At 46.8% G+C, this 121896-nt stretch overlaps 3 protein-coding genes, 3 non-coding genes and 1 pseudogene across 6 annotated transcripts in view; 3 read left to right on the top strand and 4 right to left on the bottom strand.

Annotated features, from left to right (window-relative positions):
- Positions 1 to 530: 530 nt before the first annotated feature.
- On the bottom strand, positions 531 to 18819 carry FBXO47 (F-box protein 47). The gene is made up of 10 exons (XM_090041207.1): positions 18639 to 18819; positions 18063 to 18233; positions 15184 to 15260; positions 13714 to 13791; positions 12400 to 12508; positions 10774 to 10950; positions 7719 to 7865; positions 6359 to 6501; positions 5873 to 6032; positions 531 to 665 (listed from the first exon to the last, which is right to left on the bottom strand). The coding sequence occupies exons 1-10, from the start codon at positions 18817 to 18819 to the stop codon at positions 553 to 555; spliced, it is 1356 nt and encodes a 451-aa protein (XP_089897333.1). The 3' UTR covers positions 531 to 552.
- A 17151-nt stretch (positions 18820 to 35970) lies between these two features.
- On the bottom strand, positions 35971 to 90679 carry PLXDC1 (plexin domain containing 1). The gene is made up of 14 exons (XM_090044556.1): positions 90289 to 90679; positions 79679 to 79839; positions 63836 to 63979; positions 62957 to 63026; positions 62327 to 62449; positions 61105 to 61223; positions 60067 to 60166; positions 57309 to 57404; positions 52930 to 53011; positions 48037 to 48097; positions 46944 to 47079; positions 44802 to 44837; positions 42905 to 43065; positions 35971 to 40577 (listed from the first exon to the last, which is right to left on the bottom strand). Exons 1-14 carry the CDS (start codon positions 90362 to 90364, stop codon positions 40458 to 40460), a joined length of 1485 nt encoding a protein of 494 aa, XP_089900682.1. The 5' UTR covers positions 90365 to 90679; the 3' UTR covers positions 35971 to 40457.
- LOC149866983 (U2 spliceosomal RNA) lies at positions 78139 to 78347 on the top strand (annotated as a pseudogene).
- A 6966-nt stretch (positions 90680 to 97645) lies between the features above and the next one.
- TRNAC-GCA (transfer RNA cysteine (anticodon GCA)) lies at positions 97646 to 97717 on the bottom strand. Its single transcript has one exon. It is a non-coding gene; the product is annotated as a tRNA-Cys (tRNA).
- A 4011-nt stretch (positions 97718 to 101728) lies between these two features.
- Positions 101729 to 101800, bottom strand: TRNAC-GCA (transfer RNA cysteine (anticodon GCA)). The gene has a single exon. It is a non-coding gene; the product is annotated as a tRNA-Cys (tRNA).
- A 7086-nt stretch (positions 101801 to 108886) lies between these two features.
- TRNAI-UAU (transfer RNA isoleucine (anticodon UAU)) lies at positions 108887 to 108980 on the top strand. The gene is made up of 2 exons: positions 108887 to 108924; positions 108945 to 108980. It is a non-coding gene; the product is annotated as a tRNA-Ile (tRNA).
- A 12852-nt stretch (positions 108981 to 121832) lies between these two features.
- Positions 121833 to 121896, top strand: part of ARL5C (ARF like GTPase 5C) — a 12904-nt gene continuing 12840 nt past the window's right edge. The window contains exon 1 of the mRNA XM_090044555.1: positions 121833 to 121896. This exon is cut by the window's right edge and continues 33 nt beyond it. Coding sequence (XP_089900681.1) covers positions 121884 to 121896 — 13 coding nt within the window. The 5' untranslated portion in view covers positions 121833 to 121883.

Raw genomic sequence — 121896 nt, 5'->3', positions numbered from 1 at the left:
CAATCCATGCAATCTAACTACTGTAGTGTTCCAAAGCTAAGAAAGTAAAATTAATTACAGATACTCTGGCAGCTTTGAAAAACCTGGCCATCCCTCTCTAATTATATGTCTTAATGGATCCCACAAAGAAAACAAAACTGAAAGTTCAAGATATTTTTCTGTTTTGAGCTAAGATAACATTCTTTAATTGTGGATGTGCATGAAATATGAAAACCATGTCATTTTTATTTTGTATGCAAACACACACACAGTGGGAAAAGAATGCAGTGTATATTCCCATACTCAGCAGTTGAATCATGGAATGCCATATATTGGCTCCTCAGCAATTGTGACACAGAGCCACAGACAAATTTGTACAGGGCCATGCTATAGAGTCTTTGAGGTACCACTACTTTCCAGAAGTTTTTTTTATAATTCTTCTGATATGTATTCTGCTAGCATCTCCAGTCAGCCTCCTGGAGAGCAAACTTAAAAGGTAAATCAGCATTGTTTTGCATGTGTGAGAAAATAAATGGGGGAAGGAAGTAGGCCACCTTTCTCTAAAAGTTTTAGCTAGGCGGAGGTGCTTCTCAAGGTCAGGTACAAGATTTCTTTATGGAAATTAGCTTGTGCATTCACAAGATGAAACAGATTCAAAAAACTGCTGTCTTCTTCATCACGATCTCCTAAGTGCCACAAAATAAATATTTAAAAAATAGTTAATAAAAACAAGACTTGCTTGAAGGCAGAAGATACCAGAATTAATTCATGCAGCATCTTAGCAGAAGCGAAATATTTTCCACTTAGACAAAATATGGCTCTTGGCTAGCTGTAATAGCCTAGAAGATTCTCTTTCCAGAATTCCATAGCCAGTTTGACTAAGGATGGACAAAAACAATCATACTTTAAAGAAAGAAATTGTCCTAACCGCGTATATCTTTCTTGCTTGCAGTTATAACCTGTCTTGGGCTTATATGACAGCTGACAAATATGTGGACCAAGGAACAAATGCAGCTTAAACAATTCAGCCTGCAAGTGCTTTGATATTGGATGGAGAAGCAGCCCAGAAAAGGTCCAGGCCCCAGCATGCAAGGCTCCAGCTTAAGCCAAACAACCTTCTGCTGGAATCAAAAGAGAACTCTGCATATAAGTACAGTTCATAATCTCTGGACAAGCCAATATCCTTTAAGCAAAGTTTGGACACTTTTGGTAAAAAGGGAGCAAAAAAGTGAGGTACACTGATGCCATCAATATGTTTAGAAACATTAAGTAAATGTCAGTATCTGAAGCATTAGAGGTCTCTTAGATTGCCTACAGGTTACCTCTATCCTGAATCTATTTACACAGTTGAGCATCTGTGACTGAACACATTCCCACTGACGGCTTGTATATTTTATTCCTACAAAAAGTGTCTCTTTTAAAACTGTGCCAGTAAGTGTTTTAGCATAATCTTAAAATATACACTCCTTATGATAACAAAACCAAATTAAAACAACCCAAACCACATAACATAAATCGACCAACAGCAGACTGTAAATATAAAAGTCATATCTCATCTTTTGTAAAGCCCTGTAGTGGGGAACTGCCTGCCTGGTCTCAGCCTGGGTTTATATGGGAGCCAGGCCCTGCCCCTTCCAGTCAGCTGACTCCCACCGGTTACCCTGGCAACCCGCAGCTGGATTCCTTACTTATTGCTCCACAGGTAGCAGGCATCTTAGTGCCCTGCTACACACCTCCCCTACTCAAGATGCACTCACCAAGGCTGATCTTCATTCTTGCGGGGTGTTGCATCCATCTGGGCTCCTCTCTTGGCCTTTCTTCAGGCACCCAACAACCCAGATACAGGAGGCAGAGGTGTTCAGGCGCCTCCTACTCGCCTTTTCCCCAAGGGCACACCATGTGGGTTTTGTTGGGAGTTACCCACCACAGGTAGTCCCCCCACATTAGCCAGCCTTGGTAGGGTGCACTTAGGCCTATAGGGCCCTGGGCTCGATGCATCCTTCGGCCGAGATGGCCAACGCTATATCATAGCCGTGGGAGTCTGCCTCTCTGAAGCCCCTCTCCTTTTTTTCTTCCTTCCCTTTATGAGACCTTGACCTTCCTCCTCCCGTCCTCTGATGGGCTGGCCCTGACTGGAAGGGTCTGTACTTAGAGGGGTCATCCTGCCTCCTAGTAACAGGGTTAGAGTTTCCTGCTACACATCCCCTTTTCTTCTCTCTTGTCTGAGGTCCTTCCATTTCTCCAGGCCCCTCTTCTTCCTCATATTGTCTTGAGAAGAAGTAGGCATTTGTATTCAGGGTCCCAGGGTGAAGTTTTATCTCAAAACAATATGGCTGCAGACTAAGGGCCCACCTCATCAGCCTAGCATTGTTTGTCTTCATATTTTGTAGCCAGCATAGGGGCACGTGATCAGCATGAACCGACATCCTAGTAGATAGTACTAGAGTGTTTCAACAGCCCATTTAATCACCAAACACTCCTTCTCTATTGTGGCGTAATTCCTTCCTGGTGAATGTAATTTCCTCCTTATGTAGGCTATGGGCTATTCTTCTCCTCCCTCTCTCTGCACCAACACCACTCGAATAGCTACTTTGGATGCATCAGTCTGCACCTGGAACAGTTTATTAAAGTCTGGTGTATATAGTAGGGGTTGTAAACATAGTGCATCCTTCACTGCTCAAAAAGCCTCTTCCGCAGTCAGTGTCCATCTCACCTTGGTAGGAGCCTCCACCTTTATCATCTCTGTCAAATGCACTACCACCTCCACAAAGTGAGGTACAAACCTCCTATAATAATTGGCTAACCCCAAAAAGGCCCTTACTTGTCGTTTAGTATGAGGAGCTTGATACTTCTGCAAGGCCTCCACCTTGCTTAACAATAGTCTCACCCTTCTGCTTCCTACTAGGAACCCCAGATATTGTGTTTCCTTTTTCCCTATCGTGCATTTCTTCGGATTGGCTGTCAACCCAGCCCTTCTCAAGTCTTGCACTACCACTCTCAGTGCGGTGAGATGTTCCTCCCAGCTTGCAGTGTAGATTATAATATTGTCAATGTAAGCCGCGGCATAACCCCCACAGGGAGCCAAAACTCTGTCCATTAGACGTTGAAATGTAGCTGCGGCTCCATGTAATCCAAACGGCATGTGCCGGAATTGGAAAAGACCCCAAGGGGTGGCAAATGCTGTCTTTTCTTGATCTTCAGGTGCCACTGGGATCTGCCAGTAACCTTTTGTCAGGTCTAAGGTGGAGATAACGTGAGTTTGCCCAATGTTTTCTGTCAGCTCATCTATTCTCGGCATCAGGTAGGCATCAAACCTAGCTACTGCATTTACCTTCTGGAAATCAATACAGAGATGAATTTTCCCATTGGACTTAGGTACTGCTACGATGGGGCTCTGCCAGTCGCTGTGGGATTCGCATATGATGCCCTTCTCCAGCATCATTGCTATCTCTGTCTTTATCTGGCTTTGCAGTCTCTGGGGAATCTGTCACCAGTGCTCATGGATCACCTGGCCCGGAGGAATTCTTATCCGATGTACCACACCCCGAGCTTCCCCAAGCGTTTCCTGGAATACATCTCCATACTCCCTGATTAGCTCAGCGGCCTGTCTTCTCTGTGCTTTTGATAGCCGTAGGGCCAGTTCTAAGTCCCCCAGTCCACTCTCCTTGGTCAACAAGGGTCCCAAATCTAATCCCTTGGGATGGAGGGCTAGGTACATGCATTCCAAGTCCTCCCACTTCTTTAGCATATTAACATGGTATACCTGCTTTTTCTGTTTATCTGTCTGGTATACCTCGTAGTCTCTGGGTCCCACTTGGCGTATAACTTCATAGGGTCCCTGCCACCAAGCAAGCAACTTACTCTCCTGGTCCAGCAATAGAATCAAAACACAATCTCCCATGTCAAATGTCCTTGCCCAGGTGCCTCAGTTGTAATATCTCACTTGACATTGTTGCGCCTCCCTGAGGCTTCCTAAGACTGCGCTCCGAGCTGCTTCAAGACATTCCCACAGGTGTATTACATATTGGATCAAGTTCTGGTCTTTACTCTGCTGTTCTTCCCAGCTCTCTTTAATCAGATACAGGTTCCCCCTTGGTTGGCGACTGTATAATAATTCAAAGGGTGAAAGCCCAGTTGAGGCTTGGGGTGCCTCCCTTACTGCAAACAACCATGGTGGTATCATTTTATCCCACTCCTGAGGACTCTCGACCACACACGTCTTTAACATCTGTTTCAGTGTTTGATTGAAACGTTCTACGAGCCCATCTGTTTGGGGATGATACACTACTGTCCTCAGGTGTTTAATTCCTAAATCTTTACTCACTCCCTCAAACACTCGTGATGTAAAATTTGTTCCCTGATCCATCAGCAGTTCTTTAGGGAGTCCTACATGGGAGAATATCTTCACCAGCTCGTTTGCCACCTTTGGGGAGGACACGGTCTGCATTGGCATAGCCTCTGGGTACCTCGTGGCATAATCCAGTCAAACTAATATATTCTGGTTTCTGGTGGTACTTTGGGGAAGTGGCCCCACAATGTCCAGCGCCACCCGCTCAAAGGGAACCTCCACCAAAGGCATCAGAACTAAAGGAGCCTTTGGGGGTTGTCTTGGATTCACTTTTTGGCACACAGGACATGAAGCGCAATACCTCTCCACTTCCCACAACAGTCTTGTCCTTGCCTAAGCAATAAGTAAGGAATCCAGCTGCTGGTTGCCAGGGTAACTGGTGGGAGTCAGCTGACCAGAAGGGGCAGGGCCTGGCTCCCATATAACCCCAGGCTGAGGCCGGGCAGGCAGTTCCCTGCTGCCAGCCAAGGGAGAAGGAGCTCTGCCAGAGCAAACAGAGGGGAGAAGCCTCACTGCACGAGCAGCTCCTGATAGCTGTTATGGGGTGGAGAATTCCCTGGTAGGGATTGAATGCTGTTTAGTCAGACAGCTTAGATTTTATGTTGCAGCCCAGGGACTTATGTTTTTGCATTCGCTGTTTAGATTGGTGGTTTAGGTGAAGCTATTAGGGGCTGGTGGAGGCCTCATAGGGGACCCCTGGTAGTGTGGGGACCCTGACACCTGTGAGGGTGCAGCATTTTTGGGTGTGCTGACCCCGGCACCTGAGAGGGTGCAGCAATTTGAGGGGCACTGGCCCCAACACCTGTGAGGGCACAGCACTTTGGGGTGTACAGACCCCAGCCCCAGAGAAGGGGTGTAGCATCGGAGGCCAGGTAAGGCCAAGTCCGCCTGAGCCAGGCAGGGGTTCAAGACCCCAAGGAAGAGAGTTAGGGCCAGGCATGGCTATGGTCACCTGAGCCCATCTGAGCAAGAGAAGCCCCAGAGCTAAGGGGGCAATGAGAAGCCCTAGAGAGAGGGCAGCACTGACAGTGAGAAGGTCCGGAGAGAGGGCAGTGAGGAACCCCAGAGTGGGTGGGCAGCATTGACAAATGCCCAGTGAGACGCCCAGTGGAGCAGGGCCACGGAGAGCCCAGGGAAGACAAGGGGGCCAGAATATAGTAAAGCCCAGACTAACCGATGTGAGTACCATCTGCGAGGCTGGGGCTGTGGTATAAGGAGAGGAAAGGAGCCACAGATAGTGCCCCCTGACATCGAGGCAGGAAATGGGCAGCCTCCAGCTTAATTAACCTCCTCTAATTAAGCAATTAACAACAAGGCATGGCAGGAAATTGGCCCATAACGGGTGGGCGGGGTCACTAGTGGACAGACCCTGAAGAGGCACACCTGTCACAGGCCCCCAACCACTCCATATATAGCCCTGGGCGATGAGGAAGGTGTCCAGGCTGGACCTGTGAGGACAGTAGTTCCCCATCTCCTCCTGTGCTGGAATCTTGGCTGGGTCCTGTTTAAGGGGATAGCAGTTTGTCGACAGGCACTGGAACTTACCAGACATTACAGACTGTAGCATATCCATGATCAGGTGAGCAAACGCATTCTCAACACTCTGCAGGAAGTTATTCTTCTCTCCTGGAGTGCTGAAAACCTTGCAGACTTTCTGCATCATTTTTACTGTCCAGTCCATACAGTACAGGTCCTTCTCACAGACCTGGCACATATAAGAAATATGTAGCCTCAGTGACAGTAAGGTTATAAAAAATAATCAGGCTAAAATGATCAGGCTCATTCCTATTCTAGAATTCCCATTGTAACAGGACACGTGAAGGGGATGATATACATCTATTCTACCCAGGCTATTCTGGGGGAAGAATTTTAATTTCACCTTATGCTGAATGAACCAACAGTTACTTTCCAGCAGGAAAGCAGGAACCTTAAGGCAACTGAGAGACAGGCTTCTTGATAAAGTTACACCAATGTCAGTAGAAAAAGAAACCCTGACGTCTGAGAAAGCAGAACTGCAGATGTAGTACTCACCAAAGCTAGAAAGACCATTAGCCTGGCCAGCTCAACAGCCCGCCCATTCACAGCTTTACTGGCCATGAAGGTGAAACAGATGTTGTTCCCACTCAGGATAAGGAGACGAGCATTATTTTCCATAAGCCATTCCCGGGGAACCACTTGTAACAAAATACAAAGAATTTGCATGACCTTTGATTCAAGAGACTTGGTGAATGCTTAAAATTACACTAAAAGAAGGATTTACGGGAAAACAATTCGGAAAACATTTAAAGTTATGAAGCATTGCATTCAGTACCTAACATTTACGAGGGGACAGCCTATTCCAATTCAACTGGAGATACAGAGCTACTATAGAGCCAAAAGGGATTGTATTAAGGCTAATAATAATAAAATCCACAATACAATTGCTCAAAACTTAAAAGTTTATATTGTCCATTTAGTTTAGGAGAGTTCACAGATTCTTTGGTATAGATTCCAGATCTGTTCATAACAGCAACTCTAGTCTGTTTGAAGAAACAAGAGAACTGTTTTAAAAGATCAAATTTAAAAAATGCTCTTATCTACATTTCTAATAAAGCCTTTTTAGCTTATTAAAAATGAAGTTGTTGGAAAATCTTTATCACGTATGCTTCCTACTTATTTTTATGTTTGAATTAGTCTGAATAATGGAAATACACAAAATGGCTAGAAATAAGGGAAGCTAACTTCACTTCTAGGTTTTCAACCCTGAGGATGGAATATCCAGGTAGCAAACGGAACTTGAGTAGAACAGTGTTTCTCAAGCCATGGGTCGGGTCACAAGAATATTTGAAAGGGTTGAGAACAAGCTTTAAAAATGGATTCTCCTTTAAAGGAGAAAAACGTGGGAAACCATGGCTTTTCTCTTGCAGGCTGGCAGAGGTTCAGCCTGCCAGGGGCCCCATGTCCCACACCCCACCCTCCTGCCCCACACACCTACCCCCTGTCCCACACTGTGAGGGACTGAGGGCAGGGGGCAGTGGGCCTGGAGTGAGGGGCACTGAGTCGGGACTGGCCATTGATGTTTACAAGTGGGTCCTGGTACAAAAAAGGTTGAGAACCACTGAAGTTGATGATTGAGAAAATTAAACAATTGAACAAGCATCTCTTTCATATAACAATATTAATTTCTAAAATGATTAATCTATTATTACTTAAAGCATTTCACTCTTGGGATAAACAGCTCATCATTCATATGCATGGCTGGTTCCTTCCATCTGGGACACTAACTTTTCTAGTACAGCTATCATGAAGTGCTCAGAGAGCCCCAGTCTTGCTCTATCTGAAACCCATTTATCTCTACTCTGGCCAGGTATGGTCATACTATCCCAATTCTATGATAAAAACAAAAACATACCTGACAATTCATCCACAAGACTGATAACATCATCTGCAGTCCACTCTTTAGCTTCTGTGTCATACAGGAGTTTAATGGCATCAGCAAGACCCTTTAAACTGGTTTCGTCTGTAGGTCCTTCTATCATTTTCTGCCAGACCACATGTCCTGGGTAACATTAATCACAATCACCACTAAGTGGCAAAGCAGCGCACTAAACAAGGAAGCTTGTATAGCCTGGAAGCAAAGCATGGTTTGGGGGGATAAAAAGGTGATTTGGGCAGTTCATAACTCCCTACTAGTAAACAACATTGGTGGTTGCAGAGAAATCATTAGAGACTAGCACAAATCTTTCAGGAAACACAGTGTTAATGTTTACTTGAAAAAAATGAATTTGTCAGCAGAAAGGCACACATGCTTCTGATTCAATGCTAAGATTACCTTGACACCGCACAGTTGGAGAAAAAGGAAAGGAAAATATAGCCTCTACAATTTCTTCACTTGTATATGTAATTTTAACAATTGTTTTGAAGAAGCTTGGGTTAAACAGGTGAAGGGCTCATTTTTTACTCAATATCATTCTTTGCTACTTCTATAGGGCCTAGGGTTCAGAGATACTTAAGTTCCTATTGATTTCAGTTGGATTTGCATGTATTCAGAGCTTGGCAAAAAATGCAACTTATACATCATAGGAGTGCACAGCACCATTCAAACAAATGAAAACAGGCAAAACTGCTGTTCTAAAGAGCTTACACTAACACAGCTAAAAACCCAGAACAAAACAACAAAATTCCTGGAAATTCTTGGTTTATGTAGCATAACTAACATTAAGTGCTCAATTCTTCTCTCACACTACTGTAAATTAGGAGAATCAAGACCAGTGTAAATCTGTACAATAGTAAATCTAAACAAGAGATACTTGGAAACTTAAATTTATTCACAAATTAACATAAACTGGGTGTGTCTACATGTTCATTAATGTGCCTTAGATACTGCACATTTAGTTTACTATTTCCTTAACAAAGTACTTAACTAAATGCACAGTAACTAAAGTTACTGCACACTAGCACCAATGCAGTTAAATAGTGATGCTTACTGTGCATTAGACTAACACTGTGCAGTAGACTATTAGCATAGTTTGTACTGTGATGCTGTACTGCACAGTGTTATTAGCCCAATACACAGTAAACATCTTGTGTAGATGTGCTCCGAGTCAGGAAAAATCTTGAAACAATAATCAGTTTTCTAGGAATAATAAATCTGCACAGAGGTAGATGCTGCATTCCAAAGTTAAATTCAAGAAACCCAGGTGCTGCTTCTCTGGGGGTGAGATCCTTCTTTCCCCCCGGCAAAGCTCCAAACAGAGGACACCACTGCATTTCTGCACTACTGGGAGTTGGTAGGCAGAAAAGCTACACAGCAAACTTCACATTTCATTGCTGCTGAAAAGTCCCATAGCACCATCCTTTATAGAAAGAGGAAAGAGCTGTCGTGACTGGGCGTGGTGATAGAAGAGGGGTCACCAGTGGGTTCACAACTTGCATTCATGCTTGGAACAAACAAAGGCTAAAGAGGTTGTTGCTGTGCCCTGACTCATGGGCTGCATTAGTGCCTCAAACTCAAATACATAGCTCAATCTCTCGGCTGAAGGTACATCTGCCCCACACTGGTTCTTTGAAAGTCCATTTATTTCCAGCAATTGTCTGGCAGATGGGAGCCAGAAGGTCCCGTTACTTTAAGAGGAAAGCAGTAGCAGAGAGAATACCCCAGGTCAGGGGGAAACACTGCCCCTGATGAGCTGGCTGCAGGGAAATAGGCAGTGAGGGGGCAGAAGCTATTCATCCCTATCGCAGTGCTATATTGTAATAACACAATAGGGCAGACCTCTGCTTTAGGGAACTTCTAAAGTAGGCAGAGCAGCAGTCACAAGCTACTGTGCAGGTTAGCCATCAGGTTCTAACTTAGAAACCCCTGTGGGTAGCTGGGAAGCCACCTAATGGGAAGGGGCAGGGCTTGGGAGGTACATAAACTCGGGGCCTGAGCTGATGCAGGCTGTCTGGCCTTGCAAGTGGCAGAGAGAAGTGTTCCTGAAACAGAAGGCTGCAGAGGAGTGCCTGGCTGAAACCTAAGCTGTCCTGGAGGATTGCAAGTTAGTCATTCATGTCTTGCAGAGGTATATGATCCAGGATGAGGGGACGTTTAGTTGTACAGCCAGTAAGATGGGATTTATGTGCAGGCCCAGTGTGGGGATAGTTTGCGTTACAGCCAGTGGGCTTACATTTTTGTTAGTTTACATTGGTGGACTAGACTGTGACTAACAGGGTAGAAGAAGGTCACAGTGGTGCCCAAGTGGCTGTTTGGAGCCTGGGCTCAAGGTGCTGACAAGTGGCAACTGGGAAGAGTTAAAGTCTAGACCAGAGAAGGCCATAGCCCAAGAAGGGCTAGAACCAGGACCAGGAGTCTGAAGCCCAAAAGAGGCAAAACCAGAGCCCAAGAGGGCGAGATTAGGACTGGGACTCAGAAGCCAGGTCTAATGCAGTGAGCCTAGGTTAAGGGACTAGCGAGAGTAGAGTCAGAAGCTGGGAAGGCCAAAGCCCCAACAAGGGAGTGGAGGCTCTAGGTACTTTCATGCTGCTGTAGGGGCAAATTGCCTCACCTAAATGATAACCCATAACATCTGCAAGGCATGGGCGTGGCTGTAGGGGAGGTCAGAGGCCATGAATAGCTCTTAAAGCAACAGGTGACCTGGGGGCATGGATAGGTCAGGAGGGCCCACCTAGCATTTGAGGGCAGGATGGGTATCAGCAAGATGTGTGGGGAACCCCTGACGACTAATAGACAAAGGCTCGCTTTGGGACCCTGGGCAGCCTCCCTTTCTCAAGATAAAATAATAACAGTAAGGAGTGGCAGGTGAGAGGGTAAAAAAGGAAGGGTACCCAGAGTGTCAGAGCAGGGCAGGAATCGTGAGGCTGCCAGGCAGTGTAATGACTGCCTCCGAGGCTCAGGTATGCTACGTAGATCAAAATATCAATCTCCTTTTTCTTTTGTCTTCTTTATTTTTGAGAAAACTGCTCACCATCTAGAGAAGAGACTGGCCCAAAAATGATGTATAGCAACCGAGCTTGATTAACCATTGGCCATGGTTTTAAGATACGAGTCAGCCAAAATGCAGAATCACTTCGATGAATCCAGTGGTTCAGCAGGACACTGCGACAATATAGCCGTATCCGCAACTCCAGTTTTCGGGCACTTCCTGAGACAAGGGAATTTGTACATTATAAACCCAAGATTTTGGTAATATTCTTGATTTTAAAGAATAAGTAAAACAAAGTTTTAAGGATATCTGAACACAGGGCCAGATTTTTAAAGGTATTTAAGCATCTAAAGAAGCAGGGGGTTTCCTAGTGAGAAGTTTAGGGAGCCTAAATATTTAACTTCCATTGCAATTTCAAGGCATGAGTCTCATTGCATATCAACATGAAACAAACTAACATAAAATTGTTGAAGTCAGTGCTATTATGCTAGCATTAAACTGGAATAAATAAGAGCTTCAAGGCCTGACTGATGTGCACTGTAATTATTCCAGAATGTCTTTAATGGACGTACTACACTGATTCAAAACCAGGTTTTACCTGCCTGATAACTTTGATTTCCCTGCTATTCCTCATGCTTTATTTCAGGCACACTCAGTTACTTTATTATTTCTGCCTGCCATCAGATGATGGCAACAAGAGGACATGGTAGTAGTGGACTGCAAGCTTAGCTTTTATACTCATTTATGCAAAGGGACATACATGAACCTTTCAAATGAAATACTAGGTACTCCACTGGGGCAGCTGAGGATTTCTTGTGGGCCATATGTCATTTTAGTGCTGTGTTTTAAGTTATAGATAAAACAGTGACCCTGACTTTTTACTTTGCCGCATCATTTTTGCATTGGTATCAGGCACTGAGTAATAAAGTGAAGAATGTGATGTTATACTGTGTATGGAAATTATATATACATTTGATAATTAAGATTTCTAATTTTACATAAAGCAAGTTACCAAAATGTGTCTGCTTCTATGTTAGCAAAGTCCATTAGATAAGGAAAAAAACATACATATCCAGAACTTTTTCCTTTTCTGGCCTTTTCCAATTGCTATATAAGTAAAGTCCATAAGATAAGGAAAAAGTAATATATCCATAACTTTTTTTCCTTTTCTTATGGACTTTGCTAACATATAAAAGCAAGAATATATTTTTTACTTGCAGTCACTTTCTTCTGGAGATGTATAGATATATACATATTTATATGCACACACATGCACCTTACAAAACTGAAATTAATGCAAAGATAAGATAAAAACTAATCTCTCTCAAAGCAGTTATCTTCACCACATGGGATGTAGTTCTTATAAGGAAATAAATAAATTCAGCTGTATGTAGGCATGCTACCACCTTCATATCACCCATTTTTTAACCTTTTACTACATCTAGCACATTGTTCATAAGGATCAACAAAGGCTCAGGTACCGTGATGATCATGTGACCAAAAACATCGTTAATTCTGGTTCCTTAGTAATCTCTCCCCTTTGTAATAACCTGAATCTATTTCCTGAACTGTCAGTGAAAAAGGATGATGCAGCTGTCATGCTAGGAAAATAAGGATTGTTGTCACAGTTCTTATTTTCCAGGCCTTTCTTTTGTTTCAAGTATTTACCTGGCTTGCTGCTGACAACTGTCTGCATTTTACGGGGTAGATTGCTCAGCTCACAGAGGAAGTTGAAAACCCGATGGCACTCTAGCTCATCCCAGCCTGCTGTTAGCATCTGAAAACATCAAATGAAGGGGAAAACGCATAGAGAGTTATATAGATTGAAATCTCAATGCAGGTTCTAATAGTCTTACATGTGATATAATTTTTCTGTATCTTTAGAGAGAATGAACTTGCATAACAAAGACTAGTACATCTGAATTACTATATGTTACTTCTATCTTAATTCCCGTTTTCAAAACAGACATGTTGCAGGCTATAAGAGTATCATTAATAATCTCTGCAGCCATATCTAAATTATCTATACAATAGTGAGATCCCAAATGTATCATGTAACAAAACATTTGTCTCAAAGATGCTTGAGTCCAAGGGGAAAATAAATGTATACAGAATCCTTTGTCTTGCTATAAAGACCTCAGCTCTGTTTTTATAACCTTCTGAATACTAATGTAATGGTTAATAAAAATTAATAACACTGCAACTTAGAAACATTGGCCTAGAGAAACATTGCCCTAGATGCTAGCTTTGAAGTCAGTGGTCTTTCTCTAGATTTCCATGGGTGAAACTGAAATTGGAATCTAACTCAGTCTCCTTTGGTTAGTCCTAGAGAAGCAAATCACAAGTAACAAGCCTAGCATTTGACACCAAATACCTTACTCAACTTCAGTGCTAAAAGTTCTGTTCTTAGGCCTTTACTAAGTTGCTTTTAGTCAGAGTAGTTATCATGGAAAATACACTGTTGATTGCTGAACCTGTGGACTTGATATTGATTTATTTGCATATCAAAAAGCTATTGCAAATTCTTCTGTTTTATTAGAGACCTCTAGCTATGCAATATTTCCACCTTAATACAGAGGATCCTGGTTTAGTGGCTTGTGAATTTTAAGTTTGAAGCAATGTTGTAAAATAGCCCCTATGTATTTCTAATAGGTAATAAACTGTTAATTAAAATCCTGGGACAGGCTACTACTAAGACCCAGACTAATAAAATCAACCATCTTAACTACCAGAAAGAAAATTTAGACAATTGTAGAGTGAGTAAATGCATTTGCTTGGAGCTTGAAAGTAATATTAGGGTTTAAAATGTCTTGCAAACCAGCTTCAACCCAACTTTTTTCTATATAACTAAGTTGGATGAAGTTTGTATTTATCTGCAACCTTCTTGAAAGGCTAAATATTTCAAGACTGACATTTATAACAGAACATATTTGGTTTTTATGTTAATAACACCCACTTCCTTTTTTCTGAAAGGTACTATACCTGTAGAAATACCCCATAACACTGTAATCCTAAGCAGTGCAAAGGATTTGGACAACCAGTAAGTTTAAAACAGGAAACCTGCAAAGACAGAACATTGTTAGTTCATTTCACCAATGTAGTTTAATTCAAAATAAAATTATGTGTATTAAAAATTTTCCACCCTGCCAGTGGCTGCCACAACATGAGATGCTAACTACACAGTAGCTCATTACTACTGCACAGTAGCACTGATTAGCACAAAACGTGACGTGACGCTACTCCACAATAGTAATGAGCTACTTACTGCGCAGTCAGTATCTCCAGGAAGCCATGCAGTCATTTAGTAATTGATTATGCAAGTACTAACTGCACAGTCAGCATCTTGTGTAGATGCAGCAGTGTTCAGCAACACTAATGGAAAGGCAGCCGAGCTGGGGAGAACGGCCCTGAGGGAGGAGCGGCCGCGTACGGCGCGGAGGCCCGGGGCGCGCGGGGCGGCAGGGGCCCCGGCAGAGGGAAGGCAGCAGAGGCAGCGGGGCGTGGGGCAGGGGCGCGCACGGGTCACCGGGGCGAGCCCGGAAACATTTATTTCTGGAGTTAAAAAGGGATTTATCTTCTATTTGTTCAGCATCTTGCATCTCTGCTGAACTACTCAATCAAGTTCCCATTTGGTGGTGGTTTTTAACAAATCCGGTGTCCACTTGGAAGTAAACTGAGACCAACCAACTTCCCACAGATGGCCAGACAGACTTCAGAGAGAGATTATGTTTTACTTACATTTTTATACACTATCTTCAGGACCCAAAATTGTTAAGGTTTAATAACAAAACATGTTCAATTGCTAGTAAAATTTATCCCTGTGCAAAGAACTTGCCCAAGACCTGTCCCCTTAAAAGCTTCTTGAGTGTAATTTAAGCAGTATATACACCCTCTATGGGCTGTCTTCACGGGAGTGAACTTCAGTCTACGTTCATTTCACTAAAATGTGGCAAATATTACTTGCATCTGTGAAACCTATTTTATGTTTAGTAATAGTCCTAAAATATCTAATAAACAATGGAACAGATGAACATAAAAGGCATAGTTATATGGAAGATGATACTCGCTGAAAGTAGACTTAAAAAAAGTGTGTAAGGAAATAAAGCATCTAATGTTCTGACTTTTGAGAGGTAATGGGGAACTAACTTGCTTGTGTTCTTTGAATATCTCAATATTCAGTATATAAATATGGATATGTATCATTTTAAGCAGCCAATTTGAAAATGTTGATGTACATGTCTGGAAATGACTTTTAACTGAAAATGGACTGATTCTAGGTTAGTACATTAATGATACTATGTGATATTATGGTGATGAGCATCCTTGAAATGTCACAAATTAATTAAATTAAACTCTATTACCAGAATTTTTTTTTAAACTGTATGTTCAGGTGACAATTCTAAACAAGACTCTCTATATAAACTATAATAGAGCAATGAAGTATGTGCTTACTTCTGAGAGTATCTTGTGTATATATTTAAGCCTGTCTTTTGTGGGCAGCAGTAGTGTGCACCTTTTAAGCAATAAACCTGTGAACAGAAACATACAAACATGCCATTCAGTTGGAGTACATAACTGAAACACCTCAAGCATGCACTGCACATGTCCCCATGCTAGCAACACAGCGCTGTACCTTCAAAAAGTGGTACAATACAATGACCTGTGTATTGTAAAAGTTTGTGCAGGCCATTGTAGTACAGATGTCTTTTATGTAAAAAAAAGTATATCAGAGAGCATACAAGGTCCTTATAATATAGTTTGTTTACTAACTTGTTTTAAAGTCCATGCATGCCACAGCTGAAACCTAGTAAAAATCATTACATTGGTATTACAACTACAGCTATTAAAAATATTCAAATTAGAAGTAAAATAAGTAACATTTTCTGACACTTGGAAATCCTTGTTTCCCTTTATCATACAAGGCTATACTTCCAAAATATTTAAGTCAATCATATGGTCAAATAGGGAAATATTCTGAATTGTTTTAATGTAAAACGTATCTAGGAGCAAGGAGTGTTTTTCTACATAAGATTCAAAATGTACATGTTTAGGATACCAGGATCTGGAGTTTGTCATGATACACAACAGCTGTTTGCTAGGCAACAGGTTGTTTTTTTCTAAATCAATGGACAGCAAGTCAGTTGAACATCTTTCCCTTCAAAAAATTATGGTAGAACAAAATATATATAAATTGTTTATTAATAATCCAAGAAATCTGAAGGATAGCATTCAAATGCTCCCTAAATTTTCAGTCTCCTAGGAAACATGTTATTTTTTAAATGTCAGAAAATGTGTCATATACTTCCTGTAGTTTTAAATAGACTATTTTCCTAATCTGCAAATATGTTGCTAGAATTCTAATATAGTAGATATCATTTACTTTATCATTCTGGGACTTGTTTAAAAAACAGCCAAGTCAACTTTCCATTGACTTCAATAGGACTGGGATCAGATTCCTGAAAAGAAGATCAATCTTTAAAAATGACCTATCTGCAAATATGAATACAGCTGTCAACCTGGGGATTTTAAAAATAAAATAAATATACACTGAGGTTATTTACAAAATCCTGCAAGCAATCTATGTGCAATTTAAGGTGACTCATAGTTGGCTTAGCTTTGACACTGTTTTTTAACTTGGGAATATGTTGTTATTTAAAACATCTTAAGGTTAGATCCTGAGTAACTTTGATTCCAAAAGTAAAAACAAAATCGTGTCAGTTTGATTATTGGATTTTATCAGTTTAGGAGATTTATATCAATATGGTTCAAACTAGGATTTCTTTACATTTGTTTCTCTTCCAGTGGAAGCCATACAGTAGATAAAATGAAGGAAATGGTTGCTGTATTGCTTTTGACTGAAAGGGTACATGACTAAGTAAATCACAAAATCATAGAAATGAGGGTTGGAAGGGACCTCAGGAGGGCCTCTAGTCCAGCCACCTGCGTAAACCTAAACTTCCCTTGCTGCAGCTTGAGACCATTGCTCCTTATTCTGTCATGTGCCACCACTGACAACAGTCCAGCTGCATCCTTTTTGTGACCACCCTTCAGGTAGTTAAAGGTTGCTATTAAATCCCCCCTCAGCCTTCTCTTCTCCAAACTAAACGAGCACTGTTTCCTCAGTCTCCCTTCATCAGTCATATGCCCCAGCCCCCTAACCATTTTTATTACCCTCCACTAGACTCTGTCAAATTTAAATACATGAGGGGTTGGCAATGTTTTTGGGCAGAGTGCCAAAAACACCCACGACCTTGACTTGTCAGATGTTGGTATGCCAGGGATGGATGGTAGAAGAGCCACAAGGGACCCATTCCTTTTTGTAGCATGGCAGTGCAGCCCCAGTCCCTTCCCCAAGGCACGTGTGCCAAGCAAAATGCCTTTGTGTGCCATGCTCTGGCTTGTGTGCCAGGGGCTGTCTACCTCTGGCCTACATCCTGTAACTGCATTTTTTTTGGCAATCAACATATATGCTAAAAATGCACCACAATTTTTATATACAAATGACATTTGAAACATTATTTTAAATATTTATTTTCTACCATGCCAGAATAAGTTGAGCAGGTGAGAGCAAGAATAAATACCATCCTCCTACAGTTAAACATCTTAATTAGCACACAACAAATACAGCAAAACAGCTATAGTGCAAACTTCTGCAAGCAGCCCCTTAGCTCTGGCCTAAAGGTGAAATGAAAATTTACATTTTGTGCCTATTTCAGCCCTCGAATTCCAATATTAGATTGACAAGGAGAATGCTTATCAGTGGCAACCATGATGGTCATTTTTGTCACAAGCATATTTTTCTTCTAGGAAATTAAATGAGACCACCAATTTGCTTCACATAGACTATCCAACAGGCTTCTGATAATACTGTTGCTTGATCACTCAGGAGTTAGGCTGGATTTGAGCATGGATAAATTGGTGAAAATACTCTATCTCATTATTAATCCCCTGAGCAATACACTTACTTTGCTCCAACCCCTATTTCCCCTTTTATAGTTCTTTAGATTAAATTTGGAGGAAACAATGTATACAAAGTATCTCTTTTGCTAGTATTATTGCTACTACAAAGTTATTTGTGTGTGCTGAAATAATTATTTCAGCTTATATTTACTTGAGAGCATGGGAAGTAACAAGATTTAAGTTAATAGACCGTGTTGCTGGCCCTCTACACAAGAATTAATTTTACCCCCAAAGAAGGCTGCATAAATACTTTAGAAAATATTAAATAGTAAAATATGTACACCATTATCAATCACTAAACATTACTGAAGAAGCTCTTTAATCAATTTTTGTTTTCTTCTAATTGTTACCGTTCCCATTATAAAGGTCACCTAGAGATCTGTAGTGCTCAAAAATACAGGATCCTTGTCTCTTGCCAGATAGCTCAAGGTTATGAAAGTCTTGCTGTAAAAGCCTTCTGTTTCCTGATGGGGTTGAGATGTAATTAATAAGGCGGTTGCTGATGGTTTTCGACACCATGCTTAGCATGCTGATATCTTTCACTGAAAAAGCAAAACCCAGTATATCTGTAAACCTTTACTGCAAAAATAATGCAAGTCAGTAATCAAGAACTTTACTATATGTCCCTACTTAAGCAGGCCAAGAGACATCAGTAACACGAAAAAGACAAATATAATCCTTTGACAGATGATTAGGCTCATTAACAATGCATATGCATCTATTAAGTAACCTTTATATATGGTGGTCAGACACGTGCTTCAAAGAACTCCTAAGTACAAACTGAAAGTTTAGACAAGTTCAATAAAAATCTCTTCAATTTGCAGTAAGGCGAAGCATTTTCAATAGGGCCTAAATTAATCAAAATGACTTTTATTTAAAAAAAAAATATTTTTGCATTTGATTATTATTAGCTAATGACAGTAATGTAATTTCTTTCTGATTCTCACCTGAGAGATGTTCCAAGACCATTTGAAAGATCTCTATTGGCAGTGCTTTAAAATCTCCCAGTGTTGACAGGGATTGGGAATCAATGTCCAGGATCTTGCAAAACTGTCTGGACTGACGGTTACTACGTCTATATTTCTGGTTGGGAATCAAGGTATAGCTGGTACTTACAGTGGATGTCATTCTTCAGTTAGTCTCATAAATTGATCCTGTAGAGAAAACACAGAAGGGCATATAGGGAAGGAAATTAAACCCATGAGGGGGATAAAATGAAATAATTCATGAGTGATGCAGTAATGGAGTATGAAAGTCTTACCACTTGGGTAGGATAAATTTTACTTTAAATGTAATGTTATGACATGCAATTTAGCAAATACCATCCTAAAGCCATATTCATGCTTCTTGTTTTATATTCCCTCCCCAACACAGTGAGTAAAACTGCTCTCTTTTCTATACAAGAAGAATGTGTATGTGTGGCAGATGAATGGAAAATTATTGTTACTTTCTAATTCCATGTCTGGATAGGAAAGATACCCAGTGTTAGTATGGCAGTATCAGGATGTTAGATAGTTAAAAGTTAAAATAAAAGGTGTAGAGAAAGAAGTATACTACCTGTTATAAAGTACACTGAGGGGGCTTATGTAACTTGGTTCCATGGTCCTTAGCCCATGATACATAGGCGACATGTTACTTATGAAACCATCTATCCCTGCTTGTATCCAGAGGAAATTAAAAAGGGTGACAGGGAGAGAAAAGTATGATGCTGTTTGGCTGACACAGTCAATACTCTTCTTAGACCCTGTAACCTTAATCAAATAATAGAACACTAAAAACTGATAAGGATACCATTCAAAAAACTATATATGTCTTTTTTGCCTCTCTTTAAATAAAGATTAAAATTTAATGTAAATGAGTATCAAGAACTATTTTTCCCTGCTGTATTTCAATTTACATATAACTTAATTTGCTATAAGGACAGCATGTGCAAATGTGTGGCACAGTGTTACCAAACCCAAGCATTCAAAAACCATGAGTCAGGCCCCAAAATAGCATGAGATTAACTTAAAAAGGACAAAACATTTTTTTTTAAATTAATACTTTTTGTTTGCCATTGTTTTCTTAGACTTTAAAATACATTCAGCTTATGTTTCCAAGTAACCATGATGGCTATCAACTTCTTCTTCTAAGCAAAAGTTGAGATTCTCATGCAGGCACTTGGCTCAAGGTGCCTTTAGGAATATTGCCAAATATAGTGAGACTTGCAATAAAATTAGAAGGGTTGAGAACACTGGTAGCTACACAATTGATTCTGTTCTTCCATTAATGAAGCATCTTAATTACCATCAGTAGGAATGACACTCAGAGAAAATAGGTCTTATTATTTGAAAGATTACAAAATTATGGAAATTGCATAAAACAAATTTTGAAAACTTTCCTGTTGAACATAGAGAACAATGGCTTGTACGCTTCAAGAGTATCACTGAGCCATTTTCGTAATGTAGCAAATCACCACATCTCTAGTGGAAGTACTATACTGGAGCAAGTTAAAAAAAATACTGACAATTACAAACAAGTTTGAATGAACTGTATTTTCTGCTCTGTGCTGGGATAATATTTAAATAAATTTGCCTGTTGTTCATTTAAGGGAATTACACGTTATTGCAAGCATATTCAAATTATGAGATTTCAGGCTGGCAGAAAAAAAACAAAATAAAATCTCATAGCCTAAATTTTCAGGAGGCCTGTGAGCAAATTCAGGTACTTTTATATTACATTGCATCGTTTTATTTTAAGCCACTTAAGATACAAAAGAATCAACACATTTAACAACAACTGAAAAAACAAAAATTAATAGTATTGCTGCAGGAAATACCACCTTCAGAAAACAAATAAATGCACAGTTTTAAGTTGGCAGCAGTTTTATGCATATAGCTACAGGTTCAAGATGTGAAAATCCTTACGTTATAATAAAATAAAAAACCTTTAACTGATGTCTATAATAAAAAGAAAACACAGCTATCTTTACCACTTAATTCAAGGCTGGCTAAATCCTATACATTTTGTTAATTCATACTTTAGAAATAAAGTTGCAATATGAGAATGCCTCATCTTTTTAAAAAAGAAGCATTCAGCACTAGATTTATTGAAGCCAACAAAGGAACACAGAGCGTTTTGGACAATATTACATATAGGAGCAGTCACTTAAACATGGTGGGTGATCAGAATGGAGCCATCTGTGCTTCCATTGAACTCAATGGTAAAACTCCCATTGTTTTAATTGGGAGCAGAATTAGGCCAGTTGTTCAAACATAAATTATGTTTATCTTTTGTTATGGGTCATATTTTAAAGACTATTCAAAGCTTCACTTATTCATGTACTTGATATGTTTTGCATTTTTGAGGGAGTTCAGCTAAGGACGTAATAAAATGGATTTCACTTAGTGACTGTCCAGCCCTCAAAAGCCTCTGTCTGGAACCCTTTTGTTTGAAGAGCTGCTTAATCAAGGATGGAAGATAGGTAAATGTTAGGCATTTAAAAACTAACTTTATAATTCATAATGATTAATACCAATGATTTTTCTGTTTCTTATCCTATCTATACAGTGACTTATTAATAAGCCAGAGGCCATCAATATTCAGCTATCTTTCTATTCTATGTCTCCTATCTCTAAAGACCCAGTAAATTACTCTCCAATGAATGCATGTTTGTCCTGAGCACCAGTATTTTTCTGAGATTTGTATTATTGTTTTGCTATGTATACATTAAATATATATATATATTTAGTTACCTCAGACAGCAATTTCAGGACTCTAGCTTCTTCCCTCCCTAGGCATTGCACAAAGAAATAAATGAATCATAATAAACATAAATTAAATTGGTATTATCTCTCCAGTTCTCTGCTGACACACAGACACCTCTAACTAAAGAGTGACCAAACTTTGTGGTGCCAAAAACTGGAGTGGCAGCATGCTAATAGTTCATGGACTACACCTGATTTGCTTTAAAGATGCCCGATTCTTGCAGCCCCTTTACACTTGACTTTTTGGCTTTCACCCAAAATTTTGTTGGCTTTGATCCAGCCTGTAGTTAAAAAGATGCTGGGATTCCTTCTCATCACAATACAGGTTCTCCTTGCCCTTTGGGCTGCAATACAGGATGCTGTAGATCATGCTTGACCTTTCGGTGGCATTGGGAATCAAATTTAACCCTGGAACCACTTTTCATCAGTCTGGAGTATATGACTCATAGGATTCACTTCACAGCCCTTGGACTGCATTTGGACCTTGGGCTGTACTTAACAAACATCACCCGAATCCATTATAACCCCACAAACCCTCCTGCCCCCACGGGTCACATTTCAATCCTTGCACTCTGAATCCCAGCTCTGGAGGGTCTCTTTAATGAATGCTTATTGGTTTAAAAAAAAAAAAAAGATACTTCCGAATTAAGCTATATCCATTTTATTCTCAACAAGAGATTTTGCTCACAGACCCAACCTTCAAGCAACAGTTTACAAACGCTGTTTCACTCAGGTGAAATTCTCGCCCAAGAAACACGCTGCACTAAGGTATCTGCCAGTGGAAACCTCTGGCCTGTAGGAGGAGAGGATGGCACCTATGAGGGGTGAAAAAGGGGGTGTGCACATAGGGGGAGAAGTGAAAATCAGCCCTTGCTGACTGGATTTAAATAGCCTCTCCCAAAATACTGCAGTTAAATTGGCTAAAATATTAGCCAACAGTTTACATTTTGTAATGAACTTATTTATTTATTTTTAAGGGGTTTTTTTGTAGGTTAAGGGGGAAAGCTTTAATGTCTTGTTTCTGGGGGAAATACAAATATGTGTTTTTATTTTTTGGGGGGGAGGGGGGAATAGACATACCTATACATAGAATTACCACAGAAATCAATATTGTTAATCCAGCAATGCTGGTTTAATGAATGTGGTGTAATTAATTAATTAATGGTATTAATTGTGGCAGAGAGGAAAAGTAGCGCTCTCTCTCTCTCTCTATATATATATATATTTTAGAGAGAGGAAATTACCACAGAAACCGAAATACTTTATTCCAGTTGTAGGCAGTTGAAGGTCGGTTTTGGTTTTTCTCCCCAGCTGCTTTGTTATTATTTTAAGTGCGTATTTTGAACCGCCTCAGGCTTCCCGCCTTTTTTTGGCCGCCTCCGGTTGGGAGGGAGTGTCCCAGGCGGTGCCCGCCCCCACCCCCGACACGCCTCCTCATAAATAATTAACAAGGCTCTACAGCTGCTTCTATGACCTCGGCCCTCAGAACAGGTCCCACCTGCTAATTGTTTAGCTGGGCGCCCGATAAGCCACGCCCCCTTATGAATACACAATGAGGTAACTCCCATATGAGGCAAAGCCACGCCCCTCGTGAATATAGAACGAGGCTAACTCCCATATCAGGCAACTCCGTGCGGTTCCTTCCCCTCCGTTTCAAAAGGAGGCTCCCGCCCGGTGGGGCCTGGATACCCGCATGGCTGGGGCGGGGTCCCTGAGCCTCTGCCATACTGGTTGCGGCTTTGTGCCTGAGGGTGTGTGGAGCTGGGTGGCAACGCCTTGTCAGGGGGTGCACAGTTACCATGGCTGCACTGGGTGCCATGGGAACGGGAGGTGACACCAACCCAGAGTTGCTTGTGCCCCATGTCCGAAACCGGCATTATGCTGAGGGTTGCAACAGCAGTACCAGGTCGCAGGGTGTGCTGTTGCTGTGGGATTGTGGGGTGTCAGTATCACAGGTGTGTTATCCAGGCATGAAGTTGCCATGATACTGCAGGGAAGGCCTGACTGTCACCAACGTGGGATTGTCCGGGTACCACAAAGCAACACCATCTCACAAGCACTAGGTCACTGGCACTTCAAGGCGTCCCTGTGTGATGGCTGTCAAGCCTGCTGTCACAGTCATCTTGCTGTGTGGGCAGGTGCTCAGCCACCTTTCCTGAGTGTGAGGTAGTCCTAGAACAGCACTAGTACTATTTCGCGAAGTCCATAGCCCACCACATCCAATTATGCTAGAGAGCGCCCTGAGGACCTGCAAAGAAGCTATGCAATGGCACAAAGTAATGGCCTGCAAAAAAAAAAATTTTTTTTTTTAAAAAGGTCATTGTGTAAGATTCTTGCACTATGACATGAAAGGTTAATGTTGTGATACAGGCCGCCGAAGTCTTAACACAAATTGAATTCTGCAATTTGAAGATAATAATGTCATGCAAAGATGTGTCATGGCAAATTCATCGTGTGGCAACACAAAATCTCATGGTCTTGGAAGTGATGTTATGGTGTTGCAAGACAATAATACTGAGCACCACCACCCCTCAGTATTGAGAATGGTGGTTGTACCACATGTTGCCACTTAATGCACTATAAAATGAAGTCAAATATTGTTCTGTGACCCTAGGAAAAGGCAAGTGGCCACTTTTAATATAAGTAGTAAATTGTATGTTCTCATTAGAAATTTAACCTTACTTCCAATAAGGTTCTCAAAGTAACTCCCAACTCATTTTCATTGGTCGGGATAACACGGTATAGGCTACATGCCTCTTTATGCTCTTGAAAAAATCTCCATCAGATGGCAGTAGAGAGCTGCAATAGATTGAATAGGCTTTTCCTCACCTTTTTTAAACCACATTTTTTCTGGGACTTTTTAAAGGCCAAAACTTTTGATTTTTTATAAACACTCCTAGAAATGAAAAAATAAAAAATAAAACAAAACTCAAACCCAAACATAGTACCAACCGATAGCTGCCTAATCCAGATTATAATGAAAGAAAGTGCTGTCCCGATTCACCTGTGTGGCTTTAGCAGTTTTGCTCCATATGTACATTGGATAGCGTGAAAAAAAACAGCTTGTTGTGCCTTATATTTCACTGCATACTCTGCCCAGAGGGTTGAGTCAGCTTTGCCAACAAACGTCTTAACTGCACATCTTATATTTGAGGGCTAGAATATGCAGAGTCTTGGGGACATACGGTGTGAACTTCAAATCATCTTCTGAAAATAAATTTAGCTAATTTATTTAAATTGCTGTGTCTTGACAGTGCAGGCATGGCTTCCCCTTGTGAAGTGATGAAGATTAATGCCAGAGAGGAACCAAATTAAGGTAAAGATTGAGAGGATTCAGGGAATTACACAACTTAACCTTTCCTATTTGCTGTGTTCAGAAATCTCATTTGGTCTTCTGCTGTCACTGCATATCCAGTTTCCTCCTGGTTAATAGTCTAACAATTTATACTCTTACATACTCCATGGCTCTATCACCAAAAATTAATCTGCTATTTCTGGTGTCCTAAGCAAATATCACCTGCCTTTTCCCTCCATAAATTTGCTCAAACATTTTAATTGCATGCACCCTTATATTCCGCTCCCTGTCCTCAACTAATATATATTGTTGCTTGCCCTGTTGAGTTTGGCACCAGAGACAGGTGGATTCCAGGCATGGAGGAACTGATCCTTATGTGTGTGGGCATTTACACAAGCCCACCCCCACCTCAAACCAAACCCACAGAAGTCTTAAAATCCAAGCTAATGTGTGCATACTGCTTTGTGAGTATTGGCTATAAGTTGCCAGGGAAAAAGTTAATTTTTTAGATTATTATGATAATTAATGGTGCAGTATGAGGCCTTTTAAATAATTAAAAATACTAAATATGTGCTGATTATCTGAGTTTGCTATTACAACTCAAGCTAATATATGTTATGCAAATTTATCTTGCCCTGTCTATATTGTCTATTTTACCTGTGCAAGGTATCTTGGAATTATAGTAGGTTAAAATACCACTCGTGTGTCTAATGTAGTGCTCCCACCTTGCTACTCCTTGTGAAGCTAGATCACTGGGAAACTGAGGTGAAAAGGCTGTTTGAGATTGGAGGAGAAAGATTTTGAAATACATTTAGGTAGATAAGCATGCAGATAGGTGCCCTGTGGGATTTTTGAGTGTCGTTAAGGAAGGTGGGGTTCTAATAGCCTTCTGGAAAGGCAAGGGAGCTGGAAATGAATTTAAACCACATTTAAGCATACTGTTAAATTCAACTGTAAGGACAGAAGTAGGCAGGGCCTCCATCTTTAGCGCAATTAAAACAGCACAGTTCTTAAAAACTACAAATCTCTATATATTCTTACTATTCATTGAGAACATGCTAGAATATTATACTGTAGCAGAAACTATATTCAGAATAAATCACATGCACCTTCATTCACCCTGTCACCCAATGTATCAAGGATGGCACAAGAGTAAAGAAAGTGAGCCATCTGTGAAACAGGGTGATGAACTGGAGTAGCCACAGGAGTCCTTGCTAAACCCAAGTGATTTTAGGATCAGTGAAGCTGACCTGCACGCAACTTGTCTGAGTGGCATGGATAAGTTTTATAAGCGGTAGGATTTATTTTTTGTTCAGGGAATGAGTAGGCATGGCCACATATTTCAATACCCTTCATCCCATATTTAACTTGCCCCTGCTCCTAAAATGAATATTAATGAGATTATTTTCCATAAAGGGCTAGATCTTAGTATTGCCAACCCCAAGCATTCAAAATCATGTCACAAGATTGTCTTAAAGCACACTCTTTTTAAAATTAAAAAAAGTGCTTCCTTTTAATTTGCCTTTTTAAGGGACTTTCAGTTTTGTTTTCATATTTTCTCCATGACCACGCAGGCTAGAAACTCAACAAACAGAAAGCAATTTAGTAAAAGACAGCTGGAAAGCTGAAATTCTGTCGTTGTCTCTCGATGCTAGGAGCTATGGCTTTAAGGGAACCCCAAATGTCTCATGACAGAATCACAAGAGTCTCTGCAGCACTGTACCTTTCTGTGACAGTTGCTATAGCGTAAGCCCTATGAGAACAGAAATAAATAACAACAGTCAGCCGCAGAAGAGAGAATACATTGTGCATACAATTGATGATGCTCCCCAAACAGGCTTAGAGAGGCAGTAAAGGTTCTTCTGTGCTTATTCTCTGTTTAAATCAAAATTCTCCTTCATTTGCCACTCACTTGTTTCCTCCTGAGGTTTCAGTGGAACTCTGAGTTGCTATTAGGCTGCTCACATGCAGCCTTTATGCACCCTGAATAGAGTACCTTAAAGCTTGTTATGGAAGATGAAAATGTACAATTAGCAGTAGATTGTTGATTCATCATCCAGCTTTTCTACCATTGCATTATGTTATGGAGCAAATTAAGGTGATGTTTTGTTGCATCCTGTCACATTAATGAGATTTCAGGAACAAATCGTCTTGTTCTAGTTGGTTTGAGTTTTTATATAGGCAGTGACGGCAATGCACAGGAGGTCCGAGGTATGGTACAGAGCAAAGACAAAGGAGCTGCTCACAAAACCAAGGTCCTGACCTCACCCACACAGACAGCATGAGCCTAGCTCTGATATGGTGCTAGAGGGATCTGAATCCTGTTATATATTATATTAGCAAATATTCCAAAGTGTGATTTCTCTGTTTTTCTGCCACACTAGAAGAAGTGAAATGTGAAGCAGATATGGGAGCAGAAAAAGAGATAACTGAAAAGTAAATGCCAAAAAGTAAATAGAAGGAAAGGATTAATATTAATCCCTTTTTTGAGAACTCGGTTAGTCTTAAAGTGCAGGACTCATATTGACTTCCTTGACTGATTAACTCTTGCTATTCTGATCCTGAACTCAGTTCTGTTGTACTGCATTAATCCATTTGTTGCCGTCCTCACTGCAGCAACAGGACAAAGTTTAATTGGCCTGAAGTGCCATGAAACTTTAAAGCTTCAGAAGGACCTAAAAAGAATATTCACCAGCACTGGCACTTAATGGGGTGCCTTCATTTCCATCACTCCTTTTGACACCTGAGTACAGGAGGAACCTAATCCAAATTTGAATAAAAATCAAATTAATGATAGGATTTGCCAGCTTCTCCTTGCCTCCTCCATCTCATTTGGGAAAATGATCAAAGTTAAGACATATGAATGAAACTGTGGTCCTTCTACATCTTTCATTCCCAGGATCTCAGAATGTTTTGGACACATTAAATCATTGAACCATATAACACTCCCTAGGAAGTAGGAAAGCTATGCAAGATGAAGCAGAAAGAGGCTAAGTGACTTCCTCAAAGTTGCTCAGTGGATAAGAGACAAAGCTGGGGACAGAATTTAGGAGTCTTGACTGTCAGCCCCTACCTCTGACTATGACATTAGGCATTTAATTGGAGGAAGTATGACACTGAATGAGAGAACTGGGGAAGTGAGTGTGAGAGACAGAGAGGGAGAGAGAGAGGGAGGGAGGGAGGAGCGGGATGGAAGGGGGGAGAAAGAGAGAGAGCCTTGTAGAAAATCCAATTTTTATGCCCTGCAGTGTTGTACCTTCTCATTGGCTACTTAGGGCTTATTCCCCTGAAGGAAAAAAATGCCATCTGAAGATCTGACACTGTTTCCCAGTTTAACCCATCACAAGTACTTCAGTTCTTGGGTATACTCTCCTGTCTCCAGCTGCACAATAGTCTCCCTCTATCTTCCACCTTCACAGAGAAATAGATATTGGCACAAGAAAGAGTTGGATTACCAAGAATTCATTAGCATCTCAAATCAGATTCCTCTGGTTTTCTGAATAGCTGAGCAAGCCTGTCAAAGCATAACTGGCGCTCCTCCGTCTGTAGTGCTTTTTAAGATGCAGTGCTCAGTCCTAAACAGATGGGAACCTGTCAGAACAACATGGAGATAATTACCCATTCAAGCCATGGGAAGCTTCATAACAGATAGGAAACCTACTGCAGCCAATACCACCTTTTCCTATTATCTCATCAGCTTTCCCAAGCTTAGGATGTTGGTTGGCCTGGTCATTATTTGGATGAAATCGCTCCAAGGAAAATCTGGTTTCCATAAGAAAAAATCCTGGTGATTCAGCAATTGCTCTGCCTCAGGTTACTGGGAGCTTCTTATATCAAAGCATTGAGATTTGTCAGTGAAGTACATAACTATGAGCTTTACAGGTCATGTCTGCACTGCATGAGTTATTCACACAGCACTGCCTAGAGCTTACAATAAATTGAGGATGGAAACTTCAAGAAACACTCTCATCTTTGGTTGTTCCAAAGTCCTGGCCAGCAACCTGGAGATGATGTCCCCAGACACCTGACTGGTGGATCTTGTTTATGCACTCAAGGTTGAACTGATCAGAGAGATATAAGATTGGAAAGGAATTCTCCCTCAGGTCAGATTGGCAAGAGCTATTTTTTTGCTTTCCTTTGAAAGTTAGAGCATGTTCACTTACTTGGGTCAGCTGAGCATGGTTTCCCATAGTTAAAACACTCGTGGCACCTAATCTGTCTTGCTCTCTTCCTGTGGCACATTTTTTAAAATTTGTGCTTTGTAGCTGTGATGTGTGAGAAGGGCTAAGGTGGATCTTTGGATCGATGTTTTTGGCCAAATGGTTACCTGCAAATACAGTGGGTTGGGCTCAATGTTCCAAGAGATCCCTTCCGGTCCTATGATCCTATTACTGAAAGTTCACATACAACTAATGCTTCTGTGTGGTGCTCAGAGACATTGTGGCTGCTGTCCTTTGAACAGATGTAAAACCAGGAATCTGACCACACAGTGGTGAATGAGACCAGGGAATATTTTGCAAGAGTAGGAATATTAACTCCTGTGCTTCTAACCAACGTTCTTGTCTTGGGATTTACGTTCTGCTTACCTACATCTCCTCTGCACTTACACTTCTATTGCTCCTATCCTAAATTATTGTCTAATGTTTCTTTGCCCAGTTAAGCAGCTGGCATGTTCCACATCAGAGTTTGGCTCATTTCAGTGTTTAGTAGGGTGATTTCTGCATAATTAACATTTGTAAGGCATTTTGTTATATGCTATAGAAATATAATATCCATAATAATAATGGTTAAATGCCTTAATTTTTCAGTGAAAGGGAAAGTGGGCAAAAAGGTTTGTGGGAAGCCTGGCCATTTTGAGTTTTTTCTTTTTGGGGAAAAAAACCAAATCCTGTTAGGATGTGGCTCTTCCTGCCTTAAAGGTAATGTTTCAGTTTTCTAGATATTTAGAAAAAAGTGAATCCCTGAAGGATTCCTTTATAACAGTTCCTTGATAAGTAGATAATAGTGGGAGGAGGAGATTATCGTGTGTCTTCTTAATAATTAAATATATTCGACCTCCTCTTATGTCTCTCAACTATGTTTGATCAATAGACTACCAGTTCATTACAGATACAAGTTTATCTCCATCCCACACAGAAAAAGATGCAAATTCTCTTGAAAGTTACAACAGTGAAATTCCATAGGAGTCAATGAGCGTGCACTGTTCAGAGTTAAGAGAGAATCTGGCTTCTGTTATTAGAAATGATGAATGGAGGGAGTAAAATAGCAGGGAATGTTACAAATGCTAAAAAATTAACCCAGCTTTTGTTTCAAGCATCCGTCTTTGCTATTTGTTACTACATGCCTCATTTTGGGTAGATATCTATTCCCACTTTAATATTCATGGTACAGGCTACTTCTAGGAGGACTGAGTACAAATTCGTTTTCTTTCATTGCCTTTTCCAGGAACCTCTGGACATTGTTTACTTTTTTCACCAACAGTGGGAGCTGTGATATATTTCCATTCCTTTGTGGACTTTCTGGTGCATCAAGATATCTTCACCGCTGTTAGCCAAGGGGATTAAGGTGGGGTTTGGGGGGAAGGCTGGAATAGACTGGAGACTCTCACTGCAGGTTTTCTATTTATTCTGTAGGATGACAGAGTTACGAATCCCTCCACTGCCAAGCAGAGTCATTGAACTAACCCTCAGCAGCAGGCACCAGGAAGCCGTAGTGTATTAGTATGCAGTCTGTCAGGGAGCATGAAACCTACCATTATTCTGGAAAGAACAGCAAACCTGATCTTTTCTTTTCATTACTTGTTGGAAATAATATAAAAGGTTTTCTTTTTCTTTTTTTATCAAAACAAACCTGAGTTGGATTTTTGTGCAGAGCAAAAGGGCTTAACATGCATTCTGCCAGCATGTCTCAGCTTTTGTTAGGTTTTCAAAAACAACAAAAACACCTACCTATTGTTCTGACTTTTAGCTCCAGTTGAGGAGGGGGCCAGCCATAATTTAGGTCAGTTTCTCAAGAAGAAAAGAAAATCTGCTGCCTACTCTGACCTACTTACACAAGCAGCTGTATTTAATACATTAAAGGAAAAAACCCCACTAAATTTCCAATATGTAAAAATGGGCTCAGAATTTCTTCTTTGTCCCTTTGTAATGACAATGGATGCCAGAAGATGATGGCTATTGCAGTGATTCTTTCTACTTGATAGCTAAAAGGAAAAGTACAGGTGTTTTCTGCTTTCCTAGGCTCAGCTAATCAGTCAGGCCTGTCTGGAGGATGCAATGATAATTATTATAGTACAGGATTTTGCCCTCTAATCTTTCCCTACATGCCATTCACAAGTGCAAAAGAGAAGCTCTTCATGATGGTAGAAACATTCTTGCTTGAGACATTTGAAACCTAATTGGGCAAAAGATCGAAAGTGTACAGTGTTGGGAGCAAGCCTGTAATGATACAGGATGGCCTTCCCATTTCTACCGTTTTTAAGTCTTAGGACAGAATTTAGACTTCTGAGTTTACAGCTCAGTCAAATTCAGATGAAGAGAAACAAGGTGTATATAAAATTTCCTATTAACTCTTAAACAAAGACACTGGTAGCCCTCCTCTCCCTCCCAGATTCTGGCTTTGAGATTTGGCCTACGTGGTATACATATGATCACAGCTAGTTCAACCATCTGATCTGAAGGCAAGGAAGGCACTGACTAGTTCTTGCTAGTGCAATTCATGACAGATAGATGCAACATTCCCTGGGAAAGTGGGAGCACATCCTTGGAAGAAAAAGTGTGGTGGTCTAACAGGTGCATGTGTCTTTTAATATTTTCTCCTTTGCTACACCAAAAAAATCTGCTGCTGGTCTCTATGGACCTGTAGGGGGAAATCTATCCTATGCAAACTAATAAAATTGTCTTACAAAGATAATAAAACCAGCAGTAAGAGGATTCATGGCTTCTGTCAGACCTTCTTTACAATTTGTATGTGCCTCAGTTTGTGTGAATGTTTTTTTCCTCTTTCTCTCTCAATCTGCTCTGGTGAATTAAGTTGTTTTTATATATATTGCAGCCAGACAAATAAAGTGACATCCTTTTCTGATTTCTGGAGTTGAAAAGACTTCTGTACTGTTTTATGGAGGGATGGGGGAGGAGACAGCCTTGAATCCAGGATGCTTTGACCTCAGGCAAATGCTTACAAACCTAAACAATAACATTTGCTCTTTCAAAACCAAACCCTTTCACCGCAGAATCTCAAACTGTTTTCCAAACATTTACATATTACACTTCACAATCCTCCTATGAGAGAGGAAAAAATTATCAGCCCTCCTTTCGTAAATGTGAAAATCGGGCACAGTGAGGTTCAGTTGCCTACGGCCATACCCAGCAAGTAAATGACACAACTGGACAGGGAACTCAGGAGTCCTAATTCTTTTCTCACACTTATCCTGCAAACTTACCCCTTGGTAGTAGTAAAAATTGCAGTTTCAGATATAGGTATCTATTCTATCAACCACAAGGCTTCTTTGTAGCAGTATACTGTCTAGTGGCTTTCTTAGTGCCATTAGTTATAGTTGAGTGTGCTGCTGTTTCTAAGGCTATAGCTGCATTTCCACTGCATGAGCCCTTGTTTATTTGCATAATATATTTATTTATAAGTTGCTGGGCTGCTAGCATGATACTTTGTATGAAAGCTATTTGTTCAGGAGAGCTGATTTTTTGCATCTCTGTTTATTTATATATTTTAAAGCAAACCTTGAGGGGGAAAAAATCAACAGTGTTATAAAAAAAGAAGAAAAAATGGAAAAGAGAGATCAAAATGAGTATCCAGGCCAAGTGTGATTTATTCCAACTCTGCTGCTGGCAGCAAGCCCTGGTCACTTTTCTGTTAAGAAAAATAACTAGAACAAGAACTGATGGGAGGTAAGAATTCTCTTTTTCACCTGCCATGTTTGCCACTATCTTACTGTGCTATTACTGAGCAAGTCATTATTATTATTATTTATATCACAGGAAACCCTGAGTCCTCAGCCAATATCACCCTTAATTTTGCCAGACAACATCTTTGCCCAGAGTTTATAAACTAAATAGATACGGCAGGCAAAGACTGGGAGAAATGAAACATCACTATCCCCATGTTAGAGATGGGGACCTGGGGTACAGAGAAATTCAGTGACTTGCCCAAGATTTCACAGCAAAGTCTAGAATTACACTTGAGTCTTCTGAGTCCCAAACTTAACTACAAACCACCCTTATTCTACTGTGAATGTCCTTGTGCCTCAATTTATGCATCTCTAAAATGGAGCTAATATCTATGTCCTAGGGATGCTAAGAAGCTTAATGAGCTAATTATTCACATCACCTTCTGATTTCTAGATACAAGGTAATACAGAAAGATGATATATTAACATAAAAGCACCTAGATTTTAAATTTTTCTTTTACATTCCATCTCTTCTCCCTCCATCAATTTCTTTAGCAACCTGGAAAAAATGCAAGTGCTGTGTGTATACACTGCAGACTGCAATGTGATGTACAAGATTCTGGAGCATGCTAGTCATGACAGCATGGAGTTCAGCACAGGGTACTTTACCCTGCTGAGAACTAGGTAAATTAGTCCATGCTGCTGCATTTAGTCAGCTTCACAGGGCCAGAGTAACCCTTTAGTGGGCCCCAGGCAAACAAACTCATGGGCCCCAGTCCAGTTGAGACTCCCCTGCCCACCTCAGCACTGCGGAGAGCAAGGCTTGGAACCACCACTAGGAAGCAGCCACTGTGGCAGCGAGGCCAGTGGAAGGGAGGGGAGGGGAAGGGAAGGGAGGCAGATAGGGTCATTCATGCTGCTGCAAAGGGAAGGACGGGGCCCCTCTGCAGCTCAGGGCCCTAGGTATGTGCCTATTTTGCCTATGTTTTAATCTCACCCTGCTGCTTCCAGTACCCAAGCTGGTTTATTTAAATCTAGTTTAGGTATCTCTCCACTACATTGAAGTCCTGATGTACTCAGGGTTACCAGTCAGCTGTAAACTACATCACCTGAAGGTGCATACTGAAAAAAAAAAGTGCTGTGGTTGTACTTATGATTGTACCATTATCATTTTAGGTGCAATGTATATGAAAACCGCCATGTCAACATTCTGAGTGATTTAATTTATTAACACCTATCACTCATTGCAGACCTCATTGTTATAGTATAGCTAAGGTACAGACAGTGTCTCCATGGTACAATTCTTCCCTGACTTCTTTCACAGTGTTTATACTTTTACTATACAGCAAAAACTATACTCTGGCCTATACTATAGGATACTTGGTTGTCTCAGCCCAGTGATCTTTTTTATATTACTCTTAGTACCCAGTGCAGAAACTGAGAAAGTGATCCTGATTATAGACAGAAAGTGAAATGGATTTATGTAATTTCATTGTTCATGTTGAATGGCTTGCAAAATCTAAATAACCTATAAAGAATAACAAGAAGAAAATGGCAGGCTTGATTCAGATCTTAGTTACACTTAGGTAACTCAGCAATAACTCCACTGGAGTTATACTGATAAATAGGATACGAATCAGGCCTAAGTTCTTGGAAATTTTTTCTTTTTTGGTAATACAATGTGCTATTAAATAACACAGAAAAAAAGACTCTTAAAAAAGCTACACATATGACTGTTAGCCTGATATGGGTGCGTCCACACATGCAAGCATGTGGGTTTGCAGCAGCTCAAATAGAAGCGGTGCAAATTTGAGCTGGGGCTTTTTGCCTCAGCACACGTGCTCGGACATGCACTTTATTGTGGAGCAAATTGTGCCACTTGGGGCAAAATAACCCTGCTTGGCTCCTCCCAGATCTGCAGCAGGGGGAGCTAGAGCCTGGGGCCAGCACCTGTGCAGTCCCCAGCAGTATAAAAAGCTGCCCTGTCCTGGCCCCATTCGTACAAAAAGCTGCCCTGGCAGTTCAGGGCTACTTGCTCTCAGGAGCTTCTGGGGCCCGGCCACTTGGTACCTGGGGACACTACCCCTTGTGCCAGCTGTACTGCTGCAGCAGCATCCCAAATCCATTTTTAAAATACCCCAAAATCCAAGTTTTTCCACAATTAACACAAAAGACCACTCTATACACACACACATATATATCTAGAGAGAGAGAGAGACAGCAATCAGTTGGGCGATGCTTTGTTGGTATATTTACAATGTTAAAGCAATGTAGAAGTCTATAAGTGTCTCTATCATCATGATCAAATAAATTTTAAATACCTGTATGTGTTGATGTGCACTTTTGGTTTTCTTTGCACATCATGGGTGTATAATGGGGGCATGTGGTGTTTGCAGGAAGGGTGTGGGAAGGTGTATGAGGGAAGGTGGGTATGTGTGTGTGGAGGGATGTGGGTTGGTGTGTGGGTAGGTGTGGGGCAATTGCTGGGGGGAACTTTAGGTGTGGGGGACCTTGTAGGGAGGCTTCTCAGGAGAAGTGGGTCCCCTGGCCCCCACAGGGTGCAGCCCCCCCTCCAAAGCACATGGAATGCCCCCCCATAGGGCCCTAGCTCCCCCTGGAGGGCCACAGCCCCTATCCCCCACAGGGCCCAAGCCCCCCCACCCAGGGCTCCAGGCACCCTGGAGGGCCACAGCCCCCCCCTGCCCCAGGTCCCAGGCACCCTGGACAGCCCCAGCTTCCCCCCTGCTCAGGCCCCATAACTTACCTTTAGCAGCAGCAGCAGGAGTAGGGTGCTCTGAGCCATGGCAGCAGGACCCAGTGCGGCACATGGGGACCACATGCTGGGTCCAGCCAGGTCCTGCTGGCCCTGGGGCCTCTCTGCCACCTGGCCAAGCTGAATCATGGTGGCAGGACCCGGTGTGGCATGTGGGGACCATGTGCTGGACCCAGCTGGGTCCTGGGTCCTCTCTGCTGCCCGGTCGGGCCAGGCCCTTGGTGGGAGGACCTGCTGCACTTGGGGCCCCTCTGCCACCTGGTCAGGCTGGGCCCCAGGGCCAGCAGGACCAGCCCCAGGGCTGGCAGGACCCGGCAGGCGTGGTGCGCAGTCCCTGCCCACCATGCCAGGTCCTGCTGCCATGGGCCCGGCCCAGTGGAAGTACAGGGAACATTTTTTCATTCCCTCATGTGTCTCCTGTCCTGCCTCAAAGGGGTTTAAGGCAGAGCAAGAGACATGTGTGTGCTCATCTGGACACGCCCATAGTGTCCATTACGTAATGCAGAAGACAAATAAAAGACTACTCCCATCATGCTCAGAATTTTCATAACAACATCTCCCACAATCCTTTGCAATTTTTATTTTGAATAGAAAGCAGTTCAAAACATAAGATCTTTTTGTGTTAACACAATATTCCATGCAGATAATCCATAGTAAATACATTGCATTAGAAGACAGCTAAAGTGCCTTTAGTCCCCCAAAACAGTCCAATTGTGCTGTAAATTCAAGTATGTGGAAAGTAGGTCATTAGTTACTGAGAGAGAGATTATTTTGGAGTTGGGTCTTACTTTCATTGAAAACAAAGGGGGTTTAGACTCCAACTTTAACTGGAAAAGAACCAAACAGCCGGGTCTTGACTAAACCCTGTTGTATATTTTTACAACTGGTGAATACACACAAGTGGTTGATTAACAGATGTAACACCTCATTCTCTATGTCAGGATAAGCAGCTCCCCTACACCAACAACATGATCAATAGTCACTGCAAACTGCAAGGGTGCTGTCTTTAAAAAGACAAATATGGAATATCAGCATTTTCCTATATTTTGCATCCAAATTTTAACCAGCTGAGCAGTGGACTGAGCACAACTAACAGTCCCAGCTCATTTTATACTTATAAAATATACAAGTTGATATACACATGTACATTATACAATTTACTTCTGAGGAAGCCCAACCCGGAGCTAGAGTGAAACTTTAGAATATGGCTGCAGAAGCCGAGTGATACAGAAACCTTCTACCAGGAATGTCACAGTACTGGTATTGGCATGCCTTCCTGTAGTTTGGCACAGGATGAGTGGGCAGCATGAAGCCAGTGGGCTTATACTGAGGGGAGACACACGTGCAAGCTAATCTGTTTTCATTGTGGGTATTTAGCCTTCCATTTGCTCCCAGATCTATTCACCCCATTTGCTTGAAGAGTAAAATAGTGCTCAGAGGTTGGTAGTAAAAATCCTTTTCTCTTTCTTCCATTTACCGTCATCATATCCACTGCTCTTTGGAGTCTGATATAGGCTTGTTCCACTAAGAGGCCATGTGCCATGCAAACTTGGGACCCTGGATCCTGAAAGATTGTATCCTACCGATTTCCCTGACTCAGAAATGGCTTTACAGTTTCCAGAGCCAGACCTGACAGATAGCAGAGTTGATCCTTTCTCCTAATATATGAAGGGGTGTGTATAAAGATGTGTGTTGTGCTTCTCAAAACCAGTTGCATGGTATCTGATTACCCTCTACACAGTATATCATAGATGAACAGCACAAAACACTTCACATCAACATGATTAAATACAAGCCACTGTTTCAATTACTGAGAAATTAGATAAAAGATGTCATACTGATTTACTGGTAGGGAGCAAGCACATAAACTCATGTGTTAGCATGCTCTGTTCCCATTTTAGTTTCATTAAAGGGGCACTGGGAGTGTCTACATGTGACACTATGTTGCCATAGCAATGTGCTACAGCTGTGTAGCATCGGTGAGCAAAAACTGAGATGCCGCAGCTACGTCGCCATAGTGGTGCACTCCCTTGGTATAGCACATTGCTACAGCAACATAGCAGCTGAAAATAACTGTGCTGCGCAGACAGCACAGTACAGGCTGTTAATGCACTGGCATTTAGTACTTCCAAAAGGAAGTACTAAATGCTTGCAAAGTAATGACAGCATTGTAGGGGCACATGTAGATGTACCTACTGGCAAGTAATTTCTAAAGTAATTTATTTACCTTTCACTCTTTCAGAAGCATGAAATAATAATTTTTACAGTCTCCCTTTTCCTATTTTGGCAAACAGCAGCTTTTTTTTTTCTTTTGCTTCTTATGAAGCACAAAATAACCACAGCCTTGCCAAATTACTTCCTTAACCTCCTTGTCAACACTGGGAAACCAAAGGATTTTTTGTTGTTTCTTTTAGGTAATTTGTGATACTCTCTGTTGCTTACTACCTCCCTAAGCAGCAGCTGTGCAAAATGTGGTAATGTCAGGCAGAGTGTTCATAATTTTAGGTAAAAACTGATCAAAATCTATAAAAATATATTTAACTAAATAAATCCCTACATTTGACAACTTTTTAAGTGTTGATTTTCTCCAGAGGGTGCTAGCAAATCCCAGCCTTCCAGTCTCACTAGAAACACATTCTCAGCAGACTGAAGCTCAGGAGGGGTCTGATTTTTTTCTCTCTATAGTTGAAAGAGAAACATTTTATTTATTGCTAAGTAAAAAATGTCAATACCTTGAAAATTAGCCATAAATTTACCTAAAAGTAATCATCAGAATTCATAAATAATAAAATACTGAAAAACCAAAAACCTATCAGAGCATAATGAATAATGGTAATTGGGAAATAAGAAGCACTGCTGTACTAAATCAGACCAGTAGTTCTTTTAATCTGGTATTCTGTCTCTGAAAGTACCTGGTACCATATGTTTCAGTAGAAGTTATAATAAGCCTTCAGGAGACAATTCTGGAATAACGTGCCCATAAGGGAAGTTTCTTCCTGACCTCATAGGTTGGCTTTTACCTTGAAGCATAAAGACTTATGATATCTCGTATATATTTTCACCATTCTTCATTTACATGTCTAATTCTCTTTAGAATCCTTCTTAGATCTTGGCTGTCATATTTCCTGGCAGTGACTTATTTAGGCAGTTTAATTACGCACTCTGTAAAGTATCTTTACAGCTATTCACAATTGCTAGCTATCTCTGTATTATATGAGGAGGAATAAAGAGGAATACCCATCTGACTGCTACTTTGCCAACTATTATTGTATATATATGCAAAAAATAAAAACAAGGTAATTATTTTTAAAGAGACTGAGAATCCAAGGGATATCCATTACCAAATTATAAGCATTTTAAAGCTTGTGATAGCTGAAGCAAAAAAACTTATGACAGTGTCCCTTTTCTATTTGGGGGAAGTGGAGACAAATCTACTTCTAGCTCAAGGTTTTACTTGGAGCTAACGATCATTTTCAAAATACCCCCGGAGAAGTACTGTCTCTGTGTATGGGCCATAATAACTTGGCAAGGTTCTGTCTGACTTATCTTTTTTGAGAATTTTGGTGTCCTTATGCCATAATAAGTTGCAGCAAAAGCTTCCCTAATGGCTATATGTGAAGAAGTATAAGCCAGGTTCTAAATTCCATGAAGCATCCATGTTTATCCTTAATGGCTATATAAATTCAGACAAAGAAAGGGAAAACATTAATTAGACAGATCCTGCCTTTGGCAGTAATCACCACCAGTGACAGCTGAACCAGCCAGTGGATAAAATATGCACCAAACATGACATCAGAATAAATAGCTGAGGATCATGAAAAAACAGCACACAACCAACTTGCCCTTTTTCTTCCAGGAATGTAAACTGCACCTCACACCAGACTTGGAATTGCTGCTGACTGTCTTTCTTTCCTCACTTCAGATCCCAAAGCTGCTGTAGCTGGAGTCAGTGAGAGTTTAGCACTTGGCTTTGATGGGAACAGATTGGAGTCTTTATTTTCTGAAGACTAATCTTTGTTTCTGATTGGCAAAAAAAAAGAAAAGAAAAGAAAAGAGTAAGCACCTAGGGGGTCTAATGCTGAAGTCGCTGCTTTGCTTGAGGCCTGTAGCGATACCAACAAAAATCCAGAATAGGAGCCTGATCCAAACTTAAACAAAGTCAGTAGAAAGACGGCACTGATCACAGCTTTGGATCAGGTGGATTTTATTGATGCCTATGGAGATACCCCTGTTTTAGGATGATGTAACTGAGCTCAGGCTTTCCTTCCTCCTCACTCTTGTGAAATTCCCATTAAAATTTGTATGAAGTTACGTCAGGGTTTAGCCCTAGAAGAATAATGTTTTCCTTTATGCTCTTTCCCCAGCTTTTCCCATTATAATTTGATCGGTTCCTGGATGGTGGCTGTGCTAACAACAGAAGACTGACTTTGAAGGAGAAGTATCTGAGGTCTCTCACTCTCACACTCTCCCTTTGCAGGCATCAGCAAAATTGTATAGAAAAGGCAAGTTAAAGCTATTTGTTCATAACTGCACCTGTAGAAGGTTCTCCTACAGTACATAAGCCTTAGAATAAGTCAGATTTGTCTGTCTTGCTGGAGATAGGATAATAATTGTTATCTTGAAAACAGAGGGTTTGGAGCCATGTCACACCGATCAGAGGATGTGGGTCTAGGAATGGGAATTGCTCCTCTTAAGGGCTTGGGGTGGTCGCAGAAATAAAGGCCCAAAGCAAAACAAAACAAAACAAAATTAAACAGGACGAAAACTTGACTCCAGCTTTCCTTAGTGCCACGTCTCAGTCTTTGGTGCCAAATTGTTGTTACAATTCACTGCCCGTGTTTCAAGCTCCACTGTCCCAGGAGGAATCAGGAAGAATTGTATCCTTGCATTGATTGCCCTGACATTCTTTTCAAAGCTCTGCTGGGCCTTTTTCTTCTGGTTGCTGTTCCTTTTTCAAGAAAAGAGAAAATTTGCAATTGAATAACAGGAAACTCCAACACTTGAGACACAGAAGGCTGGGGCTTGGGGCAGGGTAAGGAAAGGGTATGCTCAGCATTGTTCTGCTTCAACAAAGCCTTCCTTCTCCTGGCTGGTTGGTTCCACCTCAGAGTATGTCGTGTGGTTAGTGTGGTTTCGGAACTTCATAGCAGGCCAGTGGTGTGGTCTCCGCTGGGGACAAGGACAAAGATGCATGAGAAACTAATAGTCTTTAATTAAGGGCTATGCAAGGAGCTTTGCAAAAAGCTTCTATGTCACTTTTATGAGAGCCCACCTCATTAATAATTCCTACCTTCAGAGACCACTCCAAATGTCACTGAATACCTGCTCACCATTATTAGCACACCCACCTCGATGAAGCAGCTAGCCTTTGTAAGCTGCTGAAGGGATCACTGTGGATAGGTTTAATTGTATTAACATTGCTAAGTGCTGCACACCTATTGTTTGAAGAACTATATACAGTGCCATAGAGCCAGGGACCAATGGGCTAACAGTTTTTTCTCAAAGGCTAGTTCTGATGCATAAACTAATAAATGAGGTTAAATTGGGAAGTGGGGAGAGAGGAAATGAAACCTCTAGTGAAACTAGGCCTCAGGAAGAATGGCTTTGTAGTTAGGGTATTGTGGACTCAGGAAAACCCACTTTAACCCCCTGCTCTGCCACAGATTTCCAATATGATCTTGTGCGAATCATTTTGTCTCTCTTCACTTCAGCTCCCCATCTGTTCAATGGGGATAAGAGCAGTGCTCTTCTCTAGTTGAATGCTATGAAGATAATAAATACAAGAATGCTTGTGAGGTGCTAAGATACTAAACTGTTGGGAGGTTGAGAGATTGATCCTGTGAAGCTGGTCTCCTGATAGAGACAAATGGAAGAAAAACAGATGGTGTAAAGAGACCAGGTAGCAGCTGAGAAAGGTTGGGGTCTACATGCTGCTCATCTTCTCCCCCATCAGACCCCAGGCTAGAATTCAACCCAATCCTGATGGCTCCAGGGGGTTTGTCATAACCACCTGTATTTTTGAAGTTAAAAATCTGCATTTGAAACACACACACACCATCAGTTACATCTCTGATGAAGCATCGTTTGTCCATAAAGCCTGGCAACATTAATTTAAAAAATCCAGCTCAAAAGGTAGCAACCAAAATTTTTGTTACACTCTAGATGAGCTCTCTCTCTAGAATCTGCATGTGTACTGATGTGCAAGCATGTGAAAACGTCTGCAGTGGTGTGAGAGGGAGGGGGAATGTGGAAAAAGAATGTGAGAGAGTAAAAAAGTAAGTGTGGGTATGCATGGAAAAGAAAGCAGCTGGATTTCAGACAGAATCAACAACTGGAAGTTGGAGATTAGCTGTGCCTGTAGAACCATGAAAAGAAACATTTTGATATGAAGGATATCAAAGTCCCCCTCCCCTGCTCCTTTCCACTTCCCCAGATGCAGTCAGGGCAAGGCAGCTGGGTTAATTGAAATGTATCTGAATCAGGACTGCTGAGAGAATTCAGACCGCAGCAAAATAAATCTTTAAATGCATGGTCGGCTCCTGAGCTGTTGTTGAGGCCCAGCCTCCCTCTTCTTCTCCAGAAGGTTAGGATTTCCTGAGGGTAGCTGCACCTGTAGGTAAACTGCCTTTTTCTTATTCATGGCTTAGTTCTTTCAACTGCCCAAATCAATGTACTCATGGCTCAGTATACTTCGACTGCACAAATCTATGGGAGTGTGAGTACTAAAGCAAGGGACCCCCATTAAGGAAGGGACTGTGTTAGGGGGCTGATCCTACTTATCTGGCAGGGAGATACCATGATGATGGTTTCAGCCTAGGTGGTTTTACTGACCTGGCAGGGGAGATACCCTTCCCCTTGGCCTTGAATGACTCAGTGTAGGTAGAGGGTGAAGGCATGCCCCTTGCACTGTGGGCAGGCTGACCCCTGCAAGAGTCTATTATGCCTCCAATCATCCAGTGTGAGGATCTTGACTACACAATTTATGATGATGGGGCTTTGCTCTTGGGATTTCCTTCTAGCTTGCTGCTTTGGCCTTTTGGCTAGGGGCAAGTGAGACTAGGGGGCAGCTGAATTCCAAGGCCTCTGGGGCTTGGGGCTTGCATGTAGGATGCCTGCCAAAGATCTGGGAGTATCTGAAACCCTAGGCTTAAGACCCTGGGAGGCAGGATACTTGTTGGTGGTACTGCCACCCAGACTTGAATGATTGAGCTCTGCTTAGTTGACACAAGTTGGAACTGATTTGTCCTGAGACATGAAATTTCAAAAAATAAAAACAGTATAATGCCAGTGAAGTCAATGCCTTGCTAATTTATACCAAGGGTATAAACTGGGTTGTGTGATCTTACACTACCCAATGGAGTGAATACATAACCTTGCTGGGACCTGCAGAAACCTTAACGGGAGGAGACAATGGAGAGGGGTTGGGACACATCTCCCTTGCTTCTGATAGTTCTGATGACAGCTGGGTAGGGCTGGGACGGGGTCTCCTCACTCACCTCAATGAAAAACAAGGCAGCATTGGAGGTGGGGTGGCTGTTGATGTAAATTCCAGCAAGGATGATGGCTGCAATAAGCAGGACAGCCAGAACTATCCCCACAATAGTCCCAGCATGAATTGGGGCTCCTGTTTTCTTTGAAGGAAGGTCACTTCTCACACCTGCAAAGAGATTGTTATGGAGGGATGGGAATGCAGAGATAGAAACTGGGATTTTTGGAACCCAGTGAAATAAATGACCACAGTGTAGGAGCAAGGGGAGACTTCTCCAGCAGGAGCAAAGGGAGGACAGAGGCCTTTGTCCATGCTAATATTCCTCATCAATAATGATGATTTGCATGATGGCTTGGGCCATCCTTTCTTAACTGCTGATTTCCTTTGTTGGGTCTGCTGAATTACCTCTTGCACAGCAGAGGCAGGAGTGGGGTGGTTCAGTGGAAATGAAAGCCAAGGACACCCTGTGCCTTTGTTCTGCCATGTGTGTAGGAGTGATCTTACCCTCTAGGGTCCAGCCCATGAAGAGAATAAGTGAACTAATACTGTGAGAGAGCTTAGCTTACATGGCAGAGGCCTGTGTCTTTGGAGCTGAAGTATCTGGTGGCCCAAGCTATATAATGTATTGTGTGTGATTTACCTGCATTGATTGAATTTATCTCAGTGACACCCATGACACAGGGAATTCACCACATCCTCCCATCATCCCCCATACAGAGGCTGCCAGTACAAGACAGTATCTCCCCCTTTCCTCCCCTGAAATAATTCAGATGAAGCAAGACGTGCCCTAGATGGTGGATCCCCCAGGTGAATTCCTGGATGCGATCGTCCCTTTGAAACAGCAGCAACATTTGATTTGAGAAGGGAATAAACAAGCACCCAACAGACACCCCTCAATTCATATTCCTCATGTATTGAAATGCTCATTCTGACGGAAAACCATTAGCCATATGCTGAGCAGTGTCCTTAGTGTGTCTTACCCACAATTCTTCTGGCTCCCTTTCATTCCTTAGCTATGAATATTCAATTACACAGAGAAGAGATAGGAGCAGAGCTATGAAGGGTGTTTACCGCACAGATTAGCAATGACATTACCAGCCATTTAAGCAGCAGTTTGGCTAAAATTGAGAAGGTCATGAATTTCAAAGGTCTCGTGCTTGCAGTGGACCCAATCCTGTACCTATTATAGTCTGCGGTAGCTCATAATTTACTTCTATGAGCTCCATCAGCCCAGCTGGGATGGAATTGTGATCTGCACATATACCTTGTACAAACCACCAGGGATATTAGTGTCATTGTGTGGCAGCTCTTGCAAACCAGACATCACAGAACGAGGCACTGGGATTTTTCTTGCACCACTATATGATAACAGTAGTGTTATGGTAATATAGACAGTACTTGGCCAGCAGAGTTCTTTGTCTTTGAAGTTCATTGTGAAATGAACTACTGACAAAAAGGAAGCCTAGGGAGAACCAAAGATGGGCTACTAGCAGGCTTGCTTTTATATGTTAAGATTTAAAATGTTCGTTTGCATCACTGAGGAAATTCAGAGGCAAGAGGCTTTGTGGTAATGCTCGGGAATGAGAAACTGAAATAGATTTTACAGAGTATAAAATGAAAAACAATTAGCTTGGTTTACCCACCAAGACTGAGGAAACGATCAAAACAAATTACCATCAACGCAATGTATACTGATTCAAACTCTCATTTTTTAACAACTCAAGGTAGTATTAGTCATCTGGGGAAGGATAACTGTATTCTTATCTTGACTGCATCCCATTGATGTTGGCTTCCAACTCTTGAGTCCATTGACTGATCATAACTAATAAGTGCATTTGATTTCAGCTTGACACATTCCCACTTAGAAAGAATCTGACCAGGTAAAGAAAAGGTTGAAGACTTACTATCCACTCCTGCATACTGATTCAGCTTTGTGTCATCTGGAAGAAAGAAACCAAGGTAAGCAGATTTAGCAGTTATATATGGGCCTCATCATTTTTACACCATCCTTCCCCCCATGCAAAAGCCTATATGTAGGGCATGCCTCTTTGTATTGCAATATTATGTTTCATGGTAGTTTTACCTCTTAGTCTGGTAGGGAAAAAGGCACCCAGAAAACAATAGAAGAATAAAACCACAGGGTTTCTGTTTGCCGCTTCCTCCTATCAAAGTGACAACTAAAGCACAAACCACTTTTTAAATGAGTACATGTAGTATGCAAGCAACAGAATTAATGTACCCAGGACTGGGTCCTAGGCATGTCAGCAGTGAACAATTACACCCTTCTGACAAGAGAAGAAAGGGATGGGGTAATCTTGTTGATTCGTGAGCATTTTTGTCTGAGCATGTGTGCAAGTGTGTGCATAATCCCCCAAAGGCAAAAAAATTACCTAAAAACCTACAAAGTAAACATTTGTAAGACTCTCTTTATAGTAAAAAAAGACCATTTCCTGAAACATGTTGCTAATTCTGGTAGTTCAGACAAATAAAGCAAAGGATGTTAATCCAGAGGGTCTATTTCATATGAAGCCATAAATCCCATTTTGCTTTTTCTGTGCCTCCATTCCAAAGTTACTAGCATGAAGGTTAGAGGAGGTTTCTCAGTGTCTGACATTAGCAACAGCATTACTTATGAAAAATTACAGCAGTAATCCTACCCCAGGTTTCTTTGCTATTTGGCTTGGACTTTTCCCTGTCCCAATGCTGAGATAAAAGTACACCAAGGCCAGCTAGTCAGATGCATTCACAAACATCTCCACTGAGAGATTCAATGAGCTGAGGAGGATGAAAAGGGGTGGGTCTTTTTCTGTTTTGTTTTTTTTTTCCTCTGCTTTGCTTGCTTCTCCAGATAAAGTTTGCTGTCTAATGCAGCTGGCTGTTTGTTTCCTTCCAAGATTACAAATTAACTTCATGCTTGACTACGTCACAAAAAGCCTCTTGTTCTTCTTCCAGGACTTGGCGATGAGTTGGAAAATAATCTCAGTGGTGGTGTTTTCCTCCCCTTTCCTTGAATTGCTCCTCTCAAAGTCGACTTTGTCAGCCTCAAACTCTCCCCCCCCCTCCACAGGCTCCTTCTCCATAGCTGAAGGACAATTACTAATGTTCCTTTCTATTTATTCTAATTAGCAGTTTGCGTTAGGGACTATTAAGCAGTGAAATTGAAGTGATACCTGCCGCTAGGATCAGAGGAGACGGCCCATGTGTTAATAGGATTATCAGGCATTAGAACAGGGGTGCCTCAAGGGAGCTACAGGTCTTTACTTGGGGACTTTGTATTCTATAAAACCTTCCATTCTCAGAGCAGAAGATAAACTGAATGGCTGTGGTTTATTACTGCCAATGTGACAACACCACTTGCTATGGGTCATCTACAGCAATGAGACATTAAACCACTGGACTAGAAGCAACAGCCGGTAGCAGATTTAATGTATTTTGTGAAGTGGCTACTAGGAGATAAAGATTCATGTGATGGGAAGGTGGGTTTACACCAGGGAGATGTTTTGGAGAAATCAAAGCCCTGACTCCAAACTATGGGAAGGCTGAGATCTAGATCCTGAACGTTGTGGCTCCTTCTCTGGAGAATTTGTGATGAGATCAGAGGGGAACATAGGGTAGAGTTCAGTGTAACTTGCACTTTCTAGTTCTTTCAACTGATGAATACTAAACCTATGTATTGTGATGGTGAGATCCTCACACTGGGTTTATTCCAAGCTTAAGGAACCTCATGGCACTTGCTTTGTAGTTTCTTTAGGCTGCCACTGTGCAGAGTCAGTGTAGTGCAACCATTTATCACCTTTTAAGTGGAGTTTTGGTTTACGTTTCCTTCCATTGCTCTCTGAATCTTGCCCCCCCCTATTTTTACCTCCCTGTTTCTCTCTACTCTCTTCTGTCCTTGAGCTTAGAGGTATAGGACTGAATAGCTGGGAAGGTTAACTAACTTTGTCTTTGATTTAAATTAACTTCGTCATTTGACCTTGGAGCAAAAGATTTCTCACAGGAGAGGCAAGAGCCTCCCTGGCAAAGTGCATCACCCCACCTGCCTGTACCTTCCGTGGTGAGGCTGTCAATGAACATGGAGGAGGTGGAGGTGCTGATGTCCTCCTCAGGTGTTGTAAAGGAGCTGTCCGGAGCCGGTGAATAGTAGCTGCCATCTGCTAAATCCTCACAGGTCTTCTCATTTGACTGAAAAGACAAAGGGAGAATGGCAACTGTTCCCAGCACTCCTCCATTCAGAGGGACAGAAACACTTGTGATCTGAGCAAACGACTGGCAGGATCCCAAGTTCTAACCCTTCTTGAAGCACCAATGGACCTCAGTTAGGGCTTGTGACCTGACTGTACCTCAGTGAAACCATCTAGTAAACTGGGAACAAAGCAGAGACTTCAGCGGGAAATAAACAAAACAAAACAGACAAAAACCAGATATGTCATCAGAGCTGATTTTTGCAAAGCAAAGTAATTAGCTCAGTCAGTGTGGAGATAGTAATACTAACTAGGATTGAAATAACAAAACCTAAACATTTTCTTCCTTCAGGGTGGATAATGATCATACTTCAAAGGCTCAGGAAGAAATCCTTCAGTGAGCTAGTGCTGTGCCATTAGGTACTTCTTTTACACCTTTCTTTAAAGCATCTAGCACTGGCTGGTGCCGGAGATGACACCGGATTAGATGGACCATTGATTTCTGCCAGAGTAGCAAAGTGGGGTGGTATCAGATGAGACAGATTATCATCCATCTATTCCAGCATAAAACAGAGGTAAAATACTGTACTCAGTGGATTACTGGTTCTGATGCCATGTATAGCAAGGCTTATATTCTTCCTAACTACACAAAGCTCATGTTTTTGTTTCTGGAGAATTTGGGTGTGGCTGTATTCTGAAACTGTTTTCCTTAGTTCCATGGCATGAGATAATTCAACCACCCCTGTCTCTGAGGAGCCCAAAGCCACTTACCGTTCTCCACATGGTCATAAGCATATTTAAAGCAACTGTCCTACCAAGAATTCCATTAGCAACCAAATTTCTCATTATAAAAGAGATAGGTATCTGAGAGTAGGATCCCCCTTTTTCAGAAAATGAGGGGGCCACAGATGTGCTAACACTGTTAAGTTAAGGGAAAATACCCTTGTCTTGAGCTCACCTCCTGGCCACAGCCATAAGACAACCACTCCTCACGATATCGATCAAACCCACTGGAACATCTGTGGAGAAAGAGATTGTTATTTGGGAGAGGTGCGTTCACTAATAGGCACAGCTAGCAAAGCAATCAGGGTTTCAGCAGACATTCATTTGACTGCTCCGTATGGGTGGTACTGCTTACTTCAGGCAGATGTTTCTCATCAATGTGGGACTCCCAGAGACTACCATGATGGGCACAGTAGACAGACACTTAGCCAAACAAATGCAGTACAACACTGAATAATAGCACTAATTGTAACCAGCCTCTGTGTGGTAATGAAAACATGCAGTTGGTCAGTAATGGTAGGATGTAGCAGCTACCTCTGCTTGCTCCTGTAGCTATACAGGTATAGCAAATCCATTGCACGTTTAACCCTGTTTCAGTCAGAGTTTCATTTATAGTGACTGAGCTCAATGGTGTTTAATCTTGTGACATGTGGGCCAGAGTTGTGATACAGAGCTAGTCCACAGGCCAAGTCAGGCCTCATGTGCCAGGATCAGGCCCCACAGTGCCTCAGTGGCTCCGTATGTGGGGATTGGGCCCTGCACTGCCTCCACCCAGCCCCCTGTGGCTGAAGAAGACCCACAGTGCCCTGTATGGCCCTGTGCACCCTGATCAGGCTTGTGCCACCCTTGCAGGTGGCACAATCAGGTCCCATGCTGCCTCGGCCCAGCCTTGCATACCAGGATTAGGCCTTATGCTGCCCTGTGGGCCCAGATCAGCCCCGTGCTGCCCTACATGCTGAATCTAACAAGCAGGGCCATGCTATCCAGACCATGAGACTGCACCGAGGCCCAAAAATTTAGCAGCAAGTAAATGGCAATTAACACTGCCACTGTTCCCTTGCCAATAAATTTTCAGACCATGGGGAAGCCCCATAGGCCAGATTACATGGCTCTGTGGGCTGAATCTGTCCTACAGGTTGAGCACCCCTGATTTAGCTCATTTGCATAATTATAGGAGGCAGCAGAGGTAGTAGTTAGAGCATAAGAGCTGATGCAGTCTCCCCGTCCACTTTTGAAGTGGTTAAATTAACCTCTACCTATAGCCAGAGATTACATCTTAAATACTTTGTTAACATATATGGGAATTTAGAAAGGTATTTTTTCCAAGCTCTCATAAATAGCAGGAAATTTCCCTGATCGAAAAGGAGCAAAAACTCAGAACATACCGAATGTTATGGGAAGGAAAAACGGTATTGCAAAAACACCATGTAGTTGATTGAACATGAAGATGATTGGAGTGCAGTTGTCAGCATTCTTCTGTATCAGAAGTGAATCTATGTCAGAAGACTGGAAAGATCTGATACAAGGGAGTCTCCACAGACATGGAGATTCCAGCATAGCTGTGTTGGAAGGACCCAGATTTTCCTCTTTATGAAGGAGAAAGGGGATGATTTTGACCCTCTGAGGGAAATAAAAAGGCAGGGAAATAGGAAAATAACATATACAGGGAGTATGAATTTCCGTCCTCTGGACTGTATGCCAGGGAAAGGCCATGAACTCCATCATGTGCTTTTTTTTCCAGCAACATCTGCACAGAAGAAGTGACACAAAACAAAATGAACAGCACCAAGAAAACACCAGCTATGGAAATCTCTGCAGAAAAGGAAGGAATAGAGTGGAACTCTGATCTGAAGATGGTCTTAGGAGACAAATGAGAAGTGAACCAAGGGTACAGCTAATAAAAGGGAACACCTCAAGAAGGAGGTGACCCAGGAGCTCTGGTCCTAAAGCATTTGTAAGATCACTTGTACTGAAAAGTTGCTTGTGTGGTAAAAGGCAAAGTTGTAATCAATGCCATGTGAGAGGGCATTATAGAGGAAGAATAATCTCCGGTTAATGCACTAAACTTTGATTCAGGCTACCTGGATTCAGTCACTGGTTCTGCTACCAGCTTCACATAGGACTTCAGCAAGATGCAAGAATTTTCACTGGAGGCCAGCTCCTTTTGGAAGCCAATGAGATGGCAGCTGATTTACTTAGGTACTTGGAGCCTACCAGTATGTCTACCCTGAATCCCCAGAGCTCTTGGAGAAGAATACTCCCAAGCACGTCCCACTGATCTGTTTCCACTTGTACACACCAAAGCCCCAGAAATACAGCGATGAAGCTACTCCAGGAGTACCAGATACAGCTTATCCAAAATACACAGGAGACAAGTCACAAGAGTGGCCATGAGCAGCTTTACCCCACTGTGTTTCCAGGTGTGGTGTGTGCAAGCAGAAGTGAGTGGATGGGGTGTACTCAGGAGATTTTCCCTGGGGGCACTAGGGACACCCCAAACCCTCCTTGATGTGTTTTTCCCATGTGTACTTCTTTTTTCCTTCCCTTTTACTGTCTTTTCTATTTAGACTGTTTGCTCTTCAGGGCAGGATCTGTTTGTCTATGACCCTGGAAATAATGGATCTTTGTCTCAAGATGCTACTGTAATATAGATCATAACATATAGATCAGTGGTTCTCAAACTTTTTTTTCGCAGACAACTTGAAAATTGCTGAGGGACCTGGCAGACCACTTAAACATTTTTTTGTTCTACAAATCAAACCATACAACTCATATTTTAATATCAGTAGTCTTACAAGTACAGATATTCTTGATTGTTCCACAATTGTTTTGCGGATCACCTGAATGGAGCTTGTGGACCACAGTTTGAGAATCTCTGATAGGTCACAGTCTAAACTTCGATTAGCTGGTGTTTGGGAGATCACACTTGCCTGTGAAATTAATTAGAAATGCATTGAAATAGAATTCCCATGAGCTCGAGGGTTCCAGACCCCATTCACCTTGGTTTGGGGTTTGTTTTTGCTGTCAAACCTACATTCTTTTTGCACACTTTTCTCTTAATGAGAATAGCAGCAGATCTTATCATCTGAAGCTACCAACCAGGATACTGTCCTTTAGCAAGGAAGACCTGTGACTGTGGGACTTGGCCTACTGGGAAGCAATGAATCGAGGAGTGATGCTTGCTTGCACGCTTGCTTCAGTGAAGCTAGGAACAGTCATTGTTGCATTTGTCCTTGGACATGCTGTACATGCCTGTGTTTGTCCTGGAACAGAAACATCCTGTATTGGCATCTATACACATCACCACTCTAAGCAGGGCTTAGCAAGCAGCTGAATACACTGACACTTTGCTGCCACTGATTCAATGATGCAGTCCTGGGATAACTGTTCAGATGCACTTTGTGGTGTCCTGGGATAAACTGTTAGCACTTCTTACCCTGTGAATTTTCTTTTAATTTCCCCTGCAACGGACATAGACATTTGAATGACTGCCCTTTGCTTGAGGATAAAATGGTTTATCCTGGACAAATGTGACATCTGTTTGTAGCCTTAGTGTGTTAGGGCTTTTTGCTGACTGCTTTATAAAGACTGGTTTAGGCCTGGAGATATAGCTGCTTCATTCCCCTGCTGCATTCAGGGGAAAAAAGGACATGAACCTGGACAACTGATAGAAAACAGATGTAAAGAGGCAGAACCCAGCTTCCTTGGGAGCCATATCCCTTTTAGCATCTCTCTGCCAGGGAGACAGATACAACCCCATCCAATTTAGGGCACTGTTGGGAAAGGAAAGAGGCAATGGATTCTGATGGTATGATGTCCTTGAAGCAATGGACATCTTGCATATGGATGTCACCGTTCAGAATCCCTGGATCTGTGTTACTGGGTCCTCTCCCTTGCCACCAACTTAAAATAAATCATGTCACATTGAAACCTCATTAGGCTGGGCATGCTCCTTGTTTCTGTGTATGAGCTGAATGCAGGAGGAAGGATCTGGCTTTCTTCAAGGTGGGATGGTTGGATGGAGTCCAAAAGGCTGGAATCCTCAGATGATGGAGGGGCCATATTATCTTCTCGGGAAACTGGAGTTACTCACACCATGTGTATAGCAGGGTCGAGCCTAGTTCCACATCAATGGAACTAGGGGAATGGGTGCTAAGTGGGGGAGTCTTACCAGAGGCTCAAAAGACTTTGGCTGGTCCTGATTCCACTGTGGTACAGTCTCCCCTCACACTGGGAGCTGTTGCTGCATGGGGTCTTCACACACTGGGAACAGCTGCTCTTACTCCCGTTGCCATCACTGCTGCTGCATGGGCTTCCCACCCACTGGCGGCTGTTCCTAAAGGCACCTAACACTCACTGGCCCTACTAAATTCAGCTGAGTCACAACTGCTTAGCACATTGGGACTTTGTACTGAATTATGTTGTTCCCAACCACATTAGCAGGACAGTCATTTGCAATACTGCCACACATAACCCCCTACATCAAATGGGTCAGGATTTCTAGCACAAACACATCCTGAGATTAACAGATTTTTATGGCCAGAAAAGTACATTCTGATCATCTAGTCTGACCTCCTGTGTAATGCATTGAGACTCCTTCAGTGATTCCTTCATCAAACCATAATTTTTGGTTGAGCTAGAACATTCCCTTAAAGAGACATCCAACTTTGATTTAAAGACTTAAGGTGATGATAAGTCCTCCCTTGTTAGGTTGTTCCAATGGTTAATCACACTTGCTGTCAAAATTTTGCACCTTATTTTTGGTCTATCTTCAGCATGCAACTACTGTATCTCATTCTTCCTTTGCTAGATTTAAAAACCCTCTGCTATCAGAAATCTCTTCCCCAGATAGGCACACTGTGATCAAGTCACCTCTTCACTGTGTAAGACATGAACATTTTCCTAACGTAAGTCAGTACAAATTCTAGAAAGGTTTTTCTGTTACAGGTGAATGTAACAACACTATTACACATATCAGTGGAGATTAGACCTGAGGTTGCAACTTGCTCCTCCAGCTACAGAAGGGTGAGTGCAAGGAGGATCAAAGAGGAAACCCAATCTGAGCTACCTCTGCAGGACATGACACCAGCTGCAGTTGAAAGTCATCTCTGAGGTCACACACATTTCACAGCTCTGGTGCTGGAGACAGGCTGTAAGAGAAAGAAGATAAATGTACCAGTAATGCACTAGCATTTGGACAAAATTGGACATGAAGGAAAGTGCATTCAACATGGGGGAGCCTGGGTTAAAGGAGACCATTGTCTGATGAACCCCTCATCCATCTATGGGCAGTGAATTTGGAAGTCACGTTATCACCTTCCTAACAGGAATGGGCTGATAATATTTCAGTAGGGGAGTTTCCATCAAAATTAACTTGGAATAATCCTAAACCCAGGCCCTTGCTGCTTCCTGTTTTAACCCAGAGAATTTCTCATTAGGAAGAAGGGAAGTGGGGCAGACATTTAGTTGCTATAAAAAGGTTTGTACATAGGTCCTGAAAAAAATATCTACAATAGACTAGTCCTGTGCTGTGCTTGAAGTAAGCTCTTGTAGGGGGGAGTCATTTATTTGTGCTATCTGAGTGGGATCCATTCTCTACCAGAATGTGAGAAGGCATCCCAGTCATCGCTGCAATTTAGTGCAAATTTTTAATAAAGCTCCCCCAAGAATCACAGCCAGCATATCATGGCAGATTAGAGACTTAACACTGGTCTGGAAAGACAAAGGCCCTGGCACACTTTTGGCACTGTGCATATATCTGCTTCTGGGCCTCACACATTCCTACCAATGGTGTCAGACTGGAGTGATAGCTACCCTTGCTTTTCCCTATTCTCTTTGGAGCTTGATATAACTCAATGCTGACTGGAAGCCCCTACGGCTTCTCCAGCCTGGGGCTCCCGACACTCATAACCTTTCCAATGTCCATCACTACCAACTTTCAGTCTTGGCATTAGCACCCCTGGGCTCTTTGTGCTCACAGCCTATCCAATGCCCCTCCTTCCCAACCCACACTGCCTTCCCTGCTGTTCTAACCACAAGTGTTCCCACATTTATCAGATTCCCCTCAGTCTTCACCTCCATACCCATTCCCTCCTGCTTGTGGTCCAGCTCTGGTCTCCAGCTGTTGTCACTTCCATTGGAATGTATAGTTATTATGGAACAGTGGCCTCCCAGATATAGGCAAAGCCCTGAAATACCCATTCCACTTGTGACCTAAATAAGACTTGAGCTCAAACCCCCAGCAGGGATAATCTAGTATTTTCCCAACAGCTCTTCAGTTCCTGTAAAGATGTGTTCTCAACTGCTCCAGCTGCCAGGGGAAAAGTAAGTAAAAAAGAAAGAAAGAATTTCAGAAACCTTATTTATGATCTGCTTTGCAGTGACCCTGCATGTTATTAAGAGTGTCATAAAATAAACAGGGGAGACCATTTAATGCATAACCTTGGTATACTCAGGACAGATTTACTCTTTGGCTTGTATTTATATACTGCATCATAGCTTTCCCTTATGTGTATGTGTCCTTGGTATCCTGTACACCAAATGTATCTATTTAAAAGCTTCCTTTGTGAATATCATCAGAGTCCTCAGGGACTCTGAGGGTTATGGAATCAAGAAGCACTTTCCACACAGTTTTGAAAGGGTGTTGTGAACCAGCCTAGAATAAATCAGTAGGGCTGTGTGAAGCTTCAGGTAGTGATTCGATTTGGAGGAGATTCAGCCCAATTCAGTGGCCAGATCTTCGAACCCAAATCGAATCACAGGACCAATTTAAAGGTCCAAATTGATTCAAAGCTCTCCAAATCTTTGGCAGCTTGGGGCAGTGGGGGACAGCAGGGACCACCCCCTACCCAGCAGCACCTGCTGAGCTGGGGCTTTTCTTTCGTCAAGGTCTTGGAGCTGGGACAGGCTGGGCACCCATTGCTGGGCTGGGAGAGGGGTGGGGGATGGGCCTGGCCTGACTCATTCAGAGATTCGGCTACTGCTGAATCTCCGAATCAGATTCGGCTGAATTAAATCAGGACAGTGATCTGAATCACTGAAATGAATCACTGTCCCCCAAATCAGCCAAATCCAAATTGAATACTAGTTGCTTCGCCCAGGCCTATAAATCAGTGTTCAGAAGTGGCTAGCTTCATGGAAGAGTGTGTGCGCGCGCACATGTAAGTGTGTGTGCACGTGCTTGGTCTCAGCTCTTATGAACATCTGTCCCAGTCATACCAGTAACACAGGTGGGCACAACAGGGTTAAAACTGAGTCAGGGTTAAAACAGCAGATGGATTCCTGGAAATCAAGACTGAGGTGCATCAACCAAGCTGGTAAGGATGGGGTCACTGGGGTTTGGAATACTAGGAGGTGCTGCAGGTCGGGATGATGGGAATCACAGAATCATAGAAAATGAGGGTTGGAAGGAACCTCAGGCTCTCATCTAGTCCAACCCCCTGCTCAAACCAGGACCATCCCCAACTAGATCCCCAACTAGATAATTGTAGCCAAGGCTTTGTCAAGCCAGGCCTTAAAAATCTCCAAGGATGGAGCTTCCTCCACCTCTCTGGGTAACCTGTTCCAGTGTTTTACTACCCTCCTAGTGAGAAAATTCTTCCTAATATCTAAACTAAACTTCCCCTGCTGTAACTTGAGACCATTGCTCCTTGTTCTGTCATCTGCCACCACTGAGAACAGTTTAGCTCCATACTCCTTTCAACCTCCTTTCAGGTAGTTAAAGGCTGCTCTTAACTCCCCTCTCAGTCTTCTCTTCTCTAGACTAAATAAGGCCAGTTCCCTCCATCTTTCCTTATAAGTTATGCCCCCCAGCCCCACCCTGCCAACCCCATTTTTGTTGCCCTCTGCTGGACTTTTTCCAATTTGTCCACATCCTTTCTGTAGTGGGGGGCCCACTACAACTGGAAGAACAGCAGTGGCAGGGGATCTAGAATGAAGAGTGCTGTCAGAGTAGAGTGATACTGGCTTTGGATTAGGGTAAATCAGTATTACATATGAAACCATATGGGAAGCTAGCATTGTGCCTGCTCTTCTCACTCACTCCAGGACAACAAAACAAATCAGGATACTTCTCTTCATCCCAATTCCCCAGTTCTGCTACAAAACAGCCATGCTTCTTAGGTGTGGTGGTGGGCAATTGGGAATTGCTATGGGGAGGGATTGAATCTGGGCTGGTTCAGCAAATGGTGTCCATGTCTGACAGCAGTCATGGCAGGGATCCAATCAGGAACCTTTAGGCTAGGGACAGACATTCAAAAAGCCTGAGCCTGAATTGATTCAATCTTTGCAGGTTAGTCTAACCTGACCAGGCTGAACTGGTTTGAAACTGGACAGACATTTTCTCTGCACTGAGGAAATTCAGGCACATGCTGGAAGTGGCTCAAGCTAGAATCTGGCAGGTGCTAGAGCAGCCCTCCCTTCCCTTCTGCAGGGAGCTGAGCCGAGGGGAACATGGCCAAGCCCAGGCAGGAAGGACTCTCTCATTAGGGAGACCTGCCTGCAGGGTCACAGGCTTTTCCCCACTGGCTGCTCAAGGAGCGGGAGTGTTGCCAGCCCCCAGCCCCGCGTTAGCACTGAGACAAGGGGGATGTATAGTGCATGCATCTGTTGATGGTATGGACCTTTTCAGTCTCCCTCCCTGCTTTGCCATACTGACGGGCAAGTAAGGGGTGTGGGGGGGAAAGGGGGGCCAGTGATAAGTCTTTATCACCTGATTAGCAAAACAATAGCCTCTCTTCACATTACTTCAAACTTCTTAAATAGCTTACCAGCTGACCTATTGATTAGCTCCAAAAGCCCTAAGCAGTCACTATTCTGTCTGCCTATCCCAGTGAAATTGGAGAGAGACACATGCACAGTCACCTCTTAGCATTAGCTAGCATACCACATGCTGGCTATGGTCCATGCTGTGGCAGAGAGGAGGAAGGGATCTCTGCTTAAGCAGTGAGTGGTGAGGGGGTGGGGAGAATGGAGCACAGGGAAGCTAGCAGACCGTTCTGTGCCTGCAAGCCTGTGTCCAGCCAGGGAGCAAAGGGGAGGGGCCAGCTCTGCTGTGGAGCTGAGAGCCCCGCCCAGCCCAGAGAGCATGCCAGGATGCTGGGGGACTCTGATTTAACTTAAACCAGGAAGGGGTCTGCGACAGACATTGCATAAACAGGTTTGAGCCAAATCAGTCAAGTCTGATACTATATTCAACCAGGTTTATCTCAAACCAGTTTCAGCCATTTTCAAACTGGTTTATATGCACTGAACATCTGTTCTGTTAAAGGTTTAAACCACTTTCTGATCACTTAAACCGGTTTATGTGTAATGTCTGTCCCTAGCCTATATCTCAAAACACAGGCCTCTAACAGTAACCCTCTTGCTCCAAGGAGCACTGTTGTAGCTGCTGGGCAAAAGCACTAGAGGGAGACATGCTCTTAGACACTAAGCAGAGAGGCCACTCACTAGGCAGTGGGGAGAACTCCACAGCTGACATGCTGGTGATCTTGCCAGTGTCTAGTTCCACACGGTGGTATTCGTAGATTGTCCTGCGGCGAGACTCTGAAACAGTGACAGGCCCCATTAGACAAGGGCATGGGCCTGCTGCACACCCCCTGCCTGCTCTCTGCTCTACAACCTGTCAGGGTTTGACTGGGGTTGTGGGAAAGCTTAAAGAACCAGCACTCGGCTTCTTCTGGGCATTGGTCTGCCTGCCACTAACTGCAGGACTGGAGTCTTGGGAGAGGAGTGGTCCCTGAATCTGGTAGCTAGGGGTATGTTTGTATGGGGAGGAGCGGAAATGCTAGCATTGCTAACTGAGCATTGGGTTCAGCATTGCAAGATGTAACAATGCACAGATGCTTGTAAGGTGCTAAGAGAGGGGAGGGCTTGTGGGGGGAAACAGAAGGGATGTTGAGGGGGTAGGATCTTTTCCTCCTCTATGTTTTCCTTTGGAGGAGCTTGGGAGCAATCTCAGCCCCTTCCCCAATCACATGCTTTTTAAATGGACATGATCCAGTTCTGTGTCGTTCTAAACAAACATGAGCTGCGCAGTACATTGCTTGTCGGTGACTCATGGCTGGAGCCTCTCAGCCTCCCCAACTCATGGAGCTCACATTTGAGGGAGGCACCCAATCCAGTCTCCCAGCTATCTGGCCACCCCTGTTTTCCCACATCAGCCTCTTCCCTCCTCCTTATTCAGTCAGATGACCAAGGGGTGAGGAGGGGTCTATGATTCAGGACTCCTGAGTTCTTTCCCTGGCTCTGCCACTGATTCCCTGTGTGACATTGGTCAAGTCCTTTCACATCTATGGGCTTGTGTCTCTGGAGTTAATATGAACTCACCTCCAAGGAATGTGGGTGTATACATATGTAAGACTCATTATCGGTTCAGTGCTTGGGGCCTTGGGGGCCCTGGGATGAGCAGGACAAAGTGCTGCATTTCTTCCCTGCTCCCCCTTTCTCTGGTTCTGTTGCAGGTTCTCCAGGTCTCCCATTTTTCCCTCTACATCCCTGGCCCTGAGGTCTCTGATAGGTGTGGGCATGGCTGACATACAGGTGGGGCAAGCAGTGCAAACCTGGCCAACGGCAGGCAGGGCTAGGAAGCATGATTCAGGCCAGCTGAAGTTTTATACAAACTGTTGTAAACGGGAATAAATGAGGGCCAGATGGCAGGTCCGTAAATAACAAGCAGCTGTGACCGCATCGGGTGCTGCACAGTCACACTGGGGATGAAAGGGAGTGTGGTTGGGATCTTCATTATGGCAAGGAAGGAGACAGGATGCAACAGCCTCTTTCACAAGCACTCCATGTCCATGGAGCTCACACACCACATGTGACAAGCAGATGAGACATATGACATGACATGCTTGCAACATAGGCATGTGGCATTGGCATCACATACTGCCAGCTCATGTTCACCTGATGGCACCCAAAGTCAACATATGCCCAGTATGTGGGATGCAGCATACCGATATGTGTGACGTGCCTGCAGCACACAGCTGACACGTAATGTGGTGCACAGCATGCATGAGGCACAAGAGAAATGGGGCAGAGAGTACACATGCACCCATCACACAGATGCAGCCCAGCTGAAATTCACATGACCACACAGAGGTAGTACCTGCAGGCAGCTAATGCCCCACCTGTGATGCCTGATATGCATACAGCACATATGCAGAGCATACATGTAACATCATTATACGTAACTCATCAATACAGCTCACAGCAACAAACACAGGCAGCAAACACCGACAACCTTCCAGCTATACAGGCAGGCAGTGTAAACGTTCTGATACACATGCAAGATGGATGCATAGTCTTAGCTTTAGCTTTTCAAAGCAGCTTTAGGAGGGAGCTTACTATAGATGTTGGAGATTGCAGCCTGATCTCCAAACCCACCCTTGCTCTGCTCTCTGCTGGATCCACAGAATGTTCCTAACATTAATTACAGCAGGAAAGTCCAAGGAGCCAAAGGGACTTAGGCATCTGACATCCCAGTTTAGAGTTCCTGCAGTCTCTTCCATCCACATCCTATCCTGTTTTCTTCAGTGCTCTCTGCACCCCACCCCACTCCTTATCCTTCCCTGTCCTTATCAGCTGGACATCAGGGAAGCAAGGCCTTGGCTGCCACAAATGACTTTGAAATACACTAGGCAGGAAATGCAAAACATTTTGTCTGCTGAGTGTCTCCAAAGCAGACATTGTGTCCTAGGCCAGGATTATCCTGGCCCATGGGGTATTCAGAGAACAAGGCTTCCACTGCCAATTCAACTTCTGAAAGGGGCATTCCAGCATAGCCAGAGGAAAGAGACCAAGGCAAATAGACAGAGAGACAGAGCTACCTATTGATGGTACTTATCTGACTTATCTGTCCCATGTCACCAGGACATAAGGTGATATACTGTGTGTCAGAAACACTGCCCCACCCCATGAGGTCAGTGCCATTGTCCCCATTTCACATACAGGGAACTGAGCCACAAAAAGAGCAAATGATTTATCAAGGTCACACAAAAAGCAGTGCAAAGCTGTCCTGTTTTCCTGGCTTAAGAAAGAGGGAAGTCCTCTCTTTCCAGCAGTGCTGTCACTGTAGCCGCATTTCTAGTGAGCATAGAGCCCATGGGAACCCTGATGGGTGAGGCATCCCATTCTCCTTGCTACCAAATTGTTCATCGTCCTTCCTCCCCTAGAGTCAGCCAAAGCAGCCCACATGGTGGGGACTCACCAGGTACATCAGGGGAGGGATTCAGGATCATGAAGGCATCAGAGAGCCCAGCTTTGACAGGGTGCTGTGTGGCGCTGATTGCCAGGACAGACACAGGGATCTGGAATGGGGAGAGACGACAGCCCATGAAACCTCATGGTCTGTGTGTCCAAGGGCCATGTACAGTGGGCACCAGCAGAGTCAAACAGCTTGGAATGACCAAGCTGATATTCTCTGGGGGCCTCTCCCCTCCTGTTTTTCCCACAGCACAGGAGTAGATTAAGGACCACTGTCTTGTACCAGCCTGGGTCCTGTGTATCCTGCTGTTCTCCATCCCTGCCTGGAGATGATCCAAGCCCATCAGCCACAATGGGAAGAGCAAGCGTAGCTGGCTGTAGAGATGCTACAGGGCGTCTGTGTGGAGCATGTATGCTGTCCAACACCATCTTGGCCAACACCAGGGACTAAGCCAGGCCCTAGTAGAGATAAGGATAGGGTCTCTACAGCTTGAATTAAGATCTAAGGCTCCCCAGCTGGGCTGTACCCAACCTATATCCACTGGGGGTCAGACCTAGGTGGGACATGTCCCAAATCCTCACCAATGGGTGATTTGTACAGACCCACTCTTTCTTTCTTGGAGAGCTTGCCATGCTGACGAGGGAGGAAGAGCCTTCTGCATGCTTTGCCAACGTGTCTTGCCCCACAGAGATGGAGAGTCATCAGGAAAGATAGCAGGGGCTCCACGGTCACTCATCTGGCATTCTGACTGAAGCTATTCTGGGAGATTTTTTTCTCCCAACATGATATAATCTCATTAATTGAATTTATTTTCTTAAAATATCCTATCACAATCTCCCAGATTGCTTTCAGTAGTCACCGGGAGATTGATGGTGACTCTGGTAGACTCCCAGCCAATCTGGAAGAGTTGGCAACCCTGTCTGGGATACATAATGGGTTTCTGTCCTGTTTATCAGTCCCTGTTTCTTGTCCTGTCCTATCTGCTTAGGAGTGCTGCATCACCCCACAAAGATCACACCCCCAGGAGAGAGGTTCACTCACCTCCTTGTAACTGAAGACAATTCTCCCATCACTGTGCAGAGCAGCCTGGAAGGTGAAACTGCCAATGTCTTCCTTTCCCTGAAGATATACCTTATCCCACTGAACGACAAACACCGTCCCTGCAGAAGAAAGGAGACACCACCAAGGCTAGCGGTGGGGTCATGTCAGGTGGGGTCACATCAGTTTCACTTCCCAGGCACCACCTGTAATGGCCATTCCCTGCAGGCCCAATGCACTAGCCATGACAACCATTTCACAACTGCATACACTTTACCCATGTAGCAACAACCACCACACGCACACCTCCTAGTCACCAGCTGCAAAATGCCACACCCCACTGTCACACTGCTCACACACTGGATCTGATTGCCTCAGAACCATCCACCCACTGGCTCCAGCAACAGACCCCAGACATTGGCTGCTTTCCCCCACATGGATAGACTTGCAATGCTCTATGTGCTTGAAGGTCCAAGCGCAATTCATTTAGCGGTGACCAAGACTAGCTGGAAGTCCCTTGATTATTTTGAGATGGGGCAGATCCTGGTTTCAATTTTCCCTGTTTACTTTCACTTCCCCCCTCAACAGCTCCCACAGCTGAAGTGACTCCTTCCTCTTGCCTACCCACACAAGGTAGGGAAGGTTCTTTGGGTAGATATGATATATTTTATTAGACCAACTGAGTAGTTGGAAAAATGGTTTTTTTCCCAAACTTTTGGGTACAAGCACTCTTCTTGCAAAGAACATTTTTCCAAGTACTCAGTTGGTCTAATAAAAGATATCACATCTACCCAAAGAACCTTGCCTACCTACCTATGTCCTTAGACCAACATGGCTATAACCAAAAACCTGTCACACAAGGCACGCCAGATCCTCCTTCTCCCCAGCCCACATTCAGCAGCAGACCCAAGGAGGGTCTCTGAATAAACATCTCCAATTTTGGTGCTCATCAAAGCTTTCCCAGGTTTACCCAGCAGCATCAGAAATGCCAGCTCAGTTATTAAACCTCCAGTCATGAACCTGCAGGGACACACATCACACATGCACAGGGACATATATATCACATGTTCACATAGACACATGTCCCACACAGAGATCCATGTGTAAGGGACAGCACATTGTACACAAACACAAATATATGTCTCAGGAGTGTACCCAGGGCCTGTGTTCGCACATAGCAGCAAGGCAGCTTGTTGGGCTATGGCAGGGCTAGGGGTCAGCTCACCATTGTCAAAGTACATGACGGTGGAGTTGCGGGAGTAGCTGGGGTTAAAGTTGGCCATCAGGGGCGCAATGTACTGTGTGGCTGTGAGCATCCGATGGATAACATCCCCCATGAAGATGAAACCTGAGATGGGAGCAAGGGAAAGTAATTTATGCCCCCCTCCTCTCACTCTCACCCCACTGCCCACAAGACACCATCCTCTTGCAGATCCCCCTCATGCCTGTGTCTTCAACCGGTTGCGCACTCCCATCCCAACTAGAACTGGGCCTGAGCTGAACGCCTGGAGTGTCAGGCAGTTTGGACCCTGGGTTCTGGCTTTGGCTCCTGCATCGTGCTACCATTCAGCACTGATTACAGCTGGTGGGCTAGTCCTCACAGTGCTCTCTCGGGCAGATGCTTGCCCCTTTAGAGTTGCGGAAATGGAGGCACTGGATGGACTGGATTCCTGGACCAGATGGAATAGATTCCCTGTTATCACCTCCTGGAAGAGCTAGATTAAGATGTAGAAGGGGAAGATAGACACCCGGCCTGCTAGGCTACACTGCCCCTCCAGTCACCACTGCCAGCTTCCCCAGGGACAGTGGGCAACCCCCATCCAAATTCCTCTTGCAAGGCTCAGGTCTCACTCACCTCCTGTTGCTATGGTGATCTGCCGCAGGTGGTGGCCGTAGAAGGGGAAGTCAAAGGACAGGATGACTCTCTGCAGGAGACAGGTGGGGACAGGAGAGAGGCCATGTTAGGAAGCATCGCATTGACTATGCTTCTGTTTGAGGCTCTGACCAGGTTGATAGGTAGGAGGCGGGCGGGATAGGGAAAAGCAGTGCTGCCCAGATGGATAAAAGCAGAGGGGGAACACAGGGGTACTTGAAGGCAGTGCCTTCTCCTTCGGCAGCAACCTGCTGGCAATATCTGTGACCACCTGCAATGTCTTGACCTCTTGGAGTAGCTCCAGGCTCAGCCCTTCCCTAGAGTCCAGCTGGAATAGGCTTCCTGGGGTGCAGTGCCCAAACACATATACCTCTTGCTCAGACTCTAGAGGCATGAGTTCAAGCCCAGCTCTGAATAAGTGTTGGAGCCTTAGCTGTATGTGGGTGTATTGCTGTTTGGGCTGGGGAGTCCAAGGTAGCTGGCTGGGATGCCAGCTACATCATTTCCCAGGGTGTCTTAACCCCTCTTGCCTGTTGGACATGTCTTAGGCTTAGGAATGGGCCTGCGCTGTGCTGGTCTCTCTACTGATGCCTCATGCCCATGAGAAGTGAACCTGAATGTGGAGCATGTGTCTGTGGAAAGCAAAGCTCATTTCTAGCTTGAGTCTCTTCCTCTGTGGTGGCCTTGGAATCACAGGGAGAGAGCATCCCTACTCTGGCCAAGGCGCTAGTGCCCTGGGTTTGGAAATCCTTTCAAGGAAAGAAGTTACTGGGGAAATATGCACAGGTCACTGCCATGGCACAACAGCTGATGCCCCAGGAAGGGATGGCATAGCTTTGTGAAGGGGTGGGGAATGCTCACCGAGGCCTGCCTGTGTGTGTTGGAGAGGATGCCATGGATTTTCACTTGGCTTCGGTTGGCTTCTGCCATGTTCACCCAGAATTCCTTGATACATGCCTCGCCTGGCCCATGAATTCGTGACACATAGTAGCTGTGATTATCTTCCTGCAGCCACAGAAGAAGGAAAAGAGGGAACAATTAGCTTTGGGATCTGTAGCTATGATAGAAATTGGTCCTTAATGTGCAAAATCCACGCCCATATCTCAAAACCAACAGGAGATCCCAAGGCAACCCTGTGGTAAAAAGGGCCAACATGACCCCTGGTGGTATATGCAGGGAAATCAGAAGTAAGGAGGTGACTATATACAGGATTGATCAGACTGATAGGGCAGAGTCACAGGATTCTAAACCAGGATGCTGAAAAAATGGAGAGGATGCCAAAAAGAGTCATGAAAATGATCCAAGGAGCAGAGTAAATAAATGCCTTGCAGTTGCAGTCGTAAACATATGCCACCTGCTTAGCTTGTAAGAAAGAAGATGGAGAAGTGACTTTGTGAGAGCAGATAAGCACTTGCCTGGAGAGAAAACAACAGTGTGCTATAGGGCTCTTGAATGGTTCAGGGCAAGAACTAGTGTCTGAAAGCTGAAGTCAGACAAATGTCCACCCCACCCAGCTTTCTCAGTGAGGGAGATTCACAACTGGGACAAACACTGAGGAAAATGGAGGATTCTTCAGCCCTCAATGTCTTTGGAGCAAGACTGAGTGCCTTTCTGGAGGATGATTTAGCCAAATGCAAGTTACAGCCCTCAAAGCAGGGCTGACTGGCTGAAACTTTGGGATGTGAGATATGGGAGGCAGGTGAGATGATCCCCTCTGGCCTATAAAACTATGAACACTACTCTCTTCAGTGCTTAGGGGGTTTGACTGTCCCTTGCAATCCCATATCCCACCCTTCACAGACAAGTACTAGCATCCTTTCTGTGAGGATGGGAGAGAAGAACTAGTGTCAAGGTGGGTTTACAACCTGGGTGTTGGCTCACAGCCCCATGCACAGGCCACAAATCAATAAGGATGTCAGGAGGGCAACCATGAGGAGGATAATGAAGCATCATTATGAAGTGGGAATTAGAGGGTTCCTTTTGCTCACAGGTTTCAGGAAATGAACTAAGCCTTGAAGTGCCTGGGGGAAGGTGATAGACCCACTGCCATTATTACAAATGGGAAAACAAGAGTCCCAAAGAGGTACAGTGACTTGCTTCTGCTCACAGTCTTGTGGGGACTAGACCTGGACATCCTGACTCCTGATCCCCTGCTTTAACCAATAGCTCATGCTCCCTTTGAGAGCCGAAGACACAATCTAGGAATCCTAATACCTCCCCATCCCTTTTGTTGCACTGTCTACCTGAGGCCTAGGAACAGAAAGCCTAACTTCCTGCTCTAATCACTAGGCTTAGCATCTTCTCCAGACACTCCTTCTTCAGCCCCAGGCAGCTGAAAACCCTGACAGACAGGAGCGTGGGCCACGTAGCTCTTCTGCCAAGAAATCCGAGGAGAGTCATCTAAAACTGCTGATCGCAAATGTTCCAGATGATGCATCTCCCTACCAGCCTTTTTGCTTGTGTTTCTGTGGCAAGTATTGGGGGGGTTGCTGCAGTGCAAGCAGTTTGTTGACAGCTGGGCTGCAGCATGGTATAAAGTGATTGTATATAAATGGTGGCTTTTCCTGGAGTGGACGTCATCAGTTGTTTCCTGGTGCACAGTGTGGGGTTGGGAGCCAGGACTCCTGGATTCTGTCCTCACCTCCCTGGCAGAGGTGATCTAGTGGGTAAAGCAGGGGAATGGGGTTCAGGACTCCTGGGCTCTGTGGCCAGCTCTTCCATAGCAATGCTATGCAGCCCTTTAGGGGGGCTGATGAAGAGAAGCTAGAGTCTTTTCCATGGAACAGCTAGAATAATCTGTCCCTGCATGTGGTATAATTAATCAGCGACTCAGCACACAAACCTGCCTGACCCGTAGCACAGGAAAGGAACAATATCCCTGGCCCTGCTGAGGGAGATGGTGCCGTTTCAGATGCCAGCTTCCTAATTGTTTTTCTCTGTATAAGTTTCCAGGGCCCAGCTGGAAGCTGCCTTATGTCAGGGCGGCTAGTTTGCACTTTTGGAAGCTGGAGATATCTTAATTTTGACTGGGAAGATGCTGCTCTCCTGTTTCTGAGGAGGTGTCCTGGCTCTGGGAGCTGCCTCACACAGGGACAGACATTTAAAAAGCCTGAGCTTGAATTGATTCAATCTTTACAGGTTAGTCTAACCTGGCCAGGCTAAATCAGTTATGTAACCAGACAGACATCCCAGAAATGCAAGCACATGCCTGCAGTGGCTCAGGCTAGAAGCTGGGGCGCTAGAGCAGCCCTCCCTCCCCATCCTTCCTACTGAGTGGAGGGGTGTGTGGCCAGGCCCTGGCAAGACACTGTGATTAGGGAAGGGTCCCCCCTCCCCCCATTGATAATAGAGCATTTATCAACTCTGTTATTAGCATTTAACACCCCATCAGAAAACAAAGCCTCATCCATTACAAGCTCTTCCTAAACAGCATTTTTCCAAAGGAAGGAATGCAGGGACATTACCATCTGAGCTGCTTCAAAAAACCCTAAACGGACATTGTCTGATCTGCCTTACACAGCATTAGCTAGCATACCACACGCTGGCTACAGTCCATGCTGTTGAAGAGAGGAAAAAAGGATCTCTGCTTAAGCAGCAAGTGGTGAGAGGGGGGAGGGGACATGGGGAAGCCAGCAGAACCTGCTGGGCCTGCAAGTCTCTAGGGAGGTCTGGCCAGGGAGCAAAGGGAAGGGCCAGCCCAGCTCTCTGGAGCAGAGAGCCCCACCCAGCCCAGAGAGGATGACAGGATGCTGGAGGACTCTGATTTAACTTAAACCAGGAAGGGGTTTGGGACAGACATTACATAAACTGGTTCGACCCAAATCAGTTAAGTCTGATACTACATTCAACCAGGTTTATTTCAAAGCACTTTCAGCCATTTTCAAACTGGTTTATGTGCACTGAACAAATGTTCTGTTACAGGTTTAAACCAGTTCCTGATCACTTAAATTGCTTTAGGTGTAATGTCTGTCCCTAGTCTTAGTGGCTGGCACCGCACTAACAGTTCTCCCTTCCCTCTGATGTCTTTCTAACCTGCTTTTCCCTTCTCTCTCCACCTGCCTGCCTCCCAGTCCCTTCCCTCGCCTAATGATTTGTATGCCAAAGGCAGTAGCTAATATTGGATTGAGCAGACAGACCCACTCCACTCAGGGCCCTTCAAGCCTGGCCGACTGGCACCAAGCTGGGTGTTCACATCAGCACCACCACATAATACTAGTGTCTGTGTTTTGCTCTCCCATTATCCCGTTGCTGTGCCCAGGGGACACCTGGGTCCCTGAGCAGCGTCCCGTGGATGGTGGCTGCAGTGGAACACTGCTGTCCTGGTCACTGGGCCAGGAAAGAACATGTACCAAGGCCCAGATAGGCCAGACTATGCATCCTAAGTTTCCCCCCACCAGCTCTGGGAACTGGGACCCTGGGTAGTATGCTGTCTAGTATCCTTGCATTTGACTTGGGCTTCAGTTCAGGTGCAATAAAAGGGGACCTGAACGCTGTAGTGCCCTCTGCTGCCCACCAGTTACCATGCACAGCTTTGCTCTCCACTTCTAACAGCCCAGTCCTGGGCTCTCTGCACCTCCTGTCTCTGGCCAATGTGCTGTGGTCATCTCTGTGAGGCCATAGCTGGGCAGCTTGCTGCAGTCCTCACTGCTGGTCCTCCTGTCCCTGCCCTTGCACTTCCATCCTGGCCTCCTGCAGCTTTGGTATTGCCATAGCACCTACATATCAGGCATCTCTGTGTGCTCAGCTCTAAACTGTAGCAGTCCCTCCAGTTCCAATCTGCCTCTTCCTTTCTCTACAGGTGCACCCCAAACCTAACACCTTTTGCTATCCCAGCTCGAGCCCCAACATGAGCTCCTCTCAATACAGCTTACCCTCCTTTTCCAGCCCTGACCCCCTCCTTTCTCAGTCAATACCCTCCTCTCTCAGTATCTTGTCACCAGGCACAGCTGAGGGCTGTAGAAATTACATGCCGCAGAGAGAGGCTGAAAAGAGACTCTGTTGTTCAAAATATTTAACGACATCCCTTTAAATGGCAGGAGGAAAAAAAATGGTCTTGTAGCTTTCCCAAAGTGCCTACCCTAGGTCTGGTAGCTGCAGAGAGGAATAGAGGAGAAACTCTATTAAAAACCATTTAATGTGCAGCTTTTCCCTGCTTCAGCAAAATCCAGTGAAATCTGTCGCACTTCCTTTAAAAAAAACACTCTAATCATTATGTGCAAAGCTCTTCTAGCTCTTTCCTTGCAAAACAGACCAGGCATCACTCATCCCCTGGGCCTTCCACCTGGGACCTGTACGGATGATGGAAGCCTCCTAGGACCCTCTAAAACCCTGTCATCTGCCTTGTTTTGCAGGTGGGGATATTGAGGCAGTCAGGAGCAAGGCAGGTATCTTACAGATCAGTAACAAGAGCCCTAACTTGTGTTCTAGCCTCTCTGGGAGGAAACAGCAGTGAAGTGACTTTCGCAGCTCATGTAGATTAGTGGCAGAGCTGAGACTAAAATCCTATTCTCCTGACTCCCAGCCAGTGCTGTAGCCAATAGATCACACTACTGATTATCTTGCCACATCAGCTGGAAGCTGGGCTATCTCATAGCCGGGCATGGAACAAGAGAGACATATTGCAGCTCCTGTCTCACCCCTACCTCACCTGGAAATGCAATGTGCAGCCAATCTTGGGACTCCCTGCTGTGGGATATGGGGGGAGGTCAACAGCTGAGCTGAAGGACAGAACATGAATACAAATAAATGCATTGGTGAAATGGTAGCAAGTATAAAACCAACAAGGGCTGCAAGCCCTTTATAATGGTGCCAGAGATGGCCCTTGGGTGCGAAGAGGGAGGAACTCTGTGTGGGACCTAGCAAAATATTTCAGTGTAACTGTTGCTCTGATATCAGAGCAAAAACCAGAAGCCTTGTACTGCTGAGAGATGAGAGCTACAGATTCCTTTGAAGCCTCCAGCAGCCAGGGGCAGAGACAGGAAAACAGATTAGATGGACCATTACCTTGTGCTGGGGTAATCCCTGGATTACCAACATTTCAGCTAAACTCCCACCTCTCCCCTCTTCTTCTTGTACACTCAGTGCCAAGTTATCCACAGGGGTCAAATCCTTAGCTGTTGAAAATCAGGATAGCCCCCAGAAGCTCATTACCCATTGATAATGGCTGATGATGTGGTCCACAAAAACACAGGAACATGCAGGAGGGAAAGGGGAAGACACAGGTCTTAGTGCTGCCAGCATTTACCCTGTGCCTGCAGCAAGAAGTCAACTGCTCAGATTATCCAGGGCAACTGGGAGCAAAATCTCCCTCCTTGCAGCAAAGGTCACAGCAATCTTCAAACTGCAGCAGTGAGACGGGCTAATGGGGAACGTCCCTACTGAGCCAACAGCCCAAGGCTCCACACTCCGGGATTACTTATTTATCAGGTTCTTATCTACTTGCCTCTGTGTAAATCCAGAGCAAACCCCACTAGCATTAAATCCAGATTTACACCAGTGTCAACTGGGATCCCAGCCAGTCCCACCAGCCCTTTAAGAGGCAGGACTGTCAACAGTGTTCTGGGGTACGAATGGCTTCCCTCTCCCTTTGGCCAGGGCCTGCACTTCTCACACCCTCCCCCAAACGCAAGGGGAAGTTGTGCTGCAAGCAAGCCAGGAATGGGGTTCAGGGAAGGAAAGGATGGGGGCGGGAAGATCCTGGAGCCTCCTTTAGCCCAAGAGATGTCAAACAGGGTAAGCAGGAGCAGACAGAAGGGGCCAAATGCTTCTGTCCCACCCTTGCCCTGATGCCCCCTGGCCCTACCAATGTGCTCCCAATAAAAAATGGGAAAATACAAGCAGGCAGAGCAGGGACGGGAGCATGGAGGAGCTGGCTGCCTTTCCACTGATTTCCCAGCCATGCTCATGACCTCATCTCTGAATCATTATGTCCTAATCCGTCACCTTGCTTTGGTTACAGCAGGAATTAAAGAGGAGAGCATTTGGCCATGCAACCAACCAGGGATAATCAAAGATGTGTGTGTCTGGGGAAGTAGGGACAGGGACATTAAATAAGTGCTTAAAGCTGGGCTCTGGGGAGAGAAAATGAACCACTACTAGTAGTGCTCTACCATTATTTCTCAAATGGGTTGTTGTCTTGGAAGGGGAGGTGGGTACCAGGTTCATTGCACCAGCCCCCCTGTACTCCCTTCTCCCCTTGCCACAGTTCTTCTCTACCTTGCTGCAGGGAGGAGGAATTGGTGCAGCTGAGACTCCTGTGTTCTTGGCTGTAACACTAATTTCCTGTGTGGCCTTGGGTGAGTTGCTTCTTCTTCTCTGTGCCTCAGTTTCCCCTCCTGTGCAGCAGCAGTGTCCACCCCAATTTCCTAGCATGGGTTGTGACTCTTAATGAATCTTTTCAAAGTCCTTTCAGGATGTTGGATGGAAGGCACAGATGAGAAAGCTGGGGATCTGCCATGAATCCATAGCTTCCTAAAAGTTTGTAGTGCCTCTGTGCTAAGCATCAAGGTTACTTTGAACTTCATGGGGAGCTCAGAACTCAGATTCTCCTGCTGCTCATGCTGAGGTTAAAGGAGAATCTGTTGGCAGTACAGGGTATATGACAGACAGATGAATGAGAATGACTCCATCCCACAGCGGACAACAGGGAGATGGGCAGAGCTGTTTTTCCTGTGGGCAGAGCCAGAGAAGTACTGCTACCTGCTTCCCTCCCTTAATTTGAACCGTTGGCAAAGTTACAGCCAAAATACCATTAGACCTCTGCTGAACTAAGCTTTCCTTGTCCTAGCCTGGCCCTGCCTGCCACATTCTGTGCCAAACATAGCATGTTTGTATTCCCACCAGCTTAGCCATTGGGAAGGCACCTTGCAAATCTCCTCTCTCCTGAAGCCCGACACGGTAGATTGTCAATGCAACTGTCCGTGCAAAAAGGCCTACTTGCCATGACAGCAGTTGCATGGTTCCATAATTAATTTTCACACCTAGCCATGATTGCAGATGCAATTTTGTGTGCACATACAATTGTGAAAAAACAGGCCTATCTTGTGTATGAGCACATGGGGAGGCGTGCACACACACACACACACATGCTGCCGATCTTTGCTAGCCAAGTTTGAATCTGAAGTGCTCAGTCATACACACACACAGCTGTCTCCCTGGAGTTCAAAACTGCAGTCAGCTGCAACCAGGGGCTGTGGGTTCTTCTTAATAAGACAGAGATATGGTAGAAGGGAGTGAGGGAGACCAAGATGCAGCAGGCACAGGGAAACAATAGACATACCAGAGAGAGAGAGAGATGTTCAGCAAGAGACAGGGAGTGATGGAGAGGGGAAAAAGAACAGCTGTGAGGGGAGGGCTGGAAAGGAAAAAGAGCCTGGCATGGGGACAGAAGGAGAAGGGAAAAGGGGACTTAATTTCCTGGAGGAAACTATAATGAGGGCCTTGAGACTTGCCAAGGTGACACACCTACTGCTGGCACCCCACCCTGCACCTGAGCATTGCACACCCCCAGGGCTGTGCACTGGCAAACTCCAGTACTCCTCCTAGTCCAGCCTCCCTCAAGGCTGGGAAGCAGCATGTTCCAGCTGGCTGTGCCCACTGCAAGGCACTGAGAGGCTGCCAGGCACAGTGCCTCAGCCCACACAACTCTGCTCAGCTGAACCTCCGCGCTACAGGCAGACTTGCATTCTGCATGGATACATTGACTTGTGCTTTCCAGCCCTTGTCCATCTATGTTGTTCCAACTCCAGCAGCCTACAGACAGCAGCCCACTGTCCTTATCCACTTGTGCTAAGACACTCCATCTTCTACCTCTGCTGTTTTAACATTTCTTTCCTCTGTTATTACTGGTGCTACGATGGCGCCTACGGGCCTCAGACGAGATCAGAGGCCCGTTATGCCTGGAGCTGTATAGGCAGAGAGAGACATCCTTGACCACACATGGCTCATAGACAAAATGGGGAGAAATCAGTGGATTATTATCCTTGCTCTGCTGGTGGGGGAAATAAAGGACAGAGGGATTAAAAAGTTTCTTGTAGTGGAAATAGGAATTGAATACATGGGTCCTGAACTTCTGTTCAGTTCTGGGAATTTAGTCTAAATTCTACTGAGCCTGTCAACAAGAACTTAACTACAAAGCTGTCCTTCCATTCCAAAGCCTCTCTTGAGTTTCGGGAAATTGCTGCAACCTTCTTGTGGAAGCCAAGCAGTGCAATCACTTTCCCTTTTATGCTTCAACCCCTTCTCTGTTCATCCCTCTCTTTGGACACAAGGGCTTTCTCTGCAACTTCTGCCTCCAAAAATCTTTGTTTGCAGCCTGCCAATCAGCCACTAGGTGACTCCATGCCATATACAGTTACAAGTACTACGTATCCCATGGTAAACAAGGGAGACAAAGCTGTAACTCAAGCTGAGTGGAAGCATCAGTAGCTGTAAAAGTTTTCTTTCCTGGATGCTACTTGCTTGGGATAATCTGTAATTCAATATATTATGACTCTAGTGACTGGAACAGCTTCCCTGCATCTCCCTGTCTCATTAATTCTGCCTTTTATTCCAACTCTTTTCTTAAACATCTTTCTCCCCCCACCTGTTCTTTTCTTTGTCTCCCTCCCCCTCCCCATTCTCTCATATTTATTTCTGCAATCCTGGGATCCTGGTTTTGGGTTTTGTAAGTACTTTATTGTTTTTCTTCCTCTGTAGTTAGTACCCCAAGCTCCAGGCATTTTGAGAACCGGCTCACTGCACAGCAACAGGAAAAAAGTAATTACACCAAAGACCCAGATCACTGCTTATATAATACCATAATAATATGCACCCTTGAAAACAGCAACAGCACCCAGACCATATCTGATCCCCCTGAGAGAATTAACCTATCCACTCTCCCTGCACAACCATTCAGCATACAGTAAAGAGCAAGGGAGCAGGTCCTGCCAGGTTAAAGAGAGGAAGTGAGGGCTGGGGATGCTTCTTCTTGCTGCTCTCTCTGCTCCTCAAAAACATCACCTCCAAATACATGTGTCTGATTAGAACACATACCTACTGCTGCCTCATGTACCCTGTTCCTTCAGGAAGGAGCCTGTTTCCATAAGACTAGGAAGAGAATGGATTAGCCTATCTCTGCTGCTTCCAGAATTACTGCTTTCCTCCCTTTAGAGCTGGCTATTTTCAGCTGGAGTTGTACCACACAGAAAACTCACACCATAGATTGATGCTCTTGTTCCAAGACTCCTCCCCGGTCCTTGCAGAGGAGACAAAGGAGCTCATAGCAGGTGAACCCACTGGGCATCCCAGGAGGAGGATGTGCCAGAGATTCAGCCCACAAGGGGTAACCCCCATTTATGCATGTGAATCAGGAATTCAAGCTGCCCTAGAGTTCAAAGCTGTCTGAATCTAGGCCCTGGGTACAAACTATGTGGTACTTTGGAAAACATGGATGTAGATTTGAAAGCTGGGATGCTTTAGCTCTCAGGTTTGGAGCCAAAGCCCAGCTTTACCAAAAGCTTTCTCAGTGCCTGCAAAGCCCTTCCTGGACAACTGTGCCATATGACTCCTCTCTGACTGACAGATCAGGGCTGGGGAACCACCCGTGCCCAAGCAGAGATTCAAGCACTTCAGCCTTCTGGGAGTAAATATGTGAACCCAGGTATCCCATCCCCTGAACCCTACCTAGGCTCTGGCCATGCCTCAATTTGGAAAACCCTCCCCTTGCCCCTGGACTTTTGATTTCTTGCCTTCAGAAGGTGCATCCAGGACTCCTTCTATATAATCTCTAGGTAAACACAAATAAATGCTAATAGAACATTGCCTTGCCTGTACCCAATCACATAGGCACTTGATGCTTCAAAAACATGGTCCATAAACTCCATGCATGACAGGTCCCACCTCCTCTCACTCATGGCTGTGAACACAATTGGCAGGGTGTCTCCCTGCATTGTGGGGCAGCTGGAGGTAGACTGAGGAGGTGGGAGAGAGAAAGCTTGTGGGCCAGCAAATAATTACATCCTCCCCAAAAAAGCAAGCTCAGGGCATGTGAGTGCCCTTGCAGCCTGTACCACACATGTCAAATAGCATCTCTCTGACATGGCAGACATCTGTCCCATACAGCATGCAAACATCTTTGGTACAGCATCACAGGCAGCCCTGGGGAACTCTGTGACCCCCCCATACAGCATTCCACGCTCAGGTTCCCAGGTCTCTGTGTTCTGTGATGAAGGCATGCAAGTCACGCAAGAAGCATCCTGCTGGGGCCATATAGGGCAGCCCCAGGGAAGCCTGAACCTGTGAGCAAGCAGACTCCCACACCAGGTTTATGTCTCAGAAACAGGCCCCTCAAGAGGAGCTGATGGAACTTCCAGGGGCTGAATACCAGAAACACAGAGAGCTTTTCAGTGCTGGGGTAGGAATTGAGCAGGCACAGATCTTACAGTGCTAGGGAGACTGTCCACAGCATGGATTAGGCCTCTTCCATTACACAGGAACTTGTGCATATTTTTGCCCTTTAAATGCAAAGTAACACCCCACCAACCTCCCCACTCCCCGTCATCAACACACACACACACACACACACACACACACACACGGCCTGGTGACTGGAAAGGGTGACTCAGCATGGGTCCCACCAGCAGGGAAGCAGCCTGCTGCAGCTGTGGTGCCAGCAAGAAAAATACATTCAGGGAGGGCCATTTCCTGGATAATTATCTTAGAAGGGCAAACTGATCCTTGGGGAGAGGCTCAGAGCCAATGTGGGGTTAATATAGTGGGAGGGATGCTTGGTGGGGGGCTTGTAAAGGGTGAGGCAGACAACCAGGGGAGAAGTTTCCCAAGGTCCCAGCCATTCAGTGGTGGGAAAGTGGGAGGCAGCTATGGTCCCATGCTCCAGGTCTCTGGAGAGTCTTTGGGGCTGCGGGGGGCGGGGGTGGTCTGGGAAGAAGTACAGCAAACAGCCTTGCTGAAGCACTCTGCCCTCACTCCTGCATCTTCTGCTGCCTCCCCCACCCCAGTTGTGAATTATTCTCCCCTGGGGGCATAAGAAGTTTTTATATGAAGGTCAAGTCAGCCAGGGAGCACCTTGGGTACCCCCTGGGAAGATGAGATGAATAGGACACTGCTGAGAGAAAGCTCACTACAAGCAGAGTCTGACTTCAAGGGGGCAGTGGGGACCAGGGGATAGTGCACCAGCTTTAGAGGCAACTTCTAATCCCAGCTGGATCAATGGGCAAGTTTCTGTGCCTCAGTTTCCCCACCACACTGCACAATGGCTGGGGAAACAACTGGCTCTATGCAGCAGGTAATGCAATGGGGCCCAGATCTTCTTCAAGGCCTCTACTATGATAATGAGATTGGAAAATAGTACTAAGACTTTGTGGGTCCCCCACCTGCCTTGGCAGACAGCTTTCTTGGTGCACCTTGGAATAGGAGGCCTGAGTCAAGTTGGGGGTTGCTGCTTGTCATCCCTGCCAGCCCAGCATCAGGAGACAGCTGAGATGGGCATCATAGGCCTATTTTTCACTGTTTTCCCTTCAGTCCTCACACAGGATCTAAAATCCTCCAGCCTGTCAAGTTACGCTTCCAAATGAAGTGACCTGAGAGAGCAAAGCGCCGTGGCTCCATTAATGTGGGCAGCACATTTTCCCTATCGATTTTAATGAATTTAAATTCCATTTCATTTCATTGGGTTGCAGCTTACTTCAGCTCCATAAACAATGGGCCATCGATCCAGCTCGCATGCAGCCCTGCCACAGAGCCTCTCGCCTGTTGAGATACCACTTTCCCCCTCCCTTCAAAGTGCCCCCACTCACTCCCCCTGCCTTCAGGCAGGCTGAGTCTACTCAGGTATAGCTCAGGGCATGTTTCTCTTGCCAAAAAGGGTCACTTGTGGTGTAGCTGTTGGAAGGGAGACTACTGGGGTCTTTGCAAGCTGTGGTGTTATTGGCTTGCTAGGAAGTGACGTTCCACACCAGTGCCTAGCACAGGGAGCCCTGTCCTACAGAGAAAAGAGCAGGAAGGTCTAGCACGGGCTGCTCTGACTTCTACATGGTCCTAGGGAATGATCTGACTGTGAAACCTAAGAATTAGGAAGACCCCAGGGTCCTTTTTGCAAATCTCAAATGGGCAGAAATTCACCTGAGATTGCAAACGGAACTAGCGTTCTTCCCCACTTCCTGTTCAGAACCATTTGGCTTCTGTATCCCACCCCAGAGGAGGCTGCATTTTATTGCTCAAGTGAGTGATCCCTATAGAGAGAGCTGCACAGCGGTTGTATCCCACTTCACAGGTGGCTGTGGACTCTTTGTGGATCTCTCTGCAGATCTCTGGCCAGCGGTGAAGGAGAGATGCTTATATAAATAGCTCCTCAGTTCCACCCTGGAGGTAGCTGCCTCTTGGCACTAAGTAAAGGATTCCACATGCCCCACCCCAGAGGCAGGTGGATCTCAGCCCTGGATGAGACAACTCAAACATACCTAACCTTGCTTAATATTCTCAATCTATATTAGGATCATGAGGAACCTGGGAAACTAAGGGAGTTCTTGCTGACGAGGGATCCGTGACCCCATCTCCAAGAACAGAGTGCTGCAGAGGATAATTGAGGGCCAGATAATTAAGCACGCCCTGGATGTGAGAACCCTGCTGATCCCTCAGGATGTAACACACTGTAGCTACACAAGTTCATTAGCTGCAGCTCTCCCTCTCCTAGAACAGTGGGGAGGGAGAGATTCAGTTTTGCTTTACAGCTCCTAACCCCACCTCCCCAAAATGCTACCCCTCCCTGGCCTCTTGGCACCCTTCTTGGGGTCCATCCTGCTCCCCAATGACCTCTGCCATTTCCTTGAGCCCAAGCTGTCTCTCTCCTGTCACTGCCCCTCAGCCCTCCTCCCTTTTTCCCACCCCCACTGGGGCCTTTTCCAATTTGGCTGCTACCCGCAGCACTCACCCAGACTAGCACAATGCTGCCAGCCAGCCATTAATTTGTTAAATAAAACCGTCAATCAGGGGGCTTTGTCTGTCGGGACTTTGGGGACTGATCAGGCAGAACAGGATTGTTCAGACACATGCAGGAGCTGTTCAGAACTATGAGAGCCTTTCCCTTTGCTAAGGAGGAAGGGAAATGCCAGTCCCCAACCACTTGTGATCCCCTTCAGCCCTCCGGATGTTCCACCAACCCCAGCATCTCCAGGGAAGCAGAGAGGACAGCAGTGTGCAGCAGGGCCTCCAAGCACCCATTGGGTTCATTGGAGAGAAGAGGAGAGTAGGAAATTACTTGAGGGAAGGTAGTGCATGAAAGGGTCTGAGGCACAAAGATGGGCAGGGATGCAAATGGGAGGCATAGAGGCCTTGTGGGTGCCCCTCCCCTCTTTTGTCCATTGTCTGTTCAGACTGCAAACTCTCTGGGGCAGGGATTTGACCCATGCCAGATCTATGCCATGCCTGGCACACCAGACCCAAAGGCTGCTGCATGTGTGAGCAGACTCAAAGAGCAAGGGGGTCATGTGCTGCTGCTCTGAGCTTGCCCCACAGATGTTCGGCCTGGGAAACCTCCACTGGGGTAGGTCCAGGTGCTGCTAGCATGGAAAGGGAGTCAGTGTGCTACTGGGCTCAGGGCTGCCCCCTGGTGGTGGTGGTGGTGATGCCAGGTAGGGGATTACAGGAGAGCAAGAGACTCCTTCCTACTCCCAGCTCCTACAGGCAGGGGAGATGCTATATTGGGGGCAGGACAGAGGTGAGGGAAGCTGGTACCCCACTGGGCAGGGGCAAGGGATCCACCCCTCCAGCTGTGAGGGAAGGCAGGCAGGAGGGTGCTGCCTGGGAGAGGCTGGGTTTTCTCTGAGTGGCTAAGCTAACTTGGAGCTCAGGGACTCCAAAGAGTGACCACAAATGGTCAGTTATTCCCACTCTGCCCAGCAGCTGCAGAGCTGCCTTGGTTCATGCAGGAGCATATTCAAGTGGGGGGGAGGGGAACGATCCTCCACAAGGAGAAGCCCCCTCCCCATTCACCCCCACACCACAGGCCCATGCTACTTACCTAAGGGAGGGGGTGGGAAGAGTGAGAGTTTACCCTTTCCAGACTGGACAGCTCAGAGAAGTGCTCCCGGGTGATCTTATTGGGACACTGACTCAGAGGTTTCATCTTTCCTCCTCTCCTGAAGGACCTGGGTCTGGGAAGGATTGTGCTAGCCTATCCATGTGGTACTTACCTAGCAGGGGAAGCAGCGTGACCACGTAGACGAGCTCCCCAGGGTAATTGTCTCTGATATGTCCTCCATAGGAGGTCTATATTGAGCAGATTCTTTTTGGTATTGGGTGGTGGAACCGGAGCGTGCTCCATCCACTCCATGCATTGACCTGGTATTGCAGTGCTTCCAGGACCGGTGCAAAAAAACAGGGAAAAAAAAAAAAAAAAGGGTCTGGGAAGGAGGCCAGGGCTTGGGTGCAAGCAGTTTTGCTGGTTCTGACCCTGCTCAGCATCACTGACAGGCTGCAGCTGAGGGAGGGGAAAGGGTGAGAAATGCCAGGATGCCAAAGAAGTGGAGAAGCTATGGGTGTGGTGGTACAGAGCTGGCAGGAAAAGGGCTACAGAGAATTGGGACTGGGATACACTGGTGGAGCAGGGCACAAAATGGGCCAAGGCTGCCACAGGCAATGGAGGAGGGTGCTGCAGGTCAGGACTGAGGGGCATCAGCAGGGTAGGCAGAGTCAGAGCAGCAGAGCAGCTGCTAGGCAGGGCTGAAGTGAAGCTGTGTGGGAGACTAGACTGGAACAGGAAGGGACTGCAGGGTAGAGGGGCACTGGCAGAGCAGTACATGGGGTGCCCAGGGATGGAATAGCAGGAGGCAGAGCTGAGGGGCAGTATTGGCCCAGCTAGTGAGAGGTTTCCAGGTCTTTTAGCCAACACCTAAGGAAGGATGCAGTGGCAGAAACAACACTGGATGGATTTCTGATAGCTGTAGGGAGGCTCAGCCTGGTGAGCAATGCCCATCAGGTGAAGTTATCTAATTTTAGCAAAAGCAGGGACCTCATTGCCACTTGGGTCACTGCCCAGCCCTGGGGCCATCACTCCTGCCCCACCTGCTAGCTTTATTTTGGGGTGTAATTACCCTATGGGATCTGGTACCACCCAGTCACACACTGCCAGTGCAGCCACCAGCTTCCTTCCCAGGCCTGAAATAACCTGCTGAGGCCAAAACTCAAGGGGAAACCACACCGCCTTGGCAAGGGGCTGGTGCAGCTGCCTGGTGAATGAGGCGGATGGTCTGGCCTGTGCATGTGGGCTCCAGAAGGTCACAGGACACTGATGTGTCACGTGTGTGGCATTAACCAGGCAGGCTTGTGTGTGTGTCCCATGAACATGGGTGGGTTATGGGTAGGTCACAAGACACCTATACACCCCTCAGTTGCTACGTGATTGGATCATTTGTGCAGGTCAAGTGTGGAAGACTTGGTTCTCATCCTTTCAGAGAATGGATCGCAGGTCTATTGTGACATGTCTTGACCTCTGCACAAAGCCATGTGTATGGCATGAGTGCCATTCATGAGGCCTTCTTCATAACCTTGGAGTCAACAGATCTCAAGCATGGAGCTAATGTGGAGCTCACCATGACCTCCCATATAGCCCTCCTCACAGCTTCCCCAAGAGGAGAGGATCTTCATACAGTGCAACCCTCTGCTGTAGCCAGTATCCAGGTAATGCCCCCCACCCCCACTCCCACTTACCACAATCTGCGTCTCGTTGTCTGGCAGGGTGTCAATGGCCAGGCTGCCCCCTACCAGGTCTTGGCTGATTCGGGTCCTGTTGGTCTCCAGCAAACTTTCCCGTGTCTTCCGCCTCCAGCCCGGAGGCTTTCCTCCTTTCAAGGAGCCCCCAGGTGCGTGTCCTGTGCGAAGGGCAAAGAGTGAGCACCTGTTAGAGGGGAAGTCTCCAAGGGAGGTAGGTTCAAGTCCTGCGGCCACTGCATGGTGGGTGAGGAAAGATGAGTTTGATGGGTCTCAGCTCAGATCTTAGTGGCTGTCACACAAAGACAAGCCTGGAATGAGCTAATCCCCAACAGAGGGTTTAGTGCTGAGGGAGGTGGATGTATGGACCTGAATATCCCAGCCTTGAGATGGGCAGTGTTGGCAGGGCCCAGTGGGGTTGAGGGGTGAGCTCCCTGTAATCCTCTAGCCTCTACAGAGATGGCACAGAGACCAGGGCACCGGTATGCTGGGTGTTGCACAGACACACTGAGAAATAGCCCCTGTCCTGCCCAAGCAAAACACACACAGGGTAGGTAGGGGACACTGAGGCACTGAATGAGGATAAAACTTGTCTGGGCCATCAGGAAAGCTGGAAAACATCCTGATTCCCATGCCAGTGCCCTGTGGTGATAAACAAAGAGGCTGTGCAATCTCAGCAAGGCACCAGCTAGGAGCAGGATGGGAGGGAGTAGGTAGGGGAGGGAGATGGGACCCCTTCATGAAGTGCAACGAGCACTACAAACCTCGGGGTGGGGGCAGAGGCCATGGGCTCAGGGACAGAGGAAGCCCCAGCTGGGCAGTGGATGGGGGTTGTGCAGTCATGTCAGGTACCTGCTGCACCAGCCACAGGCCCTGCCTGAGTCAGAGCAGTCCCCTACAGGCCAGCACAGTTGAGGGGGCTAGGCAGGGAGGTTCTGTCCAAGGGTCTCCTGGAGCAATGTAAGGATGGGAGTTGCCCTAGCACGTGCCGTCCCTGCACCTCTTCTCCCTACGTTGCGCAGATGTTTGTGCTGGAACAGCTGCTTGGGCTTCTGCCTGACTAATCACCTCCTGTCAGCCGGGGCATATGGACTACGTGTACAGAGCTAGAGGCCAGTGGGGACAGGAGAGGATGTAAAGGGCACTCCAGGACACAGAGAGCCTCTGCTATGGGCCCCAGCCCAGCCCAGACTTTAATCACACACCCAGGCCTCGCACACTCCCAGACACATAACCTCATATTCATCTAATGTGCACGCTGCATCCAGATGCAGGCATCCCATGCTTACTCTATACACACACCACCAACACATAAGGACCTCTCATGCTTGCCTCTAGTGCACATTGGCCCTCAGACATGGGCCTTGAACACTCACAAAACCCTGTGCTCAGGGCAGAAGTGCACCAACAACCCTTCCTCAATCCAATTGGTTTAACAATGCAGACTGCGTAAAAGGGAGGAAGTACACTACCAAACACAAGTACAGACAGAGCTGACACACCCAAACTGACACACGGATGCATACGACAAGCAAGCATGTGTGGGCACACGTACACGTACACGTACACACACACACACACACACCTCCCCGACCTGTACACACATATACCAGCTGATACTCACTCCTATGCTCACCTACACCCTGTCACACGTAGCCTGACTGCCCTAGGACACTGCTCTGGTACAGGAAATACCTTAGTGCCAGTTGCAGGCTGCTTGAGCAGGGCACAGCACATACCCCTAGGACTGGGAGCTAAGGGGACTGTAAGGAAGAGTATAGAGAAGATCTCTTGTTTGTGGGACAACTACAAAACTTAACAAATTGGGTAGGAATGTGCACACACACATACAATGACACAGGTGCATGCATGATATGTGAGCTACAAAGACAGACTGCCCAGCCTAAGGCCATAACAACATCACTACAGGCACTTGTAAGACCCCCCACCTCATAGCTCATCAATTCTCTTTGTCCAGGGTACTCTCTGGGGGACAGTTCACCACCCTGCCCAGGCTGCTTCCCATTGCTGGGCAACTTCTATTGGTTGATGTCCCAATGCTGGAGCAGACTTAGGCTGCAGACAGAGTCCAAGTTTATATCTCAAAAATAAATGTGTTTCTCATTCCCTCCCACACATGCCTCTCCCCCTCCAGCCCCTACTCCCAGTTTGCTGCAGTACGGGGAGGAAGAGGGTTCACAAAAGCTGCAAGGGCAAAGTCTAGGTCAGTGGTTTCCAAAGTGGGGTGCGCGTGCCCCAGGGGGTGTGCAAGACAATCCATTGGGGTGTGGGAAGAAAATATTAGAACTTTGATTTAGATGTATCTTTATATAAATATACATATATTGGGGCTGTGCGCTCAAAAATTTTTTACTGATAGGGGTGCGCTATCAAAAAAGTTTGGATACCACTGGTCTAGGTCACAAATGAGTTGCCTGGGCCAGGCTTGACTAGGTGTTTTCTCTTCAAGGTTTGCAGCTTGACAGCTCTTCAGTTAAAGAGAGACCCCGGTGTGGGACTCAAGAGAGAGGGCCGTCAGTTGAAAGAGAGGGGCACTGGCAGACCATAACTGGGAGACCAGGTGTGTGATAACAGAAGATGTGGCCCAGGACTGAGGGTATTGGCAGAGCAGTGTGTATGGGGACTAGTTCCCATACACTTCCTCCAGGGCTCAAATAGCAGTGTGTCTTTGAGTGTGTGTGTGTCTGGCTTCTGCTTTGGGATGGAAGAGTGGGGGCTGTAGATAAGCCTGAGGGGAATTTCATTGCTACTCGGCCATGTCTGTGCCTGCCCAGTCTCATCTGTGCCACCGGCACATGCAGGTGCCCTGTTTCTTGGCACCTATGAACAGCAGCACAACATCAGAGAGAGTGAAAAAACCATTTGTCACCAGAGCAGGAATGATTTATTAGCTTCCTGGCACCTCATTAACAGTGGATGTGTCTGTGGGGCAGCAGCAAAGCAGGAGCTGTTCAGCCCATGAGGGTGGTGGCTGCAAGGAGGCCAGGACTGGTAGAGAAAGGTGGATCCACCTAATCTAGCACCCAGTCTCTGGCAGGACCCAGCACCAGAGGGGGCAAGATACATCCCCAGTGGAGGACTGTGGAATAATACCCACAGGGGACATTTCCCCTCTGGAAGCCACAGTATCTTGGAGGCTCAACCTCCCCATTTCTGTCCGTCTGTTGCCATCAGGCAGGGAGGGACACAGTGGTCCAGGAAGAGCCAATGGGCTTCCAGCCCCTTCCCTGAGCTGTGGTTGGGCTGGGTTATGCTCTGCTGGGTTTGCCCAGTTTAGCCACAGCCTGCTAATCTGGGACAGGCTCTTGCAGAGGTCTGGCCTGGCTTGGCCTTCACCACAAAGACTGCATGGAGCTGGTATGGAGTGCATTGGGATACAGATGGGGCCTGGTGCTGCAAGGAAAGGTCTCTGTGGGCAATAAGAGCTCAGGAGGGCAGAGGGGGAGTCTCCCAGTGGGGTACAGCCTGCCCCTTTGGGTCTACAGGCAGTTGGGACTGCTCTGCACAACTCCACTGCCAAATGGAGGACCCAAGCAAGATGGGAGGGCCTCCCAGCAAGAAGTTCCCTGAACTATAATGCGCTCTGCTCCCCATCCAGCCCAGGTTGCTCCAGAAGACAGAAGGAGGCTCTGCACCCCCAATCCATCTTTCCTTGCAGCCCCACAGCCTGGAAAGCATCTTCCCCTAGCACATGGTGCTTTGCCTCCCTGATACTGCCCTGTCCTCTGCCTTCTCCCATCCCAGGCTGCTCCTGTCAGTGCTGTCTGGATTTAAGATGCATGAGGGCAAGAGCTACAGCAAGTTCTTTCCACACAGCTCTGTTAGCAGAGAGGTAGCTCCCTGCTGATGCCCCTCAATCCCAACTGACAGCCCTCTGGCCTGTCCAGAAACAGCAGGCCCAGCTGTGTGACAGACACTCTGCATGTGATTACCCATTAGTAACTCAGTAGAGTCCAACAGACTTACAATCACTGGTGACATACACAAGGTCAGGGGCAAGGCCTCAGGAAGGCTCCCACCAGTACCAATGGGACCAGTCCCTAGCAGGAGTGGGGTCTGATCTGCATTTAGCATCTTTTTCCATATCACAGGGACAAGTGATGGACATGAGGGTTTCATCAGACATTACCAGCCAGGTCTGGGCTCTGGCTGAAGTGGGATGTGTCTCATATGAGAACTGACCCCACAGCCCAAGGCTGCATGCCTGGGGTACGTGTACTGGTAGCATTTGGACAAAGGGCAGTTTGGAGATAGCAGCCTTGGGGGAGGGAGGTGTGGCATGGACAGAGCACAGGGTACAGGGGGCAGGAGACAGCTCTGACATTGGTATATTGTTTGGCCTTGGGCAAGTTAGTGCCCCACTCTATGCCTCGGTTTCCCTGCCCATGCATCCTCAGCTAAGTTCTAGCAGAGCCCGGGCATCAGATGAGGCCCTTTGGCCCTTCTGAAAGCAGATGGAGGGAGTGTATGAGGTGGGCAGGTATCCAAAAGTAGTTATATCTAGACCATGAGGGTGTAGGACTGCCTAGAGCAGCCCGTGATGCCAAGTCTGGGTGCTGAATGGGGCAGGGGACACTGTAGTGAGGTGGCTGGGAGTGCAGCCCCCATCTCCCCATGTTAAATTCTCATAGTCTGGCTCCACTCCTAAACTGCTCCCAGGGGAGTGAATGGAGACTCTATCTCCAATCTCACCCAGCCCAGGGAGTGGAGTCTCCTAGGAGGGAAACTGAGGCGCTGAGCAGTGAGAGTTGGAGAAGCAGATATGTTCTGAAATGCCATGTGGGGCTGGGGCTTGGGTCTTTCATCTGAGGAGAGACCAGAGTTCAAATCCACCTGGCCATGGAGGATCAAGGTTCAAGTCTCCCTCCATGCTGGCAGGAGGCTGGACATGTTTACAATGAGCAGAGCCTTTTCCCGATCTTTGGTTTCAATTAGGAGCAGCTCTAACAAGCCTTTGTTACAGGCAGCCCACAGAGGCTCCTATTTCCTCCACCAAACCCCCTTCCAACTGTGGCATTAACTGCTCCATAAAGATTCCCCCCACCGCCCCCGATCTGTAAATGTCAGCCCCAGTCACAGACGCAGCTAGTAAAACATGATTCATTTGGCTTCCTCCCAGCTGCAAAATGGGCCACAGAGACCGCGGCCAAGAGGAGCCTCTTTGATACCCAGGCAACGGGCCCCAGGACACCCAGTGGAAAGTGCCCACCAGTGCCTGTTGCTCTCAGCCCTGGCAGAGTCTCCGCACCCAGGCACTAGGAGAGAACTGCTTTCACCTCAACCCCAGCCCCTGCCAGCTGGTTCATGGCTGAAATGCAGCCAGCTCTGGGGAGGCAAGCAGAAGCTGGGGAGTGGCACACAGCACTGTGGAAAGGGAGGGTGAGAAACAAAGTGCAGGACCCACCTGAGAGGGATGGAGAGGTCTGGAAAGGCACCAGGGAACCCTGCCAGGATCCTCCCCTGCCATGTGCCGCAATATCCAACTGTGAGGTGCCTGTCTGCTGCCAAGCCCAACACCCAGCACCCCCAATCCCACAACACATAGCAGATGGCACCCCCATGCCCACACCAGAGCTACTTCAGAGGCTGGGGGGAGGACTTTGCAAACCAGCTCTCAGGTACCATCCGTGTTGTGTGGTTAAGCCAGGAATCAGCTTGAGCAAGAGCCCCAGTAATTCATGGGCTGCCCTTCCCCCTCACAGGACCTCTCCCCTCTGCAGGGAGCTGCAGCCCCTGTGCTGCATCCGCCCTGCAGCGTCCAGTAATGGCTTCCTCTGAACAGCTTCCCCATCTGTCAGCCTGACACCTCCATGCTCAGGCAGGCCACGGCTTGCCTGTCTCTGCCAGCAGGAGGGGAAGGCAGTGCAGGACTGGGGAGGTGGGGAGCACAGATTGGCAATTGCGTCCAGACCCCTCTCTGCTCACCAGGGCCAGGGTCCCTCCTCAGCACTGCTCTGCTGGTGCCCCTCAGCCCTACCCTGTAGTCCCAACTAGCCCAGTAATGCCAGCTCCCCTGAGGACCCTGCCCAGGTACCCCATGACCCACAAATGGATGCTGTGTGCACCTTATTACAATGGTTTGGCTGGGCCCTGAACTGTGTCCAGTGAGCAGCAGATCCTGATGCCCGAAATGACAGTCACCTCTGGTCAGCCAGGGCCTGAGCCATGATCACTCTGCTTGGGGCTGCTGACAGGGCACAGGAAGGACTCCCAGGGAATAGCCCTGTATCTAGCCAGGTCCCTGTTCAGCTTTGCCAGGTTGTGGCACCTCCCCAGCAGCTTTTTCCCAGGGGTACAGATTTGGAGGGGAGAATGGGGGGTGATACCAGGATGGATCTGTGCTTTGTTTCCCCCATGTCCCTGTAAAGCCCACTTGTGGCACAGACAGCCCTAGTCCAGGCAGCTCCCATTGCCTCCAAACAGGTGACCCCTCCTCAGAGTCGGGATGGATCTAGTCCTGCTTGAAACACACCCTCTCACTTGTGCAGGGCCCCCTCTGCAGCCCTCTCCTCACAGCAAGGAAGAGAATCTGAGCTGGTGGGGAGGAGCTGGCGGGGTGGAGAGCAGCCCCCAAGCCTGCCAGCTGGCCACAAAAGGCATGTTTGAACCCAGCCCAGGCCTCAGCCTGCCACCTTGTGAGCAAGGCCCTCACTTCCAGGCCTGTGTTTGGAAACCTCCCTCTCTGCAGCTTTACTTGGAGGGCTTGGGATGGCATCCTGGGCTGGAGGGGGAGAGGGGCAGGCAGTGTGTGTGTGTGTGGGAGGGGTCTTCCAGCCATCCCCCCAGCCAGGAGCCAACCCTTCTGGAAGGGTGCATCTCTGGAGAGCAGCCCTAGGTGCTCCCAGTTCCCTCTGCTGCCTCATGCAGTTATTTATCGCAGTCTTGAGCAGGCATAAATCACTGTTCACTTGCAAGGGTTATGTTAGGGCACTGGTGCACACGACTACGGGCACATCTACAGGTTGTCCTATGGCAGTGTAGCAACACACTACATTGCCGTACGGCGGCGACCATGTGTAGACATATGGCAACTTAGCAAGTTGTTCCCCAGGTATGGAGTGCGGCTACTGCAACGTAGTGGGGAAATTCAGTTGTGTGCCATGCACATGGCACAGTAACCACGCATACTGTGCCATGCTTTAGTACTTCCAAAAGGAAGTACTAAAGCACAGCAACATGCAGATGCGCCCTATGTGACCACTCGGCCATGCTGATAGCATCCTGGTCTCCCAAACCTGCTGAAGGAGGTGTCCTGGCCAGTTCACTCTCTGCCTCCCCAAAGCTTGAAAGCCCTCAGCTTGCCTCCTACAAACTCCTGAAGGGAAACAGCTATCACCTTTGTGTCCATCCTTCCCAGGGAGTCTTGCTGGACTTCCAACCAATCTCCCTTCAGAGTGACAGGCCATACAGAGGAGTATGGGCTGTCAAGCCAGAAGGGACTGTTTGGCTCAGATGGCTCTGTGGCTTGGCCCCGTTTCCCTCCATTTCCTGGCATGAAGCTCTTAGGGGAGGCAGCGTTAGCAGAGCCCTCTCAGCAGTGCCGGCTTTTCCTGTTTACAGAGAGGGCTCCAGTCTCAGGCTGGGAAAGAGTTGGGATGGGTGACGGACCGGCAGTCTGGAGGCTAACAAGCTTTGGTGTTTTCACAGCAACAGAAAGAGAGAAGCCAGAGAGCAGGGCAGGTATCCCGGACACCAGGCCAAGCCCTGGAGCAGGCGGCAGTGCAGGCGCTCAGGCCAGATGGGCCTTTGAACAGGCGGGTCCCAGAGCAAATGCCTCAGAAATGGCTGGGGCATGGCACAGCTACTGCAACCTCCCACTTAGGGAGCACCAGTAAAGCACCTACCCTCAGCCCCGCAGATGAGTAATCAGGCATTCTCCATCTAGCTAGGGACCATCAGTAATACATATGGTCTTGCAGGCTGGGAGGGGAGGGGGGAATGGGGACTGCCTGTAAATAGCTCTGTTTTTCTCTACGTGTCCTAGATCCAGAGTCATAGAGACTCCAGGGGGGTAATAGCAGAAGGGGACTGTCCTGCCTTTGCTAGCTCACGAGGGTAAGGTGATCAGTGTGAAGGGAATGCAAATGCCATATTTGCCAATGCTGTGCAGGGCAGGGGGGGATGCAGTAACAGGGCAAGCTATGAGGGCTACCACTAAGGCCTGGCTTTGCATTTGGCATGCAGGCTGGAGGGTGAACCTCACACATACATGCGCATATGCATCCATGCACACATGCACATGTGCACACATGCACACATGCACACACATATGCTCCAGACTGCTGCCCGGGCAGGAGGTAAGGAGATCAGAACCCCAGATCCAACACGATGATTGCAGCCAGCCACATTCTTCCCTCCCCTAATGCTCAGCAGGGCCCTGCTCTACCTGGCACCTGTACTTGGGTTAATTCCTCTGCTAATATAAACTGGCATCTGAAGTCAAGGGGGTGGCACTGACTGATGCCACTGGGGGATCATCTCCCTACCTCACACCCTGCAGTGGAATCTCTGGGGGTGGTGGGTACAGGGTAGACTTTCCATCTCTGTCCTTGGAGCAGGCTCCATCACTCCAGCCTCTGGCCCAGAAAGAGGGAGACCTGGCACTGGATTCCAGGCCCATCTGGAATGGGCTCTGGGGGAGCCATTGTGTATGGTGCTGCAGTCAGGAGGAGATGAAGCTGTTCCATCTGTATCCACATGGGCAACACCTAGCCCCAAGACCAGTGCCCTGGTCTGGCCTCACCAACTCCAGTCCTGCCCTGGGCTGCACCCCAGGCCCTGAGGTCAGAAGTGCAGGCTTGGGGAATGCTGGGGGAAACAGGGTAGTGTGAATGAGCCAGGCCTGTTGTCTGTGGCCTGGGAGTGGCTTGTGGTGTTGAAGGGAAGGTAACACAGGCAGGGCAAGCAACATCTGTGTCCATTTCCCAGGCTCCCTGAGACTGCAGGCTACACTGGCTGAAGCTGGCTTGGGAGCTAGGCAGGGGCAATGACTAGGGCAAGCTTCCTCCTACCCATCCATCCCTGGCAGGACCACCAGCCTCAATCCATCCCATCCCTGGCGCCTCTACCAAGGGATCCAGGGAGGGCCCACAGCTGTGCAGGCGCCTAGCCACCAAGGGCTAGATTGAGACCTGCCAACCTTCTCCTGTGACACTTCCAGCAGGCAGAAAAGCTCTGGGGTTACAGCACTGGATTCAGACCTGAAGCCTGGAGGGAAAGTATTCTCCCTCCCATTAGTTGCACCCTCATTCCTGCAGCACCCCCCTTAATAACCCCTATCCCCCTACAGCCAGTCCCCAGGCCCAGCATCAACAAAGGGGGAAATGCCTCTTTTCCTGCTTCCCCTTCCCTCCAGCTGGTGGGACTGAAAAGAAGGGGAGCCCTGTGTTAGAGGCTAGAACAGAGCAGATCAGGTCAGGAAGTGTATCCATGGGGACCCTAGAACCAGCCCCAGAGTCCAATCTAATCCTTCATGCACCTGCTCGTGAAGAAACGTCCTTGTTCTCTCCGTGCCCTCACTAGAACCGTTCGTGCCTGGCATAGAGACCGTCACCCCAAAACACATCACCAGCTGCTGATGGCTTGGACAGAAACAGCCTGTGAGGTGGAACCCTGGCACATGCGCGAACACACTCACACATCCCCCATATCACTGAAATGCAGTCTCTTCTAAGGTGAACACATAAACACTTAAAACGCAACTGTCTTTGGGAAGAAAATCCAGACACCTTCTCTTCCCTGTCACACACACTCACACCACTGAATTCAGCTACTTCTGGGGTGGAACAAACACACACTTTCCATACCCCTGAAATGCAGCCACCTCTGGGGTGGGATCTAACCCACCTGCAATAAGGGACAGTCAGAGCTACGTCTGTGGGCATGAGAATGGCTGGTGGCAGGGAGCTGAGCTGTTGCACAGTGGATGCTATATACCCTCAGCCATGTCCCTGGCCCCTGTGGGTTCCTGTCCCAGCTGTGCTGGTGCTGGCGGAGCCTTGCTTGGGTTTTCTTGTCCCAGCTCAGCAGAGGGGTTGCCCCCAGACAGAACTACTCCTTGCTAGAGACCCCTTGGGACAGGGGAACTAAGTGTGTTTGAGGGGAGGAAGGGAGCATGAGGAAGTGCCGAGAACAAGCCCAGGGAAGTCGCAAAAGACAAGATGCAAAAACATTCATCAATCAGGTACACTTGGGTCATGCACACTTGGGGACACTTGTAGACACTTGCAAGCATGCATAGAGGGACACTTGTGCCCACTCTCAGACACACACTCAGGACACTCATGCATGTTTCTGGGTACACACAATGACCAGGGACATTTGCACTGTGTGCACAGGGACACTGGCACAATCACACTGGCACACAGCATCTCTCTTGGGTGCACATGCCCAGGGAGGGAGGGCACTGGTGTACTCTGTTCCAGAAACACACCTGAATGGACGTTCCTGCTCAGTTCCCCATTCACAAATGACACCCCACACTCTTGCATGCCTCTTCCTTGCATGCCTGTGCCTACCTCCCTGCCCCCACACACAGCTGGCATCACCCCTAGGTAGCAGCTTCCTTGTGGTACTGGGCATAGCCGTACCTGCTCCCTGGTGCATGCTGGCCTCTCCCGCAGCCTCTCGCAGCAGGTACAGCAGAACCAGGACTCCCCATTGCATCTTTGGGGGTGCAGGGTGGGGAGGTCCAGGGCGTGTCTTCCCCTGAGAGCTTGAATCTCCCACGGCACAAACTTTCCCTGGCTCCTCTTCGCCCCTGGGCACCCACTGTCCAGGCTGGGCACCGTGCCACCTCTGCTACTCCAGGGTTTGCAGGAGCTGTGCAAGGCTCAGTAGCACAGACCCCCCATAGACCAACCAGGGGCCAGGAGGTTCAGGGTGCTCAGGAGGATGCAGATGCTGGAGAGATCCCGGTGGCTTGGCTTGCCCGGCACAGGGAACGGCATCTGAGCGAGGGCAGCACGAGTTGGCTGCTGCTGTGGCAGTGAGTGGGGATCAGACTGCTCAACAGAGGCAGAGCAAAAGGAAGGGAGGCAGCAGGAGAGAGCTCATGCCCCCTGGTGGTGTTTCAGTGCTGCTGCCAATGAGGATAGCAGAGCCAGTGACAGGATAGGACTTGGTCCATCAGTGCCCACTGCATCCACTGGAGTCAGCAGCAGCTGGCACCCCCCGGCCCACTACCAAGTGACTCTGCCACTGACTTGCTGGGTGGCCTTGGGCAAATCACTTCACTGTCCCTCATAGGGGCTCCAGGGTTCCATTCTTGGCGCTGGCAGGGGACTGGAATCTAGTGGGTGCGGAGGGGATGGGGGCAGGACATCTTGGTTTTAGTCCTGCTTCTGGGAGGGGATTGGTGGAGCACAGCTAGAGCTGGGAGGCAGGACTCCTGGGTTTAAGGTTGCTGTCTCTGTCTGGGGAAGGGCCTATGAGACCAAAGGGGGACTGAGCCTTGGGGTTGTGCAATCTATCAGCTGGGTCAAGGGGAATCGAGTATCAGGACTCCTGGGTTCTTCTTCTAGTTGTGTGTGGGTTAAAACAAAGGATTCCTGGGTTCTGGGTTCTACCCTCAGCACTGTTCTCTGTCTGATGGCATTCCTCCCCCCTGCTTCTGTTTCCCTAGCTGTATAATGGTGATAACAAACAAACCCATTTTCCACAAGGGGCTTTTCAATCCACAGTTGGACAGGAGCCAGGTGGTTTTATACACACTCTCCACCCAGCACTAGAGCTGGAAAGCAAGCTGCATACCTGGGTCCTTTTACACTGGTGCAAAGTTGCCCACTGAGTCCTCTCATCCCTGGCACAGCTGGGAGTAGGGGGAGCTCCTCGAGGAGCCTTCCTGACCTGAGTGGGCCAACTGATACTTCAGAGCTAGCTGGGGACAGATCAGCCTCAGCACTGAAATCATGAGCTGCTTGTAGCTCAGCCTGGGGTACGTGTGTCCCTGGGAACCCTGGATGAATGTGCCTGAAAGCTTGCAGATAAACACAAGAATTTGTTTGCAAATATCTGGTTGGTCTAATAAAAGATACCACCTCTTCCATGAGTTTTGATTCCTGGGAACCCTGGAACTTTCAGAGCAGGAGACCCCACCTTCTTGGCAGATGTGCCACAAAATAACCCCGCACCTTACCCGAGTGCTGTTCCTCTCCTCTTCTCCTGCTCTATCTGCTGCTCTGCTTCCAATTCCCCCGTCTGTGCTCCACGTCTGTTCTGCTGCTCTGCGTTCTGCTACCCCACCTGTACTCCCTGTCCAATCTGCTGCTCTGCTTCCTGCCCTAACTGCTGCTGTGCTGCCTGTCTCCTCCCTGATCTGCCACACATCACACACAGGGGCTGCCTGTGCCACTTGTGGACCCTGTGCCACAGGTTGGCCACTCCTGTCCCGGATGGGAAATGTAAAGGGAAGCTGTGAAGAATGAGCCACCATTGGGCTGCTGGAGTCCCCAGGGACAGCAGGGACAAAGTGTGACCGTGTATTATCCACATTGCAGGGTCACAGGCACATGGAGCACCACAGTGGAGCCTTCCAAGGGGTTTCTGACCCCAGCCTGAGCTCTTGCCAGCGCAGTGCTGCCCTCTGGTGGCAACGTGGCCCAGCGGACTAGCTAAGGGGGAAATGCGTCCCTCCACACCAGTGTCAGAGCTGGACCCAGCCAGACCCACCTCAAAGGTAGCTTCTATGAGGCAGCCAGAGATGGAGCAGGGACTTCTATGCCTCCCCTCCACCCTCCTGAACTGGGCATAGCTGGGAGCTTCTGCAGAGACCATGGGGCCTCAAGGATGAACAGTACCTGGGGAGACTTCAAAGGGCAGAAGGACAGGCAGACACGTGCACAGACAGACACAGGCCTGAGCTCCTGCAGGCTGTGGGCTTGGGTTCAAAGCATAGACAACCCCACTCCGAGCTGGGGGATGCCTCCTGTGACTGTGCCCTATCTGGCTGGCCTGGCTGACCCCCCTCCAACCCTGCAGCCCCCTCCCCATTACCCACCTCCCTGCCTGGGGCTTTGTGCCAGGCTGGGGCTGCTGGGTCTAAGAAGGAGTGAAATCTCTGGTGCTCCCAGTCCTAACCCAGAGCCTTCCCCTGTGGCCATATGGGGCAGCACATTTAGCCAAGTGTTGGCTGGGCCCTCTGATGATTCCTACTCCCACCAAGACCTGTGGATGAGCCATGACTCTAGACAATGCTCCCATCACTCCTCTGTACCCTACCCCACCCCCCATTTTTGTGAGAGAGGGGATCTGCAACAGAGCATACCCCGTGGAGCCTGATCTGAGGGTCTCTGCATCCACCCGGGCACCAGAACCAGGTCACAGCACCCACAATTGGAGCCAGATATCCCTGCCCCCCAGAGCCAAGAACTGCCTTGGAGAAGTTAGGCCTGGCCTGTGGGAGCTGAACCAGCTAGGACTCCTCCCCTGCATCCTTCACACAAGTTCTGTGGGCCCCCCAGCAGCTGGGAGATGATGGTGCTGGTGCTGGGCTGTGGGATGAAAGGACAAGGATGGATGGAGGGAGCCAGCATCAGAAGAGCACAACCAGTGCCAGTGTGGGGCAAAGAGGTGGATCACCCATTGACCATGCTGGGCTGGGCCTCCTCAAGCCTTCACTAGGAGGAATAATAATCCAGTCTTGGTCCCCCACCTCTCTTCTCAGTGTCTGCCACCAGAAACCCCAGTCACTAGGAAAATAGTCCTTCCCCTCACCCCCCATCAGCACCAGGTTCTGTGCCCATTTCATGGGCATGTTAAATTCTCACTCAGCAGCTGCAGCAGCTTGGAGCTGGGCAGTGTGAGGAGGGCATACCCGGATGAACCCTCCCTGAAGATGCACCTACAGTGACACCAGTGCTGTCACAGCCTGCTAGCCAGCCCTGGGCTCCCCACATATGGCTGAAGACTCCCTGCCATTGCTGGTCCGATCACAGATCTCTCCCAAGCAGAACCTACAACCAGAACGAGCGAGCAGGCTCCATTCCCCACACATGGAAACCACTAAGAACTGGCCACTGGGAAGTGTCCTGCTGGCTGCTAAGAACTTGAAAATCTGCCTGTATGTGTAAGAGACCTCATGAACCCCTGTGTTCCCATTGCCTGCAATGTACAGAGCAGGGAAACTGAGGCATAGATCAGGTCAGTGTCCATAAGGTGCTAGACCCAGTGCCTCTGCCCTTCCCTGTGCTGTGATCATTGAGACAGCCCTCAAGAAACAGAATGTAGTCAATGTACCATCTCTGGAATCATGACAGACTGACAGAGGCTGGAAGCAAACTAAGGTTTCTGTGACCTTTCTGCTACCAGGCCAGCCTCTAACTCCCAGGGGATTCCCCAGCAGATCTCTGAGGCTCCCAGGCTGCTCCTCCTCCCCCAGGGCTCTGGTGATGACTCTGTTGGACATGGGGTCTACCCTGAACCCAGGACACATGGGTTTGGGCACAGCCAGGGCACAGCCCCCAGACCCAAAACCTGCTCTGATCCATGGGGCTTAGTATGTTGCATGGAAACTGACAGCAGTGGGAGACGCTCCCATTCCCTCCTTTTCCTTTTCTCTGGCCATAAATCATTTTATTTTAAGGGTAGGTTAAAAATACCTTTAGCCTGAGCCATTTAGAAGATTGCACCAATGTAGGTCACTGGCATGGGGCTGGCTAATACCTGGCAAGCACAAGAAAGAGGCAGAGGGGCCAAAGCCACAAGCCCTGGCATTGGGGACTAGCTTTATTTGGGATCAGAACTGCCCGTGCCCTGTGGCTTCAGAGCATTTGAGGCTATGGTTCTGGTTCTTGCTTCTGGGCATCTCGATGGGATGAACACACCTTGCAGATACTGCTAGAGGGTAATGGGAGCTTATAACCTCTGTTTCTCCATCCACCTCTCATTACTCATCATTTATACTGTGACGTTGGTCTCCCTGAAGCTCCCTTACTACTTCTTCCCTGGTAGAACAGGGAGGCAGTGGAACAGACTGCCTAGGGAAGCTGTGGACTCTCCATCACTGGAGGTGTTCAGGAAGAGGTTGGAAAGCCACTGGTCAGGGATGATCTAAGCATAGCTTTGCCTATGTTCTACAATGGGGATTTTCCATGCTTCTGGGCTTTGCTGGTTGCCCCCTCCTGTCTTTTCTGCTACATGTGTCAGAGTGTGTTCAAGCCTTCCTCAGAGGCATTGAGTGTTGGCTGCAGCCAGGGCTGGGGATTTTGACTGGAGCATGCCAATGTACCTGCTGGGACTAACCCCCAGAGATTGCTGGCTAGAAGGTCTTGCCTCTGCTCAGGGTAGGACCGATCACCATGTTTAGGATCAGGAGGGACTTTACCCCATAGTCAGCTTGGTATGGACTGTAAGGGTTTTTGTCTTCCTCTGTAGCAGTGGCCCTCTACCTGGGGTCTCTTAAGCATATAGTAATAAACATTTATAGCAGCAGGACATTAGCTGCCATGGTTCCCCTGCTTTACCTGTGGCAGGTTAGGGTGTTATGGCTTGTGTCGTGTCAGGGTTGATGGTAATTTTCTTAAGAGGTTAGATTATGGATTTATACAAGGTGGTTTGGATAGAGCTGATTCTGCCTCAGGCAGGGGGTTGCACTAGAAGACCTCTGGAGGTCGCTCCCTGAACTGCTTCTGTATGATTTCTATGAGAGCTGTATCCATTCACATGTATGCTCCAGCTCCTGGCTACACAGCCCCAGCACCAGTGAACATAGTCTCAGCCTGCACTACAGCCAACCCAACACCAGGCAAGCACAGGCAGACCCTGCCCCCAGCTCCCATGGGACAAAGCCAGTATCTCAGCCAGGTATGGTCTATTAGCCTGGACCCCTCTGGGAAAGGGCACCCATCTTTGAGTGGGCCACAGGCATGGGCCAGCTTGGCAATTTCAGGCCAGGGAGTCCATAGTCTAAGGCCCTGTGCCCACACACCGCTCAGCTCCAACCTAGCCAGACTGTGAGGCAGCGGTAGTGGGCTGGGAAGGGAAGAGTCAAGCACTGACCTCATGTGAGCTGAGGCTGGAGCGGCCTGGGGCTTCTCTGTGAAACCATTTGCAGATTACCACAGAGGGAAACAGAAAAGATAGATCCATCTGTCCAGAATGACAACCCCCCCCCCCCCAAATAAATAAATAAATAAATAAATAAAATAAAAATGCTGACCTGGGCTGTACTGGGTGCATTGCACTGTCCCCAACTTTCTCCCTGGCCACTAGAGACCACTGAGGGGTTGGCACTGCAGAAGGAAGGGGGCCGGATACAGAGCATTATCCGCAGCACAGCACAGCCCAGTTCATCTCAGTGCTGATCCCACAAGCTCATCCAGGACTCACTCGGTGGCTCTGGGCCTTCCTGCCCCAAACCATCTTGGACCAATGAGTCACTGCATCTGAGACAGGAGCAGCTTGTCCCTCACTGCCTCCCTCTCACTTCACCCCTCGCTTGGAGCAAGCCCTGGGACCAGGCCTGCAGGGTATGGAAAGCTGAGGGGCACACAGCCTGGTTCCCCTTCCATCCCTGGTCATAGCCCCATGGAGCTGCCAGTCCCCTGCACCCCCATGCTGCAGCCAGACCAGCTGCCCCTGTCTTCCTCCTCACTGCCCCATGCCTGATTTGGGGTAGGGTTATCAGGAGGGTACCAGAGACAAGGTCAGCTTGGAAGATTTGAAGGAAGCATTTGCTTTGTTCTTGCTGTGAGGCTGGTGGGAGGCAACCTGGCCTGGACCACTGCCTTGTATCCTACCTTCTTTGAGACACAGGCTTTCAGCCTGCTTTACATTCCACTTCTCCCTGGCAAGTCCCAGCCAGGCCAGCCAGCAATGTGCAATCCAGCACTGGCATTTCCAGAGGCAGCTCACCAGCTACATTGCCCTCCTGCCCCCTAGTGCCCAAGACCTAGAATTGCAAGACCTTAGTATCTTCTTATTTCAGAGATGGCAAAGTAGGTCGGGAAATCGCAAAAAATTATCTTTCTTTGCAAGCTTTCGGGCACACGCACTGCTTTTCAGGCTGAGGGAAAATTAAAGATGGTAAGAAGTCCCCAGAGGTAAAAAATAAACTTCATTTTGCACAGAGGAAGCTGAAGGTGGATGTCTGTTCCTCTGGGTCTATGAGAGTTGCTTTGTGCGAGTAGCTCTTTGATGTGTAGATAAGGCAGGATGCTTTCCAAGCCATCTCCTTCCTTTAAAACACTCTTATTTCTCCCCTCCCCAACAAATCCCCAGATGAATGCTATTCTCCTCATTGCATTCTCTTCCTCGTGAGCCTGCACAGTGCCTGGCAGGTTGGTTGGTCCCTGAACCCTACTGCTAGTAATCATGCTATTGCTCCTTTTTTTTTTTCCATTGCAAAAATCACCAGAGGGCTGGAAAGTGGATGAAAAAGAAGATGAAAAGAGTGTGGACCTGACTAGCTTATTCCAAAGCTAAGCAAACACCTAATACCAGAGGGAAGGATACAGACTGAGTTTGTAGAAGATGTGGACTCCCCTAGGTATTGGGGCTTGCTTAGCTCCTTTGCAAATGGAGCAAAGCTACACCTGGACACCCTGCAGGAAGGAGCAATGGGATGGCACTCCTTGAGGGGCAGACTCCGAGAGCGACAGTACGGAAAAGCTTCTGGCAAGATGGGAGTGGGGTGGGGGTTGTTACCTGGCACACTGAACTGACCCAGGCCAAATGCTGGAAGTGAAACCAGTCCACTGCTCCCACAGTAAATGTGACCTCAGTACAGAAACAGGCTTTTGGGGGCTTTTCAGGGTATCTTAGGTTTACAGCTTTGGGGTTTCCAGGGTGTTTTTAAAAGAACTACCCTAAGGAATATTACCCAGAGAAAAGATGGGTATTTTTAAGACCAATATAGATCCTGGGACACTATCAAACAATTGATCTCTGATATATTTACCCCAAAGAACAAGGATGTATGACCATTAAAAAAAGTTACTTCTAAAAATGAGGGGGCACCCGGATTTGAACCGGGGACCTCTTGATCTGCAGTCAAATGCTCTACCACTGAGCTATACCCCCTCCACTTCAGAGCAACGGAGGAAAGCACATTGTTATTTTATACAAACAAGTCTAACCATCTAGTTAATTACTTTATTTCTGTAAGCATATACATATACACCCTTAAGCTGTTGAGGAGGAGGCGTTTGTGTTTGCAAATGTAATGACTCAGCACTGGGAATAGGCAGGAAAGGCTGTACAAATCAGTTGCAGGATACTAAAAATCTAGAGATCCTGATTCTCCTTGGTTTTCCAGCAGGGACCCTTATGATCAGCTTGCCTGCCCTCTTGCAAGGCAAAGGTGGAGAGTCTCCCCAGTGACTCCTGCACTGACTCTCTTAGTTTCTAGCTCAGCTAATAAGTGTCTCCAAACGCAGTTATGAGCCACAGACTGCTGCTGCAAAAACCTGCGGAGCTCTGTGTGTGGACAGTAAGAGGGGTCAGCATGAATGAAGGACCAAAGAAGCCAGATTATGATGCTTGCGTATCCCTAAGTCAGAGCACTTGAGTCTGACCAGCTGCTACCTGACAAGGCCAATCTGAGCTGCAGCTTGGATAGTTCTGACAGGCTCGCCCCAAAGTTTAGGCTCTGAAATTGAACAGCTTCGTGATGAGCTAAAGCAGGGGTGGCCAATGTGTGGCATGCATGCCACAAGTGGCACTGGCTGCCTCTGTGTGTGGCATGCAGTAGATTGGGGACAGGCAGGCAGCACAGCAGCATATCTGGCAGGGAGCAGAAAGCAAAGCAGCAGACTGGGCAGGGAGTACAAAGCAAAGCAGCAAAATCAGCAGAAGGGATCAGAATGGCACTTTGGGAAGGTAAGGGGCCAATCTGTGGCATGCCTACCAAGCAGGCTGCCTGCCACAGCATTAAAGGAAAGCAGATAATCTGTTCCAAGAGGAGCCCATTCATTCATCAAGTGCTTGGGAATAGGCACTAGTAAGGGGAGGAAAAGCAAAGCCTTTAAACCTTCCATGGGGTATGCTCCTCACGGCATGCTTTGGAGCAGTCACAGAGACCATGAAAGCACTTGCATCTGGGAGTTGCACCTCCTAAATTCTCCCAAGGCTTCCCAGTCCCACCCTGGCTGATATGTCTTGCTGTACCAAGGAACGGTCTAGAGATGAGGCCACCACCAGGCTCATCTGATCTGGTTCACTTGATACATTGCCCCTTAGTCATTCATTGCTAAAACCATGGTTGCAATAGAATTAAAGGGTGCAGACAGAAGTGACATTTTTCACCTGATCTAGCCCCAGAAAGTGCTCTACAGCCATAAACAAACACAAGTGAATGGCTGCAGACCTCTTTAAAAGGACCTGATCCTGTGAAAATCATGTAATGAGGATTCAGATGAACACTCTCCAAAACACAGTATGTTCTGTAACTTGCGTCTGTGGAGCTCCCAGCCTGTCGTGTTTTCAGAATGGGAAGGGGGAAAGGGAGCAGAGGGAGTTTGGCCCTGGGCTTTTTCAGCTAGCCCCCCTCCCATCCCCCGAGGTAGGGGGCTCCAATCCACCCACCCCCACCTCCAGCACTGGCTGGGGAACCCCAAAAACAAGCTCCCTCTGCTCCCTTTCCCCCCTCCCATTCTGAAAACAGCATCTGGGCTGGGAGGAAGAAGCGGTATTGTTATGGAGACTGGGCTGCAGGCTGGCAGCAAGCAGTTGGAGCTTTTGTTGTGTCCAGGATCACTGCAACTCATAGCATTTCCTGCAAAGCGCTATGAGTTGCAATGGGGAGTTGCCCTTCTGTCTGCACCCAAAGTTGCCTGGCCCAGACTGAGCACTTCAGCCTCTGATAGCCCAGCAGGGTTGTGGGACACACTGGGGAGGATAGTTCAGGCTGCTTGTTTTCTGTTCCGTGTGCAGCTGCTTTCAGTCCATTGAAAAAAATCCCACATATCCTGAATGGCAGAGACTGGGGCCAGAGAAAAACTTGTCTAGCCAGAACATACTGATAACAGCCAGGGTGAGAGGCAAATCTCATGCCTGTGGGAGAGGCCCTCTGGAGACAACATGATTAACCCAGTTTGGAGCAGGCACCAGCCAAGCTGGCATCTCGCTGCTGAATTTCCTGACTGCTGTGTTGCCTGGAGCTGGTTATCTGTAGGTCTCCGTGAACTGCCTGAGAAATGGCTGCTGGTAATTTTCATACAGGCAGCAGGATTAGCCAGAGACTCAGGCTGTTGCGGGGGGAGGGGCAAGGGGGGAAAATACTCAGCTGCAGACTGAGAAAAGGAAACCACAGTGTTTGTGATAGAGCCTTTGGGAGCCAAATAAATATTGGCTATTTAAGTCTGTCAACACGCAAGCACCCCTCCTCCCCCCAACACACACACGGAGCAAGTCTGTGGGGGAGCGGAGCAGGACAGGCATCCTGGTTCCCTGCCCTGAGTTGCGGCACAAAGCACCCTGCTTCCCAGAGCCAAGAGAACAACTGCCCTGTCACCCAGACCAGAGCCCTGTGATAATGGCCAGTTTTCTGAGTACTACTTGAAATCTGCTGTCAGTGGTGAGCAATTCCCTGGAATGGAAGCTGCTATTTTTCCCTATTTTTATTGTAAAAATGTATGTCTCTATATGCATACATAAAGGTGTTTTATATATACACACACACCTTCTATATATATGTATATATATACACCTACACCATATATATATGTATGTGTATGTGTGTATACACACACTTTCTAGTCACTGATCATTGCTTTCTTAACCCATTATAGGAATCTACACACCCGTTACAATACTTACACTCGCGGAAGGGCATTCCTGTGCACCTGTCCACAAGGCATCATCTCCCTTAAAATCCCTTGTCTCATAGTTCTGTTTTTCCCTATGTTCCAGCAAGAGCTATGGGGATCTAGATTTGGGTTTCCTTGCCTCACAACTAAGCAGATCTGAGTAGATGCAGGAATCTGCTCTCTGTACAGCCAGTGCAAGCTGCATTTCCCAAAGAAGTAGCCCCAAAGAGCACCTGGATTGGAACCAATCCCTGCTCAGTCCCGGCTGCATATTGATCCTCTTGCCTGTCCTCCCCGACCCCTCTGCCACAACAGGCATTAGACTTTTGCTAGGAATGACACCAAAATTGCTGGCAAGTGATGGGCTCTGCTCAGTTTGCCATGACTTGGGTAACAAGGAAGAGAGATTTTGTCCAATTTCCAAAGCTGGTCACACTGTAAAGCAAAGAGGAAACCTTGTGTCTTCTTCACCTATGAGACAAGTAAGAGATCTGGCATCACTCTACAGAGACAACTGCCACCAGGCTGGCAATGACCAATGGGCAGAAGGGATGACCTCCCATAGGGCAGAGTTTATGCCCCTCTGATAGACAAAGGCTTTTTATACATTGTATAATCGTTGCACAGTAATCACAGTGCCTAGCTCTGACCTACAACACTACATCTGGGGTTATGTGGTCTGGAGAAGAGAAAATGGAGGGGGGGAGGATTAAATCATGGTCTTCAAATACCTGAAGGGAAATCATAGAGAGGATGGAGATAAACTATTCTCTGTGGCTGTAGGGACAGGATTAGAAGCAATGGAATTAAGCTTTAAATTGAAGATTAGGAGGAACTTTCTGACCAGAAGGCTGGTCAAGCTTTGGAGCAGGCTACCTAGAGAAACTGAAATCTCCATCTCTGGCAATTGTCAAGAGCAGATTGGACAGACGCTTGGTGGGATGTTTTAGTCAGGGGGAGCAGGGGGTTCAATGAGATGACCCTGTGAGATCCCTTCCAGCCCTACTTTCCTATGATCCTAGAATCTATAGACCTCAAAGCATTTGACAAGGCAAGACAATTACAGGATCACCATTTTACAGATAAGGAAACTGAGGTAAAGTAGGGAAGCATCATGCTGGAGAGCACTGTAGATGAAGGGGCCCTGACAGTATAGCTCAGGTAGCTTGGGTCTCACAGGATCCTTAAATCTAGAATTTTGCCTTTACTCCAGGGTTTGCTACCTAGAGACTTTTCCCATCCTTTTGGGGCTGGAAACCAGTCATAGTTGAAAAACAGCTCCTTCAGGGGGCACCCAGGTTTGAACTGGGGACCTCTTGATCTGCAGTCAAATGCTCTACCACTGAGCTACACCCCCACACTAAGTCCTGTCCATCTGCATAATTCTGTCTCACCCATTCCCTTTCTCTGACAGCATCTATACTAGTTTATTTCAATCCATCCTGTCTAATGCCCCTCATAGTCTTTGTTAGGGTTTGTAACTGAGTGCTCCAATGAGGCACTTTCCCCATGTTTCACCATTATTCACTATGAGGTGGAGATATTTTTTCCATCAGACAGCAAAACCCACCCCGATATTTAGACAGAGTTCTCAAATAACAACAGCAACAGCACGCCTCTGCCTAAAATTGCCCCCAACCTGGGAGCAGGGCCTTCGCGCATGATCAGAGGTCAGGAAAACAGATCTTACGATGACAGGCTGGGAGCCATAGGATGCTTTAGCCTGGAAAAGCGTAGGCTCAGGGGTGATCTGATGGCCACCTATAAGTTCATCAGGGGTGACCACCAGGATCTGGGGGAATGTCTGTTCACCAGAGCGCCCCAAGGGATGATGAGGTTGAACAGTCACAAACTCCTGCAAGACCGTTTCAGGCTGGACATAAGGAAGAATTTCTTTACTGTCTGAGCCCCCAAGGTCTGGAACAGCCTGCCATTGGAGGTGGTTCAAGCACCTACATTGAACACCTTCAAGAGCAAATTGGATGCTTATCTTGCTGGGATCCTATGACCCAAGCTGACTTCCTGCCCTTTGGGCAGGGGGCTGGACTCGATGATCTCCTGAGGTCCCTTCCAGCCCTAATGTCTATGAAATCTATGAAATCTAAAGTCAGACTCTGCATGAACACAGCCCTCCCAGACAGGCTTTCTGATCACATTTCTGATCCAGCTGTCCTGCTCTAGGTCTGTCCACCCTGTTCCACTTCATAGGTCTCTGTCTCTATTTCTTTGCTCTGGAGCTTCTGACTCTCCATGCCTGGTCCTCCCCTTCCACCCAGTCCTAAGCACTAGACATCCTAACAAGGTACTAGTCAGTGGGTGCATGTATACATGTGCTTTAATGTGCATTAGCCTATTTGAATGCACATTAAAGTGCCACTGAAAAAAATGTGCTATTTATTTAATGTGCATTCAAATTGGCTAATGCACATGAGGCGTTACTTAAAAAACTATGCTCTTTAGTTAACACACCTTAAGACAGGCTAATGTTCATTTTCCTAGTACTTTGCAATGGAGGGAGCCTATACATAAGTGCAGAAGGTGCTCCGATGCAGTGGAATTCCAGCATATGGGAGCAGACTTGATTAAGTCTGCCAGAGCATTGAAATTACTGTGCTCCAGCAGCCTCCTGCATCTCATGTACTAGTGCCCTGTGGTGGCACTTTAATTAGACTGGCTTTTGGAGCCACTCTAATTAAAGTGCCACCTCTCCCACCTCTGGAGCATGTGTAAAAGTGCCCAAAGGTACTAGATTTAATGCGTATTAAATAAAGCATGTCAATGCACATGTAGGCATGTCTTTTTGCATATTGCAGCATTGCTTCTCAAAAAGGCAGGGGTTCAGGATGCTCTTCCTGTCAACTTGGGATCAGCAGGATCCCAAGTGGGAGGTTACTCTGGGGTTTGCTCAGGTCATCTGCACAAGGATGTAATCCTGGGATACTCTGGAAGTGGCTCTGAGAGCTGTTGCTGTCACCATCAGAAGATACCTGATGCTTCATTGCTAAGGATAGGATCAGCCTAGTCAGACTGAAGGTGTTAAAAAAACATGTGTTGGGTTTGAAGGTTGAGGGTTGCGGTGGGGAGGGACAAATACAAGATCAACTCAGAAATCATGAGATTTAAGCCAGCTATAAATCTAGGGAGTTGGGTTACAGGCCTGATCCTTTCTGAATCTGTAGGGGTCCCATTCTCCTAGTGTTTTCCACCACCAAGCCAAGGGATGCACTGTTACAGACTTGGGATCAACTGGCTAAGCAACAGCTCTGCAGAAAAGGACCTGGAGGTTACAGTGGACAATAAGCTGGATATGGGGCAACAGTGTGTCCTTGTTGCCAAGAAGGCTAACAGCATATTGGGCTGCATTAGTAGGAATGTTGCCAGCAGATATAGGGAAATATTCCCTTCTATTCTGCATGAGTGAAGTCACATCTGGAGTACTGTGTCCAGTTTTGGGCCCCACACTACAGAAAAGATGTGGACAAGCTGGAAAGAGTCTAGCAGAGGGCAATGAAAATGGTTAATGGGCTGGGGCATATGACTTATGAGGAGGAGCTGAGCGAACTGCACTTATTGGGCATCTTTACACATGCTCCAGAGTGGCACACAGGCACTTTCACTAGAGCAGTTCTTGGGAGCCACTCTAATTAAGCACCGCAGTATCTTGTGTATTCAGCATCCCATGCTTCAAAATGGTGGCAGGGGCATTTTAATTAAAGCTTATTCAGTGAGCTTTAGTTGAAACATTCCTGCCACCATTTTGAACCATAGGGACACTGAATACCCATGATGCTGAGGTTGCTGGAGCATGCTAATTAGTTGAGTATGCTTCAACACATTCTAATTAGAACATATCGGACACTTGTACAGGTGCCCATTTAGTCTGCAGAAAAGAAGACTGAGGAGGGACTTGGATAGCAGCCTTTAACTAACTGAAGGGTAGTTACAGAGGATGAAGCTAAACTGTCCTCAGTGGTGGCAGATGACAGAACAAGGATCAGTGGTCTCAAGTTGCAGCAAGGGAAATTTAGGCTGGATATTAGGAAAAACTTTCTCACTAGGAGGGTGGTGAAGCACTGGACTGGGTTATCTAGAGAGGTGGTGCAATTTCCATTCTTGGAGGTTTTTAAGGCCTGGCTCAATAAAACCCTGGCTGGAATGATCTAGTTGAGTATGGTCCTGCTTTGAGCAGGGGGGGTTGGACTAGATGAGCTTCTGAGGTCCTTTCCAGCCCTAATTTTCTATGATTCTATGAAAAGCCCCTGGTGGGGACCTGCCCATGGCCTAGAGCATAACCAGGAACAAGGCAGACAAGAATTTTTCCAACTATTTGAGTTGGTCTAATAAAAGATATGAGATTTACCAAAAGAACCTTGTCTGATTATGTCCTTAGACGAACACAGCTATAACCTATACCCCTGTAACCAAGAACAAGGAGAGGAAGGGAAAAAAGGGATCCATTGAAGACTGAACTAATTGACTGGAGTGGGATCTAGTGAGGGAAATGATATAAGCCCCATTGTGAGGGGGCAACCCAGACCACAGAGCAGAGATTCCATCCCTGCCTCCTTAGTGGCCCTCGGTGACATTCATAAGGACAAGATGCAGCTACTCCTTCATCAGGACTTGTCTTGGGTTCTAGCCAATGCCTCCTGCTTGGCTGTCAAGCCTGGTAAAGAGGTCAGGAAGGAGGGGATGGATAAACCCCATTGATTGAGGATGTTGTGGAGGCATTGTCTAGGGAAGAATCCACTCAGCAGCAACAGCCTGTTTGCCCATTTCCCTCTGCCCCCCTGCTGGGCCAATTTGTCCAGGGGAGGAGGAGATAATGCCCCTGACACCAGGTAAACATGTCATTTGCAAAGCCATTAAGGAAGGTGCTAAGCATATCACCCTGGGGGGATTGTCATCATAATGAGGTGTCAGGTCAGGGGGAGGCATTAGATAAACACTTGGCAGGATGCTCCAAGGAGGGGGTAACACCCCCGAGGATCTCAGACTGCTGCACATGAGTCCAGGGGTGAGGAAACTGAGGCACAGGACAAGAGGCAGTGACTTGCCCAGGGTTACACAATGAGGCGTCCCTCACTGGCCCCCCAGGACTAAGAACAGAAGCTTCCCCTGTTCACCCTACCCTACTGTCCTGCTTCAGAAATGAAACCCATGAGTCCTGAAGCCTAAGCCCTGCCCTCATCACTACACCACACGCCCCTGCTGGAGCTGGAAAGAGAGCCAAGAATCCTGGCCCTCAGCCTTGAACCCCAAAATAGAAGGGAAAGCAGCAAATGGCTGGCCCTGCCTGAGAAGTGACCACTAATAGGCCGTGAAGCCAGGCTGGGGCCTCTGCTCTGGATTCCTTTTAGCCCTCTGTGGCTTGAGCTGTAGTGATAGGATATGAATAAAGGCCTTGCAATGACTTGCTGGAGTAAGTGGGGCCCCATGATGTCTCCCCAAAGCAGCATACAAAGCTGCGAAGCATGTACACACGTGGGGCTCTTCTTGGTCCCTTCCTCATGCAAGACCCTCTCCTATCCCACAGCTGAATTAAATACCAGCAAGGAGCAAATGTAGATCCCTGACCCATGCAGCTGTGATCTGGGATTAATCCCAATTTCACTGCCCAGCCTAGACACACCCCAGACTAGCCCAAAGATCCCCATTGCCTGGAAGCTTGCTAGAAATCGTTTTGTCCTGGAGAGAATCATAATGCATTACCCTCCCCCCAAACACCTCAGTCCCAACTCTGGGCCCAAGCCCTGCTTGGTGGCACTGAGAGAGGGAGGTTACAGCATCTGCCTGGTTCTCTATGTTGCATCCCAGGCTCTGCCCCAGACTTCCTGTGTGACCATGGGCAAATCACTTAACCTCTCTATCTCCTTTCCCTCCACTTGTACTATCACCCTGACAAAAACATGCCCTCACAGAGGTGTTAAGCAGCCAGCAGCAATTCTTATCTGTTGCTCTCTGGCAGAAGCCATCAAGGCACTGAGTGTCTGGACTCAGTCTGCCCTTTGGCTTCTGTCTCACTGGTCTAAAGGGGGGATGGTAGGTCATGGGCAGCCTCCACTCCTCCGTGCTCTTACTTAGGCATATGCATTGAAGGTCTTGGTGTGGTCGCAGAACCCTGTATAAGTAGATTCATTGAACACCTAACTAGACCTCTTACGTGTCCACTGTGATCCAGAGGATCAACAGTTGCCTACTAATACTGGGGTACAGCAATCCTTCGCCTGCCTTGTTTACCTGGTACCTGGTCTGTGAGCTCTCTGTGGCCAGGGCTGGCTCTTCAGTGTCATTAGAGAAAGTAGTTAATAACACGGCTAGTGTTAGCACATGCTGACAGACAGGGGCTTTTCCCTGGGCAGCCTTGTGAAAAAAATACTTCTGGTCATGGAGCTGACTCTGACCAGCTGGGTCTCATCACAGAAGTGAAACCGGCTGGCGTGTCTCACTTACTGCCCTCAGCTCATGTGTTTCCTCTGTCACTGTCTGTGTCGCCTGTACATTGGAACTGGGCCAGGACACCAGATCTAGACTGCCTTGATTCTTCGTGGCCCGTTAATGATGGTTATTCCAGTTCAGTTATTATTTATGACTGGTATTGCAATAGCAGCCAGCTGAGATCAGGGTGGTGTGTTGTTTGGCTCTGCAGAGACATAGAGGAAAAGGTGGCTCTTGTCCCAAAGGTCTGACAGTCTAAATAGAGAAGCTAAATAGCTAGAGGTGAAACTGAGGCACAGAAAAAGCAAGGGAAGAAGTATGTCCTAGACTAAAGGCCTGTCTGTGGCTCCTTGGCTAGTTGGAAAGGCTCAGTCTGGCTGATAATGAGTGATAAGACCCATAAAAGCTGTGCTTCCCATGCATAGCACCTCCGGGCACCATCCTGGGCATGGGGTGGGTACAGTCCTGGGAAGGATTCACTACCAGCTGGATGGTGTACTGGGCCCTGCATTTTGCATTGACCTTAAAACAAACACAGCAGCTGGACCCTGGCTAATGGTGGTGGTGTGTGTGGCAGGTCAGTGGGACCCTGGGGCTGCCCCAGACTCCTTGGTGTTTCTGGAGCCAGCTTGCCAGGGGGCCATTTGCTCTGGGGGTTGCTCTGTGTGTGTGCATGGGAGGTGGGGGACACCATTATGTTAATCTTTTAACTCCTGATAGCCACCTCCTCCTCATTAGCTGGTCAAACAGTTTTAGCAGCAGGGGCTGAGATAGGGCTCCCTCTATATAAACCTGGAGGCCAGCACTGTCTCTCCTGCAGCTCCTGGGAGCAGATCCTCACTCTTCTGTTGCCAGTCACCATCATGTGGGCATTGCCTGCCAGTCTCTGGGTCATGTCCTCCCTCCTCTGGTCCCTGCCTGTTGCTCATGGATTCATCTGGGCCTGGATGTACTCTCTGCCCCAGCACAGCCCAGATGAAGCAGTGCTCTCCGAAAGCTCCAGCCCCATGGGCAATGGCAAGGACCTCCAGGTAAGTGACAGTCTGCATCCTGCCAGACTTGCCTGCAAGCGATGGTGGGTCAGAGTGCGTCTGGGGTGCTTGTCAACCTTCATGGCCTGGGAGCTCACTCCTGCAATATGGGCAGAGTGTAGCCCAGTGGTTAGTGTACGGGAGATTTTATTGGGGAGGGCAGGGTTGCCTAGTGCAGCATTTTGTGCATGAGCGACTGGTGCCTTCTGAATCTGCGGGGACACCCGTAGAAGCCACCACCAGTGGTGGCCCTGTCAGGGGGGGCACCAGCCCTGCCGACACTGTTGGTGTCACCTGTCGGGGGGCACCAGCTGCATCGGGGGGGCACGTGCACCCCCATACACCCCCTACCAGTCGTCTATGATTTCGTGGGTCATGACCCAAAAGTAACCCATATATTCTTGGTCGCAAGAATATATCAAAGGGTCACGAACAAACTTTAAAAATGGATTCTCCTTTAAAGGAGAAAAATGTAGGGGAAAAAACCATGGCTTTTCCCTTGTAGGCTAGCAGAGGTCCAGTCTGCAAGGGGCTGTGTGGGGCCACCCCATATCCCACACCCCCTGCCCTGGCCCATACACCGCGGGGCTGGGAGTGGGTAAGGAATGGGGGGAACTGGGTTGGGCCTGGCCATCTATGTTTACAAATGGGTCCTGGTACAAAAAAAGGTTGAGAGCCACTGGCATAGTAGCAGGAGCAGAGGGAAGTGGGAGGCAGGACTCCTGGGGTCTTTCTCTAGTTCTGCCAGGCACCCCAGGCTCCGGGAGGTCAATCAGAGCCGTCTGAGCACAGGCAAGGAGCCTGCCAGGGCTCTGTGCCTCGGTTTCCCCTGCTACAGGGGATGCACTCTGGATCGGTCTCATTTCGGCCCTCTCTCGGACCCCAGGGAGCTGAGCTCGGGGATAAGCCCTGCCCAGAGCCCACTCCCTGGGTGGTCTGCTCAATAGCAGCCCGATAAAATAAGCTTTACGGCTGCTCCAGTGGCGCAATCGGTTAGCGCGCGGTACTTATATAGCAGTACTTGGGTGAGCCATGCCGAGGTTGTGAGTTCGATCCTCACCTGGAGCAGGACTTTTATGGGGGGGAGGGTGGTTTTCCAGTCAGTGTTTTTAAGAGATGGCAGGACATGAAAAGGCTGCAGCAAGCCCTTCCAGGTCCCGCAGCCGTCGGAAACTCCCACCCCCTTCCACCCAGGTGCTAGGAGGAGGCTTCATGCCCTGCGCTCTTTGTAAGATGATGGGCTAGTGCTGGGGGTCTTCACTGTCACACTCCAAGCAATGCTACATCTCCTCTTCCAATCCCTGTTTGCTGTTTTATTAATCCGGTCTCAGGTGATTACAGCTGAAGAAATGCTGCAAGGGAGGAAACAGTCCCCCCCTACAACAATGAGTCTCTGCACCTTAAAAACGTTCCTTTTTTGGTGGGGAAAAACAGCATCTTCAGGTTTCGTTGCCCCCCCCCCCCGAAAACCCAAAACATTTCAACAAAAATGGGGGTTTTCCTTGAAAAACCACTGGGGAGGAAGGATTCCCTGTCCAACACTGACACAGCAAAGGGCTGACCTCGTTAGAAAAGCAAATTTCTGCCCATTCCAGATTTGTCCTTGGCTTAAACAACGGATATAGACCCAGTGGGTTTTAATTTGTGTGCTAATTAGCAGGGCTTCCTGGTGTTCAGGCAGCCCAGACTTGCAATGCTTCAATCGAAAGGCGGATGGAAAAATCCATGCTGTTCTCACTGGTTCTTTTTTAAAAATAAATCGAGGGAACAGTCTACTCATGTGAAACCAGTTTCTTCCCAGACATCCATCAGGATTCCAGGATTGCACACCGGGGCCTCTGCAAAACAGAACCGCATGCACTCACAGGACAGGGTGCTTAAAACCAAACAGAAAAGGTGGTGAAAGCTGGAATGGTTTACACACACCAGTTATGGCTGGTGTGATCTCCTGGCTAGGAGCAGCTGAGCTCCATATGCTTAGTATGCAGGATCCCAAAGGCAGGCTTTGGGACAGGACCCCAGCCACCCTGGCTGCCCTGGTGCCGAGGCAGGTATAAACACAGAACAAATCTGCCCTGAAGAGTTTGATTGATTAACTCTCAGCATATGCCTGCTTCTCCAGGGGCAAGCATTATTTGTCCAATCTGGCTTGTTTAGTCTCAAAATGGAAACCAGGAGTCCAGATGGTCCAATCCTTCTCCACCTAACTAGAGACCAGTTCCCAGCTGATGCTTTTTGAAAGGCGGGGATCAAGGAGCATTTTATTTATGTCAAGGAAATTGGTGGGGCTTAATTATAACTCTCCATCATCTGGGCAGGGTTTCTGAAAGCAGCTAAGGCTTTTAGGAGCCCTGCATGAAGGGACCTAATTTTTGAAAGGGGTCAGTAGAGATTCAGGGCCCTGTAAGGCATCTCCAACTGGGATAAAAACTGAGACCCGCCCCTGTCATAAAACCCACTAATTGCCTTGGAAAATGTAGAATATCAAGGGCTTGCTGTGGTGATGTCCCAAAGGGTTAAAAAAGGGGGCAGGGGGGGACTGGTTGGGCTGGTTGGGAACTCAGGGGTGCTGAGGATCTGGAGACCAGACTGCACCCCTGTTGCTATCAAGAGCTAAACCAAGGTCTTCAGCATTGCCATGTTTGAAATGCAGGCAGTGTTTGCAGGGGCTATGGGAGATGTGGGGGTAGGTAATTCATCTCTAAGGTGGCTGCTACTCAAAGTTGCTGCGGGACCATTGGCAGGGGTAGGAAGTGGATTCCCTCATCTCCATCTTGCTGTCTCTCCTCAGGTGACAACATGCAACCAAGACCGACACTGTGCCCGAGGGCTTTTCTGTGATAAGCACTTTGGGGTCTGCCTGTCCCTGCGCCAGGAGGGGCAGTACTGCCGCCAAGATGCCCACTGCACCAGGGGCTTGAGCTGTATGTTTGGCAAGTGCCACCAGACTGTGCCAGATGGGCAGGAGGGTAAGAAAATAGAATGGGTTGGCTCCTTCTGACTGATCCAGGAGCTGCTCTCCAGACCTGAGCCTGTAACTGCAACCCAGGCACAGATAGGGCAGCAGGGAGGTGGAGAGCTCTGTATTCCAGGAAAGACCATGGCTCTGTGGTATAAGGTAGAGCAGTGTTGCAGCTGCTCTGATGTATACCTTACCACTGGGAAAAAGATATAGGCTTAGGGCAGTGAACTTAACTATAATCCAATCTGTCTTTGTCTCCAGGAGCCCCAGGCACAGTTCAGGGAGAGAAAGCAGCTGGGTACAGTAGGGTAGGGGTAGTTGGGGGTACACAACAGGCTGTGCCCCCACCCTTATGCCACACATAGCACCCAGAGAGATGAACAGGTCAGGCAGGGAGGCTGCCTCCAGTTGGGGTGAGTGATGCTGAGCCATGTAGGGAGAGCTGTGATAGGGGATGATCTCAAGCCTGGAGGATTGGTGGGAAGGGGCATGGGCAGGTCTTGGGGCAGAAGGCTCCTGGGGGCAGGATGGTATGGAGGGTAGAGGTCACAGGGCCATATAGGGAGGCCTTGCCCCTTCTCACCCACCCTCTTCTCATTTACATGCAGGTGCCCGCTGCAGGCAGGACAAGGACTGTGGGCTGACTGCCTGTTGTGCCCGCCAGCATGGTGAGATGGTCTGCAAGAAAAGGTTGGTCATGGATGAAAGCTGCTATGTGCCCCCTGGTGGCCTGGCCTTCAGCATCAACCAGGTCTGCCCTTGCCAGGAGGGGCTCGTGTGCAGAGCTGGGGCCATCAACCAAGAGTGAGTGTCCCCGATGCAGGGCGGTGATTATTGAGTGGTGGCCTGGGCACAGAAGATTGATCTCTGCCTGGGTCCATGGGCAGGACTCCGGGACAGAGCTGGGGGGTCAGGGCTGCCATGCTGCCAGCCCCCATCCATGCTGGAGCATGGCTGGAGGCTTAATTAATGCTGGAGAGGCCCAGAAATACCAGCTACATCTCAAGCTACTCAAAGTACTTTGCAGGCTGTGGTGGGTAACAGTGGTTAGAGCAGGGGACTAGGACCCAGGGCTCCTGGGTTCCAATCTTACTTGGAAGACAGTGATGTGGGGGTTAATGGTCAGAGATGGGGTTGCACTCCAGGACTCCTGGGTTCTATGCTGGTCTGTGGGATTAGAGAATAGCCTTGCAATCACAAAATGGGGTTGGGAGGCAAGGCTCTGTGCCCAGCCTTGCAAGGGGGTGAAATTTATTTGCCCCGTCTCCATTCCCGTCTTTTCCAGGAAAGCACTTGAGCATCAGAAAAACAACTGGAGGTGCATGAAGCTCACGCCCTAGTGAGGAGGCGATGGTTATTCCTTTCTGTCCTGGGAACAAGGGGCCTGTATTTATTCCTGTAAATAGCCTGTACATAGCATTGCTCTGTAATAAACACATGTTGCAACCACACCAGGGTCTCACTGTTCCTCAGGCCTGCAAGCCACAGCGATGATCAGTAAGGCCTGTTACCCTGACTGCTGGGAGGCCTCACTTCAAAGTACCATCTGCTCTGCCTGACAAGCGCATTGCCTACTGTGCTTCTTTCTTAGGGGAGAGCTTGCTTCTGTCTTAACCCCTAGGCAGTCAGTCACTGGAGGATGTATAGTACCAACCTTGCTTACCTTGACCACACAGTTCAGTTGCATTCTCCACAGAAATCAGTGCAGACATTTTAGCTTGAAGAAAATAAAGGGGGCACCTAGATTGGAATTGGGGAACCTGTTGAGCTGTAGTCAACTGCTCTACCACTGAGCTATGCCCCCTAGTGCTTTCTTGCCCCCTTGCCTAAACACCAATTGGAGGATTTACACCACTTACTATCTTTTTTGCTGCCTAATAGATATAAACTACAGCAGAAGTAGAGGAGCTACTGCGTATGAAAGGGATCTGAGTAAACCAGCCAGCCAGCAGCTCTAAGCCTATTTCTACTAATCACCTGGGTGGCTCAGTGTTGCACTATTCTCTTTACACAGATATTCCCTCAGAACACACATGGAAATATAGCTCAGGGGACTCCACATTCCCAGCTTGATTCTCAGGGAGGCTGGATTGAAATAGCAAAGGGAGGATGCTAGGTCATATGTGTTTTGGTATTGGTCTTTACTGACTGTTTTACTAAGTTACAGCACCACCCAAACAAGCAGGTACTTGGTCAAGAGTGCCCTCCAATTACAAAATAACAGAATTACACTGGAAAACCTTCACACTGAATGACAGTCTACAAAAAGGCAAAAAAAACCAAGAGGACAAAACTCAGTAGTAGGGTGTTTGACTACAGATCAAGAGGTCCCTGGTTCAAATCCAGGTATCCCCTCAGTAGTCTTGTGAGGGTGAATGTTTTGTTGGGGTTTTTTTTTGCTCGTGGATGTATTTCCATTACTTGGCTCAAAGAAACCACTTTGGTCATAGGGGCCAGGAGTCACCTCAGTGCAAGATTTTGTGGCTGGCTGTCTCCCACATACAGGTCTCACTCCCTGAATCATCACACCCAGACTTCCCTGAATCATCACACCCAGCCCCCTTGCAGGAGCCATTTCTGAGACTCCCTTCCCTAAACTGACCACTCACCATCCTAAAAACAGTCAGGATCATGTTCACCTTGCTCCTCAGGGAGGCTGTTCCAGAAAGTAGATTGCAGCATGTTTCAAAGGGGGAGCAAAAAGTGGGCTGAACATCTGCTATCCTCTGCCAGATGCTGTTGGCCATATAAAGGCCAAGGCAACTCCCACAAAGATAATTCCCCACTGCCCCTCAGGCATCTGTGATCCCAAGTGACACTGTGCTGGTGCTCCTGATAAGCCATGGTTCCTTACTAATAAACAACTAGTCCAACAGTTTCCAGCAAAGGGAACTTCCACAGCAGAGAAAGCAGCAGGCGCTTGGGCAATCCGGATTCAGTGAAACACCAGTCCCTTGGCAGTAACTCCACTTTGACCCTCCTCTCCTGACTGTGAACTACTGAGTTCATGCCCTGCTTGTTGTCCAGGTTGGAGGAATCCAAATTTTCCACACCTTGCCCAGAAGGGGCAACTCCAAGCCAAAAAGCTCACAGCCCTGGTGCTGGGTGGGAAAGACCTTATGAGAACTCCAAAGCAAGGAAGCTACTCTCAGCTGGTTCAGCCCAAGCAATCTCAGCCACACTTGTAGCTGTGACACTGCCTTCATGCTGCCCAATCCACCTCAGAGATCTCTCCACCACATGCCTATAAGGCCATATTGCCTCACGACTTCACTGTTGAGTGCTGAACACTGTAGGGTGAGGCAGTACCCCAGGTACAGTTGACATACCTCCTTCATCCATGTGTTCATCAGCAGGCATGTCAGCATGTCAAGCATGTCAGCCTCCTCCAGCTCCAAATTTAAATCAATTTTGAACAGTATTTAAATAAATATGCCCTACCTAAATGCTCACAAAACCTGGCATGCATATGAAGCCTGGCCTTAACTCTCCCTCACTAGCAGATACTGGCAGAGCTCGGATGCCCTGTCCTTGGAGGATTCAAGCAGTGGTGGGGGATGCAACTCCCCAGGAGGCAGCAGTGAGCGGCCTGGTCTTAATGAACCACAGGGCTGTGGCATTGATTATTCAGACTTTTTTTGAGAAAAGATCTTAATTCCCACTGAGTTTTTTATAGAATCATAAAAATCATAGAATCAATGAGTCGGAAGGGACCTAGACAGATCATCTAGTCCGACCCCCTGCCATGGGCAGGAAGGAGCACTGGGGTTGGCAGGGGTCATAAGACCCCAGCCAGGTGCTTATCCAGTCTCCTCTTGAAGATCTCCAGGGAAGGTGAGAGCACCACCTCTCTGGGAAGCCTATTCCAGGCTCTGGCCACCCTTACAGTGAAGTAGTTCTTCTTAATATCTGACCTAAATATCTTTGTAGGAGTTGCCTTGGCCTTTATATGGCCAACAGCATCTGGCAGAGGGGGAAAGAGTTGGGAAAGAGTAACACAGCCCAGGAATTTGCATAACACCTTGGGGTGTTGCATTTCACCTTGTGAAATAATTCCAGAGAGACACTGTCCAGATAAAGGCACTTTTCCGATGTGCCTTAAGGGCAGAAGGGCCTGTTAGGATGAGCCAGTCTACCCTTCTGAAGTACTCTGACAGGGAACCTCACCCAGCAAAAAGCAAGAAGTGATGAACTGCAGCAATCCTCCACAATCTGGATCTAAAGGCTCCAGGCAATTGAAAATAAGCAGTTTGCAGTGTTTGTACAGTGTCTAGAAAAGCACAGCTATTGCTCTACAATCAGGCCCTTCTGATCAGTCTCACTAAGCAATGCCAAAGGTTGCATGCCGCCACTGAGAGATGTGTATGTTTTATATACAACTGCATTTTTATTGCCTTTAAACTTCAGTGGCCATTCATTGAATTTCTGCCTTTGTCTGCGAGGGTATGGCTAAGGTAAATCATAGGAGGCATATCTACACAAGGTGCTAAAGGTGCAGTAGACAAAACCTGTGCTAATGCTCTGTTGAATTAGTCTACTGCGCATTAGTGTCACAAAAAAGCATGCACTGGCACTAATGTGCAGTAGTACCAATTATAACACATTCATTTTAGTACCTGTAATTACAGGTACTAAACTTAATGTGTGGACGTGCCCAGGGACTAGCTTTCAGTTGTTTTTAAGCTGGAGAATACATTTTAGATTCATTGCAAAATATTTCAAGATTCTCATGTAGTTTAATGATTTCCCTTTGCTTAGAATTTGCCATTCTAGAATTATTTCTTTTATCCTTCCTCTTCCTCCAGGACTTCAGCAGCATGACTCTGAAGGACTGCATCAGTGGAGAGGGAAAGGGGCTTATGTGTAACTAGGGTTTATTGAATAGATGAGATGTGACTCATTGCAATGCTCAGCTAAAAACACTAGAGGGAACTCCAGCAGTTTTGTGGGAAGCCTAGTGTAGAATGAAAAGAAAATGGAAGTTGCTGTGTTTTCTAGGGTTCACTCAAAGAAAGAATCCAATGCAAACATAATGATACCTTTTCATTTCTAGCTCTGGGCAGCTGGATGTTTTTGCTAAAGCAATCTGCGGTGAAACAGTTAACTAAGTTTACATTTAATGTGTGTCACAAAGGCTCAGAGGAAAGGTCTCACTGAGATGAAAATGGCAGTTCCTACTTCTCAGAGCTAACTGTCCACGGTCTTGGGGAACCACCACCACAACTGAAGTGGGAAAGCTGTTCTTCATTGCCAATAACAGAATTTTTAGCAACATAGGGCAAAGCTGGGATTCAATTTAAATAGTATAAATATGGAAACTCAAACATAAGATCCCTAAGTCAATCCTTCCTAGTATATGGGGAAAACCCTATATAGTTTCATGTAAAACAAAATGCTTTTTATAGGTCTCCTTTGAAACCCTCTTATAGAATTCAATAATGCTCTTCTTGCTGGGCAATTCATTAGGACTGGAAAGGCCAGCCCATGAAAGCCTGCAGGTTTTCACAGCAGTTTCTCTAGCACAGTGGTTCTCAGCTTTTTCAGATTTGAAGCACCCCTTGTTAGACGTCTTGGAAAATGCCAGCTTTCCGCTTTCAGTCAGTTTCTGACTACAGAATAATAATAGAGCAATTCTTCTGTTGCAAAGAACTCAGAAAGCCTACAACAGGTCAGAATGTTTTTGACACTATGGATTTCTATTTGAAGTCTTTGAGTTTATCTGCCTAAGAGTGCTAACATTATGTGACACCCTGCATCACCCTTGAAAAGATCTCAAGGCAGCTTAGGGTCCTACAACACCCTGGTTGAGAATCACTGTTCTAGGACATTGTGATCATCCTTGTGTTTTTTCCCCTAGTAAATCTGAAAGAGCCTTTCTATAAGGATTTTTAAATTTTATTTTTTTGATGAAAATCTAGAAAGATTCTGAATTCTTGTGGGCAGCATAGAAGCCACAGGAAAACTAAAGGTTAGTAAAAGAACTATGCAGCATTGTTTATTCTTTGCAGCAGGGATGGTGAAATTCTGGGCACAAGCAGGTTTCAACAGCACCAAAGATAGAGCTAAAGATCTTTCTTTTTTTCCTTTTTAAAACAGAGAGGTGTTTTCTTGACATTTTAAATTAGGTTAAAATGTGGAGGTCTTTTGGGGAGAAAGAGAATTGAATTGTCTCCCTGGAATTCAAGGAACCCAGTGATAACTGACAGCATATTGCCACTTCTCTTTTGCACCCACATTCAACTTTGATTAGAGCTGTGGGAATTACTTTCTTTTTACACACATGGAAACTGATTAGAATTACTGCATCACTTTCCTTTACATGCAAACACACACACATGCCTGGAAAGAGATTAGAATTGCTTTATTTTTCCCAACTGGTTGTGAGTAGGACCCAGATGGTGATTGGAAACATACTAATCTTTGGTCAATTTCCATACCATGAAGGACTGTGGTATTGAAAGGAATTACTGTGCCAATCTAATTTACCTGAGAGGCATCCAGCTGGTACAGTAATGGGCACCGCTGCAAAACTGGAATATAAGTAGACTATGGCCTTTCATTACCATGAACTTCCTGATGAGGCATTAATTTTTCACAGCACACTTAAGGCTTTGCTGATTTTGCAAACACTTGAGGATGTTCCTTGTAGAACTGGAAAGGTCCTGGCTAGGCCTTCTACAGTGGGCAGAAAAAACAGGAGACCAGCCCATAAAGTAGTTGTTGATGAAGTGTTTCTATTAGGGAATGAGAGAACCTGGTTCAGATAAGTCAGCATCTTGATCTCAACCCCCTTCTTTAGGACCCAGGTGACTTACAATGGAGCAATGAAGAAATGTCTTTTCTGTTTCAAAAGGCTTGAAATTAGGCCATTCTGCAATGTTTTACATCAAAGTCCTATTGGGAAACTGTGTTCAAAATGGCATGTGTCTGATTGACTATAAACTTTTCATCATTTACACAAGTTCAGTAGATGCATTGTCAGTCAGTACATGTTGGTAGTGGCCACAGTTTTTTTTTGCAAAGGTTTCCTTTAAAAATATTAACAATTGCAACATATTCTTTTTTTGAGCTTCAAAACTGAAGGAAATCTCTCTTTGAGGTACAAACCCATTTGGTTAAAGGGACCCCCTGGCTGGATCCACATGTGCAGGCACATGTGGTTTGTGGCATCGCAAACCTCTTTGCAGTGCCACAAACTGTGCCTGCACATTTAAACATGCCCCATGCTGCAAATTTGCATCATGGGAGCAAAATTTGCTACTGGGAAATTCCAGTACCAAAAAAATCACCATGGAAAAAGTGGCCTGGCACATGCCACAGGCAGAGTGACCCGAGCAGGGTGCGGGGTCTCGGGCAAATAACCCTGTCCAGAGCCATGCCACTGCATGCCTGGACACGAAGAAGCCAGCGGTGGAGTCAGCGGGGGGGGCTGAATGTCTTTGCAGAGCCCCCCAAAGTGCACGGCTTGGGGTGGTCGCCCCGATTCATCCCCTGTCCCCCCACAGGAAAGCCCTGGCCGCAGGAACCTGAGCTGGTAGACCCAGAGGCTCACTCCTCCTGGGAGACGCTGGCTGCTAGCCAAAGCGTCTCTCCTCCTCTAGTTCTGCCCCAGCTCACCAGGAACCAGCAGGAGTGGGGAAATGGTAGTTTACCTGAAGCAGGGAATTTTGCCCTGCACCAAAGCACATGTGCATGGGTGCGCACAGCAGCAAAAAGTACGTTGTTGTCATTGGAAGTGCATGCCCCTGCATGTGGAGATATGCCCCCTGGGTTTAATAATATGAGGTAATGAGGGAGATGATGTGGATGACAGAGTAGAGATCAGGTTTGGAGTGAAAAGGCTTAAGTTCTGTTCTGCGGGGCAGGAGAGTTCCTGCCCTCTTATGCAATTTTTGGCATGTCCCATCTACTCTCTCTGCCGGACATTCGTATCTGTAATGTTTGGCTAATATTTATCCCCTATGTTAGTTATAATGGTTTGAGATTTACGGATGAGAAGGGATGAATGTGGATGAGTATCCTTCAATCATATCAATAAAACAAATTCTTAATTTGTGTAATTATAAACTTGCAAGATAGCTTAAAAATAAAAAGCTGGCCGCACTCTTTTCCTAATTAAGTACTGATTAATTCACTTTCCATACCTCACCCCATTCATAGCCCTGATACCAGTTTCACTTTTGTTTAGTCCGTTTCATTTTCTGGTCATCTCTCTCACTGCAGCAGACTCCTTGTTATAAACAGATTGGGGGAATAAATACCTTTGAAGACCATATTTCTACTAAGTTTAGTAGTAGGAATGAGTGCTTGTAAAACTGAATGTGATAGCAATCCTTCCTGTGGGCCTGTTTAAATTGGAAGTGCATGAGGGCAGGTGCTGACTCTCACACTGCATGTGTGCAAGGCACGCTGAGTTTCTGATCTCCAAGTTTGGACCAAGTCCTGCTGAAGTAGAAATAATAAATGCTATTCCCTCCCTTCAGCCTATTTATTTATAGTAATTTGCCCATGAATGGTGAAGAAAAATGTTGCCCCAGACAGATTTTCCCACTAGAAATGCCAGCTTATTACAGGGTGGAGGAGGACACACTCCCACGCTGTTTCCATTTGCTGTGGATTTAACTCCCCTCTTCCAGGCCTCAGGCTGTGCCAGATTTTGTAAAAAAAGAGGGAAGGTGGATGAAAGTTCAAAGCCTGATCTGTCAGCAAAGAACCTGGAATTCAGGGAACATTAAAGGGAAGCCTGGCTTGGTTCCCACTATTTGTACTGCTGTTAAATATTTGCTGACAGGGAGCAGCTGTGTGGGTCAGTCCCCCAGGGGTTTTCTGGGTAGGTGTTTCTCCCAGATGTTTGCTGCCATAGTTTTGGTTTCAAAAGCTTATTTTAGCTGCATGAGTTCCCACTACATAAAAACTGGACTGGGCCATCTGCAAAACCAAGCAACTTTCCTCTCCCACCAGTCATGCAAAGGGATTTAATTTGATTTTCATGCTGTTGTTGCCAGCCTTGTCCATTTTCAAAGGCCCTAGGCTAAGCTGCAGAAATGTTGCTAAGCAGAAGGCCCAAAGCCTGTTTCTGACTGATCACAGTGTGAATCTTTGCAGATGTGACAACTAACTTGGTCAGCAAGTAAAGGAAACCATCAAACACAATTAAACAAGGCAGAAGGCCTGAAAAGAAAAAAGGGAAAACCATACATTAAATAATCCATATCCATTGTATCATAGCCTTATCTTAAAATAGTAGTAGTAGTGATTGATGTCACCAAATGTATTATGTTATTTTATTTTACTATAATAGATATATTTTTGTTAAACTGCTTAGATAACTTGTAAAAACAAAAACAGCCTTGTCAGAGAAGACCATAAACTAAAGTAAAGAAGAAACAAAGCGGATTCCACAATGGGAAAGGAGAGGAGATAAGAAACCCTTCCTCTCTCCCAAGGATATAAATCCCAAATAATTGACACCTTCCAAATCCACAAGAGATGTGATTCATTCCAGTTCCAAAAGTTTCACTGAAACAAAGAAAATGAAATAAAACCAATCAGAGATAATTTATTAGAATATTAAAATCAACCATCTATAGGCTGCTAGGAAATTTGGAGCACTTCGCAAATTCAAAAAAACCTACTTCCAATCTGTGTGCAACCCTCCTCCCACCTCTCAAGTCTCCCCAGCTCCTATAAGTGAGACTCTATGTTGTGCTGTCAGGAGGAGTCAGATAGACTTTGGGATGTTTGTTTTCATGTTTTAAAGTGAAAGCAAATAAAAGGTTAGGCTGCAAGCCTGTTCTGCCTTTAATCAGTAGCTTATCCACAAGGTTACCTGTAATTTGGGGAATACTGCCCAGGAGGTTCTACCTTCGGGTAAAAAAAGTCCTATGCCAAGCTTTGCTGACCCATCTAGAAGCAGCATGCAGGAGAACCCTTGTGAGAGAGACAGATCCAGGCAGAAGTGTGGGCTATATTTCTGGCCATCAGAGGTTCTGAAAATCTGAATCAGCTTTGGCTGAGCATGGGTGTCTTTCTTAGGGTCAAATCCCAGGACTGCCTTGCAACTGGGATGATCATTGGTGGGGAGGAGATGGTGGTGGGTGGGGAGATTTTTGTAGTATTCTTCTGTTCAGTGCAGAACAGATTAGGATTTCCAGGAAGGGCTGCAGGCTCCAGCGATGCCTGGAACGGAAAGTGAAGGCACACGTCAAGAAAACAGATGCCAACATCAAGAGCTGGGAGGAGCCGGCTGCTAAGCAACTCCAGTGGTGTCACAACCTCAACCAAGCAGTAGCCTATTTTGAGGTAAAGTGTCTTGCCCTTGAAGCAGAGAAGGGAGAGTGGTGGAAGGAAAAGAAGAGGAATCCCAGGCTGCAGCCTACTTCTTCCCTGCAGAAAGACCTGCAACTTCTGCAAGCAGATCTGTGGCTTGAGGATTGGACTCTTCAGTCACCTCAAGACCCACCAATGAGCCATGGTAAAGATTATCCTCCACTGGAGGGACTGCTGCCTCCGAGGACAGACACAGAACAGAATACAGTGGCCGCAGAGAGCTCCAGCCTAAGGCTAGAAAGAGCAGGGGGATGCAAAAAAGGAGCCCACAAGCAATTAGGCAGGGCAATTCCCATTCACTCCTAAATGGGTAAATGGACACAGGTCCCAAACCCTCCGGAACTGGCCCCTTCCAACAAGGCTGGAGAGACCCCAGATGCAGTGCGGGATCCTGCACCCCAAAGCTTACTCCGGCCTCGCCCCTCTGCGCTGGGCCCCTGGAAGACAAGGCTGCTGAGATCCCTGCGGTTCTGCCACCTGCCACTCTGAGGCTCCGCCCACTCCGGTGACGCATCACTCCGGGAGCGTAGCGTATTGGAATCCCCCAGGGGCGGGGTCTTTGAGAGGGCGGGGCCATCCCCCTGCTTACGTCACCGAAGGAAATCTATATAAGGGGCCGGGCGCTAGCGCTCAGTTGAGTCCGCTGCAGGCGGCGGGGGGCAGGTGTGGGGTGTAGCGCAATGGGGCAGCTCT

Source organism: Crocodylus siamensis, chromosome 4 (assembly GCF_052110815.1).
Source record: "Crocodylus siamensis isolate JL-2025a chromosome 4, ASM5211081v1, whole genome shotgun sequence".
NCBI lineage: Eukaryota > Metazoa > Chordata > Crocodylia > Crocodylidae > Crocodylus > Crocodylus siamensis.
This window is presented reverse-complemented; position numbering and strand designations above follow the sequence as displayed.

Bases quoted from the DNA above. Each gene is read 5' to 3' on its own strand.
- PLXDC1 (XM_090044556.1), bottom strand. From the start codon at position 90,364: ATGCAATGGGGAGTCCTGGTTCTGCTGTACCTGCTGCGAGAGGCTGCG. The intron at 53,012-57,308 runs GTGAGTGGCCTC...TTTCTCTTACAG, and splicing joins GGAGTTCTCCCCACTGCCTA to CCTGTCTCCAGCACCAGAGC. The intron at 48,098-52,929 runs GTAGCTCAGATT...CTTTCTCCACAG, and splicing joins TGGTGTCATGTCCTGCAGAG to ATGTTCCAGTGGGTTTGATC.
- FBXO47 (XM_090041207.1), bottom strand. From the start codon at position 18,819: ATGACATCCACTGTAAGTACCAGCTATACCTTGATTCCCAACCAGAAA. The intron at 15,261-18,062 runs GTGACCTTTATA...TTCTGTTCACAG, and splicing joins TGAGCACTACAGATCTCTAG to GTTTATTGCTTAAAAGGTGC. The intron at 12,509-13,713 runs GTATAGTACCTT...TGATGTTTTCAG, and splicing joins GTTATGGGGTATTTCTACAG to ATGCTAACAGCAGGCTGGGA.